This window comes from Amblyomma mixtum, chromosome 1 (genome assembly GCF_055824585.1).
Source record: "Amblyomma mixtum isolate Tamu chromosome 1, ASM5582458v1, whole genome shotgun sequence".
Classification (NCBI taxonomy): domain Eukaryota; kingdom Metazoa; phylum Arthropoda; class Arachnida; order Ixodida; family Ixodidae; genus Amblyomma; species Amblyomma mixtum.
Window position 1 is genome coordinate 235,137,671 of NC_143012.1, and position 116,000 is coordinate 235,253,670.

At 43.1% G+C, this 116,000-nt stretch overlaps 4 protein-coding genes across 5 annotated transcripts; 1 reads left to right on the top strand and 3 right to left on the bottom strand.

Annotated features, from left to right (window-relative positions):
• Positions 1-10,592: 10,592 nt before the first annotated feature.
• Positions 10,593-32,772, bottom strand: LOC149371172 (sialin-like). Its single transcript, XM_089564753.1, has 10 exons — positions 32,504-32,772; positions 32,151-32,359; positions 29,090-29,323; positions 27,932-28,115; positions 25,336-25,469; positions 23,863-24,006; positions 22,616-22,748; positions 17,386-17,541; positions 16,612-16,697; positions 10,593-14,409 (listed from the first exon to the last, which is right to left on the bottom strand). Exons 1-10 carry the CDS (start codon positions 32,553-32,555, stop codon positions 14,188-14,190), a joined length of 1,554 nt encoding a protein of 517 aa, XP_089420879.1. The 5' UTR covers positions 32,556-32,772; the 3' UTR covers positions 10,593-14,187.
• A 5,898-nt stretch (positions 32,773-38,670) lies between these two features.
• On the bottom strand, positions 38,671-67,708 carry LOC149371173 (sialin-like). The gene is made up of 10 exons (XM_089564769.1): positions 67,303-67,708; positions 65,386-65,597; positions 64,049-64,282; positions 59,263-59,446; positions 56,183-56,316; positions 53,057-53,200; positions 51,892-52,024; positions 47,844-47,999; positions 45,756-45,841; positions 38,671-44,175 (listed from the first exon to the last, which is right to left on the bottom strand). Exons 1-10 carry the CDS (start codon positions 67,349-67,351, stop codon positions 43,963-43,965), a joined length of 1,545 nt encoding a protein of 514 aa, XP_089420895.1. The 5' UTR covers positions 67,352-67,708; the 3' UTR covers positions 38,671-43,962.
• A 187-nt stretch (positions 67,709-67,895) lies between these two features.
• Positions 67,896-99,179, top strand: LOC149371174 (cholinesterase-like). 2 transcript variants are annotated; one of them, XM_089564756.1, is made up of 12 exons: positions 67,896-68,563; positions 75,145-75,291; positions 76,413-76,563; positions 77,953-78,144; positions 80,542-80,741; positions 83,373-83,553; positions 84,397-84,587; positions 86,168-86,318; positions 89,604-89,766; positions 91,571-91,906; positions 93,895-93,963; positions 94,859-99,179. In XM_089564756.1, exons 1-12 carry the CDS (start codon positions 68,069-68,071, stop codon positions 94,941-94,943), a joined length of 2,361 nt encoding a protein of 786 aa, XP_089420882.1. In that variant the 5' UTR covers positions 67,896-68,068; the 3' UTR covers positions 94,944-99,179. The 2 variants fall into 2 exon arrangements, with proteins under 2 accessions (XP_089420882.1, XP_089420888.1); XM_089564762.1 differs by having other exon boundaries at positions 95,125-99,179.
• Positions 99,180-99,577: 398 nt separating this feature from the next.
• Positions 99,578-115,363, bottom strand: LOC149371175 (proteasome inhibitor PI31 subunit-like). Its single transcript, XM_089564790.1, has 7 exons — positions 115,033-115,363; positions 114,262-114,414; positions 110,068-110,147; positions 107,105-107,275; positions 105,984-106,136; positions 101,461-101,544; positions 99,578-99,675 (listed from the first exon to the last, which is right to left on the bottom strand). The coding sequence occupies exons 1-7, from the start codon at positions 115,240-115,242 to the stop codon at positions 99,621-99,623; spliced, it is 906 nt and encodes a 301-aa protein (XP_089420916.1). The 5' UTR covers positions 115,243-115,363; the 3' UTR covers positions 99,578-99,620.
• Between the last annotated feature and the right edge of the window lie 637 nt (positions 115,364-116,000).

The following is a 116,000-nucleotide window of genomic DNA, read 5'->3' on the forward strand; positions in this document are numbered from 1 at the left end:
GGAACAAAGACGATGGTAACAACATCACTGCACAGGGTAGCAATTCTTGCTCTGTCGTCGTCCCTTAGCACAGTTTCGACATGCCAACTTGCCACCGGTGCACCCCACAGTACGCTATGATCAAGTTCTGTGAAATTTACAGAAAGCAACAACGGGAGAGGAAGTAGGTTGTATAGGCATATCTAGTGCATGCTGTACAGATAGCTTCCTGCCTTATTATAGCCTGGCCCCTCTGTTTATAATCCTTCATCACCCAGCACCTATGGCCCTATTTGTGTTATTGGCATGTGCTGCAAATCACCAAACACATTTCATACTCTTGACCCTGCTAGATTGTTTTGGCCCATTAAGTTGTTTGATTCAAATCGGCAAGCTTTTAGAAGACATTTCTGCAATAGCCAACTTTTTCTTGTTCTTCACGACATGCACCGTGACTGCAACATCCCCCTATGATGCTTTTGTTCTTTGCTTTGAAAAAGCATGCATTTCCCCTATTTATGTGAGGCTGGTTTTCTCGTGCTTTAACTTGCATCCAATAGCTCTAAACTGGATCCAAGCTTAAACAGCCAGCCTTCGGCAAATTTCCCTTGCCAATTCTTATGTATCTTGCCTTTTCCTGCAATCTCGGACGTCCGCCAAGGCACTCCTTTGGGCCTCAGCTTTTCATTACTTGCATTATTACCATCCCTTCAGTGTTTTGTCATATGCCTTCACTGACAGCCATATGGTGTGTGCCATATTGCAATCAATACCAGCATTTCAGTTGTTCAAAACAACAATTAGCATGCCCTGGATTGTCCTGTTTGCTAATGTTACTAAGAATGCCGTAATATTGTTTTTTATTGTCAGCATTACATTTTGCCAACTTATAAGGCCTTCCGATAAAGGTATATTCACTGTATACTGGTTCAAATACCTAATAATCCTCATACACCCACCCACAACCTAGGATATTTACACCATGACGTGTTGTTAGTATCACCGTCTTCCAAGTTACTTGCATTCAATTCCCCTGTGTGTCATCAACTTGGGTATTCTAATGGCACATGGCACAAATCTAACTTAACTAGAATCCTTGAATTAGTTCAGTCTTCAGTCCTGAGCCGCTTGTTTTATTTTCTCAGGCCATTTTTGAAGGTCCAGTGTGACAGCACCAAAAGTGCATATTTGAATGTCTTCATCTTATGCAGGTTTTTTTTGCTCCTTACCAACACGTCCCCAACTAATCAGTCCCAACTTGTAGTCTCTCGTGCACTAGGTGCACTAACACTCTTGTGCCTCGTTTAGCTCATATGCCACTGAATTTCAAGATTCGTTTTTGTTCGTGCCACAGAAGGCTGTAACGGTCTTGCATCCCACAAGGCTGTGTATCTTACTGTCCTGCGAAGTGGTTACTACAGAAATCATGCTATAAATTACGAACTCACTGAGCTCCTACCTGGCACACCATTTTAAAGCTCGCTACTAAAGTAACGTCATTTAGGACCATTGAGGTGTGATAAATATGAAAACAAATAGATCTGATATAGTGCTCAGTCACTCGGTCACCTCGGCAAACCAGTACAATGCTCTCTTATGCATAACGTGTTCATTGAGAACTATCGTGTTCATTGAGATTTACACAATAGTAGCATTTGGGCTAACTTTGCGCAAGCTAGCTCTAGCTACCTACATTCGCTCACTGCAAAGCTAAACATGCATTAGTGCACCCACCTGTTGTTGACCAGGCTTCTCTTTGTGCTTGTCTGTTCTGCTCAGCTGAGGAACACACTGACTTCATGATGTGGCTCAGTGAGAATTCTACATCTGTATGCTTATGCATGTAACTTGTATATAGTCACATGTACTAAGGATAGTATTAACTGGGCAATTGGTTCAGCTTAAAAGCTCTCATCATCAGATTGCAGCAAAGAGATAGCAATAAAAGACAAAAGTCATCACTGCCTTTCTGTTTTTCTTCGTCATCCTTCAGCCGGACTTCAACTTGGTTTTTTTCCAACTTCCTTATGACTACTGATGGCTCAGTTAATTCGTTTCCTTGCAACCCAGACTGGCAGTGGAATAAGGATATTTTGCTAAGAAATTGGTAATTAGTAACTAGTACGACATCATTCTATATATAACAAGTGGTGCGGATATCGATTAACAAATACAGATTCTCTCTTTTGCTTGCTGCTTTGGGAATCATAGTTGCCCTTAAAATTTCTCATATTATTTTTTACTGATCAGAAAGGACGTACCTTCAAGATTGCTGTAGAGCTTTACTGGAGAACTTAAGCATCTATGGCCCACACATACTTCTATGGCTTATTTTTCAATTCATTCTGTCCTGAGACATCATAGCTCTTATTTCTGAAAATTAACTTTTTCGCATTCTGCTTGATATGATTGTGTTTGTTTGAGGTAACTGCAAAATATGAAGCAGTTCCCGTTCCCTTGACTATACAACGCATTCTATCCTAGTCTCCGCCAATATTTGCTATGTAAACTTTCCAAATCGGTTCTTGCATTTCCTTAACCTCTAGGCCAGTGTACTTACTCCCTTATCTAATTATGTATGGATTAATGAGGATGGCACATGTATACTTTTCTGAAATATGAAGCAACCACTTTGTTTTAAATTCATGGGACAGTTATGAATGCTTTGTGGTCGTACGCACAATACGCCACCTTGTTTCTGTGCATGTCAACATTGATTGGCTCTCAACAGAACTTTCCACACTTGTTTACTATGCTGCATACTGGTTTGCACAATGTTCACTGCAATGTCACCTCAGGAAGCACTGGTAAAAGGAAGCGGCCTGCCCACTGTCACTGCAGAACAAAAGCGTGCACTTTAGTACAGTGATGCGCACCATATCCGCTTTGAAGCCACTGAGCGGTATTTCTATTTCGATTTTCGTAATGGTGTGAAAAACATGACGAAAAAAAATCAGAAAAGAAATCAGTATTATTGCGTCGTCATTTTTCTGTGATATTGTAAACACCTGCAGTTAACACTGATCTTCCATATTAGTAAAGGTTGGGAACATTGTAATTTCCTCATGTATAGATGCATTCATATCTGATGGTAACATGCTAAAATATGCTGATTTTTTCATGCATGCATAATACACACATACACCTTTTCTTTAATGAGAGACAGTGGCGTGTTTGATGTCATTTGACCACACATACTATGATGTGGATAGAGTTGAAGTGCGGCGGGAGTGAACAGGGACACAAGAAGAATGATATACAGGTGATGCTGGATTTCCCACAGCTGAAGAACCAAGCTGGGCAAAAATGATCTGGTTTGGTTTGGTTTATGGGGTTTAACGTCCCAAAGCGACTAAGGCTATGAGAGACGCCGTAGTGGAGGGCTCCGGAAATTTCGACCACCTGGGGTTCTTTAACGTGCTATGACAGAGCATTGTTAAAGGCTGTGAACAAGCAGTCCACATCAGCAGCAGCAGATGCCCTCTCTACAGATGCAACAACCAATCTTGTCAAGGTCACCTTGACGTCAGAAGCAGTAGCATGGACTAAGCCTCGGTACTATTCCCTTTTATCTAAGAGCACACAGAGGCATCTGCTCTACGTCACCTCTTGTGTAGGACAGTCCAGCATACACTGTTCGTGATATCGCTTTGGACAGTTGGCAGTATCTGTGAGGTGTTTGTTGCGGGTTGTCTCTTTTTGTTTCATGTTAACTATGCGTATCTATTCCTACAACAAATATTTTTGTTTGCATTGAATTGGCATCTAAGCTCAGTCAACAACCAATGTTCAGTTTTGGTTTTTGGCTGTCAGAACATGTTATCACCGAACACTATAGTCAGATTCAATTTAAGTCTGCAGTGAAGCTCTGCCATCTGGACCGCCGCACAGAATTCTTCTGCGCCAAGAAAAGTAGTCCGCTGTTAAAACTTTTATTGTATACTACCATAAGAAGCTTATTACAAGAAAAAATGATAACTTCTAGAATTCTGATACCTGGATAGATTAATAAAGTCAAGCATCGAACAACTAATTTTGTTTACTGTTATTGGTTAGTGGAGTAATACAGGATGCCTCGGGCCATGACCGAGTGCTAACAACTGCTGTTTCTTTTAAGTTTTATCCTACTATACATGAGGTACGCGGTATGTGAACCAGAATCATAAAATTTCAGTCACAGCAATTTCATCTTGCTCAGATGTTTGATGTGGGTTCCACAAGGTCACCATCCTCAAATCCAGCAAACCATTGTCATGAAATGCACCATTATTTTTTTACTTGCAGTTATGTTGTAGGTAGGTATACGTCTGTGTTAAGGTACTCCACTCAGGATGTCGGTTTGCTTCTGCAAACAATGGAAACTCACTAAAAGCATGTGTTTGATTTCACAGACGGTTACCAGTTGAAAATAATAACAGTCATATTCACCCGACATCACTGCTATCATTCAGCAGCACAGAGAACCCTATGCAACAATTTTGTGGCAACAAACGACAGAGTGCAGGAACCACTGTGTATACGCATGTATGGAGTGCATGCTGCACGTACTGTTTCTTACTTCAGAATGCTGGCCTTTGCCAGTTACCACCCAGCAGCTATTGCCCCATTTCCATCACTATGCAAGATCAATGCTCAAATGCATGTGCGGTAATTAGTATCCAACTGTACAGCACTGCATACAAGAATTCCCAGTAAGTGTCAGTTCACCCATGATGGCTATCATTAATCCTGCTTTTCAATTATAACCTCAGGAATGCCTTCAGGTACTTTCCCTGGGCCTTTTCACACCTCTGTCCCATTATGGGGACAGTGCTTCTAATTAGCCCCCTCAGTTCATCCATCAATAACTGTTCCCTCTTGAGGCTGTTCACTGGTACATATGTTCCTCCATAATGTCATTTTCCGCCTGTCTTAGTTGTTTTTTGGGCTTCTCCCAATAAATGCAGACTTCATAATCTCTTTTGTCAGTTAAATTGTTATCCTTTGTCATTGTATGACCGTCGCAGCATTCCTTTCTGAAAATTTGACATCCTTCATTTTAAATACCCCTAGTATGCGGTCTTGACATTGCGCGCATCCATCCCGGCATCCGTGGGATTGGTACGCGTTACAGATTCCGCAAATATGTGCTTCCGAATTCGCTCACGCGGATATGTACAGGTCACAGCCTCCTTAATTTCGAGTGCTACCATACTGTACATGCGCCCGTTTCTTCGCCCTCCATCACGTGCCCCAGTAGTACGGAAGCTCTTTCCAGCGGCTCAATGCGCGGGCACAGCGGGGAATCAAGGCATCAACCCACAAGACGATTCACTTTGAAATCGGTTCGCATCTCCGTGGTTCGCCGCGTGGCGTCACCTTTGCGTGTGCAAAGTTCTTCGCCCTGTTGCCGGCTGAACTTCGGCACGCCATGGCTATGCCGAAGTTCAGCCTAGGTAAAGTGAGCTAGAAGGGGGTAGTGGGCTCACTCCTTAGCCACCGCCATGCATTGCGGTGACGCCGTCTATGTCAACAGATTCTACTTCTTCGCGCCCCCGCGAGGTGGCACCACCGCTGCCTTCACTGTAGGAGCGTGCGCTGACGCGCGTTTGAGCCGCTGCAGCCGCTGCTGTATGCCTTCGCGTCTTGCGCGTTGCCATAATCAGTACACCAGCCTATCTTACGCAGAAAGTTGGATACAAATACTGGATGACGTCAAGAACCAGTCAGGACCCCCTTGAAAACCTATTTGGTATTATCCGGCAGTCATCAGGTAGCAGTGACGGCCCCACTCCCAACACAGTTTTTGATAATGTCTTTCATTCAGTGGTCTTGTCAAGACAGTAAGCCAGGGGAACTGTGACCAGGGCGAGCTAGCCGTATTGCTAGATATACAGGCATGTGCTGATACGCTGTCACATCAAGAAAGCACAAGTGCAGCTACGAGTGTAAATAGGCCAGCCAGTTACTGCACCGACATCTGCTGACCACAGCCAGCATACAGCTAGAAGTGATTCTAGGCTGATATTTTACATTTCTGGGTACTTTGCTAGAAAATGTGTAGTGAAAACGAATTGCGAAGCCTATACAAGCCTACTAACCATGACACCGCAGGGAGGCTTTACAACTTTTCGCGACAATTTCAGAATTTCAGCCACCTTTCACAACATCTCAAAGAACAGTTATATTTTACTCGCGTCCGCACGGTACTCGAATATGCCTCAGTGTGCTGGGACCCGCACACACAAGAACTTATTGATGAAGTGGAAAAAATACAAAACAGGGCAATCCGCTTTGTATTTGGAAATTATTCCAGGACACTCAGTATCTCAGGAAGCAAAAGGAATCTTCAGTGGCCAGAACTTAAAACTCGAAGAAGAAATCTGAGATCAAAATTTTTACATAACATTTTCTATTCCAAAAGTGGTATAGACGGACAAAATATTTGAAGCCACCTGTCTCGAAGCGAATTGGGACCACAACTTAAAGCTTCCTTCTAATGGTATACTCTGCTATTCGTTTTTTCTGCGAACAATTCGCGAATGGAATGCTTTGCCGCCACATATTGTTAATGTTCTACCTAATGAAGCCTTTTTTAACTCGTTAAGTGCATGATTTCTTGTTTTTTGAATGTGAAGTGCCCCCCTGCTGTAATGCCGAAAGGCGATGCAGGTACCAAATAAATATATAAATAAAAGACTGCTGTATCCGTCAGGTCAGTTGTACAGCTACATGAACAAACTAGAAAATATATGTTCACGGAGTGTTTTTCCTGTATGAGCTGCATTCGGACAGCATCATGGATGTACTCGGTGCTGTGAAAGAAAGGCTCTCGCAAGAAATCGGGTGCCCACAGCATATGCCTCGCGTCTCTTGGCTAACGTTATCAGCTTTTATCTAACGACACGGTTGCATTTTTTTTTGTGTTTGTGAAAGGAATGCTGGCGGATCAGGGAAGCGAGAAAAAGCTAAACATTTAAAGTTGAGCCGCTGCTCATGAACCATAAACGTCCTATAAATCGCGGTTTTCATGTGCTCAGAACTCCATGGTGCGGCCTCACTTCTTTCCTTAGGTCAGTTTTCATGTCAATGTAAAAACTCCATATGCGCGAATAGCCATTTCATTTTACAGTTATTTGAGATACTTTATCTACATTGAACAAGCGCGAGTAGTGGAGAATGTGCTGCTGCAAGCTTTTAAGCTATGTTGAACACAACAATTTTAGGTAGCTCTGTTCCAGAAATGGTGTGAGCAGCAAATTCACGAGCCAAAAGAAATGTGCACAACGAAACAGCGCTGACAGCTACAGCTGTAGCCAAAGAAATACCAAGAACGTATGCATGTCCTTGCACGCTTCGTATACTTGAAGCCGTGAATAATAATCCTCAGAAAGCGGGGCTATTGGGCGCCGCAATCATTTTCATACAGGTGTGCATTCATGTTTCTCATCTGCGTTGCGGCAGGTACGCCGGGGAGGAGCCAGAAACGCGTTTGCGGTTCGAACACGGTAACCTGTTAGTTCATCGTGTGCAACCGGTAGCAGCATTATTTATTATTATATTCGACGTCTGTCTACCTGCTCCATGCAAGTCTAACAAATGTGACTGAAGGCAGCGAGTTTTTCCAAGCCAGACTGCCGCGAGAAAGCTGCTCAACCAGCAAAGCGCTACAGTGAAGTCGCCGGTGGCGCCACCCCGTGCGTGTAACATATACCGCGTCAGGGAAAGAGCCCCAGCGAGCCCACTACCCCCTTCTAGCTCACTTTAGCCTAGGTGCCGGTCGCCGAGGAGCAAAAAAAGACCACGTTTTCGCGCCGTCTAGGTTGCCAACAGGAGCATGCTATTGGACAGACGGCAATCCCGGGCGCGCCAATCGGAACGCTTTAAACCATCCGCCTCGTCCGCCAGCTCCAAAATGATCGTACAACACCCATTCCGCCCCACGCACGAGCGAAGGCCGAAAGCGAGCGGTTCGCTCGCTGGCGGATCCGCCCAAAAACGATCGTACAACGGCCTTTAGTGCGTCCACTGTCCCAAGGGGCCAGTTATGCGCCTTTGCTTGCGAAGTTGCCGTTCTTCATCGTTTTCGTAGCTTAAAGCGCGACTAAGGTGTCCACTGTCCCAGGGGGCCAGTCGACGAAGCCAGCTGGCTTCTTTCAGCCTCTCCGACTCCTTTCGATATCTGCCTTGCAACGCGGTTTCACCCGCTCCTCCTCTGAAGTCATGCCAGATGGCGCGGCGAGCGGCGCTGCCAGCTGCGGCGGTTGATAGGCAACGGCTCAGCTCGCGGTGCGGCCACCGGCCACAGTGAAACGGCGAGAATACGGCCAATGTAGCTCTCGCTACAAAAACAAAACAAAACTACTCAGCCACTCTGAAAAAATATAATCGCACTTAAGTCCTGACAAAGAAATGTGAAGCGTGTACACCCCCAGGACTTTACTTGTCAGGCCTGCTGTATGCCTGATTATGCACCCTCAGGGACCATAATTAACCTCTTGAAAGAGGTATGGCTTCGCGTCCTCAATCTTCCCTAGCTTTGGACTGCTAGACGAACCAGGGAGCCCCATTAAACAGCTTAGAAGCGAACCCCTTCGGCTGTATACTTTTTACGGGGGCTGTACCCTCTTGTGCAAATTTTCGTATGTTATCTTACAACAGCTTCAGTGTTTGTTCAGTGATGTCGGTCGGCATAGTAGCTTTATGGTGAGCATGATGAGCTTTTTGTCCGAGTTGTTTCTTTTTGTGTCTACATGCAGCAAAACAAGCAGTTCGTGTTCACATTGTGCATATTCCATACCCCTTTCACAAAAATCTTCAGCTGATTGTATGCATTTGTGTCACCCTTTTCTTCCAGCTGCTTTGCTAGCAGCGACAGCGCCGGGGGGGGGGGGGTTAGGGATGGTGGCTGCCACCCAAAAAATTTGCCCGCCATTATGAAAAAAATTGCTCAGCACTTCATTCAACCCTCATTAGGCTCCATTGCAAGTCAGCGAATATGTGGAGCTATCGCTGCTGTACAGGGTCTGTTCTGAAAGTAGTAGGACTGGTTTTTTCCTGGGCGAGCGGGTGGACGAAATGCGGTCTGTGCGTGCAGGATCGGTGAAGGGGGACATTGGGAACGCTGGGAAAAATCAGCAGTAGGCTCTCAGCCGTTGGAGAGAGCAGGTCGCTTGTACTGTGAACCCCTGTCGAAACGCCTCGTCACACAGAATCATGGAGCGCTTACTGGATCAGCGATACGTAATAATTTTGTGTAAAGCTTGGTAAAACGGGCAAAGAGACTCACGACATGATTAAGGAGGCCTATGTTGATGCTGCCATGGGTAGATCAGGTGTCTTTTCAGTGGCGCAAGCTGTTCCGAGGTGGTAGGGAAAGAGTGAAAGACGACGACCGCTCCAGACGCTCTTCGACCAGCAAGACCAACGAGAATGTGTTGTGAGTGAAAAATTTACTGAACAGTGATCGTAGGATGAGTATAATAATAATAATAATAATAAAGATTTATTCATCACACCGATGAATAAATCTTTGAATAAATTTATCAGAATAATTGCTGATAACTTGAGCATTCCTCAAACCCAAGTTTTTGAGATCGTGACAGAAAACTTAGCCATGAGGAAAGTGTGTGTGAAGTTGGTGCCGCGAGTGTTGTCAGAGGAGCAAAAGACCAGCTGGAAAGCGGTCTGCCAGGATCTTCTTCACCATGTGAATGAGGACCCCGATTTTTTTTTAACAACGTAGTGACCTGTGACGAGACGTGGGTGTTTGAATACGATCCGGAGAGCAAGTGGCAGAGCTCAGGATGGCACACCCCTTCTACCCCACGCCCCAAAAAAATGCAAATGAGCAAATCCAAGCAAAAGTCCATGCTCATTTGCTTTTTTGATCGACATGGAGTCATCCACAAAGAGTTTGTACCATTCGGGCAAACAGTTAATGCAGTTTTTTACGTAGAAGTCCTAAAAAGACTGCAAAAACGCATTGTTTGTGTCCGCCCAGCCACTGCCAATAATTGGCAGCAGCACCATGACAATGCGCCGAGCCACGAAGCGTTCCGCGTAGTGGAGTGTCTTGCCCAGCACAAGGTGGCAATGCCACCTCAGCCCCCTACAGCCCGACTTGGCCCCGCCGGACTTTTTTTTATTCCCGAGTAAAATCGACGGTCAAGGGGAAGCATCACGGATCGGTAGAGGCGGTTCAACAGGCCGTGACCAGGGAGCTAAACAGCATTCCAGTCCAGGTGTTCCTGGAGGCGTACGAAAACTGGAAAACTCACCGGCAGCAGTGTGTAGATGCGGAAGGGTACTACTTTGAAAAATTCCAAGCGTTTGTACTATTCTCATGAATAAAATGTAGAAAAAAAAAAGTCCTAATTTCAGAACAGACCCTGTATTTTGCCCATTTTATATTTTTTAAATCTTTGTAAGCAGCAATGCCACAGCGACATAATGTCTCCCCAAATTTGACTCACCAGTGTCGCCACTCCCCCATGAATATCCTGGTGCCATCCCTGTTTTATAGAACAGCCTTCTTTACAGACCTGAACCAACTTGTTCAGCTGTCCACCCCTGCTCCTTGCCCTCAGCATGCCCCTTGGCACAATATTAGCACAAACACAAACACACACCCAGCCAATTCCATTCCTTCCTCTTTTTATTTATTAAAAGCTGTTTAAAAGACGAAAGAGACCAACAGATGTAAAAACAGGACAACTATGTCGACAACTGATATGACAGGAAAACCATTTCAATCTATCCACAGACACAGTCCTACAATGCACAAACAGAAAAAGCAATTCTGCAAAAGAACTAAATGCCATAAATTCAGATCTTAAAAATGCAGTGACTTTCAACACTGTACACAAGTATTAAAAGCTGTACAATGCAATGGTCTTTCACAAATACCACTGTAATTGATTCTGCTTTGAAAAGGAATTAAATTACCGTATATACTCGTGTAAGGGCGGCACCCCCAACTTGGCCGAAGGCAATTAAAAAAAAAAAGTGAGCCAAATACCGTTTCATGCGCGCAGAATGTTGGCCGCGTAAAAATCGTTACGACCATGAACGTGTCGTCCCACACGCCGTGCTCAGCCTGGAACCCCGCACAAGCAGTCCGTCATCGACGCTAGCTTGCTCGGCGTTCACACCAGAAAGGATTGACAAAACGTTATGCTGTGCAAAAGCCAGGATGGGATGCAGGCGTGCTGGGTGTGCCTCACCGTGCAAGAAAACGCGAGTGGCGCATTTTTTGGACGGTGGCGCGCCGCTCCAAGCTGTCACAAGCGCTGCACCTTAGGTGGATCTTAACTTAGGATCACGTGAAATTTGCAGTAAAGTAATACAGTGATCAAGCAACCGCTAGCAACATGTCTTACTGAGGGTGGTAATCGCACAGATCGCGCGGACACAATCCACACTTTTAATGCATTGTGTATTCGAAGGATTCGTTGCGCCTGTGCTAATTCGTCATAAAAATGGGTATCGCCACGTAAAAAACGGACGCGTAATCGGGGCTGCACTGTAGCAGAACTTTTTAGCGGAAAAATGCCGGTTCAATGTAAGGGCCGCACCCCATGAGAACCGCGGAAAAAAAGTGCGGCCCTTACACGAGTATATACGGTAGGCTCAGTTTCATGAAAAAAAATTCCTGTTGATAAAACTACTGGCAGTTTCAGCCAAGATGTCAAAATAGAATATTAAACCACAATTCAGGCTTCATTGTGAAGTTTGCAAGATAAATTTTAAAGGGACACTTTCTTTCAATGATTGTTCTCAGCAAAAATTGGTTCTGTGGCTCTTTCTGGCTATGTTGATGTTTGTCTGGCAGCAAAAGACGTATTTATTGCCGAGAAAGTTGGATTTAAAATCTTCCTGCCTGCCGATTCAAAGTCGCGATGTCTTCATTTAAAAGGACGGGTGGCCACCGTTTACAAGCGAATGGCGGAGTAGCATAGCTTCTGGGAACCACAACTGATTGGTAGTGACAAACGTCATCTGGATTTCGTTTTTCGGTCTTTCCTAGCTTATAAAAGCTCCATTTGAAGTGAGAGCGGTCTCTCTGCGATTAGAGCACACCGATCGGTCGATACAGACCAATTTCTATTAGTCTTCAGTGTCCCTTTAAGCACTACTCGAGCTGTAATTGAGCATTCTTTCTCTTGGCTAGGTCCTAAAAATGTGTATTAGAGCCCAATGAATGGGAGCAAATGAATTTGCAATTCACTAGCATTTCAAGACTCATATATCCATATTACCAAACAACCATGCACCAAACTGTTACAACCATACATCAAGTTGTTCACTATTTTGCATTAATGAGCTGCAGGTGTGCTTATTTCTGCCTCAAGCTCACAAAAGTGCAAAAGGCTGGTGATTCAAGAGAAAAACTACTTGACAGACAATAATCGCAAACACTCCCACTCAAAGATTCTGAGAGTTCATTGGAAATCACCTCAATCATACTTTCCTTTCATAATGGGCTACACAGTAAAACACAGCCATCAGCACACAAGTGAAAAGAGTAAAAAGTTGAGCTGTACAACTCAATAACAAGTAGCAGTTCAATGACCTCCATTGCAGGTCACCTTTTGTGCGTAAATTTTCTTCGTTTTCCTCGGATGACACCTCTCAATCTTGGGCATTCTACAGGAACTTAGAATCATTCCTCTATGGCTCTGGAACAAATGCATACTACAACAGCAGTGCAGTTCAGCCTATAGATAACAAAAAGACTAGCAATATCAGAGGGCTAAATTAATGTTGAGGAACGCCAGTGTCCACCACAGCTACAGCTGTCAGGCAGCATGCCAGCTCCCTCTACACCCCAAATAAAAAGAGGCAAGATATCTGCAATATCTTTCTCAATGTCCTCTCAACGTCGACATTCATACGCAAAAATAAAATAAATGCCTTAGTGAACAAGAGTTGAAAGAAAAAAAAAATTGTTCTCAGATGCATATTCACAGAAGCTGTGAATGTGCACCTGAGGCGAGCACACAAGATAAACAAACTTTGCATGTTTCACATACTGCTCAACGGCTAGATTTCAAGTTTTTTAAAAATAAAAAGAAATGATGCTAAAATATTTGGTTTCAAAGAACAGCATTCTCTAAACCACCCAAGGAGCCATTAGGGACTACATGTCGGAACAAGCAAAACCAACATGGACGATCAATCGATGCCAAACTTAACCACACACTGCTAAAGCATAAAACACTCTAGCAGTATAACTAAAATCAGCAACGGAAGGAAAAGTCGGTGGTGCACCAATCTGGTACACACTGAGCAGCCATGTTGGTTTTGCTTTGTTCTACCAGCATGCAGTCCGTAATGGTATCCTGGATGGCTCAGGCCCCATATATACAAATTCATGAATTGATCAAAAACAGTGTATGTGAAATCTTTTCAGCCGTGCTAATATAATGATTGTTAAAAAATACAATCCTCCCCTGATTGTCTCTTTGCAACCTTTCCTAATGATGCACACGGTGCAAGTGAAATGCATGTAAATATAAATGCAGAACATTGCAGCAACAACATAAATTTGCACCAAATGTCCATCCAGTTTCTGTCACCCCTGGCAAATGGCCTCCAAGAAAATCACTGTAGCCAGTCAAGTGCCCATTTTACCAGTGAAAAACACTAAAATATGGCATTTTCTTTACTAGCCAGTGCTATGGGCAAGCAATGACGTGCAGCACAATGGAAGGCTTCAGATTACTTCAACCATTTGATGTTATTTAACAGGCACCAAATTTCAATACACCAGTACTTCTCCGTATCGCTTTCCCCGATATGTGGCCACCATAGCCAGAATTAAAACTTTGCAAATTTGTATCCAGCAGCAGCAAAATATTACATTTAGAAAACAAAATTACACCCAAACACTTTTGAAGCCAAAAGGTTCATCAGATACAGTACTCTCGCTTTTGAAACACGTGACACTTTGAAGACAACTAGGGTCTATTTTTCTGTAAATGGAAGCAGCTCCAGAACTTTCCTGTAAGCGCTCTGCAAGTCAAGCATCAAATAAGGCATGATTCTTGGCATATCACAGTGCAATAAAGCAACAATGCAGTTTTCCTGCCACTGGTAACAACAGCAGGGGATGTGTTCGTAAAGACACTCAGGTCGTGCAAGGTTCTAAACCCACCTTTGCAGTCCAGTGGTGCTTAGCAAACCACAATCTTGGTAAAAGTACTAGCAATGCTGCTGTCAATCCCATTAAGATCTTGTAGGCTTCGAAACCAGCCCATCGTCGTCATCATCGAGGACTTCATCGCCGGCAACAAGGACAGCCGTCGAGCCGCCAAGGGTGCTTCCCATGGGCACCACATGGGCCCACGGCTGTACTTCAGCTGTGCCAAAGATCAAGAATGCCACGGCTCCCAGGGCACACACAGCGGCCGAAATGTAGAACACAGCATTCCACCGTGCAATGGTTTCCTGCATCACGGAGGAGCGACTTAGTTCTGTCCTTACAATGAAGCTGATGCATGGCAGACTTAAAGGGGCTGCGAAATACTGCTTGGGGGGATACCGGCTATACTTCAGGCTGATTCTTTATGTCACACAGGCGCTGACTTAAAAAGAATTACAGGGATCGATACACAGGAACAGGAGTTATTCAATGAAGAAATTTCAAAATACAAGCAAACAAAACGCTGCCCTCAACTCGATTTTGGCGGGGCTTCCCACTCCTATTTCGCTCTCCCAATGACGGCACCTGGCGCAGCCAATCAAAACAGCCTGCCAAAGCACGTCACGGAAGTTTGCACTCCATGGTTGCCTGCTCTCTGTAACTCGTTCTTGCTGAGACTGGCAGCGTCGTTTCCATGCCAGAGCCCCTGGTGGTGTATTTTTATTTTACTTGCTTTGTAGGGCTTTTATCTAAGACGAACAAGTTGTTTTTGTTGATCCAATATAAAACACCGACAGGTGACAAAATGTGTCTCTATTTATTCACACAATTTGCAGTATATTTACTGTTTGTTCAATCATCAAGCTCGCGCCAGGTGATGTCATATCCGCTGCTAAAACCCGCCATTGAGTGGGGACACCATCAGAGCCATGAATTTGTTTTTGGAAGGACATTAAAATATTAAAAAACGGAATATACGCGGTATTACCGACGCTAATAGCACCATTGTAACTCACTGTATGCGATCAACAGGCAAAACAGTCAACTAAGATTGTGTTTCTGGGCCCCTTTAAAAACTGACGTTTACAATGCACAGAGGTCACAAAATCGCCTCGCAGCCTCACACTAGTCGACACAGCTTGCCCTTTTCTGTGCAATGGACAAAACACAGCTGTCAATTCCAGGCTCAGCAGCAAAACCATGAGAGAACACTTGGCTGTTTCCCAGCTCCCATGTTCTTTGAAATCTTGCAACTGGTTATAGATAACTTCAACTAAAGTGATGCACAATTGAAGACAGTTTGCATATCGATACTACAGCACTCAATTTTAGTTAAATGGCCTTTATTAACGTCCCGTTCAGCACACCACTACTAGCAGCAGTAGCCAAACAAACATGCAAGAAAAAAAAAAAAACACCTTCACACTTCCTACGAGTCAGAGTCAAGTTGACATCATGAATAACCTCCAAGTGCACTGACAGAAAACAACGCCAATTAGTCTGATGAGCGTTCCTCTGTTGCTTGTTTCATATGATGCCAAATTCCAGCCGCATATTTGCTTTTCAAATTAAGTGTAGCCCGAGCTGTCAAACACAGCAGGCAGGTATGTTTGATGCCACACGCCAGAGGAAATGTGAATGCCCTTTATCGTGTGAAGGCATACTGGGCTGCATGTTGTATCATGTGAAGAAGCAAGAGTTGTTTAATGTAATGCAGAATACACTTCACTTTAGTGTTTTCCATTCCATGATCACAAGTATTCATGACAAACCATACTCCTACTTACAAGCTTAACACTCATTAAAATGCTGAAAGTTTTGAATTCAGGGACAGCTTCTGACATTGCTTAAATGTCTGTTAAATTCTAAAAATTCTACCAAATCTTCACTTAGCAGAATTAGAGTTCATTATTTCAAATTTAGGTATTCTTTCTTCCCAAAAGCAGTCAGAGAATGGAACACACTAATAACTGGTGCGGTCAGCAGCCCATCACTTTAAACAAATTTCTATCTCCGTTATGTTCTGATCGCTTCTCTTGATTCCTGCCATGTATTGTTTCTTTTAGCATTTTCATTAGTGTAATTCTTTATTGTTCAAATATCTGCCAGAAACACCTCCTTTAATTCTCAATCTGCCTTGTGTAATTCTGGTAATGCAACCTTCCTATATTTTTAAATAAGCGCCTCCTAGAATGTATTGTCATCCCTGTACTCAAAATGCTGACTTTTTTCGTTGTGTCAGTGTGTTTTCTATGTTCTTCATCAATGTTCCTGTGCCTGCGTTGCTACGTTTTTTGCATTTCAGTTCTGTCCTTTTCTGTCACAGCTTCTGAGAGGCTAACAGTTTAGTATAAATAAAACAAAATAAACAAATAAATAAAATGCAAGAAGGATCAGCATAGCACCCTTTAACAGCATGAAGCTGTGTGTTGACACTTTATAGCACTGATAAATTGACTAAAACAGCACTCAACAAAACTGGAACGGTGTCAAGTATGCCTACTCACGTTGTTTTCCGTTAGATAGCCAACCACAAGCGGTGCAAATATGCCGGCAGTATTGGAGATACAATTTGTTAGCCCCATCACAGCACCTGTCAACAAATAAAGAGTGAGAAAGAGAGAAACCACACTCAATACTTGCTTCCTTTTTTCATGCCAATGCCCAACTTTGTTAATTAAAAATTTATTCACTCTGCCTTCCCTTGAGTAGTTTATTGAGGTTTAAAGTCCCAAAGCAACTCAGGCTATGAGGGACGCTGTAGTGAAGGCTCCGAAATTCAGACCACCTGGGGTTCATTAACGTGCACTGACATTGCACAGTACGTGGACCTCTAGAATTTCGCCTTCATCGAAATTCGGCCGCCGCGGCCGGGATCGAACTCACGTCTTTCGGGTGAGCACCCGAGCACCATAACAACAGAGCCACCGCGGTGGGGCCCTTGAATAGTGAAACCATCAATAATAGCTTTTAATTTGCCGCTAAAATTTGTATCTTTATAAGCAAACTAAAAAGGTACATCACACGAGCAAAATTTCAGGACATACAAACCTATCGTACAAAAACAAGCAGTTTAAATGCTGGATGCCCCACTGCGAATACAGGACCAGTATCAACAATGCAAAAATCAAGTACAACTCACTCACACCATACTCAGCGCGAGACAGCTACATCCAAATGAAAACTGACCAGAAAAGAGACGCACATGTTTGACAAGAAGCAAGACTCTCACTTTCTTCTCGATATTACAGGAATGCACACACAAAAAGCGTCCTGCTTACCAGCAAAGTCAGGGGCGAGGTCAATGGGAAGCACATTGTCCCCCCCATACAGAATGCCAGCAGAAGTGTTGGAGAGCAGGAGCATCACGTAGGCGACCACCCAGTTGCATCCAGCAAATGTCACTCCCACCATGCCAGCGCATACTGCGAGCAGGCCTGCAACCCAAAAGCAAATCTGTAAACTAGGTGCACTACATTGGATCAACAACTAGGCCCAAGCAAAAAAAAAATCAGGGGCACTCTGACGATCTAAATAAAGTACACGAGGCGAAAGCCTTTCCACGCAACTTTGGCTGCTACTGTAACTTGGATTGGCTAGTCATGACTAATTAGTCATGACCCATGACTAACTAGTCATAACTGGTTGATGTCTAACTAGTCATAGCTAATTACTTGATGACTAACTAGTCATTAATGGTTCACAACTAACTAGTCATGACTGTTTAATGACAAACTCATCATGACTCAACTGTCTAACAAGTCATGAATGGTTAATGACTAACTAGCAATGAATAACCAGTCATGAATAACTAGTAATTACTGGTTAATGACTAATCAGTCATAACCAGTCATGACTGGTTAATGACTAGTTAGTCATCGCTTGTGACTAGCCATGACTAGCTACAACTTTCACTTCAGATGCAACAGACGGACGGACGGAGTCATGGCCACGAGTATGAGCGCTTAAAGACCTTCACCTTAATATTTCTCTGGGACAGAGCTTGCCCGGTGCACGGAGACTGGCATCCCATGAACTTGGTGCCAACAAAGATGCTTGAAAGGGGTACGTACTTGCGCGAAAGATAGGACGAATACAAGAAAACACAAATGACATGTACAATGTGCATTGTACATGTCATTTGTGCTTCCTTGTTTTCGTCCTGTCTCTCGCTCAAGTACGTACCCCTTTCAAGCTATGAACCAACTCGCCCAGATTAGAGTTTTAATCAAAGATGCTGTGTTTACCAGCAATCTCGAGGACATCTATTGACAACTCGGCCGGCAGTGGCAACAAGCATTCCACACACAGCCATTCGTTTTAATCTCTCTTGATGCCGGCATCCTGTTCTGCACTCCATCAACCCACTACAGCATCTGATTTCAGACCCGTAGTATATCTGTGGTTCATGATGGATCTCCTTCATTCAGAGACAACAGCGCTTGTGTTTCCTTACGTCTTGCTGTAAACTATTTATCGTGTTAGCCAAAAATATAGATGCTTCCTATGGAGTGCAGCAGCGCCCTTCCAGGTCATAGTTTCATATTGGTGGGGTGCTACATCTTAACATGCCTGCTTTGTTGAGGAAATGCAAGCTCTGCTCAATTTTCCTTGGAGGAAGCCAATCCCTAACCACCAGACAGGAGCTATCATACCTAGCTCAGTGCTGCGGCATAATATATCCTCTCTCTTTCCATATACATTCATCGTATTATGCCTTGGAGACAGCATGTGCAAATAACTGCATTATAACAACACTGCATCCAAACTTCACTATCTCAATAAGGTGTGGGCTTGGGCTAGCTGGTAATCCATTCTTGGATTACCAACTAGCTCAAACCCACATGTTATTGAGGTAGTGAAGTTTCGATGCAACGATGTTAAATGCAGCTATTTGCACATTCAGCGTTCAAGGCTCAATAGGGTGTGGGTTTGGGCTAGCTGGTAATCCATTCTTGGATTACCAACTAGCTCAAACCCACATGTTATTGAGGTAGTGAAGTTTCGATGCAACGATGTTAAATGCAGCTATTTGCACATACAGTGTTCCAAGGCTCAATAGGGTGTGGGTTTGGGCTAGCGGCATTCTTGGATTACCAACTAGCTCAAACCCACATGTTATTGAGGTAGTGAAGTTTCGATGCAACGATGTTAAATGCAGCTATTTGCACATTCAGTGTTCAAGGCTCAATAGGGTGTGGGTTTGGGCTAGCTGGTAATCCATTCTTGGATTACCAACTAGCTCAAACCCACATGTTATTGAGGTAGTGAAGTTTCGATGAACGATGTTAAATGCAGCTATTTGCACATTCAGTGTTCAAGGCTCAATAGGGTGTGGGTTTGGGCTAGCTGGTAATCCATTCTTGGATTACCAACTAGCTCAAACCCACATGTTATTGAGGTAGTGAAGTTTCGATGCAACAATGTTAAATGCAGCTATTTGCACATACAGTGTTCCAAGGCTCAATAGGGTGTGGGTTTGGGCTAGCTGGTAATCCATTCTTGGATTACCAACTAGCTCAAACCCACATGTTATTGAGGTAGTGAAGTTTCGATGCAACGATGTTAAATGCAGCTATTTGCACATTCAGTGTTCAAGGCTCAATAGGGTGTGGGTTTGGGCTAGTTGGTAATCCATTCTTGGATTACCAACAAGCATTCTTGGATTACCAACTAGCCAACCATACAGCTGGAAGTTAGCGCTTGTCTGTGTGTTTTCTCAGCTTGGTCCCAGTCGTTTTCTGCGCGCTTTGTTGTCAAAAGTTAGCTACCTCCCTCCTTCAGTCTATATTTCTCAGCTTGCCCCCACTGTGGAGTAGCGAACAAGAGGCAAGTGCCACCAGTCGAGAACTCCACCCGTCCTCAAAATGAGGCATCTTCCTCTATTTCTTTTCCATATCCCTTCCACTCACTGTTGTCTCGTCTAAGCATCCTTTAATCCCCCGCATGCTTAGGCAAACACAGATATGTCTGAAACTCACTCTGATAAAGCAGCATCTGAAGCAAATACCAAATCATTATAAAGCAGACACCGAAGGTGATGCAAACAAATTGGCAGTAATGCCTAGTGAAGACATGCTCAAATTTACTAATGCAAAACTCATGCTTCACTACACATGTGTGTTAGCTATTGCACTCGATATGATTTGCAACACGCTCATAGTGAGCCAAGTGAGGGCTCCACTTTTTACTAAATCAATGTGCTTTCATACAGGACACCCAACTGCATAAACATTCAGTACACGTGCTCTGTTCTTTGCATCGATGACTAACTGCATCAATTTCCGCATCATTCGGCTCAAACTGCTTCAAGGACTGCGCTCCGACCCCACCTTGTGCATTGCTGCTCGTACTGAGCGGGATAGTGCATCTTAACTTCCCACAATGGGTGACATTAAGAAATATGACGAGAAATACATGGAATAGATGAATGAATGTGGCTACTTGGAATATCAAATTTTAAGTTGCGAAGCGATTATGAACAATAAAAATTGATTATGAATCAAATAGAATATTTGTTAACAGTTTCGAATATCAATACAGGCACTGCTGGTACTCAAAACAAATGCTTTTCAACATAGTGCAGCTATGAGAAGAAAAAGATGTATTGAATATTTTGTTTTCAACCATTATGACCAAAATTTAGAGTATACCTGTACAGCCTAACTGGTATTATTTGAGGCAAGGAAATCATTCGGTAGCAACAGTAGTAAGCATGTTGTAGACTAGCTAATACCTGTTTATTACAATTGTCTGAACAACATAATTTTGTTCAGAGGATAAGCGTTTGACATCTTACAGAGTCTAAAACGTCGGTGCCTAGATAAAAAAGGGGCTGTCATTGTTACAAGACGCTCTTGTAGATGGCGCCAGCTGTACCGGCAACGCACCCTACGCTACCTCCGCTGTCGGAGCAGCCAGCCACCCTCATATCGCCATTTTTCTTCATCGCCACTACCATTCAGCTCACCCACTCGGTTGGCTCGGTGACACTTTTGATTACTCCTCTTCTCTCCATGCTTTGCAAGGTTTCTTCTAGCTGTGGTTTTATGCTGACAGGCACTCTGCAGCTTGTTATCGCTTTCGGGACTGCATCCTGTTTTGTCACCAGATGTACTGTACCCGGCAGCGTCCCTAGTGCTTCTCCGAAGACGTCTGGGAATTTTTCCACTATGCGCTTTGTGAAGTCTTCCTCTGGAGCGTTAACCGTAGCTACCAGATCATAATCGATTGTTATGAGACCCATGGTTTCTGCTGTCTTTCTTCCAATGACGGGTGTGAGCTCATCAGCAACAACTACGAATTCCAGGACATGCTTCTTTCCATTATGTGTGCATTGACCCACAAACGCTAAATGAAGCGTTAAAACGAGAGCGCCACACATTGCCCATTCTCGACGACGTCTTGCCAGAGCTTGCAAAAGCCAAGATCTTTTCAAAACTAGACCTACGAGAAGGGTACTGGCAGACCCAGCCATGTATTCCACCTAATCAGACCTATGTAGCCCAGACTGTAATAAACGTTCCATAATTCCCATCTAAAAGAAGTCCTCAGTTAATTGAGTCATCCTAGATTAGACAGGCACGAAACAGCCATGAAGCACTGTAAGATGCTGGCCAGATAATTCTTTACTGAAGGATTTACATCAGCGGTCAGTTATTGGAGTGCCAAGGCATAGAGACATGCTTGGTGAAACACAACAATAAGACGGCTCGTGAAACAGACACAAAAACATGCGGCAACTTGAACTTCAATGCCAAAGGAACCATTTCTTTCATGCTCTCTCGCAGGCCCACATGCAAAACGCCGGCTGTGTAATGCAGCTCCAAATGTAGTGATCACGATGACACATAGCCTACTTAGCCCTCACATGATAGTTTTGCCAGGTGAATGCAAGCCCTTGATGGGCCCAAACGATGTTGCAAACTGAAGGCATGAAAATGAAACCATGCCAACTCAAACTCTTAGTTGGCATGGGTTCGTTTTCCCCAGTGTGCGGACTGCACTGTAGGCTATGCAGTTGCGCAGACTGACTTCAAAGTTTGTTTCTCTCACAAGCTATCTTCTTGTCCTCCATGGCCAAAAATATGACAAAGATCTCAGAAGCAATGTATAAGTCTCACTAACCTCATCATTTGGTGTCATCATTCCACCAACCAGCTATCGCTATCATTTGCATTACCTCAGGAATAAGCATCCAGTGAATTTTTTTATATCAGATGACTAAAATATTTGTAAAACTGCATGTGTACATTGTAATGTAAGTGTGCACAAAGAGCTGTTTCAATAAATCTAACAATAAACTGGGTATTCCATTTTTACGTCTCTTTAGAAGCAAAGCACACCTATTGAAATGAAGAACTATCAACCAAACTTTATGTATCTGCTTCATTTTACTCAAAGGTTAACAATATCACTGTTCAGTGCAACAAAGTTTGAAAGCAATATATGCATGCATCTGCACTATTATGGAAGCTGCTCAAGAAGTGAGACCAGTCAGTGCCAACTTACCTGCAGTCTCAAATCCTTTTCTGATGGTCGTGATACCCAGGACATTCTTTTTTCGAAGCTTATCAGCCGCATAGCCACACAAAAGGCCAACCACTGCTTGGCTCAAGTATATGCTCGCATTCAAGACTCCGTTCTGAAATGATAAAAAAGAAGACATATGTTCTAACAATGCAAAAACCTTCACCCTACACGCAAGTTACTTCTTTTTTTACAGTATCAGCTGTTATAACCAACCTCCTCCCCCGCAGTGATACTGTGGTTGTCGTCTGCATGAAATTACATCACCAGACAGCAATGTAACACAGCCCTTGAAGAATGTGACTCACCGGTCACATTCCCCTCTAACTGCCATTGTTGCAGTTCAATAAACTTGGAACTGAATACCAGTGAATACATTCTTTCCTTCACATGCCCCTTACACACACCGCTGATGCTGGAACTCGTGTTCAGTTACTTCAATACCCTTCCAATGTCTCACCACGCACATGCAAGAAACATTTGTACACAATCTAAAAAATTTGCTGTGGTTTAGCTCAGCTAGACCAGGATATACATAGCAAAAGGTACGTTATGCTCGGCGCCTCTAAACCATGGCAACCGGTTGCCATGGTTACGGCGCCTGGCCTGTGATGACTGGCCTGTGACGACCGCCCGAAATGCGCCGCTGACTAGCCTAGTGTAGCTTTCACTACGAAAGCAAACATAAAAAAAAGCAATGGCAGAATGGGTCAGAAATCACATGGTTACAAGCCCCGCCTGCAACAAAGCATCTGGCACACAATGCTTTTATATGATCTGTACTAAAATATGCGAATATGTGATTGCTTCCACTCGCTTTTTCCCGTCGATTCCCTCTCTCTGTCTTCGAGACTGTCGATGCCCATGGGAAAAAACTGTTCTTGCTTCGTGTAGCGCGTGCAGTTGCTTGTGGCATGACCTGCTGCCACGTTGCACTGTCTGGTATTGTGACGCGAGCTGGTGCAGACATGACGAAGGCATGACTATGGCTCAGATAGAGTCCAACATTATCGCTTGCAAACGGATAATGGGGAGCAGTGAAGTTAGCAATTTTTAAAGCCTGTTTTTAAAAAAAAAAAAAAAGTCCACACTTGAAAAGACCACGAAAAGCATGGCTCAGCAGACGCCACTCAGCTCTCTTTCTATAATTGAGTCGCATGCTGGCAAACAAACAAGTTTCTGTGATCTGGCACAAAAAGAAATCCAGCAACGAAAAAAGTGTCACATACCTTCTGAATATCAAAGTGCAGAACATTGGACAGGTAACTTGGCAGCTCTGTGAGTAGAGTATAAAAGCTCCAGCTGCCACAAAACTTGACTAAAGCACAAAGCCACACCGCTCGTGATGTCAGTATGCGCCGCCAGGGCACTGGCTGTAATTGAAAGAAAGATCCTGTTTACTACGTTATTACAGACTACCCTCAACTAACCAAGAGTACAACACCACAAGCAAAAGTTTGTACAGGTCTCTTCCCAAGGGTAAAGGGGGGGAGGGGGGCGAAGTTCATGGCCTTTCCTTTCCCCTTCCCCACCCCACCCCAACATGTCTATGAGCACAAGGGTTTACTAGGACAGTTCTACTGATTCTACTGATGTTTAGATGCATGCTTTTAACTTGTTATTCTTCTATCTCCTTGTGGCCTAATTGGAAAACATAATTCACTTCATTATCCACATTATTCACTGCAGCCTCTGTTACACACTTATTGCATGAGTAAACACTGGTGAGAACTACTACTCCACTGCACTACAAATCAGTCTCAATAAATGCATGCCATATCAAGTTTTTGCACTTCAGGCGCACACAAAAAAAACCAACAGGATCCAACATTTCTACAGACACTTCCCGTATCATTCACGTGACAAACCGTGCTCACCAGTACCGAAAACACATGACAGACATACTGTTCAGGCCGAGTCGACCGCCACAAAAGCAATTCAGGTGCCGTCTACACAAGCATATTTTAATTCTGCATGATTTTTCACCATGCATTGTCAAAGTAAGCAGCAAGATCCGCTTCACTGCCTAGGAGTTGTAAGAAAAGCTCCTTCATTTCTGTATACTTTGATGCCCACAATGTAAACAGGTTTTCCCACCTCACGCAATGAAAATTTGACATCTCCATGTACCTTTGACTAAGAAGAAGTACAGTACTACAAGGATTTATTAGCACCACACTACTGATTCAATAGTATGCTCAGATGAACTATTTAGACAGATAACTTATTCTGCTGCCTCTTTTTGAGCTCATTATTTGTGCTGCTTCACTGCAGCCCATTTTCAACATTAGTCATATGTGCAGACACTAGTTAGAACAACTAATATTGGTAAGAACAACTTCTATTCCATTGTAGTACAAACCAGTCTCAATCAGTGCATGCCATATCACACGTTCATACTTTAGACACATTAAAAGAAAAAAGATTCAGTATTTCCACTGCAACTTCCTGTATCATTCACATGACAGACTTTTCTGGACAGCATTGTGAGCACAACAATTGCAGCACGCACATAGTCAGCCATCAAAAAACGCAATTCAGATGCCATGTACACATGCACATGTCCCACTTTCATCATCTTTCATAATGCAGGGCTTAGGTATACAGCAAGGAACATAACAAAAGCTCCAGGGTACTAGAGTGAGCTTGTTTCCTTTCTTTTCGTCTGCTTAGGTGCTTGGAGTACCCACAGGCTTTCTCACCTTGTGCACTGAAAACTTGGCATCCCGTGATTCCACTACGTATATTCTTTCATCTTCAGAGATGAACTTGTGTTTCTCAGGGCTTCCAGAGGCCAGAAAGGTCCATAGTACACACCACACAATACCCAAAAGGCCTGGACAGGAATAAAAAGGATAGGCTGAAAGCACTAGAAAACAGAAACACACTTCACTAGGCCTAGTCTGCCATCTGCGACGGCAGTGTTGCCTGTCAAGCGAGATCAATGTTTGGTTTGTGTAAGCCACTGCAAAGGCCTAAGGAGAAAATGCAAGGTGAGCTTCAAAACAGGTCAGGCTCATTTTTTGCAAAGCTGACAAAATTAAATGAAATGCAAACAATATGACTATCTTCAGAGTAACAGGTTTCCACAGTCAACCTTTAAAATGCTGCAAAAGGAAAAGTTCGCAGCTCCAAAAAATAAAAGAAAAATCAAGAGGAAACCACATGTCTGCAACACCTCTTTGAAGTTAGGCACATAAAGCATATATATCGCAGAGCCTTGTGTAATATGAGAAATCAATATGGTCTTTGGACAGAAAATTTTTATCTTCTTTTTTTTTTTGGCAGTGCTGGTTCACAGGGCCTGAACCATAGAGTTTCTTACTACTACCTAGAGGGAAAGCTGGCGGCGCTGCACTTCAGCCACCATGGACGCTCAAAGCATCATGGGGCGGTGAGCTACTTGTTGCGGCACAGTCGTAGTTTTTCGGGAACACAGAGTGGCAGTACTAAGGCGTTTCATTCCGAAAACGTAGTTCGTGTGTGCGCAGACGACTTTCGTGCGAACGCAGTGTGCAAAAGCCATAGTAGTGAAGACGCGACGACACACGACGCCAATAAAAGGTTTTACTCTTCCGAAATGCCATTAAAAAACCTCTTAAAGTATCTAAACAACAACATTTTTTTTGAAAACATATTTACTGTTAAAAGTGCGCCTGTTAATTACGAAATATTAGTTTTTTTAGTGTTCATCACTTGGCCAATAGGAAAGCTAGTCATGTCTTATTTTAGGCAAACTTTGCACTTAAATGCTTTTCTGCTCGTTTGTTGCAATCATTAGACAAGATATTGAATGTTAGGACGTTTGTAGCTATCAAACAGCTTTATTTTTTTATTATTTTCTGGCCAAAAGTTACAGTTCCGCAACAAGTAGCTCACCGCCCCATGATGCTTTGAGCGCCCATGGTGGCTGAGGTGGTCACGTGGGGTCTCCATGCAAACTCCCATAGACGGCTTGCCAGCTTTCCCTCTAGGTAATAGTAAGAAACTCTATGGCCTGAACAACACAAATGATTGGTTTATGGGGTTTAACGTCCCGAAGCAACTCAGGCTCTGAGAGACGCCGTAGTGGAGGGCTCCGGAAATTTCGACCACCTGGGGTTCTTTAACGTGCACTGACATCGCACAGCACACGGGCCTCTGGAATTTCGCCTTCATCGAAATTCAGCTGCTGCGGCCGGGATCAAACCCGCGTCTTTCGGGTCAGCAGCCGAGCGCCGTAACCACTCAGCCACCGCGGCGGGGCAACACAAATGAGAATGGACACCTCAGTGTACTTTAGATAAATCATTACAGCAATGTTTTTTTCCTGCAGCTTCAGAACTTAATAAAACAGTGCCGCTTTCACTGCTTTGTCATCTGCTGCGAATCAATGAACCACCACAAGTCCTGCACACTTGCAAAAAACAATGGAGCAGTGAAAGTGTCACTGTTTTGTGAACACAGAGGACTCATAGTGGTTTTGTGTACTGATCTTTGATGTCATGGCCTGTGGAAACGAAAATATAAATTCTAATAGAGTTAACAGTGCTGTAATAAATTACCTAAAGCTCACATTGGCATATTTTTTTTCTGTTCTGTCAGTACTAAGGTCCTGTGCATCATTAACAACAAAATAATAGAACCCAAGAATTTGGTGTGTGTACTCCTTTAATAAGAAGCTTCTTGATAATGACAAATATGATCACCACTCTTGTTAACCCAAACTGTAGCACTCGAGTTACTATTTCACAATTAAGAGAAGTCAAACTACTACCAAGAAGAAAACACAACCTTTACATATGCCCAACTTCTTCACAGCTGACTTCGCGATCTGTGCTACTTCTGATGAAAGGGCAGGCTGATATTCAAGAGGTCAGCGTCACATGTGCCAAGTGCAAGACATGCTTTCCCAACACAATGTAGAGTGTAACAAACTTTTATTAGTGTCACTATGGTGTCACTGTAAGGGAACAAGCTGCCAAGGGCGATCAGAAATCAAGAAAGCTAGGCATGAATAAAGCACAGAGCTGTCAGCACCCTCCACACCTAGTGTCCCCACAACATGGTTTTCGCTGTCACGAAATGGAAAAGTTCTGCATAACCACTACAATTCTTTAAAGTTGGCTTAGCTCGCTGCATGCGCTTATAGGTATTACACTGCCGTCACTATTTACAGCAAGATTCATAGATCATCAAAATACACATACAGCAAGAAAACGTTCAACACAAGGCAATTTATAATCACAGCTGCTTTATGCACTACATTAGAATCTTGGCAATACGAATCTCACAAGGTCGCAAAGAAGTGGTACACACCTGTGAGATAAAAGACAGAGGGCCAGCCTCCCGCGAATCCATGCTTGCAGAGCACGGCTGCAAGGGGGAGCGTGATAACAGTGCCCAGAAGGCTCCCCATGTTGCTGATTGCCGCCATCATGCTCCGCTCATCCACAGGTGACCATCGGGCCAACAGGGCATACATGGCCGGGTAAGTTACCCCCTGGAGAACAAGCACAGTGTTACTGCACAAACTAATGGCAAATTAATAAGCGCACCCTGGAAGATGGCATTTATAAAGAAAGGGTGCAACCAGAACATTAACCAAGGATAAACCATGGGAACTTTGAACTGGTGAGAACACCAACAAGTTTATACCAAAAATTGGAGAACAAAGAGGAGTTGCACTAGTTACCACTTAAAGGAGTGTAGTCACCTTATTTTGGTGGCACGTTTTCTTCTCTACAATGATGTTGAAGACATTACTATGCATCAATCACCATGCAGTATTCGCCTTCGACCACTAAATAATTTATAATCAAATTTGTCTGTCATATTGTTTCGGTTTTGGTTTCAACAGCTGGATGATGGCTGCGACGTCAAAGTGTGGTTATATGTCACGTGAGGCAGGGAAAAACGTCGATATAATCCCTGCTTCATCGTTTTAATTCACTACAGTGCTGAAGCCAGCCTTCCGCTAGAGCCAGAACGACAACGAATGTAGAAGCAGCAATTATATTGCAGTTTTTTCCTCCCTCAATTGACCTAAAACCACACTCTGACGTCAGTCCTTGTCCGGCTGTTGAAACCGAAACTGAAACAACACAAGAACGAAATTTGAATGTGAATTATTTAGCAGTCGTAAGAGAATACCACGCGTTAATCTGTGTATAATAATGCCTTACTCATCATTACAATGAAGAAAACACGCACCCAAAAGTTAAGTGCTGTTTAAACGAAACTTCTAGGGAGCTCCCAAAGCTCATTTACACAACCTTGAGCATACAAAAGTTTACAGATTGCACTAAGGGCAACGAAATTACGGGGCCTTCACCTTCTAAGTACTTTCTGTTGGAAACAGTCCTGTCTGTCATCCCAACAAAATATTCTCTGCAAAAACAGCTGAATGATATTCCTGCTACAAATTTCAGGCACAAACTCCACACAAGGCCGCAGACTACAAGAGCCTCCAGTCACCTCAGCAATGCCTTCCAGGATCCGCAGAACCAGAAAAGCAGAAAAGCTGGCTCTTGCGACCACAGCTGTGCCGAGCGTCAGAAGTGAAGTGATGCCGATTCCACAGAAGAAAATCCATCCTGGATCAACGACTTCAGCCAGCCAGCCACCGGGGATTTGTGTCACGATATAACCATAAAAGAAGGCATTCAGAACATAGCTCTGCGTCACCTGGTCCCAGAGGAACTCCCCAGTCTAGCGAGGAGAAGAGAAAGATGACAGGTAAATCTAAAGTTAATGCCGGCAATACTACAGTCAATACATGGCACATTGTAATGTATGAATAGGCTGTAATGCATGAATTATTACTCTAACAGAATAAATAAACAAGTAAAACAAATATTAGGTGAGACCTTACAAAGATCCTTTCTTTTTTTTTTGTTCTGTGCTATATTCAATGCTCTCATTTTCTATGATGCAAGCAAGTGCTTCTCTGAACTATCACTGTATATCAGTAGGTGTAACTACAAACAACAAACAGAAGACTGTTACATGCATTCATAAATAAACCTATCAATAACTAGTTAACTGGAAGCCAGTTTTCGAAGAGGATGTATGCTATTGTGCACTCGCAAAAGAATGGTTCATACAAATGTTTCCACTCTAAAGTGGTAGAAGGAATTTGAACACGTTCCAATAGAAAGCTTCAGATCAATTTTCTGTCCTCTCGGAATCTTTGTGTGAGTTGATAGTATTTCACTTCCAAGACATCCTTCATAATCTGCCTCCACCAAAGAACAACTTCTTCACCCAATGTTTCACCACTGTTTCACAACTGCACTACAAACTCCCCATCACAAAGTATATAGGCAAAAAAAAAAGGTGTGCTGGAAACATAACAGCAAGCAGCAGCAGATGACACTGAGTCCAGCAGTTGGAGAATGAATTTCACTGAACAAACACTTGGGAGTGGTCAAAAATATGCACTAGGAAATGCACATGTCAGCAGCAGCATTGCTGTATTCCTTACACTACTGTCGTTTACTTTCTTTGCTGCTATTGACATGTCGTTAAAATCGTACAACACGTTCATGATCAGGGTTAACTACCATATAGTACCACTTAGCTGCTTGCATTCGAGTGCAGTAAGGGAAACCAAAGATGGAATTACTAATACCAAACTGTGGACAAACGGCAGTTGATGATTACCATGTACAGCTTTTTTTTTTTTTTTTTTTTGCCACTTCTGATGTCAGCTGTGATGAAACTGGCCACAAAGGAAAGACATGTCACAAAAACTCTCTCATTAATGAAGGAAGGCATGACTGCTTCACTCCTAATGCTTTTCTTGACATTTTTCTGTGCTGATGACAAATACCATTAATCATCAACTTAACTGCTGCTTCCACTGAAACTGTGCAAACCAGGAACTTTAACAGTACTCTTTATCAATTCTAGAGGAGGGTTGGTGTTTGTGTGGGCAGAGCAACTGAGCGTTACTATACGCTACATAGGCACTTTCATATTGATATCTGAATACTGAGCAAGATCAAGAACTCTGAGCTCATCATTTAACATTTTCAAATCTGTACAGGCTAGCAGAAACTTGTGCAATGCAGTTATGAAGAATCATGCATCTGTAAACATGTTGGCACATTCAGTGAGAAAAATATGTTTTACAATGTATGCATACATGAGATAGTGCTATGTCTAAAGATCACTTATGGAACAACTGCTACATTATTCGCAGCAAGACCAACTCGAGAAAGGATGACTGGTTGCACAGTTAGTATCATAAGAAAGACGCAGCACACATGACAATGAGCAGAAAGGGCAAAAGTGGAAAAAGGAAAGGGTCCAGGTCTCTGCATGCACACTATGCAAACATAATAATTCTACTGCTGTCGCTTTGTAGATTGAGGGCATAGAGACACAGATCTGTACATACGTAATTTTTTCTTTTATAAGATTCATTGTGCAGCTTTGAAGGCAATTACGAACTAAATATATGTGTTCAAAGCGAACTCTATCTTTCATGTCCCATGAAGCGAAAGCTCTAGGACGGAATTGTTTGTTCACTTTGCATTCAGGTGCCTGCAAACAACAGCACTTATCACGCTGCTTGCCAACAAAATGGTATCAAAAGCGATGCTTTTGTTCTCTATCAATTATCAGCTTTAATTGCACCCTCTAATTAGCTCTAGTTCCCATAATATAAATTAAGATATGTCTACATCATTATATACACTGCAAGAAAAAGGCTCCTCACTGATTTCCAGTCAGCTAGCCTGTCCTGAGCCATCCATGACCGACTGCCTTATCTCTGCAAATTTCTTCATCCTATCTCTCAACCTGACTCTCTACCATAACCGGTGACGTTTTCCTTTCCTTGGAATCCTTTACCTCCTATTTGAGTCACTCATTACCACTGACATACTCTTCCCGTTTTCTGCTAGGTTATAAAAAACTGAATGCTCCATAATCCTCTTTCTTTTAACATTACCTTTGCGTAAGTTTCAGAGTTTTGCCTTTATAGGCAGGGTATGGCATGATACAAGTGTCACCTTTTTTTTGACGGATATACCAATGAATTCTTGTCCGTAACTTCAGTGTGGTTTCCAAGTGCACTCCAACCATTTTTTTATTCTTCTCGTAATTTCTTTCTCATGGTCTGGATCTAAAGTCACTACTTTGCTGTCCCCCTTCCTAGACTTTTGAAGATAAATGTTTTGTTTCCATTACTTTTTCAGCCTTCAGCTGCTCAGGTCTCATCAGCAAATAGGAAGTCACTGAAAAACGCGGCACAAAATTCTGCTGTCACGTTTGCTGTGTCAGTTAATTAGCCAGCAAAATTTGACTACTGAAGAAAGCATACGAAAACAGCATGCTGTGATGCATCTCTCTAATGGAATCCCATTGTTTTGTTATTTTTCTTTCTTTCGTACGTGTGTGCCTTGACTTACATAAATTGCCGAACATACAAGGTGAACACAACACGACACACATAAAAACAACGCGAAACAAGCTTCATGAAAGCAGATTTTAAAGGAGCAGTTCGAGAAGAAGAAGTAGAGTTATTTACAGGAATGTCACTTTGGTTCGAAGGCGAAGAGCCATTTCCAGGAGAGACAGGACACTCGGAAACAACAATTTTGCTCGCATTCCCTCGTGTCGCTGTTGTGTTAACCATGGCAATTATGGTCACACTGAGGTTCACTCTCATCGAGTACACCAGGAAAACACCCAAAGAGATCAGGAAGAGCATGAGATGGCGGACTTGAAACCTGCATGCTGCAACAATGACGTTACGCAACGTGTGTTCAATGGTCAGCTGATAAAAGCACAGCACAAGGACACACAGCACAAGGACGCCAAACACTCGATAACGCAGAGGAAGCTTGAGCCGTCCCCTAACAGAAGCAATGGAATGCTCACATCTCTGTCGTGCCGCTATCAACACGGCTGGAACGTCGTCGGAGGAATCCATAAATGAGCAGGCGGCCTAAATGCGCTGAAAGAACACCGCGCAGGTTAGTTAGCCCCTACGGAACGATCGTACTTATTGTTGCTGTGCAGGCTTGGCTAGGGTTCGCGCTTTAAGTTCCAGGCATTCGTCTGTCAGAGCACAAATCCCCAAGCCCATACAAACGAGTAGCAGACGTTCAGGAACCCCTCACGTGAGTCTGTGTTGTCGTTTCCAGCATTTTTGCGATAGCCAAGTTGGTGGCGTTGGCATCGCGCGCCTGTCACCAAAACCGCCAATTTCAAGCGAGCGCGAACGCACGCGCTCGTCGAACTGAGGAGAGTTCAAACACGAGAAGCCCCGCGTGGTTGCCACTGTTCAAAAGCCACGAGCCTGGGCCCCTGGACGTGAAAGATCTATGGCTGTATTCTGACAAGCGAAATTAGCTACACAGTACACGTGGCGCGTGCTTTGCTTGCCGCGTGTCTGCATCTCGTGAACGGGAACCGTGCAGTGGCTCAGTGGTTAGAGCGCTTGGCTACTGAGCCGGAGTTCCCGGGTTTGAACCCGACCGTGGCGGCCGCGTTTCGATGGAGGCGAAAAGCAAAATGCGCCCTTAACTGTGCTGTGCGATGTCAGTGCACGTTAAAGATCCCCGGGTGGTCGAAACTATTCCGGAACCCTCCACTACGGCACTTCTTTCTCCTTTAATTCCCACCTTCCCTTACGGCGCGGTTCGGATGTCCACCGAGGCGCGCCATTTTCTTTCCTCAAAAAACCAATTTCATCTTTTCAACAGCCCATACTAATCTGCGAGACATATCCTCAAGCGAAATTTTTTATTTAAAAAACCCGACTTCGATAGTTTGGCTCTCTGTCACCCCTCAAAAAGGAGAGCTCCGAAACACCCCATGTCTTCAGAGCACATGACGGCCGGTGCTTTCATTTATTGATAGCCAGCCGCAGTTAATACCTTGGTTAATACAGATACAGTATGCATCTATTAGCACAGATTGGTGCGGTGCGATATGAAATTCTGCAGCACGCCTGGTACTTTCCAAAGCTTCATTAAATGCTCTAGATAAGTGATTTCTACGCCCAAGATGAACATTCACTGAGACATTTCAATTCCCTTAATTCTCTCAATTTACAAATAAATAAAGGATATCCAGAGCACTTCAAAATGCCCTTCTTTCACCAAAATTTTCAATTCTCAGTTTAAAGTAAAATTACTGCAGTTCTGGTATCGATCTCAGCCCATAGAAAAACCTTTACTACCTCAATCCACTTTGGAGCAATCCAGACCAGAATAGCCATAGAAGCCACACAGCAGAACTCGGCATAGCTTCAGTCATGTGTGAAGCGCGCTTCATACTTTTCACAATCACTCTGTGTACTTGTGGTGCAGCAATGCAAGCAGTTTTTATTCAACTATACGGTTCTGTCACTTCTGTAGAGATGAAAAATAATATTTTTCACTTGAGTCATGCATGCTCTTGAACTAAAATAAAATTACCTGGACGTAAGCTTTGCAATGTCAAGATAATATATGGTACATAAAAAAGTTCCTGCTTTCATATTGTTTGTTTCGATGACTTGCACATATTAAGGAAACGGAAAAACAGCTAGTTTAATTGAAATAAGTGCTAACCAGCAATATCTGACAGATGCTTTTTTGACCAGTTGTCCGTTTCCAAATTAAGCAAGCAGCATGCATTGTCTAGCTTATTTTTAAATAACAGGCACTGCCCAGCTTATTTAAATTTTCACCCTCAGTAGTGTCTAATAAGTTCAGTACAAATGAAAGCACAAAATGATAATTCAAGAAGTTTTTAAAAGTGTTATTTTATAGACGCTAATGAAATTAATAGAAAACATGTTACAGCCGAGGGCGTCCGCAGAACTTTTTTCACGGGGGTGGGGGGCACCCGATGGCCGGGCTCTGCCAACCACTTATATCCAAGGGATGTTCCAGTTCGGTTTCAACGTCCAAGAGTTGGAGTGCAGATCAGTGGGACATCCACTAAATGTTTCTGGAACTGCGTGGGCAGCCGTGTACGTCTAATGAACGTTGTGAGGATGTTTTCGTGGGACATTGATTATTGTCATTTATAATGTGATCCGTAACACTTTCTGTGGAATCCGTGGATGTCCATAAATGTTTGCGAAATACTGGTGGGAGCTCAAAAGGTGACGGAATTTAAGTTTCTTTGGGTAAAGAATATAATAGCTATAGTTGACCCATGCAAAATTAAATTAAGTGTAGGAAAATTAGAGAAAATTCAGAATAGGGCTGTTAGATTTGTTCTTGGTAATTATAATCGGCAAGTTAGTATGACAGAAAGCAAACGAAAACTTAACTGGCAAGAGTTGAAGGACCGTAGAAAATACATTAGATTGAAATTTTTCCATGAGATTTATTATTCAAAAACTGGCATAAACCGCAAACAATATATCCAGGCACCTCATTATATATCAAAGCGACTGGACCACGCTTGAAGGTCAGGGAATTTTCTTGCAAGGTTGATGTCTTGCGTTATTCTTTTTTTGTTAGAACTGTTCGGGACTGGAACAGTTTGCCATCGAGCATTGTATGTATTACATCTAATGAAGCATTTTTCCATGCACTGCAATAATTGTTTTATACCCATAATGAAGTCTGTACCCACCTGCTGTAATGCCCTGCGGGGCGATGCAGGTAACTAATAAATAAATAAAAATAAATAAATAAATTTATACCAAGATGTCTTCATTCAGCATTCGACTGGCAAGCTCCAGGTATAAATGAAATGGACGCGCCTGGGGTTCTTTGGTAAAGTATTCTGGTGCCTTCCAATGGTGATTTTCGCTCTGATGTTACCATGACTGTTCTCGGAAACAAAATAAAAGTGTTTCAGTGTTGTGTGGCAAATCGAAGCATAAAAACCTTGGCAAGACCTTTATACCTTTATAATTTATACCTTTCATATGGGGATAAATGTTTGCTGTTTTTCATACAATCTAAAAACCTCTTGTGTATACTGCTTTCAAGAGAAAGTTCTAGTCAGTATAAGTTAATTATTACTGCCAGCACAACACGTGACCATTTTGTGCTATTCCATGACTGTTGCGATGCCTTTGAAAACTGAGGTCAAATATATTAGCTCTTTTTTTAATCATTTATTATGAAGTGTGACATCGCACAACTTCAGTTTTTTAATGAGCAGATGCACAGTTGTTTGTTCCATGCTTTAATAAATCATTATCTTGTGCAATGTTCTCCTTTTTTCACTGTTTGGCACATTAGTAGCACAAAATTATATATTTTATAACCATGCACCATGTCATGTAAGAGCCACTATTCTAAGTTTACAGAATATGACGAAGTTTTTTTTTGTATTCAGGTCGCATTATTGATTTAATGAGCCCGCAGTTTGCATTCTTGTCCTTCTTGCTAGCTTCAGCAAGCAGAAAGGACAAAAGTGCGAACTTTGGGCTCATGCGCACTGCTAAAAATAAAACATGCCTAAATAAAGACTACCAGGTCCCACTAATAGCGAACATGAATGTCAACTGGGACATGAAAGGAATTGCAGTTGTGTTCAAATTGAGTGTCCCACTTACATCTAAGAAATGTGAAGCGGACCTCTGTGGACATCCCTTGAATGCTTCAAATAACCGTGTTTGATAAGCACAGGCCATCCCGGGGACACTTATGGTTAGCTGGGGGGATGGGCTCTAAGCTACCCACATGAAACAAAGATCAGAAAGAGCAAATTGGAGCTAGGCTTGGAGAATGTACAATGGATTTTTTTAATGAACAAAGAATTAAACTTAATAAGCAAAATGCAAAAAGTTACTATCACCTAAGTGCGCTAATCAAGCTGTTTCCTGCTAGTGCATAAAAAATATCTGAAATTCCAGGAGGGGGCAGCCACCCCCCCCCCCCCCCTTGCCCCTCGGTCCGGAACTGTAGCGTGCAACGCGAATAGAACACCGGCGCAGAGACGAAAAACCTGCAGCGGTCCCTCAGTGGTTCGAGCGCGCGCGAGAGAGACAACCAACTTCTTCTTCTACTAGCGCATGCACTACTTCTGTCTCTTCGAAGGCATGTATCACTGCCTCCCTCTTCTGCAGCATCGACACGACGCGGCTAGGAGAGAAAAGACAGCGAAAGGGCAGAACACAGCTGCAGGGAACCGCAGTTCAGTCAGGTAGCCGGTCGTGAGAAGGCTTCATGCGAACAACGTGTACGACTTCAGTTCGGTGCGACCGGCGCGATGAACAAGCTGTCGGGGCGGGAGCAACTGCATAAGTCACTTCACTGATGTGGCGCACTACTTCGTAAGGGCCAAAGTATCGGCGCAGAAACTTTTCAGAAAGCCCACGGCGATGAACAGGTGTCCGAATCCACACAAGGCCCGAATCACACAAGCCTGTGAGGCGAGTCTACATATCGGACACAGGCCTGTGTCCGAATCACACAAGCCTGTGAAGCGAGTCTACATATCAATTTTATTGCACTTAAATATTACATCAAACAAGACTGTGTAAATTGAGAAACCTCATGCATTTACAACTTAGCAAATTAAGGAGTGCGACTTTATTCACGCCTTAACGAAAAAGCTATCCTCAGAGAAGTTCCAAAGTCAATAACTAACAGCTATTGAGAAACATCTTCATAAGATAACACAAATTTATCGCTGTAAACAAGCAGTGCACATCTAAGGCATCACTTCTAACAAAAAGGTTATAAATACGGGAACCCATATTTACATTTTACATTCCACGTTGACATTTTAGGTCCACTTGTATTTCCAATCTACATTAAATATCTTCCCAACTGCCTCTCACCTTCTACAAGTTGCACTCTTCATGCTCATCATACTACACTTATCTCTTCTCATAAATCTTTGTTAACATCCCGGCTCAATTTAGATCTCATTAACATTGAAAATTGGTGCTGGAAAAGTGGACTTTTTTATCAACCCTATTAAATCTAAGTTCATGGTGCTCAGTTCCAAGCACACAACCACCTCATGTCCTCTCTCGATCAACTCTCATTCCATGTATCCCCCGGATCACTGTACATTTAGTGCAGAATGGGATCTTTACTTAAAATTCAACATACACATTCAACAATTTTGAGAAAAAAAACTATCACATCACAATTCTAGAAGCAAGACATTACTTCAGCTTGCATACTTTAATCACACTCTACTATGCCTTCACTCATTGTCATTTGAATTATTGTACCACCTCTTGGGGTCATATATACCGTTCTCACCTCTCCGTGCTTTCACTTATCCAGAACCAAGCGCTTTGTACAGTCATTTAGTCTAATCCCTAATGTACTCTCAACTTAACATTCTCTGTATTTCAGACCTCACAAGATTCAATCTTGGCATATATGCTGACCACGTTAAATACTAACTGTAACCTTCTTCACTACGTATGCATCCAAGAACTGACCCTACGAGATTTGCATTGCACATCACTTATGCAATATAAAAAGTTCGAACTAGCTATGAAATTCCAACGGCTAGGTTCTTCTTAATCAAAGTAAGAAATTTGTTACCTTATAGTAGTATGAAAACAGTGTCGTTTGTGTCCTCTTTTAAGTGTAAACATACTTCACCCATATTTTACTCATTTATTTCAGTAGTGTTTTAATCAACATTATATCTATTTGGTTTTTGCTCTGTCTTCAGAATCCTCAGTAGTCAGTGTATTTATTGCCTGAATGAACATATTGATTTTTTTATATATATATATTGCTGACTAACATTTTTGTATTGATATATAAGCTTCTTCACTGGCTGTCTTATGTGTCTGAGTATAATAGGTCCCACTACTGCACACCACTTTGGGACCTCTTTCTGTAACCTGTGAACATGGAAGCTGTGTGCATATTTTTTAATAAACTTTAAACTTCGGACCTCATGGCTTACTTTGCCTTGCAATGAAAACTATCATACAGATAATTAACTAAACAATGCTATTCTGATTGACAAAACACTAGAAAGAGAAAGCAAAAGAATTCAGTGTAACGAGTTAGTGGACCGAGCAATGCCGAGAGGCGGACCGGCTCGGCGGTCGCCGTCAACGGCTAGGCTCGAAGAAACGGACGATGATGCACGCGCTCACCGAAACTGTAACATTCAGTATATAAAATAAACTTTATTTATCACAATATATGCACATTCCTAACTGTACAAATATAAAAAACATGATCACAGCCAGGGGCCTGTATAAGAAGCCCCAAGTTTTCTACACATTAGGCTGACAGCAACTTGCTGGTTCCATGACCCCACTGAGCCATTAAACGTCATATGCACATTGCAAAAACAAATAATAAAACTAGTGCCACAGACTTAGCTCAGCAGCAGAGGTTTGCAGAACTTAGGTGGCCTGAACCAGTTCTTCATGCTCACTAAAGCTATGCCTGCCTGGCCACATATCAAATAAAGAAAGACATGGATATTCCACAATTACATTAAAGCAAGGAAAAGCAGTGAAACAACAAATGTTCACTGTCATAAAAGTGAGCTTGTGATTACATACAATTATTCAATCAAACTAAAATCCTGCTCCGATTTCACGTGAACAGTAAATCTCGAGTCACTGCCACATAGTGACAACATCAAGTTCAGAAACATAACAATATATGCTGTATTAAAAACACTGCACTTATAAGCTTAATTAAAAGACACTGTAGCTTTTACACATTCTACTTACAAATGTATATGACAAATAAATATAAATCATGATACATAACTTCAGTCGTGTTACTACGAGTACCACTTCAATTAAGTCTTCACGTCAGTTTAGTATTCGCTAGGGAATCGTACATGCGGTACATGCTGCCACATCAGATGTGATGGCTGCTTTTCACATTACTAAAGTTTGATCGCATCAACAATGACTATACTACTATACCAATTCTAGTGCAATGTCAAAAACATTTAACATTGTTTTTTGGAAAGAAACACCAGCAGTCCAAGCTTAGCTGTTATAACAAATCCCAATGTTATACTACCATACTGATAGCCTTATTATAGATTCCAAGGCAAGGTTTGAGAGAAAGATCCTTTAACCCCCCATGAGCTTCGCTGCTCATGGGGGTTAAAGGATCTTTAGATGTGAAACACACTCTAGATGTGAAACACATGGCCTTTATTGTGAACCTATTCTCACATCACTTCTTTTCAATGATGATGGTGATGACAATGATGACAATATGGCTCTTCCCTTTGCAACGGGTGGTCACATTGGTGACCGCATGTCATCTACGTGTACATAACGAAAATAAAAGAAAGAAGTGCCTATTTCTAAGCCTGACATAGGGGGCGAGGACAGTTGAAGGAATAATGTGCCTTGAAACATGGGGAACACTCCTCTTTATTCTTTTTGTACCATTCAGGAGGACGAGTATAAGAGAGCAGAGGGGACGGAGTGTTGGGAGACCCGTACGTGGATGGAAGCAAAAAGAGCACCACAGGTTGACCCTTATACCTCCCTCACTCTCAAACTTGCTTTTGACGCTGATGCAGATGCCTGAGACAGTTCCCCGCTGTCTTATATCTCCTCGAAGGCCTATGCGTAGTCCCCTCTGTTGGACTTAGTCTCGCATACAAAATTCAGGAAAAGCCGTCTCTGTCTTTCCGTACATTCCCTTGTGGGTCCTCACATTAACCACAAAGTAATGGAGGCATCGTGCAATGTTGATGATGTTTAAAACATTACAACTTTATCTATGCAGCAGTTCAAAATAAATTTTTCTTTCTTTCCACACGACAGCACAGTTTTCTGTATGAAGGTAAATGTAGTCACAGTTGGCACAAATGAGTTTTTTTTGGCTGTATTCCAAATGTTGTCTCCCTAAACTATGCATATAAAGGTATTTGATTGCTACAGTGGTAGACAGCAGCCAAGTAATTCTGGTAAAGCCCACGTGAAGGCCCATGTAGTTAACGTATGACCAAGTGAAGAGCATAAACGGTGTTGGCTGAAGCAATCAGGCTCTCGGATGAACTTTATCAGTGCATACAACAGTGTATAATTATGGTACCTTACAGCACTAATCAAACCATACGAATTTAATGTTAGGTAAACAAGTAAACTGCTAAACCAAGACTTTTTAAAATTGCTAAAAAATCAAAACAGGACTTTATATACAACTGGAAAACATAACAGAGTGTAACAAAAGGAATACCAATAGATACATAAATCAAGGCACAGATTTTATGTATTCTGTCCATCAGCAGCAGATGCATAAAAAGTGCACTAAGAGATCCTAAGAAAATCCTTAATGATTAAGGTTGTTTTCTTTTCTGCTTCAAGGCAGTACAGTATTCTGCAAAACTTACACCAACAATTTAGTAATCTCAATCACGTCTGAAAGCAACTGCTGCAATGATCAAGCAAGTCACTGTTATGTCAATTATTTCTAAGTGGAGAAGAAATTTTAAAAGAAAGCTCATTCACAGAAAGTATAAAGTACATACAACGTCCATAAGCGTTGAAATGCTGATACACATAAAAATGATATATACATATACTACAGCCTTTAGAGTTGAAAGCATAAAGCACCAGCTTTTGGCCATGGTCATTGGTCATTAAACAATGTTCATGTTCAAAAATGTTCACCAACTCCACAAATCACACCACGCCTACTTGCTACTATGGCATGCTCAAGGGACAGCCTGCAAAAGTATCACAGTTATAAGAAATTAAGCTTTAACAACGACACAATCCTCTTCCTAGGCAAATGCCAGGGTAAGCAATACATGAACTGTCACAAAAGTTTTCAGGCCAAAGCAACTGCGGCCATAATGCTGGCATAGTCACATGACAATGAAATGATCCCTGTCACTTATTGTTCTTGCTACTGAAGATGCTAAGAATTGCAGCATCACTCATTAGCTTGTGTAAATAAATCCATGAAGCCATTTCGCTGAATACATGTGTCACCGTACTCCAGCCACAGGTTATGCGGCCACAAAATCATGCGACATGTGCAACATGCAAAAAGCATATACTGGTTCTACTCGTAAAAACCACAGTATGTATGTTGTAGCCTGACAGAGATATATACATAGATATGTACAGAAAAGTGAAGCAACATAGCAAAATGTTGACAGCCAGCTAAAAACTACAAAAGACCCCTCAGTTCAGTAAGACATGCTGATGGGCTAGTTGGTTTAGCACCTTGAAATTTGTAATAAAACAACCTTGGCGCAAATAATTTCACAAGGACAAAAAAGACGAGGAGATGCCTGTCCGCTGTCTCCTCGGCATTTTTGTCCTTGTGAAATTATTTGCGCCAGGGTGGTTTTATTACAAATTTCAACAAACCCCTTAGTGTTGACCAAAAGTGATATACACGTCATTTTTACATTGTTTTTACTCTTCATTCTTACTGTAATGGAGCTGTAGTGGTTAAATAATAGGCATATTAACAGAATACATGCATGTGGCTTATCCAGTCTGCCTGCAAAAAATTGTGAAGCTCCACTGCCAGTGGATCAATTGTCTTGCAACAAAGTCATTTCAAATTAAACTTTCAGTTAAATTCATTTCATTCAATAAAGAAATTCTGGCACACTTCCTAAGCAAAAAGCTTTAAAAAAAAACAAAACAAGCTGACAGTATCTGGCCTGAAGAAATCCATTATGGACCATTACGGACCTTGCATTTCCACAGTGTATCCCTGCTGAAGGTGCTAGGCACAATGTTGACAATGCCACAAATACCTAAGGACGTTTGAAAAACAGTGTCAGTCGACGTGTCAGTGGTACAGTGGAGGTTAACACACCTTCATATGTTATGTTCAACCAGTACATCCGAACAACAAAAGTGTTTGCAAATATCGCAGAGATCAACAGGGCCTTTCATTGGACTAGCTAGCAAGCCATGATACATATACACAGCATGTGAAAATGACGATATGTGCAAAGAGAGTACCGTATATTGTTGCTTTGTTCACCTGTGTCCCGACTTGTCTGTGCACACTGTGCATACAAGTCAGTGAGAAACACTTCTGTCTAAAGTGAAGGAAGGCCTTAACATCTAAAAAAGAACGCCTGAAACATCACATGAAGTTGTAACAAATGTTACGAAAAAAAAAAGGAAGGAACGTTGGTTGAGCGTTAACATTTGTTTGGCACTAATTAGATTACGTCGTCTTGATTTAGCACAGGACTCATTAATCTGTCTTGTGGGTCTTTGTCTGATGCCTCCAATGTTTTTCACATATCTTCGTTTCGTCTTCTCTAGATAACAGATATAGTAGATACAACCCTTGACAGCCAGACTGCATGGTAAAGTTAATACAGATAAGAGGCGACCTCTTTTTGCACATCTCTGGCAAAGCAGGAACACACAACCATGGACACAATATTAGAGCTTCGCTGGAATGCCTTTCTCGCATAACATTCTTGCATGGCAAGTACAAGCCAGGGCACAACTTCACAGACAGCAAAGCATTCAGTGGTTGCTACACTGAAAACATATCAAAAAAGAGTGAAAAATGGAGTCCATAATGTCCACATGGTATCCAAACAGAGTCCATAACATTTAGTACCATATGGCATCAACACTTCAGCGCCATACACCGAATGAAAAATGCCACCGACTGTTTTTGCTAGTGCGGCATGACCTACCTATCCTAGCAATTCGGTCTACTCATTTGTTTTCATGCATGCTAGGAATACTGAGTTGTTTACTGCTATATACATGTTCCGATACTGAGTCCATTCAAAGTTAGATGCCGCTACCCTTGGTAAGAAGTCAGTCCAAAGTATTTAGAAAAATTCTCAAGGTGGAGTATCTCGATGGGCATTCGACCTCTCTTGGGTGTCCTGCGGACATCCTGAACATCCATAGGACATCCAAGGGAGTTTTAATGCCCATTGGGATATTTCGATTAGGGGAGTAATTACTCCTAAGTATCCACCTAAGTTCACTTTTAAATGCTACAAAGGAAAGCTAGAGAGCTTTCCCAGAAACTTCGCAGTTTAAAAAAAACTGACAGATGATTACCATACTTGGTAATATGATATGAATTCTAAGAGTCCATTCAAAGTTAGGTGCCGCTACCTTTGGTAAGAAGTTAGTCCAAAGTATTTAGAAAAATTCTCAAGGTGGAGTATCCCGATGGGCACTGAACCTCTATTGAGCAGGACATCCTGAACGTCCGTAGGACATCCAAGGGAGTTTTAATGCACATTGGGATATTTCAATTAGGGGAGCAATTAATTCGAGTGCAGCTCTTTACATGCCACCGCTGGCAGGTGGCATTCATCCTGGTCTAAGGCCTGAAGCTGGCACCACTGTCTGTCCAGAGCAGTTGCTGCAGTTAGTGACCTTACCTTTCATAAGGTAATGCCACAAACCATGCAGCGTGGCCAGCTAAGATAATGTCTTTTTTTTTTTAAAGGAAATGTCTCTGTCATGTTGTCACAGCGGTTGCTGAAGTAGACTTGCTGTCTTCTGCTGCCTCATCAGCAGGCACCAGAAGTGAGCATGAATCGTTGATGGAACCATCTGGCGGACGTGCCCAGGGCTGCACCTCAGCCGTGCCGAAGAGGAGGAACACCACTGCGCCCGCGATGACCACACCGGCAGAGGTGAAGAACACTTTGTTCCACTGTTCGATGCTTTCCTGCATTGTTTATGCCCATTGTTCAGCCTGTTAGCAGGGTTCGCTGGTTCTTCTTGAGAATTCCCCAGGTAGCACCGAAACATTGTGATAATGTTACATTTTTGTTACGCTCAAATGTTATTTCAATGTCTTTAATGTCCTTTTTTTCTAATGTTTTTGTAATGTTACATATAAATGTTCGAATAACCTTCCCCAAACATTCATGAAACATGTAAACAACATAAATGCAACATTCTCGAAAATGGTGAAGCAGCCCCGCACAAGCATGCAGGCCTGCCAGTGGTGACGGCGCACAACTTACAACACTTTGCAAGAACCAACAACAAGAGCGACACCTTCTCCACTACACTACAGCACAGCACAGCAACTCGTATTCACTCACCTCCGAACGGATGTCATATGCCGCCGAGCTAGTATACTCGCTACTGCGGGATGTCCCATGAGTGACAGTGGGGAATGGGTAATAACTAAAGTTTTGTGACCAAATAATGGGTCTCTTCATGTAATCTATGGCGAGTACTATCTAAGAGATGTGGTTACAAGGTACTGTTAGTTGAAAAAAATTTTTACTCTAAGAACAGTGAGAAAATGTCTGGAAATCCATGCTTGAAATATATTTGCAATGTTGTTTTATAGTTGCACCTGAAACATCATAATAAAATTTAGAAGATTATATTAAAACAACGTTCGTTTAGAATGTGAAAGTAACGTTTCCTATGTAACTTATAACGTTATAGTATGTTAATTTTTAATGTTAATGTAAAGTTACTATGCAACATGTAACATTACTCCAACTTACATAACATTTTTATAACACTATTCTAATGTTTGGTGCTACCTGGGTCGGATACAATACAAAAACGGTTGACAAATATGCCTCTAGTTATAAGCAAGGACACATATGTCTGAATCTATTAGGCAGATTCATGTATTACAAGCTTGGCTTGGATGCACACAGTGGTTTCTCGCACAACTAAGCTTACAGTGCCAAAAGAACACACATTTCATGCATGTTGCAAGCTGGGATTTGCAAGCCTTTTCAGAGTGGTTAAGCTACAAGTTGGCAGGCTTAATCATGAGCCTTTCTCATTTTCATTTTTGTTTCTTAGTTTTAAAAAGGCTTAAAATGAAAAAAAAAAAAGTAAATTCTGGGGTTCGACATCTGAAGCGACACAACGGGCTATGAGGGATGCCATAGTGGAGGGCTCTGGATGAATTTAGACCACCCGGGGTTCTTTGCTAACATCACACAGAAAACAGGAGTTTTTGTATTTTGCCTCCATCAAATTGTCGACGCTGCAGCCAGGACGGCATCAGTGTTTAACACTGCAATCAAGAAACTCCAGCTGGTTAGCGAGGGTGTTGTCGAGATTTGGCTAGGGGTGCGATCTTTCAAGAATGTGCCCTGTGTAGTTATGTATCCAGTAAGCCTCGCTCATCTCTGCTTTGGAGCAGATCTGATACATGCGAATTGGAAAGGGCACAGATGAGCTGTTGCTCTCACTTCATTGCCCCAGAAAGGACCAAAATTCACAGTTCCCTCACTCTCTAGAGCCTAAAGGACAGAAATATCTACTTACACTGCTCTCCGTGAGGTAGCCAACAACTAAAGGTGTAAAAATTCCAGCACTATTTGAAATGCAGTTGGTCAGACCCATGACAGCACCTAAATAGTGGTTAAACAACAACAACAACAACATAAGATATGTGATTAAGTGAGATGCAACGGCACTAATTTTTGCATTATGTGATTCAATGTTGCCTGATAAATGCTAACACCGAGCTTTCTATTGTGCTTTGGCTTCCTATTATAGGTCTCATTTAGAAAGCATGCGACTTACAACCTGCTTTGCTTTCAAATCAACAGGTACTTTCAAAAGTGCATGCACAAACAGTCTATGACAGAAGGCATCGCTTTTCATCTATGTTTACTGGTCATAAGAACTGCATCATTACAATTCTTCTTCGTCATTGATCAACTGACGCCAAAATCAAAACTTTAAAGAACATGGCTAGACCAGATGCAGCAGCCACTGCATTCAGTCTCACCATGGCTAAATTATGTGCATCTACCATAAGATACCATTTTTCAAAATAGCACCATTTTTCCTTCTTTTACATATTGATTTTATTTTCAAACATCGTTTCGAGGCACAACAAAAGATGATGTACGGTGGCGCGTCATTTATGACTGTATATAAGTCATACCACAATGTAAGACACACTGAAGAAGAAAGTCAGAAAAAGAACACGGCTTACACCCCAGAAAATATGGTAAATAAACGAGCACAAACTACGTCTTCTGTTCTCTCTTATATTTGTGAGCTGGCAAGTGTTGTTCTCTGATGACATCCTATTCAAACTGAATACAAGACTTTCACATTACCCATGTGCCATAAAGACGACATAGACAAAGGAAAGACACGACCACTACTAAGAGCCATTAATGCTCCCCTGTGTCATTTCTCCTATGGCCTGCTGTGATAGGCTGGTGTTATGCCATGCTAGTATTAATAGAATACAGATGCAGCGAGCAACGTAGGCAGCAAAATGCCACATTACTCACATCGCAGATGCACTCACATGATGAATACACCAGGTATTTTTCTAAAGTGCAGAATGTTGGGCTTGTTGCCTGCTATAATTTGTGCTAAGCCATTACTTTTGTCATCAAAATAAAAATTTTTTTTACTACGTTACCCCCATGTAGTATATGCATGCACCTAACTTTCATATATTTTTTGTGTGTTATGCAAGTAAATAGAATAACAGCACACCCCTGGCTTAGCCGCAGCTTACTGTAATTGAATGCCATTTAGTAAAAACAGGTCTTGTGTAGCCATCACCGTTGTCACAATCAGCCGGATTACATCCACTTCAGGACGAAAGCCTCTTGTAATGTTCCTCAATTATCCCTGTCTGATGCTAGCTGCAGCCCCACACCATTCCATCAAATTACCTACTTCATCATTCCACTTTGCTTTTCGGTGCCACATCCTCTATATTCCTTCTCCCAGAATTCACTCTGTTACCATAAATCAGCTGTCTGCTCGCAGCATTACATGTCTCGCCCAAGTGCACTTTGTATCTTTGATTTCTGCTATGATATCAGTAACTGGAGTTACCCAAGTGCACTTTGTATCTGATTTCCGCTATGATATCAGTAACTGGAGTTGCCCAAGTGCACTTTGTATCTTTGATTTCCGCTATGATATCAGTAACTGAAGTTGCCCAAGTGCACTTTGTATCTTTGATTTCCGCTATGATATCAGTAACTGGAGTTTGTTCTCTAATCCACGTTTCACTATTTCTGTTGCTTAATAATTACTTCCATCAATTTCCCTCGCACGTCCCACTGTGCTTTCCTCAATCTAATCTCGAGCCTTTTTGTCAGCCTCCATGTTTCATCCCCTCAGGTGAGTATACGGGCCGGATACAACCGTTGCACATACTTTTCTCTCGATGGATATCGGTAAATAGTTGTTCATTACTTGACAATGCTGTCAAATAGGTTCCAACCTAACCTCATTTGTCAGGTGGAACTTAAGTACATAGAGAGAAATTGCCAGTCTAGATGATTCAGAAAGGACCGGCACGCTATCTGCAAATTTCCATTTTCTTGCGCACAGAGCTGCGAAAAGCAAAAAGAGGGAATGAACATGACTCACCAGCATATTCAGCGGCAATGTCTACTGGCAGCACACTTTCGCTACCATACAGTGCCCCTGCAGATGCGGAGGCAACCATGAGCATGGCATAAGCCAGCTTCCAGTCACAGCCAGCAAACGTGGCACCAATCAGGCCAGCAGTTTGTCCAAGAAGTCCTGAGTGTGAGAGAACACAAATACTGCAACTGTCAAGATCCCGTAAAAGAAATAAACACACCTCTTCTCTTTACAACATGACTGGGAGCAGTCATATAATTCTCTTTGATGAAGCTGTTCAATCAATGAAAACACATATAATAAGAAGATAATCGGTATCATTAAAGCCTACCATAGCCTTTACCAGAGCAGCAGGGAAAGGAAAAGGACCAGGAAACGTTCAAACATGATAATGCAACAGTGTTATATACCACTAGCTGCTACTCCATGGAACTTTAGCACACCTAGAGAAATTGCTGGACTAGATGATTCAGAAAGTACTGGTCACCCAGAAAGAAGGGGAGCTATTTTGCTTAAGGATAAAAATCACGTATTCAACTATGCTTCAGATATGAATGAAACCATGCTGATCCAGCAGCATAAGGCACATTCAAGGGCGTCCGCAGAATTTTTTGCAGGGGGGGGCCCCGTTGGTGCCCCGGGGGGGGGTATGTTCGTAGCAGAAAGGCGCTATTTGCGGAGTAAATTTATTTATTTATATATAAATAAAAATTAAACAAAATGCACACATGAAAGAAAAATTACAAACAGCAAATTAAAGCGCGGCTAGGAGAGGTACATTGGAGTTTATCAACGAAGAAACAACTTCGTGGAGAAGAGTGCTCAGTCTTGCTGCATACGGGTTCTCGACTCACCCGGATTGATGACCAGCACACAGCACAATATGTTCACAAACACGCAACTACAGTCACTCAGTCAGTCTTCCTTGAACAGCAACTGTAGGCGCCTCGGATTTTTCTGGGCGAATTGCGTAATTACACGTGTGATAAATTCACTTCTGTGCTTCATTACACGCTCTCGGTGCACACTCATCATACACATTGATTGGAAAAACTGTTGAACGCGTACGTTGAAAACAAAAGATGACTATATATACAACGAAAACTTATTTACAAGATAAATGCACGCTCGCAGCTTCATACACCTCGCTCCATCTTGCTTGCGCATCCGCACAGTCGAGCAACCGCACACACACTGCTCTCCGCTCGTCGTTTTCTCGTCCGCTGTCTTGGTTGTTCTCAGCTTCGCTGACAACCGGCCACTAAAAACACCCAAGCACAAACACAGAGGCGCGCACACGTGCAAGGGCTTACTTGCCGCAGTATCCCCGAATGCGCACTTTGGGGGTGAAAGGAACGCCGCGCAACTTCCGAGGGGAAGGGACACTCGCCACTCCAGTCGGAAAATTTGTTTTTGTGTTTTTATGGGGTTCAGAGCCCCAAAACGACTCAGGCTATGAGGGATGGAGTAGTACAGAGTTCCGGGTAATGTCGACCACCTGGGTCTCTTTACCATGCACTGACACGCACAGTACATGGGCGCTGTTGTGATTTGAGGCCCAGCCAGAGGTGACAGGCGAGCCAGGCAGGCGCCATCGGGCTGCGTTGACCAAAGGCGCTGGTTTTCGCAGAAGACGCAAAGAACGCTGGTGTGGGGGCGCCTCGGGAGACTGCGTCGCCGTGAACAAAAGCAGCTAATCCCCTTTGCCGGAGATTCTGAAAGCGGCGCTTCTACCGAACTGCGCTACCCGTGGATCGGAGGAGACAGCGAGCGGCGGCGGCGCCAACTCATCGCCCGCTTGCCCCTGAGCAGCCCGACAAAGCGGGGGTGGACACGGCTGATTTTACCTTCCCTCCTTAAGAATTCATCGGTGACCGGCGTAACGATAGGCGAAAACAAGATGCCCCGTGCACTGTCTGCCTCCGTGTCGCTATCTCTCTAGAGATCAAAGAAACAGACACCCATCTCAAGGCGGCTCGAAACACATGCTCGCCGGTGCCGCTGTATGTCTGGAACAGGTCGCCCTTCAGTAGAGCTAACGATGGCGTGGTTTGAAAACGGCGGAACGACGCACGCCCGGACGCGGCATTTCGCAGATGTGACCATGCGGGGCTGCTTTTACCCTTTTGACTGAGCGCACCACCGCCCCTGGCGTGCGGCCATCACTCACGGTTCGAGTGAGTGATTTTCCAGGGGGGTGCAGCCGCCCCCCCTTGCCCCCCCCTCCGGACGCCCATGGGCACATTGATTGACCGCTGCAAGTGTTTAATCAGCAAACAGAATCAAGCTCCAGTAAAGGTCCCCACAGCAAGTATACTCAAATCAAAGGCACATATATTAATAATGAAGCTTTCCCTTGAAATGAAAATATAAAGCTGAAAATGCCGTGGTTCAAGTTAATCCCCTAGTGAACTTCGACAAGCCAGGCTCATCATAAGTCGACTGTCATTTGTGGTTCATGATGAGCCCAGCTTGTTCTGTCTTTTCTGGCACTTTGTGCCTGGTTTAAGGTGATTAGGCTTGTCCAAAACATTATTTTTTGGTTTGCTGAAGGATGGTAGCACGGGTATTAATAAACATTCTGGCACCATTCTTGAAAAAAAAAAAAAATGTGTCTATTAGGGGGTTTAACAATTATAGCATAATACCCAGTGAAAATGGTTCCAGCCGAGCTGGTCAAAGCCACAATGGGCAGTAGTGAGAATAGTTCTACCTTAGTTTACCCCGTTCAAAATGGGCCTCAGACAAAGCTGATTCCAATGTCTGCCAAAGCAGAGACAGAGAAAAAGAAGATGCTTTTTTTTTTCGCAAGAGAGCATATTCGTTTTAAGATATAATCAGTTTCATCATTTTGTTGGCAGTAAAAACTAACTGAAACATTCAAAAGCAGGACTTGAAGTCACAACTCATTTAATTACCAAACCTGAATTTTACTTGGTCCCAGTTGTGTCTCTGGAACTTTCAAGTAATCACTTTTGGCTGGCTCTTGTGTCAGTAATGCTAATCCTAGTGTTTCTACCACAGTTTCAGCTTCTAGAAACATTACAAAATGCTAACCATTTCAAACATGTTTGGTAGGTACCAAAAGGATGTTTAGCTTTCAGGTCATGCCTCTTCAGCATATGCATGCAATAAGTATTGTTCTAAGGGGCAATGATTCAAATGAAAATAAACCATGTGACACCATGCAGTGCTCATGGCTGCACATGTAAACATTAGTTTTCTGTTTTCTGCAAAAAAAAAAGCTTCTCTGTGCAATAAGGAAGAAAGAATCAGTAGACACTTTTAGTTGGCCGTACGGAATGGGCTTACGTACGCAGGAGCGTTGCGGGTCGCGAGTGCACATGCGGAGAACGTTCCATACCGCTGGGCCGCTTGTGTACGTACGCACGTATCGTGTTTTTGCGTGTGTGCGCAACGGGCACGTTACGGGTTGCGTTGAAAAGATGGCGGCGTCCTGCTCGCCCGCTTCGGAATAAATGCATGTCACCACTGGATTCTTTGACGTGGTAGCTCGCTCAAATGGCAGCGGTTTGCTTTTATTTCGCACACTCTCACCCACGCGTAGAAGTATAAGTGATAACTAGCCCCGGTTTTCCGGATCATTTGTCGATTTTCAAGCTCTTAGGCCTAGCTAAATGCCCTGTGTTTACGTCGCAAGAACGACTCCTGGCGAAGCAGTTGTCTAGCTTTTAGTTATTTGTTAAATTTTGTTCTATTTGCAGAGTTTTTCTTCTTGAAACGAAAAAGGCTCGCAGTGCGCCCACCCTAGTTATCAGTAATTACGGATGAAAATTTCTTGAACACAGCGTTGATGTGCTTTGACGTCTTGTCACTAGATGGCGCTACAGCTTCCTGAGGGACGCTACGGCACGGCCAGCTAAAAGTGTCGTGCTTACACTATTTACAGCGTACGCAACGCAGTAAGCGATGCGTGCGGAAGCTTACTGCGTACGCCCAACTAAAAGTGTCTAGTAGCGCATGGTTTCTCTATGGCACCAGCACATGCTTACAAAGGTGCCCTACTATGTGCTGTATGCAAAGAACATACCGATCAGTTCGAAGAGCTTTCTCACGTTCGTTATGCCCAGAATGTTTTTCGCCCGCAGATAATCAGACAAGTAGCTGCTGCCAAGGCCAAAAATCAATTGGCTCAGGTATACACTTGCGTTGAGAAAACCACTCTGAAAATTATGGAGGAAAAAAGTGACCACGCTATAAAGACATGCTTTTTATTTAAGAATATACCATCATAACGACACAATGAGGGTGGAGAACTTTAGGTCACTGGTTGCGACAAGATAGAATGTCAGTAAAGTACACTGAAGTGCAGTGGGCAGTGTACTGCCAAGCCAGATATGTAGGTCTATCTCTTCACCAAGATTAGTCATAAGCATTAGATTTTTTTTGTTGTTTTGTGGGGTTTAATATCACAGAGCAACTCAGGCTATGAGGGGTGCTGTAGTGGAGGTCTCCAGATAATTCCGACCACCTGGGGTTCTTTAACGTGCACTGACATCGCACAGTACACGGGCCTCTAGCATTTCGCCTCCACTGAAATGCAACCACTATGGCTGGGATCGAACCAAGGTCTCTCGGGTCGGCAGCTGAGCACCATAACCGCTGAGGCACTGCAGCGGCCATTAGATTTTTCAGAGGGTAGCTAAGTATTACCATCTCATGGTACTCAAACAAAATTAGCTACTGTATTATGTAAGGCATCTCTGCTCTACTCTCATGAAAGCCTAGAAAACTTGATCCGTAGCAAAAATCTGCCATAACTGATAATGCGAAGACAGTGGCATAACGCAAAACTTTATAAGCATAGACATTTCATAATGGCATAATTTTTAAACATTAGGTGCGTCCGTCACTGTCTGAAGAGGAGCAGGGCACATATAGCAGAACACTTAGTACGATATCCATATCACTGCAACTCATTAGAAATCAACTGCTATGACAAAAGGAGCATGAAAACAAGACGACGGACGAAGACAGAACACACACCACGAGCGCTCATGGTGTGTGTGCTGTTTCTTCATCTGCTGTCTTGTTTTCACGCTCCTTTTGTCATAGAACATCGATACCGAATGCCCAAATTTCCATCCTTGCCACTACTGCTAACTTGATGCCACGGTTCTATTACGTATACGGTGACTTGATTTCCTAGCCATCTGTTATATATTCATGGCGAGTAACGTAAAATGGCTACATACCTTCTGGATGTCAAAATGCAGCACATCAGCTAGATAGCTTGGCAGTTCTGTAAGTAGGGTATAGAAGCTCCATGCTCCACAAAACTTGATGAAGGCAATGATCCAGACAGCTCGTGATGTCAATATGCTCGCCCATGGCACAGACTGGAAATTGCACAAATGCCCCCCCAAAAAAAGAAGGAAAAAAAAAGATAAATCTGAAGGCCAAAAAGTTTCCTCCATGTGTGGTTTTATCAGGAGAAAAAGCATTCTTTTTTCCCGAAGTTAAGTAGAACACATGACACATGCATATATTTGCCCCAAATCAATCATACTCTGTACACATGGGCACTTACAGAACAGAATCTGGAACCTCCTTAGTGTACAGCTATTTTCTACTGACTGAAACTGCACAGTGCATGCCTTTTATCTTTTTCTGTGGAATTTGGGGTGCCAACAAAGGCACTTACAAAACTGCCATTACTTTCTAACCTTCTGGTACCATTAAACAACGGCAAATACATTTTCATGACAGTTTCGTGACTACAGCAATTGTCCTTGCTGCGTGAAATTACATGCGTGAAAAAACATGCATGAAATTACATCTGCACAGTGCCCTAGCCCTTCCTGTCAATTGCCTTGCTAAGTCACTCAGTAGATGAGCTTCAAAGCATGATCAATCAGTTAGACAGGCAGTGCAGAACGGTAGGGCTAAAAATTAACACGCAGAAAACCAAAGTAATGTTCAACAGTCTAGCAAGAGAACAGCAGTTTACTATAGGTAGCGAGGTGCTGGAAGTAGTAAGAGAATATGTCTATTTAGGGCAGGTAGTGACCACTGATCCGGATCGTGAGAGGGAAATAACTAGAAGAATATGAATGGAGTGGAGCGCATATGGCAGATTCTCTCAGATCATGAATGGCAGTTTACCAATATTCCTCAAGAGAAAAGTATACACCAGCTGCATCTTACCGCTACTCACCTAAGGGGCAGAAACGCGTAGGCTAACAAATAGGGTTCAGCTTAAGTTAAGAACAAAGCAGCGAGCTATGGAAAGACAAATGATAGGTGTAACGTTGAGAGATTGGAAGTGGGCAGAGTGGGTGAGGCAACAAAAATGGGTTAATGACATCCTAGTCGAAATCAAGAGGAAGAAATGGGCTTGTGCAGGGCCTGTAATGCGAAGGCAAGATAACTGCTGGTCCTTAAGGGTGACCGAGTGGATTCCAAGAGAAGGCAAACGTAGCAGGGGGCGGCAGAAAGTTCCCTAGCAAAAATTCTGATAGGATAAACTGTTAAGAATCCTATCAGTTCTGTCTATTGCATTATGAAACGATACAACTAATACACTGATAAAATTCCTTTTAGTTCTATTCTGGATGTATCAGCGTTATTCTGCGTATATAAGTCTATCAGTGTATTAGAGTATTCGTATTAGTGTACCAGATCTATGGCACCTATCAGTACCTGTATGTGTTGTATAGGTGTAGTATGTGCATCGAGGAGAAACAAGCTTTCTCGACAGCCAAGAAAATAAGTAAAAAACAATATTTCTGTATTATCACAAAAGGCAGTACATATAATTCAAATGATGAAGCAAACAATTTGTGAAGGAATGCATAATAAAAATCTACACAACAAAATTAATGTGCCAAGCAGTTCAAAAACGACTAATAATTATTAGTCGTTTTTGAACTGCTTGGCACATATTGATCACATTTAAAACAGCAAAGGTTTTTACATTGAATAACAATGAAACCCACATCGTATTCACACCTGCCTTGTCCTGCAGGAAACAAAAAAAAAATGCTGTGAAGAAAATATTAACCCAATAAAAATCAACCACACCAACAGGAGGAGTGACAAAGTATTTCAAAACACTGCATATCCTGCAAGTTGTAAACCATAAAACAAACGAAAGGAGCCACTGACTAGAAATTCACTGTAAATGAACACATACCTTCTCGTCAAGAACACAACAGGAATAGCAGAAGGGTGATCACATTTAAAACAGGAATAATATTTTCGCATTAAACAGTAAAAGCTTGAGCACAGAGTAGCAGGCAATAAAAGAAAACTGCTATAAGCAAACTACAAAAAGCAACCAACATCAACCACAGAACAGGTTGAAAAAAAAAATGCAAAATATCTCTCCACTCCTGAAAGACACGAAACTGAAGCGAACTTTATGACTAGGAATTTACACCAGCGCTTTTCCAATTCGTGAAACATGTACCAACCAGCCCGTATTTGCCCTCTTCTGTAATATTCTACCGGGCTTTATTAGTGTGTCAGTTGGAATTCTATATGTTGTATGAGGATCTCTGTTTTCTGTAAAAGACTGATACATCATCCTATCAGGTCTTGTACATGGCACAGTGAGATCTATCTGCTCCCTACCAGTCTGGTACAGAGTTCTATGGGTCAGGTAGGAATATAAATCAGACTAATAGAAGGACCTGTACGACCTATACATATTTTTAAGAGACTTGTAAAAATTTCTATCAGTTTTTTTGCTAGGGTTAGGCGGGCGGATGAGATTAAGAAGTTTGTGGGGATACGGTGGCCGCAACTGGCAAAGGACAGGGTTAATTGGAGAGACATGGGAGAGGCATTAGCCCTGCAGTGGACGTAGTCAGGCTGATGATGATGATGATGCTAATGATGATGATGATGGGCAACAAAAAGCAGGCAAGCACCCACAATAGAAGGTGTGGCACATTAGCAACAGAAACAAATGGTATGTCAGCAAACACATGCTTGAATACAAACTTCTAATCATCAGCTTATCCAGCCATCAGGCTACCAATACCATGGCATGCAGTGTGTTGCAGCCTGTGTATGGATGCGATACTTTTCACCTGACAAACACACTTCACTAAGCTGCTGTACTCTGCACTACAGATGTGTACTTATCTCCTTCAATTCTTCTTTCCACATTTTTTCCTTTTTCTTTTCACCTCATTTCAGAGGAGTGCAAATTTATCCACACAGCTCACTATGTGTGAGTAAGGGGAATTAGAACATCATCCACAGGTTTAAATGGCCATTTCTTTTTCTTTTTTTTTTCGAAATACAATGTGGCACTATAACTTATTACTGGAACCCAAACTAAGACCAAGGAGCAATGCACAAAGATGACTTACTTTGCGCACTGCAAACTTGGCATCACGTGATTCAGCAATGTACTTCTTCTCCTCTTGTGATATGAAGTGGTGTTTTTCTGGCATGTCAGATGCCACAAGTATCCATATGACAAACCATACGCAGCCAAGGAGACCTGGGATGCCAGCCAACACATGTACGACTTTGTAGTGTACAGTAAAAAATTCTTACTGCAGCCTTCTGATACACTAAAACAATTTTTGATTAGGATGATTTGTTACATCCTTAAGCGCCGCTGTCTCTGCTTTTGCAACCAAAGGCACTGATAGCAAAGCAAAGTTAAAGAAAAGAAAGGCACTGTTCTCTGTGGTTACACAGAAAAATACAGTTCCCTCTGCATTTTTCAGCACATAATTAAGAATACACAATGGAAAAATGTCTTATAGCAGTACGGTGTTCACACTGCAGTTGTGTGTAACACAGTATGAGCAAAGTTTTTATTCATGTACTTTCTTCAGTCACACTGCAGTCCAATACATCATTGTGAGAGTGTTTGTTTTAAACTGACCTTGCTCTCTGTAACTGAAAGGTTGTTAAGTTTCAGCTGTACAGACACACACCACAAGAAATAAACACAAGCACGCTTTTTTTTCTTCTTTTTCATTACACTGTTTCATGAGCAATAATTTCTAAGTTGCATTTTTTGTTTCTATGACGTTAGTTTTAAAATTCTTCCAACCAAATGCTCTCATTTATTGTATTGTATTGTGACGCCCACGAAGAGGCTGTGAACACCATGTAGAAGATGAAAAGAAAGAGAAAAGAGGTAGAGGAGTTTTGTGCTCAGACATGGCAAGCGGTCCCAGCTAGCGCCAGTCTCCTCGTTCTGCACTTAACAAACCCCTGCTTGTAACAGTATTGTTTCTACAAATTTTAACTCACTATCACTGTTCAAAAAGTACTTGCCCTTCGAGACCTGCCTTTATTTTCCAGGTTTCATTAATCTCTTCTACTTCTCTGTGCTCTGTACATTCTTTATTTATTTAGAGATACTGTCAATCCACTGGGGATTTTAACAGGAAGGGCGCTGGAATAAGGCACATCAAAGTATAAACTACAACAACGTCAATGAATAATGGACACAAAGAGTGAACAAGAAGAAATCCCTGCTTACTGAAATCAACCCCTCCTACCCATGTATCTTACTACAGCTAAATAAATTAAAATTTCAGAAAAAAGAAAACTGCAGGAATATTACATTTTAACCTCTCTGCTTGCAAAGGGCCTCATTCTCCTCAGTGACACCATCTGACAACGGGGTGTGGTTCATGTTTACTTGAGATAACCTTCCGGTTATCATGACAAGCCATGAATGCATGTGCCAGACAGCACTGATTCCATTGTCCCTGCTACACAACGTGTGAAAAGGTAATCTGTCTACATGCGGAGCTTTAGGAGGCTGTTGGTGCATCTGTGCTGTATTTGTGCCAACTGTGCCACAGTGATAGCATGCTAGCGACCTACTGAACCGGATACATCAATGCTTGTCAGCTGTCAATAGTCTTTATTTAGGCCATCCCATTTTAGTTCAAAAGCAGGAACAGCATGAAAAAAATGGGGCAGACAGATACCCACACAGCACTGTGTCTATCCAGGTTGAAGCAATATGACGATGGTCATTTAATAGCACGCACTCAATGATATTCCTGGCCCTAGTATAAAAGAGAACCATATCTTCTGCTTTTTAAGAAATTTTCCTAAAGATACATGATCTTTTCAATGTCTTGTCAAGTTTGGCGCAGAAGAAAAATTAATATGGTTCCTAACTCAGATCACTCCATTTTGCATTGCTTGCACTTGTACCAATTAGCCTTGTTAAACTCTACTATAACCATATGCATTCACTAACTTAATCTGCATGATCATAACTAGCATATTTTATTTTTGGTTTACTAGGGAAAGGACAGATGTAAATGATAAAGAATGATCATAATGATTGAAGCATGTGATATAATACTGCTGGCTTGCTAATGGCTTTTTGTTTTTTCAATAACGGAAGTACTAATACCAAGCATTTAAAACCTGCTCCCATGACTGGAAGTTTCTTTTCAAATGTATAGACACAGTATATGAAGGTGAAAATGGAGTGTTAACTTTTTATCACCGTAATCGCACACAGCTATAATGTATACATACATAGTCAATACATAGCCAGGATCAAATGCTGAATGCAGGAGCTTCTATTTCTCAATATTTTCCCAGGAGTCTTATCATTCAGAATTATCAAAAAGAGTAAGACAAGCTGCGTTAATTAAACCTAGGTGCATCACTGCGGTGCCACAAAAGATACCAAATGACTAAGCACCAACACAAAATGTGGTCCCATCTATCCGAAAAATAACATGAAATGGAATACAAAATTTCTTCAAACATCCGTGCGAGGATATTTAACGAGTGTGAAGTGTAATTACTACTCCAATCTGAACACTCGCATAGACCTTCACAAGCAAGTTCTCCCCACCCACCGACATGTTTCTCACCAAACTGTTAGGTACACGTGGCCCAAGTATGAAGGAAGTGTTAATTTAAGCATTCTGCACGTGTTTGCAGCGACCTCAAGAGCACATGTTTTGACTTGTGCGTGCAAAGAACGGAAAGGTCTCTGTAGAGAGGGACACCAGTATGAGTAGTGTGCGAGTGTTCTCCGAGAAAAACTGGCCCTGCTTCTTGAAAACTGGCAGCCTTCTACTAGTTGGCCAAATGTTTTAGGGGAATCCCCCAAGGTGGAGTAGATTTGTAATAAGGGAGTAATTACTCATTGGCATCCACCCGAGCGCAGCCATACGGCTACAAAGGAAAGCTATACAGCTTTCTCAGAAACTCCATAGTTAAAGAAAAATTCGGCCTGGTCCGGGGTTCGAACCCGGGACCACCGCTTCACCGGAGCAGTCTTCTTTAACTACGAAGTTTCTCAGAAAACTGCTTAACTCTCCTTTGTAGCCGTATGGCTGCGCTCGGGTGGATGTCAATGAGTAATTACTCCCTTATTACCCTTCTACTAGTTAAAACTGTCAGTTTTTATCACAGTCTAAGCAACCAAGGCACTGTGTAACATACACACCTGTGATGTAGAACACCGATGGCCAACCACCAGCAAAACCATACTGGCACAAGAGTGCAGAAACAGGCAGCGTCACGACGGTGCCCATGACACTGCCCAAGGTGCTAATGGCGAGAAGGAAGCTGCGTTCTTGCACTGGCGCCCACCGGGCCACAATGGCATAAGTTGCTGGAAAGGTCACACCCTGCACGCACCATTCCTTACACTGTTGAAACGTTTATCTCTGTGTCCACAAAAAGGTCACAGGAATGACCATGCTAATGCGCCCAGGAGGAAAATTAAAGTGCTCAGAAGTGAACAGAACAGCAACAAATTAAAAAAACACAAATGCATACGTAAAGGTTGTACAGAGAGCTTTGTGTCCCTGAGAGTACAATGAAAAGGATGCAAAGAAAAAAAAAGTGAAAACAGGCCATATTTACAGTAGAAAACATGCATGCAAAGTAGCATATGAACGAGAGATAATTCACATTCAAGTTAGCTTCCATTTATTAGAAATGACGGATGATAGGTAACTAGCTGAAAAGGATTTTGACCTTCTAGCAAATATTGCCATGGTCAAGATAGCAGGACAAGAAATGATGAGATCTAACAATTTCTAATTAGAAAATTCATCTGCTGTAAGTTTTTGTTTTATAAGAAAAGAACGGTGCACCAGTAATGTCCTTTAAATTAGGTATAAGCACAAGTCACTATGACAGAAACATCTGTTCTGTATAGCAAAAATGAATGTAAGGAAAGAGCCCCAATGAATGAAGTCAGAAATATTGGCCATTTACCTTTTACAGCAGTACTAACTATACCAAAAAGGTACCATAACCTGTCATTGGAACAGGTATGTAATGTGTGCCAAATAAAAGAACAGACTGAAGAGAATAACAAGTGTCAATTATGGAATGTCAGGAAAGTCTGAATGGTTCAAGAAGTGTACTTTTGGCTTAAATAAATACCATTATTGTTATTAAATTCCTAGCTCATAACTAACAGACAAGCTGATCTTGGAATCAGAGGTTGCCAGCTGCTCTCTGGCCGACACCCCCCCCTTACACTCGCACCAAAAATATGAGCATGACAGTGCCATGTTTATGCTTTAACAGCTGCAGCCAGTGATACAAAAAATATGAACAGCTGCACAGAACAGCTGCCCAAATGTTCCAGTCATCATAGAATTTTTGACCTGAATCACAAGGAAAGCAAATGTATAGCAAGCATTTGAGTAAAGCACCAAGCTGACGCTATGACTTTGGCATATGCGCATTCTTTTATTCTGCGTCAGAAACATTCCACCTGCCATATTTCATCAGAGCAGGAAATGACTGCAACAAGAACAATGCAGCTCTCTTTATGAAACTTATGGTTCTTTTGCTGGCTCTTGCCTCTGACTGGATTTTTTAGGCAAAAAAGCTGAACAGCCAGACTACCTCCATTCCTGCAGCTTTCAGTCAGCATCGCGCAATCACAGTCTACAAAAATATAAAGACCACTTACCATACAAAGCTTTATCTTTGCTATCTACCTTCATCTTTATCTTTGCTCTTTATCTTTGCTCTTTATCTTTGGGTAGGAGATTCATGAAACCTCCTGTCTTGTATAACTGATCCCAATCATTCTATCTCTGAGATAGATAATGAATGTACTATGCATGCCACATTGGCCACTGTTGAAGGTTGCTGAAGCTCGTTCATGAGATGAACAGCTGAAGTGATAATGTCCAAGTTCAATTACGGAATTACATTTTTAGTATAGGACTGTGCTTGTACGAAACAGTCAGTTAACTGTGGCTCTTGACTTAAGCAGCTATCAGAATTAACTTCAAAGCAGACAATAACTTAAGCTGATTGATGCAGCGGATAACCAGTGATAAAGAGTATAGTAATGCTGCTTTTCATGAATAGTAATTATCCCAGTTGGGACCACGGTAGGCAGAGGAATTGTACCAGATCACAGGTGACTAGAAATTCCCAGATAGAATATAGGTGAGAATTGCAACTAGGCGAAACAAATACTAAATAATATGTTTTTTTATTTTTCTGGCATTATGGATGACAAGCCAATGGTACTTTACATTAGGCCTTGATAGTTACCGCTTTACATTACCTACAAAAAGGATGCAAACCGTACTGCTGTAATCCATACTTTCATAATCAAGGATGAAAAAAAAATCAGCTGCCAGAAAATAATTTTGCATTTCTGTAATATACTACTGCAGTGAATGTAACATCTTTGTTGGCCTCTGGTTACTGTATGCCATTTTACAATACAGCTGGTTAGCAAAATTTTACTGTCATAAGCTGATTAATTACTGCACACAAAGAAAAAGAAGAAGAAAGCAAACAATCAATATTCATTTAGTTGTACTGCAGGTAAAGTGATGAGTAAGACCAAAATATGCAAAAAAAAACCTATAATATATTTATTACATGAAATCACATCCTCCACTAAGGATCATTACTGGGATTAACATAAATGAAGTTGTGTCTACATAATTTTCGGTCAAGGGAAAGTCAGATCCGATCGCGATACATTCAACAATGAAGCATCATCCCTTATCAATACATATCCAAACCAGGAAACAGTAGCTATTGTTCCGATGCCTCCTATCCAATACGTATACAGGCCACATAAAATAAAAGAAAAAGAAAGCAAACTGGTTCTGAAATCCTTAAAATGCCCGACTGCACGGCGACTGCACAGATCCTATCATCCACAGACAGTACACGCATGCCAACTTGCACTGTGCTAGTGTTCAGAAGATACGATTAACGTTAGGCACAAAAATATAATTCTTGAAAGTTACTTTTTCTTCCTAGTGCATTACAAGAGAAAACAGGGGTGTTCAAATAACATAAAAGTAATCATAACTAATTTCCAATGTCAAAACTGTCAGTATAGTTGCAGTAAGAATTTTATACATGTAGACTATCTTGTTATCCAAAGTGCCAATTATATAGTATACTTTTTTTTTTCACACAGTGAGCAATAGAGGCATCACTATGGGGACAGCAGCATCTGGTGTGGAGACCCAGCATGCTACTACCTTCAGTTACCTACCCTCAACCTCCTCAATCCTCATGCTGTGGTCCGCCCCATTAATTTCTCCAAGCTGTGCCAGCAGAAACCCCCCAGTGACGCCAGAGACGCCAGGAGGTGTGCTAAATCATGTGATAGCACAAGTACCAGGAAGGACCATGTTCAGAGAGCCACGAGCGCATATTCTTCCATTATCAGATAACCTATCTGCTCCACTCTGCAGCCACTTGCCTCGCTAAGAATGTTATCAACCTCGACATAAAGATAGAGCAACTGCACATCACATGCCACAGGAACACTGCAGCTTGCATATGACAAGTTTCATCAATGTCCCTTCATCACGGGAGTTTTGTGTGGTCTGTGAAAAAAAATCATTAAAAAGTAAAGTTGTCCACTTATACAGCTACTGGTGAGCAAAAGCCAGATCACAGAATGCTTCTCCTTCATAGTACATGCTTCCGTGAACATTGACCATCTTAAAGGGACACTGAGGAGAAATTGAAGTTGACTTGCATGGACAGAATACCAGCTCCTGATTACAAAAACGCCATTCATACTGACAACAAAGCTCTTGTAACGTAGAAAAGAGCAATAACCAAAATACAGGTATCGCCGCCACAGGCCAAACTCGCAAGTACAAGCTTCATGACGTCATAGGACAAAACAGTGTTGCTAGAACCAATAGTTCTAGCAACACTAGGACACGAGAAGTCATGAATCACTGAGGCGCAGCAAATGCATGCGCAAATCTTGACGTCGCCAGATGGCGCCACGTACCCGAAAGCTACGCGCGCTCCTGCGGCAGCGGGACCAATCAGCGCCTGATCACAGCAGTATGCGGGCTCCCGGTATTCCGCTAACGGTAAACAAGGTACACGGTATGCTAAAGGGGTCTATTTGCGAGAACTTCGTTGACGACTTCGAGAACGGGATCCATTGGAACCCTGGCAAAACGCCGGTGCAAACGTAAACGAAGCGACGGCCGCAATAGCCTTCAACGTGCGGCTGGCGGTAGCTTTCTTTTCAGCTGCTGCTGGGCCGCACTGCTGGCAGCCAGAAATCACGGAGTCTGCGTTACGTCGTGTTCACGTCATGTTTCACGTCACTTAGTCCTGTGTCGTCATAGGAGAATCCCAAGTTTGAATCAGAGTGGCGGGAAAAACTTTTTCAACTTCGAATCCAAATTTCTTAGAAATAAATGCATCTTTCGCTGCCGGCCAAGTGGCAACAAAGCCATGAAATGCCGAACTATCAGATTTTGCTATAAAAAGAATATTAATAGAGCTCTCCTCAGTGTCCCTTTAAGGCTGCTAGCAAATAATGCTTACCGTTAACCCTGCCAGGCTGTAAAGTCCCTTGCTAGTGGACAGCACACTCTCGCTATTTTCCAGGGCTGATTAAACATTCTTGTACTTGTCTTCAAGTCTAATATCAGCTGATGCTTCTCTTCAAGCTTACTGTTTTGCAAGTTGATGTGTGGGAGAAGCTCTCGCTGTTTCATGGCAACAGGACATATGACTTTCTCAAATGACAGCACTGCAGTCGTAGGCATAATACGTTAAGACAAAAAAGTTCTCGCATTCATCTGTATAACAATGTCCTTGACAAAATGTAACAGATGCTAAAATAACAAACTGCTATACTCAGAGCCCAAGTGGAAAAATAGCAATTGTCTTTTCATTTCTTTAGTTTCAAGTGCTTTTCAAAAATTCCAAAATCAACCACCACAGGTTCAATTCTTAATGCAGTTGGTTACCTCAGAGATGCCTTCGAAAACCCGCAGCACCAGGAATGCGATGAAGCTGGCTCTAGCCACCACTGCAGTGGTGAGCGTGAGAAGCGAGGTGACACCAATGCCAGCTGCAAAGATCCACGCAGGATTGATGACCTCTGCGAGCCACCCAGCTGGGATTTGCGTTATGATGTAACCATAGAAGAAGGCATTCAGCACGTAACCCTGCATCACTGGGTCCCAGAAGAACTCTCCGTCCTGCATACATTCAGGAAAGAAAAATGTGCTAGCATGCAGGAGTATTTCGGACGTTCCAGCATACAACGCTAGGAAAGTTTTGTTTAGCACCGTTCTGCTGGCAAGCAGCTAGCAAAGTTCCTTGGGAAGTAGTGTGCCTTCATTATTTTTCACAATTCCTTTATCATGTTGGACAAAAACTACTTTGTTCACAAGTAACTTCACAAGAAAAGGCCAGTTTAAAATCTTGACACTAGAGACAAGAAACACCACAGTTGCAAACCACGTTTCTATGACTGAACGCTGCCACTTTTTGGATTCTTCACCTCAGATTTGCAAAAGAGTGACTCACAATACTATAGTAATAAAGTGCTATTCATATGTTAAATAGCCCACAAAAAAACAGAGTCATAGAGTTTCTTCATGAAAAGGATCAAAACCTCAGCTTGCAAACATTTAATTTCTCAAATCAGTTTCTTGTAATTACCTTCCCACCCTTTTTGGCATGAAAAACTGCTGCAAAAGAATACAAGTCCCAAGGAACTTTTTAAAGCTACAATGTAGCTTGTTTAATCAATCTCCTACTTCTTTTAATAAAGCTTAGTTTCTGATGAACTCTGCACAGTTGAAATCCCTAAAAGGCTGTCTATCACTCTGGGCTGACTTCATATTTGGATTAAAACAGTACAAACTGTAAGACTGGTGCAGGGTCTTGATGTTACTGCTGCAGCAATAAAGTGCCTGTATAGAATAGCTATTTTTAGCTCTCAATTTGCCTTCTCAAGGTATAAAAAAAATGACATAATGCTAACCTCATTATTCATACATGCCATCAGAAGTGAGATTGTGGATGATATACAAGCTATTGTAAAATGAAGTAATTTAATAAGAAGCATAACCTACATGCTACGTCTTCCATTTTTTAAAACTGAAGTGGAAAAACCTTATCCAGGTGAAAAGGTATGAAAGACAGCACAAATATGTGGTACATATGGACACAATAAGTGGCCTGTGCTCTGCGGGCTGAAAAAAAAAAAAAAACTCAGGAAACAAAAAGTAGGAGAGATATATGAAAGAAGCCAGGTGGGGGTCATAAAAAAAGTAAGATTCCAAAGAGCACGTACATCTGACTCATCCCCTCCGCTTGCCGCTGAGGTGTTTGAGTACGAAGCCGGGCAGCTGGAGTTTCGGTTCACTGCACTTGAGTTGCCATTCACAGCTGTTGTGTTCACCATGGCAATGATGGTTACACTCAGATTTACCCTCATTGAGTACACCAGAAAGAGGCCCAGGGACATCATGAAGCTCATAAGGTAGCGGACTTGAAGCCGACATGCTGCATTCAAAGAAACACTGGCATACATATCAAATGCAGAAGAGAAAAGCATTCACGAGGCTTGAGAGACTGACTTCTGCACGCACGAAGAGCCTACGCTTTGCTACCTAAAATAAAACTAAAGTTCAATTTGATTACATGCACCATTCCGCAGCAATACTTGTAAACCATCAAGTCTTATATGAGCTCCTTAAACCATATCTTTCATACATAATGAACAAGTCACTGAACACCTGATTAATTAAAACGATACCAATAAATAATAAATCACAATAATCACCTCAACGTGCACAATTACAATGCACTCTCAAGAACGGCACGCAAGGCGAGGCAGACTGCTAGGTCAGTGGACCTGTCTTCCCAAAAAGAAAAGACAAAGAAAATGTGGGCCTCCACATGGTGCATATGGCGAACAAAAGCCAAATAGGAGCTAGTAAAAAGCACCAGATCAGATTCTTCACAGAACTGCCAAGGTAGAAATAGGGCAGGTTGGTTAGGTCCAGAAATCTTGCAGAATAAGTTTGTTTCCTTCAAATTATCCCATCTGCGAACAACTAATTTCGAACTGTCAGTGATGAAAGTATATGACATATGAAATGTAGTAGCATCACGCTCCTAGAAGCAGGCCATGAGACAATTATGCAGTGACAGGATAAGGAATGTTGGTGCAGTAAGTTTATAAGTTTGTAAAAAAAACAAAAAGAACACGAGACCAATAATAGGTCTACATAAATTTCAGACACCAATCTTGCAGTTGACTGCCAACTTCTAGAACAAAACGGAATCTCACAGCTCAGCACTAGACGCTGGAGTTCTGCCTGTTTACATATGACACGCAGAAGAATGCCTCATCTATTAAAGACATAATCCTCAACACATTTTTTTTTGTCTGTTGCACTTCAGACAGCTCAAAATGCACCTGCAGTACGCAACTTGCTTGTGCTGTTTCTGGATTTCAACACTTGCACAACTGTGACTTCGTATAAGCTAAGTGTATAATTTAAATAAGAATTTGAATATATCAAAATCACAATGCCAAACATGCACTTCTTTATTTCATTGATGTTATGAAAGACATTCTCATTCATGGCTCATTTTCTCTAGTTGATTGATTTTGCTCTTCCCATATATATCACGCACATGTCAAATGTTTACGGATGGTGATATATTAGCGAAAAAATTTAATATCACTGTCGTCTTTATAATGCATCCTGGAGACAGTTATAGGATAATTGTGATTTTGCACATTACACAGTGCACCATTAAATTGCCTTGAATGGAGAGAAAATAAATTTCTTAATTCGATGGAGTCGCCTTGCATAAACTTTTGACAGCAGGTATACAAAAACTTTGACTCTTGAACAATTAAAACCTGTCATAACTCAAAAAGTAGCGCGAAAAGACTATATTATGTCGTCCTTTCACGCTGTCTGAATTATGGCTAATATTTCCCAACAAGCCACATTTGTAATTTCGTGCGCTTCGTGTGGCGTTTTTAAATGGCAGCAAAATTCGTATGCATGCATTCTCTTCACCACTTTTCAAGCAGCTTTTGCTTCGCCCGCGATGAAGGGAATTAAGTGAAATTAAATGCAATGCTAAAATCTATGCTAAATAGGAACCAACTTTACATAATAATCTGCTATTATAAAAGTGAGTTTAAAACAGGCTGTGAACACGAGCGCAAGAGGAAGCGAAACCTTACTTTTGCGATGTTCGGTCGCTGGAGCCAAATTTCCTCTTGTCGTTTCCATACCTAACAGGTATTTTTTACACCGAACTGCGATCAATGACGACAGTCACACTTCTCCACAATTTTTGTTCGCCTTTGCGCGAATTTCTGCTCCTCGTGTACTGTACGTTATCGCGCGTATCGCGCGGCGCGTGCGTTCGGTTGCTCCGTGAAACACCGAGCAGCTAAACCATAGCTGAAAAAGCGCTGTGTGTGCGCTTCCTTTCTCTTCTGTCTTGCTAACGCCTAACGCCAACGTCACGTGAAGAATTGCGCCAATCGTGTGAGCAGTTGGCAGTGCTCAGACTCGGAGCTAGCGCAAGCGCGGGTGCACGCACGCGCCCATAAACGCACGCAATCATGCACGCAATCAACGCGCGACGCTAGCTGCGCTAGCCTAGTGGTGGTGCGCTGCACGCTAGCTTGGGTGGCTGTCGCGCGCATGCTGCCGCACCTCGGCGCCGCCGCACTACTGTCGCCACCGACCACCCTCTACAGCAACGCTGCCGACGGCAATGCCGCCCGTCGGGCAGGTAGCGAACTAAAAGTTGTTTACCGTCCGAAGGGTGGCGGAGTGGCGACGAGCGGGCTCAAAGTTCAAAAACTCTAGCGTACGCAAAGGCGTGGTTCACGTTGTCGCGGGCGCGGCGGCCCTTCCTGTGTGTCAGCATTGGTATGCCACCTTAGCAGCAGGCGCGCGGTTATGAATCGGCTGGACACGCTCATCTGAGACCGTACGATGCGGCGCGGCAGCAGTGGTGGTGCCGCCGCTCAGTCCGTCGCGCTTTTCCTGCTGTCCGTGGTCGGGCCGTGGTCGGCAAGCCATGGGCAGCAGTGGCGGAACAACCCAGCTGGAAGGTACCCTGATTCGGCGACGCCCGACTACCTGCCGCGGAACCGAGCCCCTCCGGGACCCACGTTGTACCGTGCGGACATCGGGCTGTCCGGACTTTACGAGCGCACGGACGAATTTCATAAGTACAGCGATGGACGCTGCTCCATTCGACCGACCACGACACCGACCATATACAAAACGGCCAAGACTCCGGCCGGTGTGTTTACAGGGAGGATCATCTACCTGTGCGACCTCCCCGAGTTTACACGCAGTGACCAGCGGCCAGTGTCGCAGGGCGGCATCGACCACACGAACGACAGACTGCAGTACCCTTCCAGCGCTGTGGCCTACCTGGGCATCCCCTACGCCCAGCCGCCGCTCGGACACAACAGGTTTAGGGTGAGTCAATGCACGATGTCCGCGCGGCGCGCGCCACTGGCGATCGAACAAACATCTCGTAGCCGTCGTCCATCGTTGAGAGCGTGGTTTGCGGTCGGTTTTGGCGTTTATCGTGACGATGACTTCATCCGGCTTCCGGGGTGGCATTGAGGCGATCGCGTTACCGTGCTTGCGCGCCAGTTCTATCAGTTCTCACGTGTTCCGTGCGATCGCGTATGTTGCTTCAGTTCCATGGGACTCGATCGGACCAGACTCGGGGAGGTGGTCGTCATCGTGACACTTACTCTTCAGATAACTTGGGATGCGCCACGTCCCATGTTAATTATTGAAAGGAACAAAAATAAAAAGGGAGAGCAAAAAAAAAAACGAAAAAATACCTAACTGAAAAAACGGCACGTTCTTCGTTTGTTGGCGAGCGCGCGTGCGGTAATACGCGTTTTTCAGGATAGAATTGCGGAAAGAACGGTAGTAGAATTTACGCGTAATGGGCTTGCTAAGGCATGAGAAAGAACGACGACCGACCGTGACCTTTGATAAGATGCAACTCTCGCTTTTGTTTTTGTAGTTGGCACCCAAGTTTCATGATTTTCCATTCCGTCTTCCAAGTATCCGGGGGCGTTCCTTTATGTGTCATTTCCTGCTTTGATATGAACTTCTGACTCAGGTTTACATAAGGGCAGTGCAGTGGTAGTGACACATGCTTTGAAGCCAACAAAACGAAAGCTTTTACAGCCCTTGCAACAGCAATCTGATCCTGCAAGAAAAACAGAAAAGAGAGCACTGACACTTTCAGCCTATCATGTATGTCCTGTGCTGTGCCAAAGCTGGGACGTGACAACTGTTATCTGTTTTCAGGCATAGCTATTCAGAGAATAAAAAGGCAGTCCTTCAACACAGGGGGCTACCTTCCCAGGTAGCACCGAAACATTGCGATAATGTTACATTTTTGTTATGCTCAAATGTTATTTCAATGTCCTTAATGTCCTTTTTTTCTAATGTTTTTGTAATGTTACATATAAATGTTTGAATAACCTTCCCCAAACATTCATGAAACATGTAAACAACATAAATGGAACTTTCTCGAAAATGCTGAAGCAGCCCCGCACAAGCATGCAGGCCTGCCAGTGGTGACGGCACACAACTTTGCAAGAACCAACAACAAGAGCGACACTTTCTCCACTACACTACAGAACAGCAACTCGTATTCACTCACCTCCAAACGGATATCATGCCGCCGAGCTTATATACTCGCTACTGCGGGATGTCCCATGAGTGACAGTGGGGAATGGGTAATAACTAAAGTTTCGTGACAAAATAATGGGGCTCTTCATGTAATCTATGGTGAGTACTATCTAAGAGATGTGGTTACAAGGTACTATTAGTTGAAAAACATCTTTACTCTAAGAACAGTGAGAAAATGTCTGGAAATCCGTGCTCGAAATATATTTGCAATGTTGTTTTATAGTTGCGACTCTGACATTATAATAAAATTTAGAAGATTATATTAAAACAACGTTTGTTTAGAATGTGAAAGTAACGTTTCCTATATAACTTATAACGTTATATGTTAATTTTTAATGTTAATGTAAAGTTACTATGCAACATGTAACATTACTCCAACTTACATAACATTTTTATAACACTATTCTAATGTTCGGGGCTACCTGGGTTTGTGTTCATGGCTATTGGGTTTGCATAACGATATATTTGCATGCGCCTCACCTTTTTTTAAATAAGCTTCCGAATGATGTGGTTTGTGCACCTGATTTCGAAAGTGCTGTTGAAGCGATAGTCTGATGTATTTTTTTTTCCAGGTCTCGTGTGTTTACCAGCACTGTGCCATCACTCATGCTAGTTGTAAACTCATTTAGTATTCTTTTAATATGTTGTGTTATCCTTGCTGACATGTTTTCCAATATCTTCTTTGCATGTGTTATTGTATATAGTAATAACCCCCCTACAATAACGCCTCATGGGCGCTGTAGGTACTTTCAATAAATAAATAAATAAATAAATAAAAATTAAACTTTACTATGATATACTTCATTCCCTTCTCCTTACCATTTATGGATATTGATCATATTTTCGCATCCCTTTATGAAGCGTGACTTATTAGTTCTCGCGCATATTGCCTTCTTCATGACCAGGGGAAGCTGCGGAAAGATTTTCACAGGTTTATTTGGAGAGTTTGCATCTGATCACACAGTGTGATGTAGATGAGTGTGTTCGTTGCGTGTGCCAGATTTTATTGAGCTTCGGATCATTTCTATAACTAAGCAGGCGAACGTGGGGGTTCCTGTGTGCAAAAGCACGCTCTAAAGTGACCTTTTACTAGCTTATCTGTTCGACTATTTGGCTTGAATGTTGTTTGTCTTTTTCATGATCTGCCAGGCATTTGAGCAATGAACATTTTACTGTTTATACTTTTGTACTGAAGTACTATTATACTTTTTGCTTTTTATTCTCCTTATGGGTTGGCTGTTACTAGTAGTAGGTTATTTATGGTTTTGAATGTTTTTGTTTTGGTGAGTGTTGTGTTGACTGCTGCTGACATCACTGTGAGGTCAGAACAGGTTGACGGATATCTTTCATATGTCAAATGTGGAGATTTCGTCTAAAATGGTGCTTTGTTGAGCGAGAAAGCAGTGGAAATGTCGAAAATCCCGAGTCAGTTTTCCAGATGATTCCAGATTACTTGTTAAGGTCAAATATAGAAGACGCAATGCTACGGGAGTTCTTTTTTTTTTGGAATAAATCAGCAGGTTGGATTGTACAATTTAGCAGCTTTATTAGAGATCACTCAGCCAGTTAATGTACTTATAGCTTTTATGCTAATCAAGCCTACAAAAAAATAAAAAAATGTTTTGTGAGAAAAGGATGGTGCAGTAATTGTTGCACCTCATTTTGATTATGTGACCTTTCTTTCTCTGCATAATACTATTGTCAAAATCAGATTTTTCACACATGGGCTATCTTTACTGTCACTACTATATACTGTATTGCATTATGAACTTACTAGTCATGGCAAGAAATGTGTAAAAAAATTTTGAGGGGTGCATTGCATGGGATAATAGCAAAAAATTGTATTTGGACAACCAAAATAGTGGAATCTCTCATTTTTAGTGCACACCTTGTGCAAGTAATCCTGTATTTGAAATACTTTAAACTGACAACATTTGGTATGGGTAATTACCATAGCATATTTATTTATTTTATTTATTCATGTCCCTCACATGGGGGCCCTCACAGGAAGGGTGCTGCATGGGGTTAGGAGGGTACGCATTGTGGTTGATAACCTAAAAACAGATTAAAAATGAATAAACTATACACAGAAACCAAGAAAAAGGAAAAACATTTTAAGACAGACAAAAGGATGAAGTCTAGATGCAGAAGCTAAGTCAAAAAGCATAAACCAATGTCATTACAGGTTTACGTTGCAGGGAACAAGGTTTTGAAATTTTTTGTTTCCATTTGTGTGGCGATGTCGAGCAGTAAGCTGATCCATTCAATGATACTGCGTGGAATGAATGAGTTTGCATAAAGAGATGATTGGCAGCTTACGCATTTAACTTCGAAAGGATGGTCAAGTTGTGGAAGGGTGATATACAGTGGCTGAAAAAATCATCTTGAATTGATGGATGGTGATTAAGTAATTAAATGTTTTAAACAAGCACATTTACGATCATGTGACAAGTTTTTCAGTGGGCACATTTCTTCAGAGCTTTGACACTACTAAAGCATGAGTAGTCGGAGGAGGTAAATCGAACAGCACGGCTCTGCAAGGATTCAATGTTAATGATGAGGTAGGCTTTGTCAGTGTCCCAGATGACTGCGGCGTATTCGTTTTTAGGCCAGATTAGAATGGCATAGGCGAGTTTTTTAATGTGCATGAGCACATGCCTTGGGTTGCATTTGAGAAAACTGAGTGCATGGCTAGTAGGCACTGGGGTGGTATTAATATGATAATGCTGTGTTAGGTCAGAATGGAGGTGCACCCCAAGGTACTTATATGTAGTTGTAAGTTTGACAGCGTTGTTAATAATATAAGTGGTTGAAATGTGATATTGGCTTTGAGTAAATGGTATAAGTTCTGTTTCAGAGATGTGTAATGTCATTAACCAGGATGAACACCTTGAGTTTACTGTACCCAGGTCTGACTGAAGTAGTTGGTCAACCTAATTACTAATCTTACGGTTTCTTATACAGCTGTTGGAAAATAATCGAACTCAAGACATTGCACACCTATGTAGATCATTACTATAGATTGGAAAGAACAAGGGACATAGTACACTATCTTGTTGTACACCAGACGTGACATGAACATCAGAGATAGTGTTTTTACTGAGGTGACCTGAATTCTAAACGAGAGCAAAGACCTTAATCCATGTGCGAACATCAGGGTGAATATTAAACTGCGTTATTTTCTGTAGGCGCCTCTGGTAAGGAACACGGTCGAATGCTTTAGAAAATGAAAAAATATTGCACTGAACTGGACGCCAGCCATCCTGAAAGCCCCTTTGTACTCATCATTTGCTTTGTGCTAAGGGCATTTTCTCGATTTCTTTCACAAACTTTGTTGTTTTATTTCTTTGTGGCAGTTCCTTTATTGAAGTCTTTGTAATGTGCAAACCTCTCAATAGACTCTTCTACACATTACGCTTGTTTTGCCCATCTGTAAGATGCCATGACTGGAACTACTAGGAAGACATTGGCATTCTTAAATTGAACTTATGTTTTTCAAATTTTTTTTTCTTGCCTTCATAGAAAGAAAAATATAACAGAGAACGTTTTTATTGTTTGTTTAAATATAGCGCAGGCTGTTTCAACTGAAGAATTATGGTTATGTTTGTTTGCATTCACTGTAGCATCATTGATATGTGCACATTCTGCAAGCTTCTTGCGAGAGAATTAATGCAGGTTGTGTGAGGCTCACTGCAAAGTAGCTCTGCCTAAAAAGCAAATTTTTTTTGTATTCCCACTTTGGTGCTGAAGTCATCAATATTGTTTGTTTTGCTCACAATTAAAAGTTTTTAATATGATAGCATTAGGAGGGCGATGAAGGGGAAGACTGTCCTGCAGCGCCATCTGTGTGAAGGGAGATTTTCCTCCTCCACCTGCCAAACAGCCCCAGTCCTCCCCTCTCCACTTGTAGGGGAGAGGAGCGAGACGCAAATGAAGAATGACTCAGCAAAAATGAAAATGACTGAGGAGAAAATGACTTGAGCAACAACGGGCCTACGTGCAAAATAGACAGCCTTCCGAAGAACTATCGGTACAGAAGTGAGGCTGGCGGGAGCTATTTCCTCTTGCATTGGGGAGAGCAACCTGAGTCTCACAAGCCTCAGTGGTGGTTGTGTTTGAAGCTGCCACCTGCCGGTGCATTGGCGCATCGCTTAACCGCTGCGCCACAGCGCTGGTAGTGGCATGAGGACTCATCGAAATCAGTCACTGTGACACATTTTTTGTGGTTGCGTAGTCAGAATTGGAATAGATTGGAATAGATTGAATAGATTGATAGATTGAATAGATTGAATTGGAATAGAATTGGAATAGATTAGGGAGTGAAAGACAATGGATTCAGAATTGGAAGAGAATTAGAATAGATTGACGAGTGAAAGAACAAAATGACATAGTGTTTCCTCCCCGTTAATCCCATTGATTGCCCCAAAATTTTTTTGTGTGGTGCGTTGCATTGCACACATTCTGCACCTGTATATGGTCATCATGAGATGATGACATGGGCCTGGCATTCTATGCACCTAGCAAGCAGGCACATAGAAAAACACATTTTTTATTTGATAAACCTGTCTTCACAAAAGGAGCTCGGAAATTCAGCATTGTCAACAAAGGTGCACTGAGGCAGCAGCTGCCAGCCAGATCACTGCTGCCAGCTACACTGCATTTAGCCATAATGCAGAACTTTTCAGATAGGTTTCATACATAATCTTGAATAATCTTGAACACCATATGTGACCATATGCCACCGCGGTGGCTCAGTGGCTATGGTGCTCGGCTGCTGACCCAAAAGACGCGGGTTCAATCCCGGCCGCGGCGGCTAGAATTTCTTTGGAGGAGAAATTCTAGAGGCCCGTCCGTGTGCTGTGCGATGTCAGTGCACGTTAAAGAACCCCAGGTGGTCGAAATTTCCGGAGCCCTTCACTACGGCGTCTCTCATAGCCTTAGTCGCTTTGGGACGTTAAACCCCATAAACCAAACAAAACCATATGTGACCATATCCTTTTAGGAACATATAAATTATGTAGAACAAAATATATAACTGGACTTATGTGTGGATCAGGAAGTGATAAAACCATGCATCTGTGGTGATAACCAAAATAAGACTCTCTGAAAAAGTGAACAGTCGACAAATATGCGTTCCACCTATTGTCACCCCTCATTTTATGTGACACATATCCTGTGTGATTAAAAAAAAATTGTTCTAAGCATAAGATGTGAAAGATGCGAGCAAGAATGAATTGAGATGAAAATACAGGACCGTGCTGTTAAGATTAGAATCTTGCAATACTAGCTGCCTGAACTCGCCTTACTGTTGCTTCAAAAAAGATGTGTTTCATCATCAGGAACCCCAAGCTCATGGTCCCTTGGGAAATGTGCAATGCCTGAACTTCAGGGACTCGTGCATCCAACACATAGATTACAAGGGTCAGCACATGGGTGTGCCTTCTACAAGTGAGGACTGCCTCTACCTGAACGTTTACACGCCCAATGTAAGTAAACTTTCTATGTAACTACTGCATTTGGAGTTTGAAGCTTGAGCAAACGACTATTGCGAGCCATATCGCTGCATCGATTCTGCCTCTGGCTTTTCTCTTTAACTCTGCCTCTTGGATCGCTTCCTATTACTGCGTCGTATCTCAGAATGTCTCTTTTGCAATCATTGATTTGTTGTAGACCGGGTAAAATTGAAGTTTTAGCACTAGTAAAAATTCTAGGTCTTGAACTTTAGCAGAGAATTCTCCACAAAAAAAGAGAATTTCTCTTTTTTTTTTTCTTTTTTGCAGCTTTGATAGTGACAGGGCAAACATTTTGACCTTCTTTAACAAGATGTACCAGTGCCATAAGTTAATGAGGCATGCAAAGTGTAAAAAAATGGTGAATTCTGCCGCTATCTCTGAAGCAGTCTGGAATAGACAGCTTCATTGCATTTATTGCTCATGCAAAAGCAGACTCCACATTTCAGTTTGTGGCCGCTTGTACAGGATGCATGGAAATTGTTTTTCCTGTTTTTCCTCTCAGGGAAAGTTTTGGTGCTGGTAGCACATACTTTGTGTTGACATGAATTTAACTTTAATTGGGTGTCATGTATTATACATGAGGCATGGTAGTCACATATTTCTAAAGTGAATTGGATTGGTCAGTTAATGGCCAGGTATAGCCCGTTTGAATTTGTTGGTTTGCATTGATACTGTTTATGGAAGCACTGACAACATGCGACGTGAGAGACTTGGAGTCATCAGTCTACAGCTTCATGGGTATGATGCCTATATAATATGCCAGACGGCCATCAAATTACTTGAGACTTGTTGCCACAGGTAAATTTGATATCGTGGCAAGTTGGCCCTATCTGGTGAAAGCACCTTATGTAACCTTTGACCTGATTGATGGGCAAGAGTATTTCTTGTATAAACAAACTTTAAAAAGGTAAATTTATCCATATATTTTCTTATACATCCTTTGAACTACATATTAATGCTGTTGATTCAGCCTTCTTGTGACATCCTAGGTGAACTTGCTAGCTGTTAGGCTCTAAGCTGGCATACTTGCATTCCTTCAGGCATATTAGATATGTGAACATGTTTATTTATCACACACTCCATCTTTTTTCCAGGTGGATGATGTAAGCAGGCGTTTTGCAGTCATGATTCACATCCACGGTGGCGAGTTTGACCACGGTTCTGGCAATTTGTTTCCTGGTCACATGCTGGCTGCCTCACAAGAAGTGATTGTGGTTACCTTCAACTACCGTCTCGGTGCTCTGGGTGAGTCCTGGTGATTTTTATGACCTAGAAGGAGACTTAACCATTGTGAAGGCTAAAAAGAGGGTTGCTTTTATGGTGAGCCTGGGTAAAATTGTGCTTGTTCTCTGGTTACATGGACTCGTGCTGTCTTTATTAACTGGCTTTTATTAATTGAACACCTTGTTCATTAAGGTGTCAGCTAAGGAACTAAAGATAAATGCCTCCCATGCAAGTTGAGTGATAGACAGTCAACATGTGTTTCAGTGAGAATTCGCAGTAAAATCAGGGCTGTGGATGGTGAAGGCTACTGCACAGTTGTCAAATGAGAAAAATGCAGACATTTCTTGTTTTTTTATTGCAGTGTGATGTGAACCGTAGATCTTGTAGCTGTCATTTCGTTTACATTGAGAACAAGTGTGAAATGTTGGTCACTCACGGTGACTCGAATTTCAGTTTATAAAGCTCTTCCTTTCTGTATTTAGCTGTGTCCGTCAATTTTAGCAGCCCGGCATGTCTTCAAACATAATTACTGATTTAAAGTTACATGGTAAGGTGAACACTCAGGAAGATGAGCTACCTTCCCAGCAAATATTTTCAGTCTGGTTGATTGCTTATAATTTTGTTCTGAAAGTTTGGCTCCTTTTACCTCTTGGCATGTAAGCAGTAGCATGAAGGCATTCTATGTAGCGCAGGCCCTGTATAATAGGGCTGCCCATTCCTTCAGTTCTACTGCATCCTTATCATCCGGTACTCCAAGTGTCCTCTCTTAGTGATAGCGGCAGTGTTGCTTTGCATGAACTTGCGATGTAGGAGCATGCAGAAGTGAATGAAATCAGAATGCTAGCCTGGCTCATGATAACAGCTCGCCACCTCAGCATATACTTGCTTTGATAAAGGCTGTTACTACTAAAACAATCGTGCCCCAAACTTTCACTGATTAGCCACTTTCACTGTTCACGCTTGGAACATGCTGGCTGCGCTCAGTGCTTTTGCTTCACTCAGGACTACCTCGTGCTTGTGGAAGCTGACTTGCTGCTAGACTAGGAGTGTTATCATGGTGTGTGCCTTGGCAAGGGAGGAAAAAATGCGTGCCCAGGTGTGAGCATGCATCAAGCTGTGTGTCACAGTGATCTTCTTATCATTTCTTGTTTCTCTGTGGGGAAAGTTTGCTTTTCTGGTTGCTGTCAGGGATACAGTGTGTCATTTAAGTTTGTGAGCTGCTTGTAATGCTTTGAGCGACAACATTTTGGTCCACATTATTGTGAGTGAGTGGGCTGTATACTTCGCTCGTTCACACTCATTCATTCAGAGTTTTTAAGACGTGGTCAATGGCAGAGAGAGGAGATTCAGCCAGCTGTGTTTGTGCGCTTTGGCGATCTGTCTGCTTGCTGACCGACTGACTCTGGACAGGTTTCCTTGCAACTGGAGATGATGCTTCGCCGGGCAACTATGGTTTGCTGGATCAAGCAGCTGCTATCCAGTGGGTTCGAGACTACATCACAGGCTTCTCCGGAGATCCAGAGAAGATCACATTGTTTGGCCCGGGTGCTGGAGCGGCCAGTGCTGGCCTCCATTTGGTCCACCAGATGAAAAGGCGCAACTGTGAGTGGCTGCTGGTGGCAGGCACTAAAGTCCTCCAATCTAATCTAATCGACCTTTTGATCTAATGAGGATCTAATTTAATCGGCCCTGAAAGTCCTCAGGTACAGAAGGCACATGAAGGCTGAATTGCAAGCTATACATAGTTGCAAGTTGCAGTATTCGCTGTTTTATGTGCTGTCTGTGATTGCCCATCAGGCAAGTTTTTGTACAAAGGAAACATGCAGTCATCAGACAAAAAGAATTTGAATCTATGGCTAAGCAAACGGTTTTTGCATGAGATTGTGCAATATTAAACGATGGAAAAACGAAGTGATAGCAGTGAGTGGCCTGTTTCTTCTGCCCAGTCTAGCTTTCAAGCTTCTCTGATTAGATTTAAAGTTGTTTCTTGGCTGAGCGGTGTCATTCTCACCTCATTTTTGTATTATTGGTTATTTTACAATTATTCGTTAGTGTTTAAAAGTTTAGTTTTACATTTTGGTGGTCTCATTGATAAAATCAGGCTGAAAATTCAATAAACACTAGTTCATTTTATGAACCAATGGTGTGAAGTCTCTATTGTAATGTTAGGAACAGTGAACGAGAACTAGGTAGCATTTCTGCAAGGAAACTGTTTCTCTTAATTATCTGTGCAGAGGTTTCGGAGCAGCTTCGTGTGCCATTTGTATACAGTATTGAATCACGTGTGCACCAAAAGTAGTAGTAGTAAGTGGTTTTAATGGCATAATAAATGGAAGGAAAAAGATTTTTGCTTGCCCCAGCATCTCCCATCGCTGCTGGAAACACCTGAGCTGGGGAAGTGGAAATAAAGGATAGCAGGCAGTGTGTAGAAGTGAAATGAAAGAGGTGAGGGGACAGTAGAAAGGACAGGGGGAGGGGTACACTGGCAGTAAATCTACCATTTACGTATTAACATATTGACATATGAACAGGTCGCACCAAAATGTTGTGACATCTCTGTTTTGCAGCTCTGTCTGTGTGGGCCTGAATAGCATTATTGCCTGTTGTCGTTGCGTCAGACATTTCTCCTGGTTCATATAGCTGTTCTTGGGGCTAAACTGAGGAAAAATCAATACTGTAAGATGTTTGTAGCACATATTATATTGCATGGTTTGAGTTGTCTCAAATAGCACATGCAGTGACGTTTTTGGTAGTATTTTGGCGGTAATGTCATTGTCACAAGGGTTGCTGCAAGAAAATTGAATCATGTGTGCACGTGTGCTGAATCACGTGTGCTGAATCACTTGTGCTGTCGTATGCTGATTTTTAACCTTATGTATTAAGTGCTGAGTAGAATCTTTTGCTAATTTACCGCTCTCATGTAAATTTTTAGCAGATTGGTTGGTTTCATGAGCTGCATGCTTCAATGGTGTGTTTTTTTTGTATATCAGTGTTTTTACATTGAAAGGTGACTACAGGCATAATAACCATTAAAACGAATACAGAACGCAAGAGTACAGCTTGACTAAATTAATGACAAAGTAGTTTTCATATGTTTAGTTTCTATTTTGGTCAGTGCCAATGTGCGCCCCTGCGTGACATCACATTCATTCTGCTGTTAGCGCATGGGCTCAGAAACTTCTGATTGATCATCTGCCCAAGCCTCTCAGATTCCACGTCATCACTGATTGTACACAGACAGACTTGGAGATGTCACAACTTTCTGTCCTGCTTGGACGGCATATCCCTCTGTGTAGATTTCTGTGCAGGCCGAAATGTCACACCTTTTTCGAGCAATTATCGAAAACCGCAGTAACTTACGTTCCGCTTGATGCCTGCAACTGAAATTTGCTGGAAGGCATGGACATGGATGGGGCATGTACAGTTGCGCTCAATATGACTTGCAACGCGCCCGATGTGAACCAACCGAGCTTTTTGCTTTATAGTAAATCAATGCAACATTACCCAGAACATCCAATTTGCACAAAGATTCAGTGTACTTTGTTCTTTGGGACGACACCTAATGGCATCTATTTCAAGCACCACTGTGCTCGCACTGCTTCAAGAACTGAGCTCCTGCCATACTTCTTGCGTTGCAGCTCATATTGAGCGTGACTTTACATGGATGGGGCATTTAATGCGACGAGGTGATATCCATGTCTCTTCAAGTAATGGAATGAATGGTAGCGGAAGGCTAGCTTGGCATGGAATGGCAGGGAGTAAAATGGGCTTTTGAGAATACGAAGCTTGCCACTATAAGGTGGCCGCAGCTGGCACTGGACTGGGTTAATTGGAGAGGTATGGGAGAGGCCACTGTCCTGTAGTGGGCATATAGGAGGCATCCCTGTGTCCTGAGAAAGTAAACCTGATACTATATTAGACCGAAATTTCATGCCCTTACACCTTTGTAAATGTGTTGGCACTGCTGACTGAGTTCCGTGGCAATCATTGTGTGTGCAGTGGCCTTCCAGCAGGTGATCGCAGCCGGCGGGTCCCCTGTGGCCGAGTGGGCCCTGGACCAGGACCCCATACGCATGCGCAACATGAGCTGGCTGTACGGGGAGAAGGTGGGCTGCTTTGGGGACAGCACCTGGCGCCTCATGGACTGCCTGCGCAGCAAGGGAAACAGCAGCACCGAGTTCACCCTGGCCACCGTCGAGGTGGGCACACTCGCTAGCTGCCATGATTGCTGGTGGTGCCCCTCCATGCCCCTGGCTGGAAGCATCACACAGGATGTTGTCTTGTGGGCCTCTTGTTCTCATGGTTGATAATGTTTTTACACTGCTGACATGTGCTACGTGCTTTAGACAAGAGGTGTTTCTTAGGGTGTGGTATGCAATGTTTGAATTGTGGAAGTAAAAGGGTAGTAGTTTTAAATTTACAGTGTGATAAAGTAATTATTGTGTGCAATTGTTCTGAATGTGAAGAACTTCAAGAATTGGTGGATGATTATCAAGACGCATAGCAGAGCAGTGTGTATCCTTAGTAGCGAGAGAACAGAACAGTTAGATGTGCACTAGCCATACAAACCTGAACAATGCTGTTGAAAAGAGATACAGTGGAACCTCGATTATACGACGTTCAGGGGACCGCGCGAAACCGTCGTATAATCCGGGTGTCGTATAATCGAAAATCAAAGAATGCGGCCAGTGGCGCTCGGCCTTGCGCCGAAAACTGTTGACCGGCTTCAAGCCCGCGGCAAGTACGCCAATCAGATTAAAAAAGACAAAACCCAGCATTTGTTTGAAACAGATTTGCAAAAAAATCTTTATTACCGTTTAAAAAAAATCGGTAATTTTTTTTATTTTTTTTTGCACCTTTGCCCAATCAAGGGCTGCCACGTCCGGCAGTAGGTCGCCAACATCGTCGCGCGCGCAAGCAAAGCGCCGGATGTTGTCGACGCTCTGCAACACGTCCGCGTAACTAGGAATGGGAGCGCAAACCTCTGCATCGTTGTCCACTTCCTCTTCGTTTTATCGTGGGGCACAAGCATCCATTACTTCCATTACAAAAAGCGCCGTGGACGCCGCTGTCCTCGCTTGGGCGTGCGCGGCCTCGCCCGCTTATCTGTTTTTTCATCAGCGTCGGCTCCTGCGGACGCATCTGTTGCTGCGACCGGCGCGCGTCTTAGCTTTTCTCTTTATCTTTCCTCTGATCTTTAACTCTCCTCGGCAGCGGCGGTGGCTTGGCTCACGCCAGTAGGCGGGCCCGTGCGCTTTCCTTTTCATCCTTCTCTCAGTCGCAACAACAACACGCAGGCCGCGCCTCCTTGGGATTCCGACTGCACAGGCTCGACGAAAAAGAGAGCAAGTGCACTTGGCGGCCTCGGCAACGCAAGTGCACTTGGCGGCCTCGGCAACCCGCGCAAAAACGGGGGTGCTTAGATTCGCATGCAAAGTTTTTTTTTTTTTTTTTCAGAAATTTTTTTCCCCGAAAATAGGGGGGGTGCTTAGAATCGCGAAAATACGGCACATCCCGGCCTGCGTTTGCTGACGACCTTTTTTGACGGACGGTACGAGCCAGCCGTCGTACGAAGCGGGGTCCTTCTAAAATTTGCGTCGTATAACCGAGGTTTTTAATGCATTGTCTCTATGGGGGTTTTGCCGGGACCGCACAAATTCGTCGTAAAATGCGGGTCGTCGCATGACCGGGGGTCGTATAATCGAGGTTCCACTGTACTCATTTTCTGTTCCTTTTCTTCCAAACACCTTTAAAGGTGACTGCTACTGTCACTGTACAAGTGTGTTTAATGTTAGGTTGAAAATATTTTTTGTTGTGCATGAGCCAAGCTGTCAGTATTCATAATCGAGGTATATATGATGGCTGGAAACAGCCAGGCATGATGGATTAGCTGCTTACCAAGCTTCCTTTTTATGAAGGCAGCAATATTGTGAGGTTTTTCATATCTTACTACATTTAATTCTGCTTATCTTCCTCTTTTTAGTATTGATGGAAGGATTCTATATAGTGCATCACAGTTATTGTTCCACGTTGCTAACTCAAGTTTTGTACGATTTTATTGAGGCCTAGGTTTTTCTAACATTGACATGGTTAATTTAAGCATACCAATAATTAGAAAAACGAGCTAAATGGTTTATAATCAATTAGGTTCACAGTATTTTCAGGACTTCAGTGTACAAAGGATGCCATTCACTACTGTTCATTAAAAGCAGTTTGACTAGCATAAGCATCCCAGCATTGTAGACTGTTTTTGGAAACGACTTTTCTCTGCAGCTCTATGTCGAACTCGGTCAAGGACCACTGTTTCAATAAGCCATAGCTTTCAAGTCACGTTTCATTTGTTGTTCAGTTACAAAATACTAGACGATATCATAAACGATAGAAGCCAAAGTTATAACGGCACAGAGCAAGGTCATGACAGATGCATATTCACTTAGTAAGAAGTGCACTTAATAAAGCCAGAGAGCTGTTCTTTGCTTATGATGAATTATGTTGTTGTTGGTAGCCTGACACTGGTGCAGTTGTCCACATACTTCACTAGAGTATGTGAACATTGCACTGTGGGGTATGCTTTCCTGGAGCTCAAATTAACATCCTGTCATGCACAAACTTTTTATATGGATCATGGCTTACATCTCGTGGCTCGAAAATGCACTTCTAGTCCAGGGTACAGTGGCAGTGTTGCCCAGAGTGTACTGGCTGAGTGCTTTAGACAACCCTGTAGATCACTGTATACTAGCAACATGTTACATTGTTGCAGCATGTAAAAAGCATTCCAATGCTGAGCCTCAGTGTAGGGTGTGAGAGTTTCCTCTGTTCTTTCCACACAGCCAACTGTGGGGCGTCTGCCTTGGGGACCTGTTCTGGATAGGCACACACGCCGTGAGAGCATCGTGCCCGTGTCTCCAGAAGACTACTTCCGAGACCTGGCACCAGAGGAGGCCCACCTGTTCCGCAGCAGAGTTGCATACATGACTGGTGTAACTCGTGATGAGGCATCCTACATAGTCAGTGAGTGACATGTTGGGCGATAAAACAAAGCGCAATATTATCATTCCGCAACCTGTGTATTTGTGTTGTCTGGTGCACACACTGATGAATCATTCTTTGTCTTATTATTTTAAAATTTGTTGTTGCTTAGCAAAAAGTAGTTATGCATGGTTTTGGTGCATGCATGTATACATTTCATCTTGACAAATTGAGCAATTCACAAGGTAGGGATGGCAGAAGAAAACGTAACGAGCATTCACTAGGGACTTTTATTTATACCGTATGAAAAATTCTTTTTCAGCTTCTGCAATTGTATTCTTGAGTCAGTCGCAGCAATTTCAGTCGGACATGTATAATTGAGAGATGCTTAGCACACTGTTCATTTCTGTTGATTTAGAACTTAGAAGGCCTTCACTGCCTTGTGCATGTTTTTTTCTCTTTGTGCTAAGAGTTTTGCTGCATTCTAACTATTTTAGTTCACTGCTAGTGTACACCATTTGGCGATAATTTTGTTAGTAAACAGTAGTATAATTATTGAAATTTATAACACAGCACTAGGCAGTTTGACATTGAAAATTTCACCCTTATATTGTTTTTTTTTTGTGCTTACTAATTTCGCTTTGTCTGTGCAGTATGAGAGAAATTAAAATGTAAGATGACATAGCTGATTGACGGCATACCTTGTGTGTTATCACTTGTTTGCCACAAGTCCCATCACTGGTGGACATTAACATGTGAAGCTTTATATCCTTGTTCACTTCTATATTTTGCATTTCAACTTGCCTGACCAGTACCAGTGTGGGATGATAAGTGCATGCATGCGTTCCTGGAGGATTTTCTTACAGCACCTTACGAATTTTTCAGAGCGAGACAAAGAGCTGAAGAACAACCGCTACAGCATGACACCTGATACGTTCAGAATGTACCTGAAGCGCTATGCCCGCCAGTTCAACTACACACTCAATGAAGAAGCTGTCATCAGTGCCTTGTCCTTCATGTACACACCGTGGAGCGACCAGGACAATCAGACCCTCCTGATGAGGGGATACGTAGACGTGAGTGGGCTTTTTCTTTCGGGAGATTAGTCACAAGCAGAAATAAAGTGATCAATTGAAAATGAACTGCTGGTAACATGCTTTTTAGCCGCAGCAAACATTAAGGCCAAAGAATGCTAGGCAAGATCGCATGCTTGTTCTGAGTGAGAGAAAGAAAAAAAGATATTGAAGAGAAGAGAGAGCTTTGGGGATTCATTGACACACATTTGAAGCATTCAAAATATTGTAACTTTGAACTAGTTTTAACCGTGTATCTGGGTGAAAGTGGTCTGGGCATCCGTTTTCAGCTGTGGTAGATTGTTGGTTCGAAACCCACTGCCAGAAACCCACCAGCAAAAATGGGTACAAGTGTTCCGAGGCGGCCAGTGATGACAACACCTGTGCAGTAAAAGTTCATTAATTTGATCCCTGTTGATTCAGAATTCCGGATAATTCGAACTGCTGACTCAGTCCTGGCTTCAGTTCACTGAAGTCTGGCTTTGGACACTCCCTAATTTGGACGCTACGGGTCTTGCATCGGGTCTAGCATCGGTGATATCTGGCAAGGATGCCTCGCCAGATATGATCGGCATGACAAGATGTCATTGAAATAGTCTTCCTCAAAACCTGAGTTCCAATGCTGTAGAGCCACTCACACATCTCCGACATGCGCACAGTGACAGATGTGACGAAAAATAGACAGCCTTGTCTTTCAGTATAGTTCGACCGCTTAGTTTCGTGGTTTCTCCCTTCTGAGCTTCATTCCCACCGCTGGTGTTTTCTTTCCCCCTTTTCTGTTCACGCCACTTTGGTGCCGTTTTCTTGGCTTTTATCCGTGTGGCTCAGTTGATCCAGTGCACCAAAACTGTGCGCTCGTCACATGTCGTTTGGTGTTCGTGGTGTGAAGTCTGCTCACGCACGATGGTGTCACTTGTGATGGGTGTGACAAGGCAATGGTGGAGCTCCACCGCGTCTCATCATTAAGGATGCGGGAGTCCTTTACTATATTGGAGCAGTTTTGCTTCAATGCTTCCGATAGTATCCATGCAGTAAGCATTATTGGAAGTGTGGAAAATGGTCACTACTGTGCTGTTTTTATCTCAGTAGAAGACACCCATTGGAGAGTCCTTCGCCAAATAAATTTACCGTGATGCAAGCGGTTCTTGCTAGTCTTTTAGGGGAGAGGTCATTTGATAATTCGAACTTATGGACAAATTAGAACATTTTTTCCTGTCCCTTGAAGTCTGAATGAATGAACTTTTACTTTATTTTGTTTTGTGGTATTTTCTAGCTTTAAAAGCACGTTATTTCAGTGAGAGTGGTCTCTTTGTGATTATAATGTTTCTACTCCATCAGTGCAGGTAAACTTCAGTTTATCTTCACTGTCCCTTTAAAAGCTAAATAGATTGACTTCTAACATGGCTTCCTTAATTTATTTACAATATTGGTAACAGTGTATGCCAGGTATCGAATGTTATGATTGCTGCTTGACTGTAACAAATCTATTATAGCTGCAATGCAATAATGAATCATTCAATAATGTATAATCAGAAGCCTTTGGGCAGCAACGTCGTTAATAGTTTTTGCACTGGCACTTACAGATGCTCTCAGACTCGTACTTTGTGGCCCCTCATGACAAGTTTATGAAGCTCTTGCTGGAGAAGGGCTTCCGTGTGTATGCGTATGTGGTCAACTACACACTTGAGAGCTACCCTGAGCTCATTTACAGCAGGCGCATATACGACTGGGATGGTGAGTGTTGAATTCTATTTCTGTTTTTGTTTTCGTGTCTTGTTGCCACCCTGCTTTAGAACTGATGATCGATGTGATGTGCACTGAGTATATCTGCTGATGGTGATTATGCCATGAAGCACAAGGAGCAAAGCAACATAGTGACACAACTAGGAAAAGGTGGGAAACGGATTTGTGTGGCACTTGGGGGCAAATGAAGATGAAAGATTTGGGACAAAAAACACGTGTAGACCTCATATGTTGTATCTGTGTTTGTGTGCCTGTTGGTTCCAGGTTATTTATAAGTGGCAGTACAGTCTAGGTTTACAATTTAACCCTTTGAGGGTCGAATTATTTTGAAGAAAACTTTCCCAGCTGGTCAAATTACTTTCTTGCGGATCTTGAATCTACAAAATGTATATAATCGAGAATAAATAGTAAAAAAAAATTAGGAACAGTACTTTGGTGACAGCATCACTCACAACTGGAAAATGTTCAATAGAATAGAATAGCAACGGTGATAAGCAAGCTAAGAGCAGCACCAATAAAGATAGAAATCAACTTTCGCCGCCTCTGCAAAACAGTGCTCACAAAGAGAAAGCACGTTTCGCGCGACTCCGTTGCGATCCCGCGGTGGAATCGAAACCGCGTAGACGCGTTGCCACAGAGGGCGAGAATACCTTGCGAGCAACGGTGATAAGCAAGCTAAGAGCAGCGCCAATAAAGATAGAAATCAACTTCGGCAGCCCCTGCAAGATAGTGCTGACAAAAAGAAAACTCAAATTTCGTGCGACTCCGTTGCGATCACACGGCGAAACCAAAACTACAAAAGGGGTGTTGCCGCAGTCTGTGCCGCCGCGCTAAAGCTAGACATAAGCTCTGCTTATCTCCGTAAGAAGGCAGCACAAAATTCAAACACTTCTTGTAAGTCCTAAGAGGTGGCAGCACCCCCCAGTGAGCACGCATTGTTCTTTTGGCCCAAAATTTCAAACGGAAGTTCGAAACCGTACCCGTACGGCAAAGACCTTGCGGGACAGAAAACCGCCGCCGTACATATACGGCAAAAACCTTCAAAGGGTTAACACCTGGGAACAATAAAATGGGGCATGCATACTTATGCAAACAATTAGCAGGTCAAGGGTGCAGACTGTACACTGCAAGGTAACACTGCATTTTTTATTTTATTTCGTGTACTGCAGCCCCATTGGGGCTATGGCAGGAGAGAGGAAACAAATAACTATAGTAATTGAATTCAGCACTAAAAATCAGGACAAGTAATAGTTTCACAGCATAAACAAAATGAAGCAAAATTAGATTAACTATCTGCAAGCACAGAGAGAACTTCATTTAGCGGAAGGGAACACGTAGTATCTGATAAGTGAAGTCTAACATTCATTAGTATGAGGGAAAAAAACTATGTTGAAAGTGCTTGTGTAGTGCTTAAATATGTATTATGTTAAGCTTGCAATGTGTGCTAGTTGACTGTTTAACAATGGCCACATACTCTTTACTTGGAAAGGTGGTAAGATGAATGGTAAATGCCATGAAGAAATTTCAGAGATTCACTGTACCAGTGTTCAGCGAGCATAGTTGTGTTTAGGGAAGAAATCACTGGTGACGATGAGAATTCATAGTCATGCCAATGCTAAATTTTTTTGTCATGCACGTGGACAAAACTTGACTGCCTGGTATTTTTGCATGAGGCTCCTTTTACTGAATGCCTGATGAGTCCAGTGTAGTAAAGGGTTCTGTTGTGTACGGCAGTAAGAGGAGAAATGAAATTCGGCAAAAGTTTGGTCAAACTTGGCTACCTTCTTCTAGGCGGCTTAGGAATCAGGTAGACATTTCAGCTTTTAATGTCTGGCAAACAATACTTCTACTGCTCTGCGCATTTGTCACATGGTGGCAGTCCAGATTTCACTACAAACTGCACCTAGCTTTTTTTAATTTCCAATTTCCGGACTGGTTATCATGTGAACCTGGCATTATGTTAGTGCTAACCACTTATCTGATGGCTATGTGGCATTTGACGTGACAAAAATTTGTTTCAAGGAGCTTATTGTATTAGGCCAGCATCATCTGTGGACCGTCAGTGCCCTTACCAGTTATGCACTTTGACTGCGTTAACGCTTTAGATTGTTGTGGGTAGTTTTTAACAAATGCAAAAAGTTTTAGTTAGGGCATTTGATATAAAACCCTAGCTACCACGTCTTGAGAACAAGGCACTTTGACAAAGTGAAACTTCTGCAGCATTCCTGCGCTAACTCATTGTAAAAAGGAAGCGCTGTTCCCTGGCAATTAGTAATTATGAAAGTGTGATATGATTCTTACTGTTGTGATGGAATACGTGTGGCATTGAGGACAAGTATGCGGCTTTCTGAAGGAGGACTTGCTATAGGAGAAGAAACCGCATGGTGTGCAGTAGCAGCATCTGCCAGGCAAACGCATTAGCCACTCTCTGTGATGTTAGTATGGTGGTTCAGTGGCTATGGCTTCAGCTATGTGCTCTGCTGTATCAGTGCATGTTAAAGGTGCACTGAAGAGGAATCTGAACTCGTCTTTTTGCCACGGGAACTCAATCTACACGTTCCGAGCATTCTTAGAAGCTTCGATGTATTGCCCTGTGTGGCCGATTTCCCTAATTACATCAAATTAACGCCCGGCTCTCGCCTTTTTTTTTTTAATTCTCCCTCGTACGGTGGGCGGAGTCGACCAACGCGGGGAGTGCCTTTCACCCAGTCCCGTGGCGGTTTGCCGCTCTGCCATCGGCGGAGAATACGTAGTAGTCCGTAGAAGCAAATAGTCTGCGCGTATTTTTATTTCTGCGGTCTTATTTTGCGGTTATATTATCTGCAAATGAAACTATTTATTCACAGAAACCTAAAAAACAAAATGAAGCGAAAGCAAAGCCTCCACGGAGCTGGCTGAAAGGCACTCCCCGCGTTGGTCGACTCCGCCCACCGTACGAGGGAGAATTAAAAAAAAAAAAAAAGGCGGGAGCCGGGTGTTAATTCGTTTCAATTAGGGAAATCGGCCACACAGGGCAATAAGTCGCAGTTTCTGAGAATGCTAGGAACATGTAGATAAGTTTCCGCGGCAAAACGACGAGTTCAGATTCCTCTTCAGTGCACCTTTAAGGAGTCCCAGGTGGTCATAATCAGTCAGAAGCCCTCTAACTACGGCATCTCTTGTACCTTACTATACCCTAACATACCATACTGCAGCATAGCGTTTGTGATGAACAGTAGCGTGGCAGCTTTTCTAGTGTTGCAGCTGATGTCATTCTGATGTCACCATTTCTTGCAGCAATATCGCACAGCATGGTGGACCTGATGGTGTCTGGTGCACCCTTCATGGACCCCAAGTTCTATCCCGAGAATCTGGAGCTGAACAACATTAAGTGGAGCGAAGGAGACCGCAACATGAGCCAGCTTTTCATGCAGGCTTGGGCAAACTTTGCCAAGACGGGGTGAGTCATCAGGGGGCACCTGTGAAGCACGCGCCCTGTTAAGCATGAAATGCTTGGAGGCTCTGGCCTGTTGGTTTGGTTTTGAGGTGCTGGTTTAGCTTCACCCAAAATTTTAATTTTTGGAGCAGCCAAAGTTGTCCTTTGGAACAGCCTGAGATGTGTGTTAGAGGCCAGCAGATTAAAGACTCGATGTAATGCACATTCAGTAGTCAAAAGTTCAAGTGAAGCCAGCTTTGATATTATTAGCTTATTATTATTAACTTATTAGCTTCTGCCTGAGATTGCCCATGCAACTGCAAAGGAACGTTCCACAGCTTTCTCAGAGGTGTCGTAGATGAAGAAAAATTCGTCTCGGTCCAGGGCTCGAAGCCGGGATATCTGCCTATCTGGGGCAGTCACACTGCCAGTTAATGTAACCATGGCAGCTGGCTGATGGCAGGGCCAGGCAGAATGGAGCAACAATTAGATGTGGCAATAGTGTGAGGTTAGTGTATTTAGGGGAACCCACATAGCTGGAGAAGGTTTCAGTTTACTGTGTAATTGGTCACAACAGTCAGTGGGTGCACAAACCTTTTAGGTTTGTGGAAGTTTTAACATCAGAAAGCGACTCAGGCTATGAGGGACACTATAGGGAAAGGCTTTGGAAATTTCGACCACCTGGGGGTCTTTAACATGCACTGACATCGCACAGTACACGGGCGTCTAGAATTTCGCCTCCATAAAAATTTGACCACCGTGGCCGAAATCGAACCCGCGTGTTTTGGATCTGAGGTGGCGCAAATAGTCTGAAAAGTTCTTGTCGTACATCTTATGTCCATTATCTGTTATTTTGGGCTGGTTTATCCACTGTTTGAATTGCCATCGGGTAACTGGACTGGGAGCATTGAAGCACAGGCCATTTTGGTGGTCCATGGGCCGTGTGTAGATAGCTCTGACTAGTGACGACAGAATGGGCGTCAGAACGCAGAATTAACTTGCAGCTGGTTTGTATTGTTTTTCTGACTTTCTCAGAACACAGTTTTTTTGCAAAGCTCTTCATTTTAACCTGATCACATTAAAAGCCTTATCGGAGGAAAACCGGGGAGTGTCCAGCAGCGTCTGGTGTCGTCTGACATAAAATTTTCCAATTGGTCAAGAGAGTGTGTGACGTCATGAGCCCATGCATGTCACATGGCTGAGTTGGCAGGTGCACTGGCAAGTGCGCTGTTCACATGACAGAACTGAGTGCAGTGACAGGCTCGGCATCATTTGGCAGGTGCACTTGATTGTTGCAGACGTGTCCAGACACCTCTGCATAGTATCAGGTTAGAATGGAGCCAGAACCAACGCAGCTTGTTTGTACCGTATGGGAAAATCTCCACAAGTGGAGAGGGTGGCCATGGAAGTTTGCTGCTGAAGATGGGTTATTGGCTCAGCGTATGTAGCGAGCAGCGATTGAGGAGGAGAAGGTTGGGCGGTCTTCAGACTTTGATGCTGTTGCATTCTGAACATGTAATGTTATTAAATGCCCCCTAAATTTTTTTGTCTCTTTCTTTTATGATCACCTTGCTTGCTTTGATGACTTCATTATAACTTTACTGATTGTGTGAAATATGCAGTTAGTTCTGAGTGAACGCTAAGTTGAAAATGTTTTCTTCTCTGCATTCTATGTCTTCCATGCACCCCGTGCAAACCACAGCATCATAGAAGGTGACTCACTCGCAATGCGAGGAGGCGAAATGAGTGCACTCAAGAGTGAGCGTAATGACCTGCAACTCCGTGTTACCAGCTGAGTCACTCTCACTCCCCTCCCTCTACTCTGCAGAGACCCCACGGGGGGCAGCTCCTTGTTTGGCAGCATCCGCTGGGATCCAGCCCGGCAGGGTCTGCTCCAGTACCTGTGCATCAACGGCACGTACTACGAGGCGCTCAACTCCTCCAGCTACCTTCTCCGCGACTACCGCCAGAAGGAGAGCCAGTTCTGGAACGCCTACCTGCCCGAGCTGGCCCTGCGCCCCCCGCCCACGTGGCCCCCCTGGGAGGAGCCCCTGATGCGGGAGAACCGCCTCGTCACGGCCTCCCTGTGGGGCGTCACGGCCGTCGCCTGCCTCTTCCTCTTGGTCGCCGTGGCGGCATGTTGCTGCTACTGCAAGGCTGCCAGGTACGCCCAGGCCTGAGGAGCCACACACCGGCCGTTTGGTGCCCCCCCTCCCCCCCCCCACTGCACGTGGTCTACTGCCATATTGTGCACTGCCATGAATCGCTTCGCTCTGTCTGTCCTGCTGTAGCAGTGCTTTTTGCTGCATGTTTACGTGCCTTTCATGTCTAGTATCTGTTCTTGGTCATTTGTTGTTCAGCATTAACGTAGGTTTGAGCAGCCTTCTTTTTTATGTGTTGAGGGCAGTCTCACCAATTTTAACTCACCCAGCCCAAACTTCAGGTTTGTTCTAACTGGAGCTTCAGTTCAATCAAAATCACGTGTACTGTATTTCAGTAAGAAGAAATGGTAGGTAATTTGAATGCATGAGCTTGTGCAGTGATCAGTTTGAACAGGCTGCGATGTTGACCTGCCCCAGGTGGCAAAGCGTGACAGCCTAGGAGCAGGCAGACATGCAGCGCCAGTACTTGTGGCATCTGATCATGTGACTGCACGAAGTGCTGTCGTAGTGCTGCTGGTGCTATGCATAAAAATGCACACACACACGCCTTGCCATTATTGACCGTAACATTCTACTGTGAGGGCACGCCGCTTATCACCAGCTGTGTTCTTGTGCCTAGCGTGTGACACACGCAATGCACACACTTTTTTTTTTCACACTTTTTCTCTCTCACACATATACGCACTCCAAATCACTTCAAATCAGGGAGGAAGGTCGTGGGCAAACTGCGAGGAAGCAGACGAGATTGAACAAGAAACATGAAAACAAGCGGCGAGCTCTGTGTCCTCTCTGTGTTTGTGTCTGTTTCTTCCATGCTGTTTGCTCAAAATGTGTAGACTAACTAAAGTTCTCACTCTTTTGTGGAGAGATCAGGCTCATAATTGTTGCCTAATCATAATCGTGCTTTATATCACGTCAGTAGAGTGCTCTGTCTACGCACAAGCTACCAGTGTTTTATTGCCATCAGGCTTACTGCATTGCATCACTGTGTGACTGCTTTGGTGTGAACAATCTCTCTGCCTTTTGAGCTATGTTCAGGCAGGCAATATGAATGCATCCAAAGCTATAACACTGATGTTCTATTAGTACTGTGCTCATATTTTTGTATGTAGCAAAATGACAAATGACGGTTTCAAATGCATCAGCAGCGTGCAAAATATGGCAGTAAGTGTAATGAATGTTGTTATCCGTTAGTGACATTCAACCTGCCATTTGCTGGCCGTACAATGTTTTGTATAGTTCTTTTGGACACTAAGAATGGTACGACCCTAGCATTAGCGTTGATTCTCTATAAAACATTTTTTTTTATTTCGTACATACTGCAGACCCTTGTTGGGGTCTAAGCAGGACACTGACAATATAGACAATATAATTGCACTTCTTTATGCATTCTGCGCAAGAATGGATCTCAGTTACACACCATGTCAGAACTTTTTCTGATCTCTGTTGGGTAGTGGAGGCTGTGTCCTTTCCCCTAGAAAAGGGAATTGTGTGATGGCAAATCGAGAAAACAGAAGTGTCTGCAAGCGGTTCTGGCCATGGTTGTCTGCTCTCCATGTTCCAGCTTTGCACTGTTTGCTCCTTGCAATAAGAGCCTAAGATTGTGTATAATTGTCACAAATTCTTCGCTTATGTAAGCGGTGCCATTTATTTGTATCCATGTTCAGTTGCTTCTGACCTTGGCTGCATAATGGTGTCTTGAAGTGTGCATGCAGAATTTTGGAAGTGTGTACGCAGAATGGTCCGTTGCTGGTAGTCAGAAGCTTGGCACAACAAATTCTCAAATTTTTGCTAATTAGATTCCTGCATAATGCAAGGCAACAAAGAATGTCTCCTCAAGATGTCATAATGGCAAGGTCGGCGCGGCATTTTTGATGGTGTCACTCTGAGTTTTACAGTTGTGTGCAAATGCATGCTTTTATGGGGACAAAGAGGGGAGTAGACAGGCAAGCAAAAGCTTTACACCACTGTGCCATTACTCTTGAAACAGCCGTCATCTGGTTGATGAAGATGATATTCCGCATGCTTCAATGCATTCCCTGACGGAGAGCACCTCCAGGTGAGTCCCGCAACATGTTCTCGTTCAGCACGTGCCACAACACGGTGTATGCCATTGCATTTTTGAGAACACTGCCAGATCTTCATGCATGGGGATGCCACTGGCCCCTTACGTCTTTGTGGTGTCTCTGGGCAATGTGTATTGCTCTGCACTCAACAGTATTAGCCCTGTGTTTGTATGCCTGCCATGCATGTGCATTGTGTGTGCAGGTCTCCCACTGGTCCTGTACTTGTTAGCATGCTTTTCATATGCGCTGGTACTTAAACTTGAAGCCTGCCTGAGAGGTTTTGAATCATTTTCGTTTTAGGCTATGTGCATGCAGATAAAAGTAATAATGCTGCAAGGTGTAGTGCATCCATACTGCTTCAGTGGACGGGATAGTATTTGGAATATGCTAGTTATCCTGGCTGTAGGCCCATACGAAAAAGTTATTGAATCTACTTCATTATTACAAATAACACAAAAAAAGGCTGCACACCAGCAAAATTTTAATCTTGCAGCCTTCTTAAGGTTAGCGTGTTGGTTGAATCACAAACATTTTAGCTAACATCACATTGAAATTGTCTGTAGTAGTAACTTGCATGCTAATGTGCATGCATTTCTGACCTTTATAGTTACGGAGTATCCAGAGAATGGTTTCTGAACTTAGGGCTTTGAAATTAGGGCTCTTTGAAATACCGTGAGGCTATGGAGGACACGAATAATAAATGATGCCTTTTAAGTTCAGTACGATTTGTTGCAGTGCAAACGTATGATTTAATATTTACACCCTCATTAAAACTCTGCTAAATGGACATACTCGGTCAGTAATATAGCACTTTTGTCTAGTTGCATGCCAGAAGAGGAATGTGTGGCGGGGCCTAGCGTTTCGAGACTTGTTTCACACCTTTTGCAGCATAAGAAGAATGGAGTTCAAAAACAAATATGCTTCGTCCGAAGATCAAGGGGAGTTAAAGTCTCTCAAGAACACCAGTGTGTGAGAGCCGCCCGCAGAGGGTAGCACATTCCCGTCCTTATTTTCGAACTCTGTGTCCTCTGGCAGTGGCAGGTGGGTTAGGGTGCACTGGGCGAATCACATCGGGATGGCGCGAGGAGTCTGTGGCCGCTTGCCAATGGGTAAGAGCCTCGCCACAGCTGACTGCCGCTTTCGTCTGAACACAGCCAAGCGAAGCTGCCAACCCAGTCAAGAGGAGTTGTCAGAAGGAACCTCTGACGCAAACTGCAGCACAAGAGAGAGAGCTGTCACGGCCACATATGCGGCAAAGTTCACCAGAACATTGTGAGCAGTGCTTTGCTGCATTCCAAACATTGCCTGTGAAAGCGTCACAATGCTCCATCCGGCCCTGGCCCGGAGGTAGCATGTGGGTTTGCTCCGTCCTCCCTTTGCCTCAGTGTTTTTTTTTGTTTGTTTAAGTTCGTGCCTTGTTGCTTGTCATTAGCAAGCACCCAGACAACGCTCTACTGACGTCTTTTCTGTCAGTGCATTCACCTGTCTTGATTCTGAATGGTAGTCAAGAGGAGAGCAGCCCCCCAAATCATAGCGAACAGATGGCGTTACCCTCATGGTAGGATATACGTACATTCACCCTCAGGCCTGCCCAAAAGCGCTGAGATGTCCGGCGAAATTTTCCAGGAATGTGCTTTGTAGGTCCCCTGTGCTCAGTTCATCAGTAATTGATTGATTGATTGATGCTTTTATTAAGCCGGTATTGTGTTTGGTAGTATCGGTATGTGTGTTCACGGCCATCAGCTGGCAAGGGCAACAGGTAGTACAGCATCTCTAACGAAAGCAGGCATCACACGCTAAGCAGCAGTGCGACCTATGCCGATTACAAGTGGGCAGCTTGCCTTTTGCTGCTCCGTGCTCATGCCACGTATTGTGCAATTTGGTCACTCACAGCAGAGCATTACACTAAAAGCCAGATGCAAATGTCACCAACTGTTATGTTAAACAAGAAAAAAAAAAGAAACTTTGAAGGTTACTACTGCCTAGAATGAAAAGTGGACTCTGTGCTATAAGGGTCTGATCATCCTTTAGCTGTATCCTGCTTCAGGGCGGCCAGAGATATGTTGCTGCTTCTCTCGTCCCGATCTCCAAGCACCAAGTCACAAAGCCAAGTCAGGCCCATTTCACTCACTTTTTTTTTTTTTTTCAGTCCAAAGTATTCACAAACATCATGTGTGGCATGTTTCGACGACAGAAGAGCAAGTGAATTGAGTGCTTAGTGTGGCATTAATTAAGTAAACATTCCATAACTCAAACAGCATGTGCAAGTGTTTAGTCATAGTGAATGAAGAAAGCTGGAACTGGTTATTTTGGCAGTGGTGAGCGAGTCAGCATTTTTACAGTATGGTACCAGTTTACCACTCACATTTTTTTTTACTTTAAATTGTGAAGGTCTCAAGCAAGCTTTTTATTGCCATGCAACTTTTCTGCAGCCACATTTTGACCCTTATTTTTTACAGCTTTTTAATGAATGCAGCTCTTGTCAAACGCACTATTGTGATAATGCATGGCTTTACCTGAAAGTACAGGATGTCCATACTATTTTTTAGTGTTCAAGCACTGCCAATTACCAGAGGCAACTGTGTCTCGCAGGGTTCTCATGTTAACACAAGGTCAACATGCTTTCGATCAACTGGCTTAAAAAAACCGAAAGGATGTTTTAGACCTGTATCTTGAAATTTACATGGTGATGAACTAATGTGAAACTCGCATATAGTGAACGCAGACAATGTGTCATGCTCTCATTAATTACCCATAACTGTTGTAAAGTTTATCAGCGTAATTGTTATGAATTATTTAACTGAGCATTGGATATGTTGAATTTGTAGCGAGTACAACCACATACAAATTGTGACAGTTCTTGTTCCTACTGGCATCTGTAGAGTTAAAGTGAGAAGGAACTTTCATGTCCTCCACAAGTATCTCAGCTATGGAGAAGCTTTTCTAGGATTTTACAGTGCCTGTAAAAATCGCTGTACTTGCCCGTTTTCTGTTAATGCAACTCTGCAAGTGTGTTGTTGGCAAACAAGCAGAGGCTAAAAAAAAGCCCATGAAAGTAGCATGAAAGTAGGGAGTTTGTTGCATTCCAGGCTCTATGTGTGAAAGTATTTTGGTGTCCGTCGTTTTTAACTAGGGGTGATCACATACTCTATGCAATTTTAGATTGCTGGCCACATTGCCTCACACTCTGACCAGTAAGTAGAGCACTGCTTTTATTTGTTGCAGGTTGTAAGTTGTGTACAAATGCTAAAAACGGAAATTCATTACACACAAATTTTGTCGCATCGAACTACTGGATGTAGCGAACACACTGAACGCTTCTTTGTGGTTCATGCATTTTTTTACAAGCGTGCCTCAATGTTACACTTCAGCAAGTGCTTGGTCTGGGGTAGCTCAAGTGTGTGTATTGTGATTGCACTTCAGCAACGTTCAGTGGATAGAACTAACACTTCTCAAACCATTTTAGCGCAATGCCAAGCTAGCACAGTTACGTGCACTAGAGTCCTTTGACACCGTTACTGGCTATGAAACCACCTTCAAGGTTTCATACTGGGAAAATAACCAGTTGCTACGGGAGGCACCTGTGTCAATTACAGGGCTGCAGAGGGCAATTTGCCTTTCCGCCATGAAAGAATCCTTGCACTTGAATCTGCCCCTGCCTAACACTGCAGGGGCGAATTTATGGGCGACACTTGCAAGGGGCAGGGCTAGTTGCATTTCTTGAACTTTTGTCATTAGAAAAGGTTTCTTTCTTCATAATTTGCCCGCAAAAAAATTACTGAAGAGGCATGTGCCCCCCTTTAAAGCTACCCCTGGTGTTAGGTGCATCATAAATGAAGTGTTTAATGAATTTAAGCACTGGAACATGATTGAGCAGCACAGCTTATTCATTTTTTTTTATTCAGGAAAGGTGCAAGTTTTATGCTTTCCTAGTGCTTCTGCATGTATTGCACACCACACGGAGTTGACAATCTCTGAGGCTATCTGCGTTTGGAATGGTGCCAATTCCTCTTCTTTTAAAAGAAGTCTGTACCCTCCAATTTCAGGCACTCAATCAAGCTGTCCTGTAGTATTATGCAGAAGTTTCATGGCCCGTAGCAAAATATCAAAAGTCCGTGCCTGTAAATTTGTTCTTTCTTCTGTGAAAGGCACAGCTGCATTCCGTCCAAACCAGAGAAAGCACATATGTAAGAGTATTATGGTGTTTCGCTGCCTTGACTGAAACTTGTTAGCATGCATGTTACAAATCTTGCTTGGTTTTGAAACAGCCCTTTATTCTTTCATTCAGCGTGAGGAAAGGCTCTGTCTTTGGTTCATTTGTAATCCAGGATGTCTTCAAGTGCACCATTAGTCAAACCAAGTCTTTTTGCTTGAATCCATTGCACTACAAAACGAAAAGCTACTTTTACATCACGTTGCATGTTTGTCTGCAATGCTGACTGCAGAACTGAACTCAAATGGCAGTTTTTCTGCTGCAGGCGCAGCTTTCTGTTAATGCGTTCTCCCTGAATGAGTTTGTATCTTTGCTGTCAGCTTTACTCTTCTACTGTGCCAAGTTTGTGTACAGCTTAATACTGTCATTTCAAGAGGCTTTAGCCAGTTGTAGTGATAAAGGAAAAACACATTCAGAGTTAGAAATCAAATTGTGCACTCGACCTCAATGTGAAATAAAGGAAAGGCGTGTGCAACTAACATCTAAAAAGTGGTTTTTTTACAAGAGGCGCTTTTTTCACCAATGAGTGGCCAGCTAGTGAATAGGACTTTCTGGGAAGAGAGTTTTGAACAGTAATTGAGAACTGCAACTGTGCAATCATGCAAGGAATGTGAATACATTTTGAATACCGGTGCTGTAAAAATTTACGTATACAGAGCAACTACTTTGATATCCACTATTTCTTGCACTGCCGCACATTGTGCACCTTTTAACTGTATGTAAATACTATATACATGCAAACCGACTAGTTGAATCATTCCTTTTCAAAAGGAATTCTATCTAGTTGTGTGATGTGCATCTGCCACTGTTTTACGTGGCAATCGCTGCAATTCCGTCCATGTGCAAGCGTTTTGTGTCATTCTTCAGTGTTTACATTGTCCAATTTTAACTTTTGTGCACACCATATGTCTAATGCCCAATCTTTTACATGCATGAATGATTGTGACCACATTCACTGACAATGTACCTTGAAATAAACATGCATCTTACACTGTTTTCTGCCTTGAATTTCTGAACGCAAGAGTAAAAACAGCTTTGCAATGTGCAGCGGCCATGTAAACACTTGAGGATGAACTGGCCACACAAACAAAGCAACCTAAGGCATATTTGGTATACAAGAGCCCACAGGGGGCACTGATGCCGTACTGTGTAACAAAGGTCGACCTAAATCGTGTTTTGTTCACCTATGGTCAAAAATGTGTGAAGACAGCGCTTTCGTAGCATAATTCAAAGTGTTCAAAACTCAATGTCTCATTATGAAATTTACTCTCGCTGAAGTGAAGAGGCATTACAGCGTGGCCTTGAGCTTCAAGGCCAACCAGAAGCAAAGTGGAATTAGGATGTTTTATACCAAGTGTCAGCTGACTTCGCTGAACACAAAAGAGGAAGGATCGTCCAGAGTCATAAAATTGTTTATAGAAAACAATTATAGTTGGCTCAGCTGAACATGTCGTCATAGTCCGGCGGTGGTGGGAGGTGGTCCGGATTCGGGCTGTTAAGAGAACAAAAGAGAAGCACAAAACTGAACTGCAGCTACCAAGCTTCCTAGTGGTGCATTAGTAGCATGCTTACGAATAGCAAATGAACAGCGTCGTGTATTACTCCTGTCACCTTTTGGCAGTCTAATTCACTCTTCCAACAGACCGGATACCAATGTTTACTCTTGTAATGAACCCACTCCCCACGTTTGTCAGTGATTTTTTTTTTTAAGTGTTTGCTTTTCTTAACACATTGCTCAGTTTTGTGACATCCGCAGCACAGACCCTGGCAGTGTGCTGAGTTGCTGCACGCCAATGACATCGCAGTGCGATTATTTTTTGACCACACCTCCTCCGAATAGCGTGCCCGGCGAACTTGGTGTATGCTTAAAAAGTCGGCAAGAGCTCCAACAGCGGAGAGGAGTGCAGTACTTTAAACTAGAAACTAGAACGCTATAAAACATCCTATGCATTGAAATGCTGTGAAGGAAGCAAGATCTTTAGAACTCGAGATCAGGAGCGAAAATGCTTAAGCCCTCTCGCACCACAGCTGACGTGCTTAAACATTTGCGTGACACACTCGTGTCCTGCGAATTTTTTAACCTCGCTTAAAGAATGCGCGCTTAACTTTCGGGGCCGGTGTTCAGCACGTACGCTTTCTCTCTCCACGATTTCCCAGTGCCGTCGACCAGCATAAAATCGTCAAATCTCGGCTGTGATAGAAAACACCTTTTGAAGTGAACGTGGCTAACTGCGTGCTTTTGTAGATGACAGACAGGTGGGCCGACGGACGTATGATATGAAATTCTGACTCTCAAAAAAATCTGCCAAAACTTTTCTCCCCGCGTAATAAATCCTCTCCCAAAACTGATGTCAACTTTTCTGGAAAAAAAAAATGGGTTTATTACTCGAGTAAATACAGTAGTTTACACACAGGGAAACCTCTGTGATTATGGTGTTTGTCTAATTCCAGCAGATATATAAATATTTAACAGTAAGTAGAGTCAGTAGAATCTCATTAGTGCATACCAGAGAGCAATATACAAGTAAGCACTAAGCAGTAGTACAAGATATTGGACAATGATAGAAAAAGGAACGCCAATAGTTATGTAGAAACCCTTATACATGAGTCTGATTCCATCGAAGAGACAAAAGAAATGATTTTCCAGCACTAAGGCCTTGCAGCAGCAATGATAGCATCAAGCTCGTGTCGGACATAGAGCCAGCATATCGCACAGGCAACACAACATGAGCCACAAAGGGGCCTGAGTTTCGTAAGTGCCTGCCAGCCTGTTCTCCAGCATCAGCTGTACTCCAGCTCTACAGCTCGCACAAGCTGCATGCAGCCAATCAGAAATGCCCATCATTTCAGCAGGAGGACAAGCTGCAGATGATGAATACTCAAAACAAGCAAAAAAAGAGGCACTAAACACAAACTTGACATGTTACGCAGTTGTGTGGCATTTGAAAAGTGCGTACATATATTACCTGGATATATCCAGGTTCAGATGTAGAACACTAATAGCAATCTTGTTAGCCAGGAGCTAAATGAGGGGAGTTCTTGGGTACAACATACTACTCCAAAGCCACTTGTGCTGGAGAGCGTTTTACATACAGCGGTCGCTGTGAAACAAGCTCCAACTTTCTACTGTAGCCAAATACTTGGTGTCCATTCTCATGACACTGAACCTCATGGGTTCCCATACAAGCACAACAGCATGGAAATGCTAAAGCCGATGATGCTCAAACCCAAGGAGAAGCAGTAGGTAGGTAGGAAAAGGTGTAACCATGACACTCACACACTGAACCGCATGGCTGGGCCTGGCACATTAGGGCGTGGTGGCCCAAAGGGGTCGAACCTGGCCCCAGGTGGAATGGATCCCCTGAGAACAAATCAAGATACAAGTGCTTGGTATGCTCCACAAGTGGCATGGAAAACAACCAGGTACAAGTAGCTTTAAGCTTTTAATACAAAAGCACTAAATGTCCTATGTCCCATCAACACAAAAGCCGGCGTCCGTCGCCGTCCACTGCACGAACTTCCTCAGTGACGTCGCCATGCCCTCGTGCGATGTCAGCTGTAGACCGCAAGATAGTGACATCTACAGCAACCCATACGCCACAAAACTGCATGGCTTCTTGGTGAATAAAGGTGAACCTAATGTATGTGTTTCTTTATGGCTGTATGCTAATGAGTAGGTGTGTCATTATAAAGGAAGAAATATTTAATGAACCTTGAAGCAGGGCTCATGATGAGACAATGCTTCCGCATTCAAAGCATGTAAGCAGTCTTAAGTGCCCCCCGTAATTTATTTAATGGTGTGCAAGGCAGGCAACAACGAAACCGCCACGTCTGGCGTAAAAAGCCACCTAGGAAAACTCCATCCAATTTTTGTTGTTAGCAAAACTCAATTCTCTGGCTCTTTCAGGGAATGTTGATGTTTGTCTGGCAGCAAAAAGCAGATACGTTGCTGAGGAAATTGAGTTTAAAAATTTTCCGGCCACGCGATTCAAACTTGATATGTCGACACCGAAGAGAACTGCATAAGCATGGAGTGGAGTAACCTAGTCTCTGCGATCCACATCCACACAATAACTCGCTGCACGTAGTTTATTTGCAAATTGGACCGCTGATGGCAACGCCCATACTTCACTTCCTAGTCTTTTTTAGCTTGTAAAAGGTTTTATGAGAAAGCAGCACCTTTGTCGCTTTAATACGCTAATCTATCGATAGATACACACCACCTTCAACAACTTCAGTTTGTCCTTGGTGCCCTTTTAAAAGTAGGCTTCAAGAATTGTAGAATGTGGAGTTTAACCCTTTAACCACCAATCCCAAGCTGCTTGTCATGGGAGGTTGTACCAATATGCTCATCCACGATGTTGCACTGCTCCCACCACCAAAGACTAAGCTATGGTAGACAATTGTGTTGGTTGCACTTTTAGTGCGAAAGCACGACTCGAAATGTACCAACCCCGAGTAAGAATCTTGTCGTCTAGTCTTGTGCTCCGAACTAACCCGAACTTACACGAGTTAGTCGGGTAAGTTCGGAGGACCGTTGCGCCAGGTGCAGCCAATGGGAGTGGAGATGTAAAATTTCAGGAAAATTTGAATGGCGTGAAAAAAACCGTTTTTTTCAGGGTTTTTTTTCATGAAAAATTGGAAATTTTGCAAAACATGACAAAAACAGATCTATTTGCAATAGCACAACAATAAATAATAATGCTTCGAAGTTCAGTCGAATATGCAGTTATAGATGTCATATTGTGAAACGAACTTCTGGTTCTATTACACCGAGAAGATAAATAATGATTTACACTTCATGTGAATATGGAGGTATAAATATCATATTTGTGGAACGAACTTCTTGTTCTATTGCACTGAGAAAGGGAGCATGAAAACTGATCTATAAGTCACTCCATATGGGACTCAGAATCACTGTCGCTGGATGTGGCACTACGCGCAGCAGCATGGATTGAAGTTGTGTCCGCAGCTAGGTTCGACTGCACATACACAAGTTTTCGAACGCGTTCCCCTGAAATCCTGTTGTGAATCCTTGTATGGACATTCCCGAAACGTGACCAGTTTGTTCGCAGCTGGCGGATGATGGTGGTATCTGCAGCAGTTGGCAAGCCAGACGAGTTAGCGACTGGTTGGGGTAAAGGCCTTGCCACCAGGTAGATAGGGTCACGTGCTTCGCTGAAGACCCCTGTCCTGTACCAAATTCCTGCGAATGTTCTGTACTCTGCTATGTTGGAAATCAAGAAGCTAGGCTTGTCTTTGGCTAAAACCGCTTACATGCACAGCAGCCTATGTTATTTATGCCGTGTGTGTAGCGCTGTAGAATTTGCAGCCGTTTTGTTCTACTTCAGCCGTGAGTTCAAGTTTTAGTGTGTTTTTAAGTCAAGCCTGGATCTTATATATGTGACCTGGCCTTCAACCCGCGTACTCGTAGCACGAACGTTTTAAAAAGCACTACCTAGCACCGGCGATGACGACTGCCCTCCAATCGTTCAAAGATGCACGCTGTAATTGTTTTCAACGCAAAAACAAAAACCTAAACTAAAAGCAAGCAATCGTAAAACCTTGAAATTGCATTGTGAAATTTTCAATGTTTTTTTCCATTTTCCCTCGTCTGAAATAAACGAAAAAAAAAACTGTTTTTTTCCAAAATTGCAGTGTTTTTTTCAGGCCTTCACATCTCTAAATGGGAGAAGGGCGTCGTGCCGCCTAGGTCACGTAACCTTGCGGCTTTATCACAACCTGGTATGTGGCAGTTAAATTAATGATTGGTCGCAAGAGGTTGCTCTGGAAGCGCAACATAGTTCACACAATCCCTACCGAAGGCTGTGACAGAAACAGCCACCTGCCAGGTTTGGCTTATATGGGCATCAACCCACTAAAGATATCGCGTCATGACCTTAAGGCAGAGCTGAAGGGTCCCCTTCAATTGAAGAATGAACATCTATTGTCACACGTCTACTAAGTTTAACTACGTTAAACCCTTACCATTTTTCTATGCTAGAGGGCGGTAGTTGCCCATGAAACACACTTGCGCCTTGAGCACGTTTTAGGCCTGACAACAGTCATTTTCGCCAAAAATGACCAAAATAGTTTGGCAATTTTGGCAAGTTAATTTGGCGGCTGAATGGTTAAAGTGCCGAAGTGGTACATGGGTTATAAGAAAGATGCAGTGGAAGGCTCCGGAGTAACTCTGACTACGTTTGTCCGAGATCATCACAGCAGATGATTCCAGGGATGTCACAGCAAAGCCACATTTTACAATTTTGGAATGTCCTGAGCAGCTTCACTGACCTCTAGGAACACTTCCAGCACACGTGACCCTGCTGAAAACGGAGTTTGATGTCTAGGAACTGCAAACAGTCATCAGTGGGCGTCTCGAAGGTGAGCACAAGTCCAAATCCATTTTCTTTAAAAATTTTGACTACATCCGCAACGCGCTTTGCACAAGCCATGTACTGACTCAATGAATGAGAGTTTCCATGAACAATTTGGCAGATTAAGGCTGGCTAGTTTTCCTGAGGATGTCCTGCCCCTTGCTAGCAATAAGGTGCATAAGAAAGTTAGATACCAAGAGGTTATCACCCCTCTTTGCTGAAGAAGAAAGGGAAAAGAAATGAGTTTCTCTAGTCAACTAAAAAATGTCTGCAATAGGTACGGTATCAACATGCTATTTTCAGCCCCAAAAAATGTTGGCAGAATCTGTGCTACGGTCGGCACACACTTTGGTAGATGTGCGTGGCAGGGCTAGGGGATGTGCAATGAACCATGTAAACCAGTACATCGCTTGTGAAAAAGCGGTGGTCTACAAAACTGCGCTCTCCCATGGTAGTTCGTATCCAGGACAAACTGGCCAATGCCTGAATGTGCACTCGCAGGAGCATAAGCTATCTCTGAAGAAGCCACCTTCTTCAAATCTAGCGAAGCACTGCAGTGAATGCTGCGGGTGTGAGCCTTTTCTTGACCAAACCACAGTTTTGTTTCGGCATCCTAATCAATTAACAAGGGAGATGTCAGAGGCTTATCATATCTGTAAGAACGAGCACACATGTGTTAGTGACCCATCAGCTGTCCTGCATGAAAGGGAGTTTTCGTATCTAGGCGCGCCTCACTGATTTATTTTCTTTTGTTTTTTTGTATGTATTTATTCTGCATTTTGTGAATAAACAATCAGTTGCAAGTCGGTGCTTGTGAGGTCTGTTCTTTCTACGTGCGTCACCTTTGCGATGTTTCTTCTTTTTTTTCAAGATGCTGTACCAACTCGCTCAAATGTCGATATTACTCCAAGCCCACTTTTTGGGAAATATTCCCTGCATTCACTAGCCAAGACAAAAAAAAGTGCTCCAATTTTGAAATGAAGCCTGCTGAATTCGTCTGCAACAAATAAATTACTCCTCGCTCTAGCACACCCTCAGAAAAAGATGCAAGTTGACTCCGCACAGCTACAAAGACTAACAATGAGATAAACAGCGACACGAGGGTATTATCTTCATCTCATTTTGGGTGGATGATCCAGCAGAGATGATGGTAGTGAAGTCACATTATGAAACTAAGCAATGGATCCTAGGGAATGGCACAACAAGGTGCAACAAAGACACCCCATGGGTTACCTAAAAGCTATAATGCTGACCCAGACATGCTTCTCTGCACCCGCGGAGCTTATCACATTATCGGCTCCTGTTCTCACAGCTGCACAATGCCACCATTAGTTTTTGGTCGCCATTCCACCAATTCGTGTTAGCTCGTCCATGACTGTACAACAGCAAGAGCCTGACGCCCACAGGCATTGCGTGAGCTCACCTGGGGATGCCAGGGATGCCCACACCGGGGTCCGAGTGGTGTGGGCGTGGCAGCTGCCGGGGGTCCATGATCATGCCACCACCGCCGGGTGGCCCGTGGTAGAATGGATCCAGGTCTCGCTGGCCCAGCCGTGGAACCTCCTGCTGTGGAGTCCTGCCAGCAAGGAACAGCGTACGCTAACTTCGCCTGCAACTTCACTTGACACTTGATATCAGGGGTGGTATTCTCCCGGTGTCGCCTTTTGCGACATGTCGCATTAGGGCGGGGCCTAAAAAAGTGCGTACAGTTGCTTGAAGAAACGGAAAACACCGCCGGCACTTTCGTCGGCGGTGCTTTCATTCACTCCGAGAAGCGACAATTTACCACTGCTGATTCACTAGCAGCAGTAGTTTCATATCTTTGATTAGTAGTTGTTAATTATAGCAAAGATGATTATTTTTTTATTTCAAGCAGCATAATGCACATACTACAGTCAATGAGTACTTATAATGCCATCTCGTCACTGCGGGCAACGTCTGCTTCGTCGTCTGTTCACGACGGTGCAAAGTAAGTTCGCATGGCGAGCGGCAGCCCGGCACAGCAGATGGTAATTTGCCGCGCTGCAAGAATCCCTGCTTCACTGCTGCTCGCTCCGACGGAGTGCGAGCAAAGGAGACCCAGTGTTGTCGTGTGCCGACTCGCACGATAGCCGCGGCGACATCGAGAAGCTTCGTCGGTCAAAGCAAACGGGTCGCGATGTCCGCGGACACGGCAATCTTCTTCGGGGCTCAAAAACCAGGCAAGGAGAGTGGGATCCATGGCGACTAGTATCAATTTCCTAGCCCGTCGCCCGCACGAATCGCTTCAGCGCATTCCGTTGTTCGACTAAGCGTAGTAAATTGGGGCGACGTCATGATGACGTAGCAGGAAGGCGGGTCCGTTTCGTCACGCCACCGTCACTGCGGCTCGAGCCAATCAGCGAAGAGCAAAGGCGACATGTCGTAAAAGGCGACACCGGGAGAATACCACCCCAGGAGTCATCATAGATCAACCCACAATCATAACAGTGAACACAGAGAACAGAAGGATGGCACAATGGCCAGAAGACATGCCCTAACTACACCGCAAAGAGAAGAGCTTACCACTCAATGCCGGGCTGCCTGCTAGGGATGTGCAGGGGATTGTTCTCCTGGGACACATTGCGCGAGGCCTCTCGCGATGCCGAGGCCTGGCTGGTGCTGTCTATTGTCTCCAGAGCGGAGACCACCTCCTGGCTCAGCTTGGACACCAGGTCGTCCAGGTTCTTGTATGCCCTGCCCAGACAACACGGAAAGAGGTCTCAGGGAAGCTGCAACGGGCAGCACTGCAAGCGTCCTCGGATGGGAGTACTACTGGGTGGAAAGTCCGCTGGGATAGGATGCTTGTGGCTGCCGTGGGACAGGGAGAATTTGACAGGATTGGGAGAAGCTACTGTCTACCAGTGGATGAAATCAAGTTGAAAATGATGGCAAGTGTTCTATAGAAAACGTTCATATATTGACCCGGAACTGTTAGCGCAGGACGACTTGCACAGTTCTGCCTGGATTGCAACCTGATTCGCAATCACACTGACGTGGGTGGTCTTCAATAATGCCATGCATGTTAGTAACACCTCTCCAGTCTACCCAAAATGAATCCGAGTGCTGTGTTGCATATACATTTGTCAACACCTTTACCACTACATAATTGAACTGGTTAGGATGAGTCCGGTACAAAACATTATAGAGCTGGTTAGTATGAGTATTGCCCATCCCAACTTTTCTTTTCAAATCAACAAGGCTTGCCTGCTACTTATCATCAGGATCTCGAAAGAGATGAGAGCATAGCTTGAGTAAGGCCTGACTGAGGCCTGAATGGGGTTCTCGCACACTTACGAAAACATTTTAATGACTGACAAACCCAAGTGCACAAGCCTCCTAAAATCAGGTACTAATTAAGTAACGTATGTCTTCATCACAAGCGAACAATGCCGCACATTTGTGAAAAGACAAAGTACAGCTTTTTGTTGCCTTTTTACATTTCTTAGTGCTTTGTTTTTGCCCAAACTTCACTAGCAGCCATCTCTATAGGCTGGCACCAATTGCTTGTATGTCTAAAGAAAGCTGGCCAATACAGCCAGGCTTAGAAATATCAAATCAAACCCAGATAAATCTAATTACTGTTTATATCAAACAGTCAGGACATCCCCTTGAAATTCCATGCATATCTATAGCACTACTGTCCATGTTTATCGAATTCGGGTTCAGGGGAACATTTGATATACCGAATGATGTACTGCGCCCTGCATGTGGTGCTTCTAACAGTGTTCTTCGTTCACTTTTCACATGCAGAGACAGGTTGACTGCGCAGCCTTGGGCACTTGCTGGCAGCGCTGGTGCTGTGAAACCTCACGACGAGGTGAACGCGGTGTGCTTGAGGGTGGCCTTTTCCATGCTACATCACTGTTGTGCAGTGAAGCCAACCTAACTAAAGATGACTAAAGCCTGGCAGCAGCGCTCGCCTGCTGTGCTTCGCTGTCAAAGACGGAGCAGAAGCTAACAGTACCTTAATTGTAATGAGATTATTCTATCTTTAGTGTACAGAGGACAGGATTAGACATCTTAGGATAGGCAGTGGCTAGTTCTAAAGCACCATCGCCTGCAGCTTCCAAGCAGAGCACGTTAACAGTAGCAATGCCCCAGCGAGCAGAATACTACCAGCAAGCTGGACGCCAACACTTAGCTGCAAGAAGCGTGCCACTGATAAGCTAGTCTTTTGGCACATTTTATGCATCGAGTTATGAATAGTACATTCAACTACGTCGCAACTCCCTTTGATTTTGACACATCCGGGTTCAACTGTAGCCATTTCTGACAGACGTATGTGAATACGTTTCAAAAAATGACAGCAGGATTTCAGCTGACTACAGGATAGAACATAATACCTTTTGTGCGAAACCGTACAGACCCTGTGCACGTAAAGGCACAACGTTTCATAAGTGCACAATATACAATACATACACTCAATATAAAATACTCATGAGAGCACAATATACAATACAGAGCACAGCAATATACAGCAATCTACTGCACAGATTAATACCTCGTTTTGTTTGTTTCATCGTTATGTTCACTGTCTCTCTGTCCCAGGCTGCTCTGTTAAAGTTAGCACTTCCATTAACAAAAAGGCAGATTATTTACTGAATCGTTTTAGGGCCACTTTTTTGTGCTAAACAAACCAATATTAACTAGGCCCTAAATGCACTACCTGATCAGTTATGCTGCGGGCTTTTCAGAGGGCATAAAATCACATGCAGTTGCACCCCTCATATCATACACTATGCATGTGCAAGTCATGCACATTAAGCATGACTTCTCTCAATAGGGAAGTTAAGGCCAGGCACATTAGGAAGTTATGCACACACTAGAAATCTTTACGCAATTCAAAGTACTTTCTGTGCATCGGCTCTACTCTTATATTTTAGCCAAAAGATATAAACAGGATGTCCAAAACAATGAGGTCCTCATTCAAACCATATCAAATCTAAGTTTAAGAGAAGGTAGATCTACATCGCGGTCATCTGAAATTTGGAAAATTCCATTCATACGCACAACCATCAGCCGTCAAATGCTCGAATATTCACTTCCAACCTTGTTAAATTATCTCCATAAACACGATATTAATATCTAAAGTGTTAGCACCCAAACTCTGAAGAATTTTTTTACACAACAAGAGTGATGGTTATGCTCGCTATAATTGTATAATGATATTTTTCTTTTCTCGGGTGTATTATGCTGGTCTTGATGTGATGGGGATATCTTATTGTTGTGTAAAATGCGTTTTTTTTTCTTTTCAGACAAGAAAGTCTTGACTCACTTTCTATGCTGCTATACATGTAAATGTGCAACTGCTGTATGCCTTGTAAATGGGGGCTCGAACCACGTCAAGTGATATGTTTTCACTTTTGTTCGAGTCCCTTTCCGCCTCGACGGAATAAAGTTCAATTTCAATTTCAATTATATTTTGAAGAGCAAATGCACTCGCAGTGGTGCAAGCACCAACCTCCAGGGTCTGTTTCTACACACACCTGGACAAGTCTTCAAACTCGCCCGTCGAGAACTTCTCTGTGGTGACGTTAGTCGAGGCTGTCCTCTCCTTGCGGACGTTCTGGTAGAAAAAATTGAGCCACAACAGGAACAATCAGCAAAGCAAACTTCCCGAACAGAAGACTGGTGTAATGAAATATCAATGGCCAAATGCGCTGGCATTGTTAAGTTCTGCTAATGCAATTCTCCACTATTAACGTTTATTAAACCTGCAGTTATGTAACTTAAGGGGGCACTTGGGAGAACTCCATCCAGTTTTCGTTCTTTAACTTCTTCAGGCGATGCTGATGTTTGTTCGGTTGCAAACATATTTATTGCTCAGAAAATTCGCTTTCATAACGTAAAAGTTTTTCCCCTCCCACCAGTCAAGTCACATGTGTAATGTCAAGGCTGAACAACTCACCCATGGTGATCGTTTGGGAGTGAACTGTGATGTAACCTAGCCTTAAAGATCCACACACAAGAACTCTTTTGAAGACATTACAGTTAGCTTACAAAAGTGGAAGGTAGTGGTAATACCTGCATTTCACTTACTGACCTTCTCTATTTACAAAAGACCCATTTTCAGTCATAGTAGCCTCAATGTCCTTAGAAGGCGGTAGCCTATCGATGCAGGTAAACTTCAATTTGCCCTCAGTCTCCCTTTATTTAAAGCATTTAAGTTGCTTTTCCTTTGCAAACATGGTTTTTCCACTACTGACAACACTGCTACACTTACCCAAATTCAGCTATGTGTTAAATGACTGTCCTCAAAAGGACACTAAAGATTTCATGTTCTATGTTTCCAGCAACTGGAGTGCTCACCGTTTAGACCATGTTCACTTCATTTCATGTTTACTTAAATACATTCCTCCATGAAACCATTTGTACTTCTTGCACTCCCAATGCAAGTGGTGACATTATCCATAATGTTACAGCCATAACTATTTCAGGAGAGATTTGGGATGGACTTTGAAGGCCAACTTGGTCACGCTGGCTTGGCTAAACAGCACGAGTCTCTGATAACAGTCAACATACTCTCATTACACACAGTGTTTGCGAGTGCCAATGAATTCAACCTTGGCTTTCCTGCTTTTCAAAAACGGAAGAAAGTTCTGATGCACAGAGAAAACCGTTTGGTGCACCCTCAAAGACCTCACTTGACAGCGTTAAACAACAATCACAATTCACTTGAAGCCCTGTCAAATTAACACAAATCACGCATGCATGGCCACACTGTCCTGAAATATAATGCACTCCTCAAAACAACTAATTATGAAAAACAAAACAATTATCATGATACAACTGCAGAAGAGTTGAAATCTGGGTTAGTTGGTACATTATACTTAAGAAAAACCAGCCAAAAAGACAGGGACAAAGGAGAGACGAGGCACACACAACGACTGGACTATCAACTGTGCTTTATTGAAAAAACAAGCCAGTCTCCAAGAAAACCCAACAGAGCATGCGCAACTCAACGGCACCGCAAAACCAGCCCAAAAATCAAGAAACGCGATCTCGTAAGATAGTCAAACTGCGGTGTCAACGGGACAAGTAACCTAATTCTTTCTGCATCAACGTGATAGAAGCCGTGCTAACACAGTTATCTCCATGATTGCTAATGTGAAATGCTTCGAGGATTTCCCGCTCAACCTTATCCTTGCCTCTACCGAGAAAAGTAACATTGGAAAACAACGGGTAGCACCCGCAATCGCGGCAATGGCGAGGCAAGTTTGCTCCGTCAGCCGGAGTCAGAGAGTTATGGTGCTCTCGTAGCCTTTCATTTATACACCGGCCAGTTTGACCGATGTAAACTTTTTCGCATGTCAGCGGTATCTTATAAACCACCCGTGTCGCACAAGGAACATAGCAGTTTTGATGCCGCGTCGAACAAACAGGTGGTCTAGTTCTGCCACGCGCGACACGTGAACAAAGGCTTGAAAGTTTGCAAGGAGCAGAAAAGACAACATTGACACCTTGTCTTGCAGCAACTTTTTTGATATTGTGGGAAGCCCCATGCACATAAGGCATCACCTCAAATTTTCTTCTTTCAGCCCTAGTAGGGTCAGCCACCTTTTCGTCACGGCTCTTAATTCTTTGCAGCAACGACTCTGCCACAGCATTCAAAAGCGGTTTTGGGAAACCGGCCTCTTGCAAACGCTTAACCTGGTTGTCGAAACTTGACTTCATGCAATGGTGGCAACTCTTCTGCAGAGCATTGCGAAAACAGCTCATGGCAATCCCTCTCTTGACGACTTTTGAGTGTGCAGACGAGTACGGTAATAAAGCCTTCTTACTCCTAGGTAAAAAACACCAGCATACATGGCCATCATCACGAAAAGTTAGTTGAAGTTCTAAAAAACGAATCGACTGGTTAGCGGGTAGTTCAAAGGTAAAAGAAAGGGAGCTTGAGCAAGCTTTAAAATCTTCTAAGACATTTTCTACGACCTCATGCAAGGAGTCAGTCGGTGAAAGATTTAACATTATCAAGAAATCGTCAACATATCTAAAAACTTTGCACACTCGTTTGTCAAGAAAAGAGCCTAAAAGTGTGTTGTCAAACTTTGCTAAAAAAATTTGGCACAAGATAGGAGCTACGCTAGCACCAATACAGATTCCTTTTTTCTGTATGAACAGACCGCCCTTAAAATCTACAAGGGTAGATGAAAGATAAGTAGTTAACAGTTCTAAGAACGCATCGATGGAGATGCCACAAGCATTTTGGAAGGCAACTAGGCCGTTCTGTTCAATCACTTCACGCACTGCAACAAATAGTTCGTCATGAGGGATGCTGTAAAACAAGTCTTCGATGTCAATAGAAAACCCAGCGTTGGCTCCGGGAATGCCGTCGCTGAGTACTTCAACCACAGCAGCTGCGCTTGCAACGTAGAAGGGGTCCTGCACATCAAGGGACTGCAGGTGTCGCTGCAAATACTGGCCCACTAACTTTTGCCAGGTGTCAGCCTCGGTCACAATGGCCCTCAAAGGGCAGTCCGTCTTGTGCGTTTTTGCGGAGAAAAAGATTTTGCGGAGAAAAAGATTTGGAGGCGATTACCTTTGCAATTCTTCACCCTCTGAGCTCCTTGCAAACTTTCAAGCCTTTGTTCACGTGTCGCGCGTGGCAGAACTAGACCACCTGTTTGTTCGACGCGGCATCAAAACTGCTATGTTCCTTGTGCGACACGGGTGGTTTATAAGATACCGCTGACATGCGAAAAAGTTTACATCGGTCAAACTGGCCGGTGTATAAATGAAAGGCTACGAGAGCACCATAACTCTCTGACTCCGGCTGACGGAGCAAACTTGCCTCGCCATTGCCGCGATTGCGGGTGCTACCCGTTGTTTTCCAATGTTACTTTTCTCGGTAGAGGCAAGGATAAGGTTGAGCGGGAAATCCTCGAAGCATTTCACATTAGCAATCATGGAGATAACTGTGTTAGCACGGCTTCTATCACGCTGATGCAGAAAGAATTAGGTTACTTGTCCCGTTGACACCGCAGTTTGACTATCTTACGAGATCGCGTTTCTTGATTTTTGGGCTGGTTTTGCGGTGCCGTTGAGTTGCGCATGCTCTGTTGGGTTTTCTTGGAGACTGGCTTGTTTTTTCAATAAAGCACAGTTGATAGTCCAGTCGTTGTGTGTGCCTCGTCTTTCCTTTGTCCCTGTCTTTTTGGCTGGTTTTTCTTAAGTAAATACAACTGCACTATATCTGTGGCCTCAGTATCCCCTCTAAGTAGACAGTTAGTAAAGTGAAACTATAATGACCAGCAAACAGCAGCAGCCTTTTCTGGCAACAATTAATCACACTAATAAGCATGTAATAAAGACCACTATAGTTGACAGTAACCACTCTCGTGCTGCTCAAATTGCATTCACATTATTTACTTTCAAGACCCCACTTCAATGGTGCACTATATGGATTCTATATTTCACTCCAGTGGAGTGGCTGAAGTGCCCCATTTTTGCAAACTGGTGGCAATAAAGTTGAAAGATATATGGGCCCATGGGCCCACAATGGCCGCTTGATAACACTACCCACTGCTGCAACACCCCTATACGAAATGCTGACCTCAAACTTGGCCCCTTTTACTTGTACTGCTCACTTGAACCGCCAGCCAGCCACCTAAACTGGCGTGTTGTAAGCTAGCCTGGACTGCCTATGCAGTTTCAAGCTGTTCACTAGCCCGCTTACTTACCAGGACATTCACCAGCAGAAAGCTGCCCGACGGAATAACCTTGAGGACGTAGCGCTCAGGGCCCTGGGTGGAGGCATAGCGCAGGGTGTACACTGCCTGGTTGTCATTCCAACCGGCAGGCAAGAGCTCCGTGCTCTTAGGCGGTTTGCTCCACTGCAACAGGGGGCCAGAAAGGGCAAGCTTAAATCAACGCTGTGCTCACAACTTGCACACTTCTACCCACAACGGACAAGCGGAACTTGTCCCAACAGCGCGACCAAAAACAAGACAAGGTTTCTAAACACTACCAATTGCACGACGACAGTGGGCCCGTCCTACCACCAAATAAGTTAAGGGGTACTGACAATCCTATTAGTTCGCGCCGATTTGTGCAGTGCATAAACGCGCAAGATAGTACGGCAAGCAGAAACATATTTACAAGCTATGTAAGAGGAAAGTTCGAAAACTGGAGTTAAAACAGTGCATCGTGATTGAGATGCATCACAAACCCAAATTCAGCGCCAATGCTTCAATTGTTCAACAGCGAACTGCACAGAACTAAGCTACCAGTGAATGTAAACAACACTCCGAAACTCTTCGGTTGCAGCCCCCATCGGTGCGTACACAATGAAAGAACGTAACTTGTATCTGACGCCGCTCCGAGGCTCGTATTGCAGTGAATTTCGCACTGGGGGAAGCAGTCTGCATGGACTGACAACACTACGACGTCATGATAAAAGCGGAAAGCGCAACGTTCGAGAGCTATGGAGGACAGTTACGTTCGGTACTTACGTCTTCCCCAGTCCCTTGGCAACGCTTGCCGCTTCTCACTAGCAGGTAGTGCACCAGCAGGACGAGCGCATCGCTCTTGGACTTGAAGCTGTCTTTACAGGCCTTGTACAACAGCTCCAGTCCAAAATACTTGTCTGCACTGGACTGCGGCGCGGTGCAGGTGCCTGACATAGCGCTTTTGGCAATTTTTGTCTCCTTTGGTTTCGGCATTGGTTTCGGCCGGCTAGTGCGCCGTTCCGTTCCAAATGAGAGCAGCGGCAGCGCCCCCGTGTCAACTGAAAACCAACGATTTTAGGCGCGCGATTTTCAGCGCTATAATAAAGAAGAAAAATACGCCGTCAAATGTAAAGTCGAATGGAATTATATATTTTGATTTATGTTGTTGTGAACAGCTTTTTTTTATTACTGCATTTATCGGACGATTACAGAACCGAAACTTGAGCAAAGCTGGAGAGTAACAGAAACGCACGCCGTGCGCGAATTACCAGCTCTGACGCTGATGCGCTTTGGTCTTGCAGTTATAATTATTGATGTTACATTTAAATAGCAGAAATTTCACAAAACAAAAAATAGTAAAATTTTGAAGAAAAAAAAAATCTCTGCCTCTCCCGTAACCGAGAGTAGAGTAAGCATGAAATGTTTACGGGCATAATATGAAGGGCATAACCACTGGATTACGCCACACATAATTGATGACGAAGTAATGACAAATTACTAATTAGTGACTAATTACTGATTAATGACTAAATACTAATTAACTGCTAATTAATGACGCTTAAGCTTCGCCTTTAGGAGTGGAACGCGATAGCGTGTTGTAGCGCTGCCAGGCAGTCCACGGAACGCCACCACCCGTTCGGCGCGATGCCTTGCCCTTTGAACGCGACCCTTTTTGAGGAAAGGAAATTACGCAGTAATTCTCTGTCATCTCTGTGGACACCCGAACCGCACCGTACAGGAAGGGAGGAACG

What these genes read in the sequence shown, in the direction of transcription:
- LOC149371172 (XM_089564753.1), bottom strand. Translation starts at nt 32,555, where the DNA reads ATGGATTCCTCCGACGACGTTCCAGCCGTGTTGATAGCGGCACGACAG. An exon ending in CCAAGTTTTCAGTGCACAAG is followed by an intron (nt 24,007 to 25,335) that starts GTGAGAAAGCCT and finishes TTTCAATTACAG; the next exon opens with CCAGTGCCCTGGCGGCGCAT. An exon ending in TGCACTTTGATATTCAGAAG is followed by an intron (nt 22,749 to 23,862) that starts GTATGTGACACT and finishes TTATCATTTCAG; the next exon opens with AACGGAGTCTTGAATGCGAG.
- LOC149371173 (XM_089564769.1), bottom strand. Translation starts at nt 67,351, where the DNA reads ATGGAAACGACAAGAGGAAATTTGGCTCCAGCGACCGAACATCGCAAA. An exon ending in GCGGAGGGGATGAGTCAGAT is followed by an intron (nt 64,283 to 65,385) that starts GTACGTGCTCTT and finishes GAATGTATGCAG; the next exon opens with GACGGAGAGTTCTTCTGGGA. An exon ending in TGCATTTTGACATCCAGAAG is followed by an intron (nt 52,025 to 53,056) that starts GTATGTAGCCAT and finishes CATAATTTTCAG; the next exon opens with AGTGGTTTTCTCAACGCAAG.
- LOC149371174 (XM_089564756.1), top strand. Translation starts at nt 68,069, where the DNA reads ATGCGGCGCGGCAGCAGTGGTGGTGCCGCCGCTCAGTCCGTCGCGCTT. An exon ending in TCGGACACAACAGGTTTAGG is followed by an intron (nt 68,564 to 75,144) that starts GTGAGTCAATGC and finishes TTTCATCATCAG; the next exon opens with GAACCCCAAGCTCATGGTCC. An exon ending in CCAGATGAAAAGGCGCAACT is followed by an intron (nt 78,145 to 80,541) that starts GTGAGTGGCTGC and finishes TTGTGTGTGCAG; the next exon opens with TGGCCTTCCAGCAGGTGATC.
- LOC149371175 (XM_089564790.1), bottom strand. Translation starts at nt 115,242, where the DNA reads ATGCCGAAACCAAAGGAGACAAAAATTGCCAAAAGCGCTATGTCAGGC. An exon ending in GCCAAGGGACTGGGGAAGAC is followed by an intron (nt 114,415 to 115,032) that starts GTAAGTACCGAA and finishes CCCCTGTTGCAG; the next exon opens with TGGAGCAAACCGCCTAAGAG. An exon ending in GGCATCCCTGGCATCCCCAG is followed by an intron (nt 101,545 to 105,983) that starts GTGAGCTCACGC and finishes ATTTGTTCTCAG; the next exon opens with GGGATCCATTCCACCTGGGG.